Source organism: Labrus mixtus, chromosome 8, assembly GCF_963584025.1.
Source record: "Labrus mixtus chromosome 8, fLabMix1.1, whole genome shotgun sequence".
In the NCBI taxonomy this organism is placed as follows: domain Eukaryota; kingdom Metazoa; phylum Chordata; class Actinopteri; order Labriformes; family Labridae; genus Labrus; species Labrus mixtus.
This window is the reverse complement of record NC_083619.1, coordinates 19,447,524-19,591,702: the sequence shown is the minus strand read 5'-3', so window position 1 is coordinate 19,591,702 and position 144,179 is coordinate 19,447,524. Positions and strand designations below refer to the sequence as shown.

The window sequence follows — 144,179 nt, the reverse complement described above, 5'->3', positions numbered from 1 at the left end:
TGTTTGCAAGTGCAGCCAAGTGCAGCCAAGTACATCTCTAACCACACCCGAAGTCAGACCAGGTGAAAGAAGCTAACGATCCATAAAAGAGCGCAGCAAAACAACTGCTTTGAAACTGCTTTGTGTAAATCTTTAAAACCATGATTAAAGTAGAACTATATATCTACAATAAAAATGTGTGTGTCTGTTAAACTGAGCACAAGTTGAATATAAATGGACTAAGCCTGAGTGGCAGTTATTGATGCTTAAACAGTGTCAGATAAAAAGGATAAAAAAATATAACTTGGAACGTCTACCAAGGCTAAATGCACGGAGATAAGAAGAAAAAATAAAGAACCAAAGTTTCTGGTGAGTTCTGAGTTGATGCGGAGGTTAAGTGGAACACAAACACACACACACACACACACACACACACGCACACAGGCACACACACACGCACACAAACACACACACACACACACACACACACACACACAGGCAGGCACACACAGGCACACACTGTCTGTTGCATAGCTTACAGCTCGTGTCAGTTACATAACAAGAGATGACAATTCCTCCCTAAAACATGAAGTGATTTTAACTTGAATTACAAGATGAAGCAGTCCATTACATTTTTCACACCCAGGATAAATGTGAACTTTCAGGTACAGTTTTAAAAAAAAAAAAAAAAGCGAGAATCTTGTTTTGATTGAACAAGCAAAGCAATTTATTTACAAACATACACAGGTCACAAGCGTCGCCCATGAGTCTTTCCTCGCCGAGTATTTTAGTGTGCATCTAAACGCAAAAGTCTTTGGGCTTGCAAAGAGGAAAAATTAAAATGATCAGCTCAGTCTATGATTTTTTTTTTATTGCAATTTACTTCAATGTTTTGATTCAACTCAAATAGCATGAAAACTAGGAACAGATTTTAAGGCTATTTTTCAAAGTGGGTCGCATAATACCGATTAAGTTACCTCTCAATACTCTGTGGTAATGCGTGCGACCGTTTTTAAGGTAATACAAGAAGAAATCAAGTCGAGATACATGCCAAATAAACACAATAATACTTTTCGGATTGGTCACAATTTGTTGATTTTTATAGTTCGACTGTTTTCAAAACCTCTTAAATTTGAAATCAACAAATTCTGATTCAAGCTGTATGCAAATATTTGATCCATCATTGATCCCTGTTTCATTCTCGTTAAGGATTTCCTCAGAGAGGTCAGAGATGGACTTTATTAAAGAGAAGAGTCCCTGAAGCCTGTAGGGACTTTTGCTTGAGGACACTTCAGCAGGAGAGCTCAGCACCTCCAGCTGAACCTGATCACTGCTTAATGGCATTTCTTCACTCAAACACCTCTCCAAAAGTGCCTTCCTGACCCAGATTAGCACTGTAAACGTGCTAGCAATACACTCTAACATAGAGCACAGGGAATTTCGACACTGATAAAAAAAGGGTGTGTGGACTGGGTTAGTCCATAGCAAGCATTTGAATGGTAGAAAATGAATGAAATACTTCAATGAAAATAGAAAGTCCCATCTGGTCTGCAAGCACCTTTGTACCTGTGTGTAAAAATGACTGTTAGTATTCATGCAGATGATTGTGGTGCCTGTGAACACAGCTTATTTCTTCGTGGTTGGTTCCACAGCTCAGTAAAAGTCTTAGAAAATGTCCCCCTTCCCCTTCTGTTTTGCAAAAAAGTGCACTTTTAAGACCATGACCTCGGGGAAATATGAGTCACTCTAAGGGAAAAAAAAACGTCCAGCCTAAAAACAGCCACTTAAAAGGCTTCTGTTTCATTTCTATGCCAGTCAGGAGGCAACCAATAAAATCAACGTTTATGAGAAGATTCATGAAAGTAATGATTAAAAAAAATGTTACAATCATTGGTTCCTTAAGCTGAAAAAAATAGTCCATCAGATTCAAAGCTCTCTTTATCAACAAGAGAGGTCTAAAATATTGAAAGCAAAGAAGAAGACGCGTGGAAACATGCAAACTAGAAAAACAACCAGTTTGCAGACGATACAACCCTTTCTTTCAGTGGTCCATGTAGTGATAATGAATGTAGAAGTCAAACAATGGAAAGAGTAAGTTCGGGAAATGTGGATCACTTTGGCTGATTTCATGTCTCTGAGAGGGAGGAGGCTGATGTCGGGTAGTGGCTGCAGGAGGTCGACTGATATTTCAGAGGGTGGTGAAGACTATGCGGGAGGATGGATGTCTTGGGAAGCGGAGGATCAGGAGGAGAACCTGCTTAGTTGTCCTCCTGATGGGTCACTAATGCTAGGAGGTCTGGACCAGGCGTCTGTAGTGGGGCATGACCTCATGCTCGGGCAGGTGCAGGTTGAACTCTAACGCCACGAGGACGGGGAACTCGAAGGCGATAAGCTCTCTGCGGTTCACCCGGAACCGCTCCTCCAGTTTCTGCCAGACGAAAAGGAAACGAGAGTTAAGACGCCTGTTTGGACAGACGCCTGAGGCAACCACCACGCTGTTCAAGCCAATGAAAAAAAACAGTAACAGAGTGTAAATGTTGAGCTGACTAGAAAGTCAACATCAACTAAATTGTGTTTTTTTTTTTTGCCAAAATGGTTAATGAAAAGGGGTTTAGTTAACCCCTTAATAATCCTTTATAAAAGAAGCACTCCAATTATTTTATGTAAAAAGCTCTACATTTAAAAAAAAAAAGAAAAGAATAAAGCAGTGACAATCTGCTTTGAGTCCAGTTTGTAAGCTACTTTTTAAATCAGTCTCTAGGATCCGGGCCCCCCCTTGAGGGAGGCACAACATATATATATCAGGGGGGGTGGAAGGCTTTGTCTGCTCCGAGGTCGTTCAAATAATTATAACGTTACAATCCAATAAGATACAAAACCATACACATTATTGTCTCCTTGGGGAAATTGTTCTCGGTCTCCATGTGCTAGACGCATTCCAAGACAAATTTTACCCAGGGGACAATAAAGTGCCCTCAGAGGTAGAGTCAGTACAAATGTTCTGTGCAGCATGTAAACACAACATACAAACTGAGTCCCTCTTCCTGGGCTCATTGTCCCCAGAAGCACACACCCACTGCGGGACTTAGCATGTATGTTTACTGCAAATTTCCTGAGAATGTTACATTTGTTGTCAAGAAGAGGGACATTTAGCAAAGCTAGCAGAAGCTAACCGGTCCTGGTGTTTTGGACCTGCCTGTCCAATAGAAAGCGTTCGCAGATGAAAGCCATCCCAAGGTGGTTTTTTTTCCAGCATTCTATCTTTTTCTGTTTGATGCCGACTTAAAAATAATTTAAACATGTTCAACCTAAAATGATTTTGAAAGAACTGAAAGACAAAAAACATCTTATCTTTCAGTGTTTGTACTTGTTTGTTAACCAAAACAAAGTTGGTTCATCAGGATAGTCCACGTATGTTGATGTGGTGGTCAGTTTCCAACATGTTTGATTCAGAAACTCACATCTATCAGCTGCTTGACTTCATGTTTTTTGAGATCACCCCCGATCTTGGCCGCCAGAAGGACACACGCTCCAGCGCAGAGTTTACGGTTCTGCTTGTTTAGTTTGCCTTGAAGAACGAGTTTCTCAAAGTAGACGAAAGCCATGGCCACTGTCGGCTCCTCATAGCCACATTCATCCTGGGCCAGCTTTCTTATCTCCCTTTTCAAGCTGCAGTGGCGTGGAAAAAAGAGAGAGAATGAGGAAGAGAAACAGAGAAAGAGAAAGGGGGAAGTTAACAAAAAGTGTTTTTTTTTTAATTAAGAAAACCTGCTTTCAAAAGAACAACCACGAGGTTGCCCTGACCGTTTTAAAATTTTGCAATCTTATGACTTTATTGAAATAAAACCATCTAAACACGAGACCCTGACCTACCCTAAATGTGAATGTTAATTACAAAACAGAAGATTTATATGTGCTTTCAACTAGCAGGTCCATGAAGGGTTGTCTTTTATCAGTTTTTTCCTTTTCTCTTGCTCTTCATTCTGTGTCAATCCTTGATCTGTGTCATTACAATATTGCAACATCTTTTTTTAACATTTTGACCTAAAACCAATGCAGAAGAGAAGAGACCCAGAACAAACCCATGCCTTGTTCAAGAGAGCATAATCTGAAAATAAACTGTTATTGCACTGTACTTCTTTATACTGAATTTTGGGCTTCTGCCTCTATTTGATAGACAGGATTGAGCATAGAGTCAGAAATCAGGGAGAGAGCGAGTAGGGAATGACAAGCAGGAAAGAAGCCACAGGTCGGATTTGAACCAGGGCTGCCCGCTTCGAGGACCACAGCCTCTGTACATGAGAGCGCACAACTAACCACTAGGTTACCCGCATTCCATATTTTACATTTTTGATTAGATACTTTTATTATAATTTTCAGCATGTTTATGCTCACAGATGATTTTTTTTACTAAATCAGTTTGTTATCTTGTAATAAAACAGATTTTTATGGGTTTTCCAGTCTATGATGATTCCCTAGAAAAGGAAAGTAAATTTGTAAATCGCTGTGGTTGTCAATAAGCTGTTGTATTCTAACATTCCTTCAATAAAAGAAAGGTGTCATGATATTCTCTATATTCACTTTGTGAAGCGATATTATTACTTATCCTATCATCACAGATCTATTTATTCTCAGTTTTCATATTTCTTCATGGAATTGTTTTTAAACAGAATGACTGTTCAAACATTCTTCTAGTAGTTACAGATCTCAGGTCGTTTCACGTTAAAATAAAAACACTCTGTACATATCTGTGTGTTTTACCTCCTAACTTTGCTGAGTGTGAGGCGTATGTGGGGGAATTTGTCCTTGAAGGTTTCGTTCATGTCCTTCTTGAGGTCAGAGGGTTTGACGTATTCGATGACCGTAGTCTGAAAAGAAAAAACCAGAGGAGGTGTCAAGAGAGGCCGCGTTTCAGCACCGAGCGAGCTGATTTCATCCTCGCACACCAGTGTTGGATTCCACCCTCTCGCAATGAGGCTTGGCAGAGAGCTGCTGTTACACATGACACTTAAAAGGATAAGTCGGGTAGAATTCTACATTCTCTTATTAATCCCCCCGACAAGACCAGCGCCAACAATGGATTGATCCCACTGACTCACACCCGGCTGTGTGTATCAACAAACACGGAACACCACTGCTGTCCAAATATGACAACACAGTCATATTTAGTGTGAGTCACACTGTTGCACTGGCCGACATGCTCCTTCATTACAATAAACATGGGCTCTGTGGTTTATTCTCGGTCAGTCCCACACACACCATCCTGCTGCTGTTATTACTTTCTTGTACACCAAATGTGTTTTAATCCTCCGCTGAACAGTCCCAGAAAAAAAATCATTATTTACTCCTGTTTGTTTGCTGTGTCAGCATTTTCTACACTTTTTGGCCTGACAAACACTCAGAGATGGATGAACACTATGTTGTTGTTGTTGTTTTTTTTATATTTTATATATATATATTTTTTTCTAAGCTTTTCCTGTAATAACCAAGGGGAAATAAACGTAATTGCTAACAGAGCATGTCTGCATCAGGCCCCTATTAAACAGTCTCTGGAGCTTGTTATAACATGCTATGAGTACCAGGAAGGTGAATCACATAAAATCTGGTTTAATGAGTGGCTGAGAGTTTGAGCTCAGTGTAAGAGCACATGATGCATTTCTTTAATTTTGTTTCATCCAGAATTAGTTCAAGATGTTCTAGAGGGAAAGAAGGAATCTTTGCTGCTAGGTATGCAGGGTAATTCTGAAAGTCCAAAAGTAACGAGCTGAAAGCGGACATACCTCTACCTAAAATAGCGGAGTATGACATACCTCCGTCAATAAATCAATTTTTACAGGGTGCATGTAAACAGGGAAAAGGACAATATTTAAATTAAATGGCCTGATGGAGCTATAATTGTCGCTCGACAACTGTGCATGTAAACAAACTGACTACACATAAAACATTACACCATGTTTTAAAGTCTGTGAGAATACTATAAATAGAGGTTGGTCTACATTTTTCATTGAACTGCATGAGTGTAAAAGCTAATTTTATCCCCAGGTGGAACTTGTAAGTTCACTTAGAGAGTCATGTCCTCAGCCTGTGTTCGACCAGTGAAATGCTGAGAATTCACTGGTTCCATTCCTGTAGTAAACACAATGGCCATTGTTGTGAGATGCTGGGTTTGTAATTGGAGGAAGAGAAGAAGAAAAAAACACATAGACTGGCCTTGTATAACCATTTCAACTATGTCAGTCCCTGCTGTGTATTCTGCCAGTCTGTGTAACAAAAACAGAGGTGGGAGTCTAGTCGGGTTTGTTTTTCTTTTGCAACCACGATAAAACATCCGTGCTTTTTCCGGAAATGTGTGAGAGTCACTACCTCAGAGACACAAATACAACTGTTGCTTTGTTTAATAACGCTTACTCACAACACTAGGATAAAGTATTCACTCAGGTCCCAGAGGGTGGGGGAGTTGCCCAGCCAGTGACCTTGCTGATTAGAAAAGTCTGAAACATCCTCCTGACTTCAAACACGACAACTGTCATGGCAGACATATTTTTTCGAGAATGTTTTTGTCCTTGGTTGTGATGGGAGAAATAAACACCGAAAAATCTCTCAACAATGACAAACATTAAAATGCTACAAATTGAAGGACATTTGAACAAAACATGTCAAACAGAGGTGCACGGTTTCAGCTAAAATATGTCCTTAACTTTTAACTTCGATCTTTCAGGAAAAAAATGATTCGCTTGTTTTTGTCAGTGTTGTTGTTGTTGTTGTTGTTGCTGCTGTCGGTGGTCATGTTGCGTTAGAAGCAGCTTGTGTGATTTCTCACCATGTAGGAAGGGAAGATGAGGACTCTCTTGTGTTTCCCACAAGGCCACTGAGGGTCATCTAGCAGATTTGGGTCGTACTCCCTCAAGTCTCCCAAATCATTCCCTGAAAAGCATGACGACAAAAACAGACACAAGCTGCAATTTAACATCTGCAGCTCATCATTTAAAAATGAAACGTTACCGATTCATGGAAAAAAAGGATTCCATAACATGCAACTGACCTGTGTCTATGCTGCTCTGGTTGCTATTGGCTCGGCCCAGGCTGAGGCTTCTATGGCTGGCGTTACGAGACTGAGAGAAGGACGAGGTGGAGTCGATGGTGTTTCTTCGACCCCCCAGCACATTAGTGGGATACAGGAACTGGGTGTAGGACACAGTCTGAAGACATGTGTGCAAGAAGTGAGATCTTCATTCCACAGAAGGCTATAAAGCTTGCTTGTACATATTTCCCCTCGAACCCACAGCTGCTGCAACAAGGACTGTAACCTCTGTAAATCAAACACGTACCCTGACTGCTCACCTTGTTTTGAAAAAAATTCAAGCCAGTGTAGCAGCTAGCAAACAACAAGCTATTGAGCTAGCTTAAGTGGTTTAAAAGATTCTCTCATTGGTAGGCTGTACCTAACCATAACCATAAAGCTCAAGAAGACACAGTTAGAAAAACTTCTTAGCATCATTAAGCATTTAGGGGGAAAGGTGTAGCTACTATGGTTAGCCAACACTTCAATTGTTTTATCTGCCACTTTAAAAAGCTACATGAGTAATTTGGTGATAAATAATTCAGAGGCATTCTTTTAAGCTAGCTTGGGAGAAAAACATGAAATATATCGTCCATATTTTAGACAGTTGAAAAATTTAATCTTGGCCATTTTTGGCACTTTCCTTTGGCCAAATACATTCACAAGGTAACTATTAAATGTAATCCATTATGATATCAATAATTTACCATTTTACCACTATTGATTTCTCACCTTTCCATCAGCTCCCAGCTCCACCCCTTCCAGCCCAATCACCATCTCTTTGGCACTGACGCCTCCTGACGGGTGCCGCTGACGCCCACCTTCCAGCTTTACATCCCTAATGAGCAGAATATCTTTAGAGCCATCTTTGAACAAAACACACGACAGCTTCTTTTTTTTAATTTTTTTTTTTTACTCCTTTTCCTTAACCATCCTGCTTGGGATTTTTCAATTTTCCAGCTCACCTCCACCTTGCTACCTCACAGATTGGCCCTTTATTGATCTGTACTCATCAGCTGGCCCAGTCTCTTCAATTGTCTTGATATGCACCCTGCTTTGGGTGCATATCAGGGCAGTCAGAAATAAAGAGCTCCCCCGGGAAGATGAATGGAGTACAGTGCCGTTTTGTTCTATTGAGCAAGTCTCTTTAGACTCAGCTGCTGCCTAAACAATGCCTGAAATGTCATACTACTGTGGGACATTTTCAAGAGGTCATTTGCAGAAGTAGAGAGAAGAAAACTGGAGATTGGAGTGTGTCAATGGAGAAAAAAGCGAGAGTCCTTGACCAGGCAATATTTGTATTGTTCAAATATTTCTGTACTTGGTGCATGCTCTAAGGAACGAACTGGAGACTGGGACGATTGCATGCAAACTCAACATCTTGTCCACATTGAGCCAAATTTAAATAGTTATTTTGTGTTTGGATTAGAGGATAAAACGCAACATCCATAAAAGCAGAAAACTTAATAGGAAAATATGATAATTAAAATAAACATCGGTTAGTGCTTTGGTTAAACTTTGTTTGAGCATATTAGGTCAGTGCAAACGGAGGCTAATGAGAGTGTGCAAGAAAGATTACATGCTCACAGTCCACTTCATTCACACTCATCCATTATGAATAGCTGTAGCCAAATAGGTAACGCATGTGAAAAAACTCTCATTATTTCAGATTAGGGATCAAATGATTGGCGGGAAATTAAAAAAGCCAAAATGTAGGGCAGCTGTTCCGCTGCATTTTATCTATAGCAGCGAATTGCTCTTGCATTAGATTTGAAATCGAGGCAAGGATACAGAGATATCAAAATAGCCACCGGAGTTTGTGAAATAATAATTTCAGCCATATTTTAGTTCTATAATTTAGTTACGGCAAAAGACATGAAAGAGTAAGACTATCGTGTTGTTCTACTCCTCTCTTGTCTGTCCTTGCTCTGTCTTTCTTTCTGTTTTAAATGGTGTCCAGATAATTGAAGAGAGGACAGAGTGGGCCCTCACGTGACTCTCAATCGTGTTTTGATGACATGCGGGTCCACTCTGTTTAAATGAAAGCAGTGTTATCTGGTAGACAAGGCAAGTCAGGACACAGAGATCCCCGGGCATCAGACGTCTTACAGAACAGTGGAGATCAAATTAATAAAAAAAAGGGGGGGTGGGGGGACATATTACACAGAAAGCTTGCTAGGGATAGAGCTTTTTCTACTAAGCCAACCACAAAATAAATTATTTTACTTCAGTCTGCTGAGAATAAAGAGAAATTGAAGTAAATCAAAAGAACAGTAGACATTTCTTAGTAACATGCATGAATAGGAATCACAGGCTTCAAACATCTGAATGTTAGCAGTGTTATTAAAAGAGTGATTATCATGCCCTGCCAAGTGTTTCTAAATCTAGCATCAGGCAAACTGAGAATGAATATGACCAGAAGTAAAAGAATCTGAACCCCTACCAAATACTTTACAGCTCACATAAAACTGTTTTAGGGTTTGATTCACTTGCTTGAAATAATATTCCCCAACAGCCTGGCCCCGAATCCACCCATTAAACTAGACTCACTGCTGCATTATACTTTATTATTCCCTGTGAGGGGAGTTTGACCTCTGCATTTGACCCTTCTAACTTTTCACAATGAAAGCCAACTCCAAATACACTCATTGCCAGTTAGCCTTGTCTTTTAAGGTCAGTAACTAAAGTTCACTGAATAAGGAAACCCATGCCAACAGAGGCAGAGCATGCAACGGCAACACAGAAAAGTCAGAGATGACGCTAGTGAGTTTTGAATCCAAGATTATATGGCGGTCCAGGAAAGTGATGCCCTATAAAGAGACGCCCAATTACACTTAAAATTTAAATCCAGTCTGTAAATGTTTCCCTGAATGAGTGTGACGCACGAGTCGCTGTGGCTGCGATGTTGTCCGAGCCGTATATCTACACCGTGTTTACATGGATGGGACGGCCGGCAGGCTCATCCCCTTGCATATAAAAACTGTTCGAGTGAGTGACTATAGAAAAGACGAATAACATACTGTAGTCACTGCTTATTTGAATATCACATCATGTGTTTTTAGATCATGGTCAATTTGAATGCAATGAGAAGCTACGAGCAAACCAAAGAGCGCTAACATTAGCCTGCTAACACAACAATGCAGCTCGGGACAAAGACAATTTAGCTTTTCTAAGCTTAACGCTTAGTGCTTAATCATGGTACGTTCCACTTTGATAACTCCTTTGTGTCGACGCGAGGGGAGAGGGGTTGGCGGTGTGTCGCTGGAGGAGAGCGGAGGATTCAGCGTGGCGGAGGTGTCACCAAACAGCAGTTTGTTTTGGTTTCATGCTGGTGCTCAAGGGCGACATCTACTGGATCAAAAAGTTGAACATTCTTCCTTTAACTCTTTGCAAGATGGCAAGTTATTCTTTTCCCATCAAAATCAAACTATTTCTTTCAGTTTCACTATTTACTAGGCTAACTGTAGGTCCCTATAGGTTTTTTTTGTGACTGCGCTTAATTTGGTTTTATTTGTTCATGGGGCTGTAGTAATTGTAGTATTAATACGGATAAATGAACTAAGAGGAAAGAGAGAGGAAAAGAAACATGCAATCAGCTGCTTTGGGACAAGTAATCTAATAAAGTATATAACATTTGACAGAGGGAGCTAAAGTCTGACTGTAAATTGTTAATTAGCAGCAAAATAGTCAAATGTCCACATTGGATAACCCCAGGCGGGTTATTAACCCTTGACCTTGCAATGATTGGCTGGCTTAGGTTATTCCACGAACAGATTCAGTCTTTTATGCACTTCACTAAGCCCCAGTGTGAAGCCTTTCTGCCTCTGCATTGTATTCTCTGGTGTTTATCTGTCCCCTTTCTCTTTCACTTCCTCCAAAACACACCGTTTCATGTGACCGAGGGACTCAGAACCAAGGCTGTACCAGAGCCATTGCCATGCAAACCAGGCGGGTTAGGTTACAATAACACTGAGCGGTATTCTGCTTTGAAAAAAGCAAAAACATTGAGCAGAAAAAGCCATTTGTATTTTAGCAATTAGCACCAATAGATGGAAACTATGAGGTGCTGAATAAACAAAAAAGTTTGATTACAAAAAAAGGTTGTGCACGCAACAGAAGCTCCAGTCTTCCAGCATCGCTGACAATTAGACAAAAGACAAAACATGACAATAACTAACTCTTTAGTCTTTAAGAGCAGGAACCCCACGAAGATGAAACGTAAACGCTAAACAGCAAAGCTAGCGACAGATGCAACAGAAAAAAGGGTTGACTTGAACAACAAGGATGAGAGCCCAAAAGCCACCGAGGCCTTTATGAAAAAAGCAACACGGACAACAAGAATTGAGTTGAGCTACAATATAGTTTAGATATGTATAAAAATCATAAAAAAAACAATAACCCAATTAATCCCACAGTTAAACAGATTATTTGACTTTAATGATAAAAAAAATGCATCCACCAAAACCAACCCTTAGAGATGTATGCACCAGTCAGAGGACAGTACATCCAAAGAAAAAGAAGGTATGAAAAAAACAAAGGGAAAGAGGGAGGCACAGGCTGGAGGAGGTTACAAAGTTCGGCATGCTGTAGGATACATACCCTGCTTGGCTACAATCTCGATAGGGCAGGACAGAAAATACACTATAGAAGGATCTTCTGCCACTGATAAGGACTATCCTAAAAAAACAAAAATGGTAAACAAGCTAATCAATATCTATGTGACAAGATCCACAGATTCAAGTTGGAGAGAGTGTGCAGTAAACATAAGAATGAAGAGAATGAGCAGAAACATCAGTATGAGTGTGTTGTTGGGCTCTGTGGTGTTGTGTTGTAGAACATGTATTCAGTGGTTTGGGGGCAACAATGATGCATTTTTGTTACAAGATGTCATAAACTTAAGCTAGCTGTTTTTAGCTATTAGCTTTTTTAAGCGAAACTAGCTTGTACTTGTGTAATCATCTCTACAGTATCCAATGTTTCCAACGACCAGATATCAAAAGTGAATAGCATAACTTCAAATTACCGGTACTTTGTTTAAAAGATTCAACTCACATGGTGACAATTACAACTCTGCCAAAGTAAACAGCAGGACATAAGGACACAAGAGCCATGTGTCTGGATATGAGGACAAACAACATATCTATCAGGTGACTCGGTTTAACAACTCATCTAGATGGAACAGATAAAAGATCAACTGTTCCAGCTTACACACGAATCTGCTTCTTTAAAATAACCAAACACTGAATAAATAGAGGTGAAGACTGAAGTATTTCCTCCCTCTAATAAAACAATGCAGCTGAAACTATATTTCCTCCAAGAGGACAACAACTAAACTTTCCATTTAACCTTCCTGGAAAAAATGGGCAAACTAATTAAGACTTTAAATATAAAGAATGTAACACTCCTGCTGCTGCTGAAAACCAAAGGGTCTGTTTGAACCAGAAACACTTTCTAGGAGTCCTAGCTTTGATTAAGCAACCATCTATTATTAAGTTACATTCTGCAAAAAGTGTAAAGCGTAACACAACACTGTGCCAATTCATTTGTATTTAAGGATTTAAGGATTTGTGTGCTGCATACATGCTCATGAAAAGAGTGACACTAAATGAGCTTTAGGTGATTGATGGTGCAGATTCCCATTATTCCAATGATGATCAAATAAAGATAAAAAAAAAATACAATTAGATTAACCTGTGTATTCTCAATCAATAACATTTCATTAAGAAGTGAGAATGGCATGCTGTGAATGGACCAGCCCTGCTTAACTACGATGTGGCCTGTAATGTGAGAAACAAGCAAACTGCAGTGCATTGACTGGGGCAGCCTGCCATTATACACTCAGGACTTGTATTGACTAAGAGCTGGCGTTGTTTGCTTTCATACCTTCCATTGCGCATATCATGTTGCCTCAAGTTCTTTATGAAGTGGATCTTCTTGACGCTCTTTGGTCGGGGTGAACCCGATAGGGTCCGGCATCTTAAATGGGAAACAAACAGCAAAAAGTAAGCCACAAACAAACAAACAAAATATCCTGATACTTTGCTTGTGGGATACAGCACACTGAAATGTGAAATGACTCCGTTGATGCATTAAATGTTACAGCATAAAGTCTGAATGTGAACTGTGTTTCTGTGCAGTTTACTACCTTCGGAGGGGAGCATTTTCCTCAATGTCCTCTAGTGTTTCAAGTGACGAGCGCTGAGAGATGAGTCTTCGTCTGAAGAGGAGAAGTTCAAAGTTAGGAGATTTAAAGAGACATCACAGATAAAATAACAACACAGGACTAACTGCCTCTCTACTAAAAAGATATTCATAAAAGACAATTTTGGCAAATTGATGAATACTTTTTGTGGGTTTTTTTTTGTTTTTGACTAACACATGGCTCTGCAAAGCAATTTGATTAAAAGGGCACACCACTAAATCAAAGTCAATTAGACAGCAACACCTAGAATGGCAAGAGTGCACATTGAAAATACATCTATTTTATCAACATATGTGCAGTGTAGTTTATAAAACAATGGATCAGCATTCAGAAACAGTGTAGGGAGTTTCAACCAAACCATAATCAAATTTTCAATCTGGTTGACTTAAAAAAATACATTTGATTTCAATATGTAGAATAAAAGATAATGATTTCTAAATTGAACAATTTTATGGAAAATAATCTTAGCCTGAGAGTTTCACCATGAAATCAATGCAAACCTTTGATACTTGAACCTTTGATGGACGCATTTTGATTGGAACTCAAAAAGCATAAAGCCCGTTACCCAGCCCTTGACTACAGTGTATGTGTGGTCTTGAATGGTTTTGCGTGGGGAAAGGTCAAACACTGGTTTAAATTATCACCAGTGTCTGTCTGTATGTTCTGCAGTTAATTTACAAAAACAAGTCTTGGCCGGTTTAGTTATGACCATTTATCATCGCCACTGTTGGGCCTGTGTGGTCAATGATCACTCTTCAATCTTCAAATCACAGAGACTTTTCTCCTGGATCAGAGCGGCTAAGAGGATAATAATCTGGCTCCGCGAGCACTTTGTGTAACACATTTTGTCACAGATGGCCTTTATTTCACACTTTGGTTGCACGACTCAACAAGCTAAGTCTGCTGGACCTCGTTTATATGATCGGCTGCCAGTTTAAGAAACAAACCCACATGTGATAGCTAAGTGTGCATGAGCTGTTCCAAAATTAGGTTGTAATTGAATGTTTAACACCACAACAACAACATAATCCAACTCATTAGTCAGCCTTACAAAGTTGCCGGATTTAGGGTTGAGGAAATGGATGCGTTGGTTGTAAAACAAAAAAAAAAGGAAATGGTGCAAAAGGGCTCGGTCTGTCATCAAGTTCTTAATTTATCTGCAATCTCTAACTACTTGGCAAGTTTGGATACAATAAAATGACTGTTCACACTGTGTGTCATCTTGAACTTTTTTCACAAGGCAGAATGTGTAGTTGAAGCTGTAGGTCCTGCAGCATTCAGACAAGCTGACACATGACCCGCTCGAACCCCTCTTCACTGAGTATTTCAGCCAGAGGGGGAGGCAGAGGAGCGTAAAGAGCGTAAAGAGAGTGTGTCTGGTTAATGAATGACAAAGCATGAGGACAGATTAACAAAAGATGACTCTGTCCTTGAGGATCTCCTGGGGTTTAAACCAACAAAAGCTGAGTGAACACTGTATAACTGAGGAGACGAGGGGAGATAAGTGTTTACATGAGGAGCCAGACTGTTGGAGCACACGAGACCATTACTTTGGCTAACCCTCTGCACTGTAAATGATGACCCTTATGGTCATGAAGTGGAAGGAAAAACTCAAACTTGATTTGAATGTGAACATTTTTTAAGCTGTAACAATGAGCAGTTGCTGCTAATGGGAGTCAAAAGGGTCATTACGAGGGGGCGTAACCTCTGCCAGAAGGTCAGGCGAGTGAGATCATGTGATTTATGGCGTTGCATCATTCCTCTCCTCCTGTGACAACCATGAAAGATGGATTGGTAGGATAAGGATCTGAGACTACAGGCAGTCTGGAAGGACAGGCTTGTAGTTTTCCTGCTGCATCATTGGATTCCTTAAACTACTTTATTTTTTTTTTAAAAAAGCTTTTCGACCAATCCAATTACAAATATTTTTTTCCAAGGTGTCATCTATCTGTATCTTGATGTATTTAGAGGGGAAATGGGATGTTGGCGTGGAAAACAGGCCTAAGCTAATTTAGCTAAGTAAAAATCACTTCATTCAAGTCCAGGTCTGAGACTCAGTGTCCTTCTAGCTGCACTAACCAATACTGTTAAGTGAACAATGGATCAAGTGTGTATTGTCAGTAAAAGTAACAAACCCACAGATAATTATCGTGCAAAATTGGTGCTCTCCTTTGCAATACAGGAGGTTTCTTTGTATTGGTTTTATATCCTACAGCTTTCAGATAAAGAGGGCCAAAAAGCTCTGACAGACCTTCTGAGTGCTATCAACCTGAAGCCCAAAACAACAGCAACACAGTTAGCACCTAGCTGGTAAACACAAATGGTGCATTTAGCAGCTTAAAAGCTAAATACTAATCTAAAACAAAACAGAACTAAAAGAACACAATACTTCAGTTTTATGTGTCTCCTGGACGTGTAAATATGTAGGCCTGAATAGTGTTCATTTTGAACTCGGAAGTTGAAAATTCCAAGTTGCCAGTGTGATCCATCATCAGGAACGCAGCCTGAAGTCGGATAATTCAACATGGCTGCTACGTGCATCAACAGTAAAGTTGAAGTTGTACACTTGTGTCTTCGGCAACTTAGTCTTGTTTTAGTTTAATTAAATTGATCACACAGATAGTATTGTGTAAGTTCTATTTGTGGTCATGTGACTTTTGCCCCCGAACTCTCAGGTAGTGTGTTGTTATCGCCTTGTATTGTATTATGAGCTAACAAAACAAAGGTACCAGTAAAACATTTGCTATATGCTAATGGACACAGAAAGAGTTACTATTTGCTGTAATCATTCCCCTTGACCCTACTGACACGCTGCTACTGATTCATAACATGCAGCTACTGATTATTTTTTTTTTTTAAGATTTATTTTTGGGCTTTTTGTGCCTTTATTGTAGGGATAGGATAGTGGATAGAATCGGAAATCAGGGAAAGAAGTCATTTAAGGATACCTTTCCGATAGAAAAGGACAGCATGTCATTAAAAGTAATGCATGAACACCAAGATTCCTTCAAGTGTTTGTGTCGTCGTGTCGGCTTGTCCCCCCACCCCCCCAACGCTGTAAACCTAGGGGAAACACTGACATGAATAGAGAAGGTTTATTGTTTTGCCCAAGACTAAAAATGGGGCAAATATTATGGCCTCATTAATAAAAAGTCCCACTTTTACAGACAATATTTAATGGCAGAGCTGCACAAGAAGGATGGTAAGCAAGACAAAGAAGGAAACTTTGAACCTTGAGAGGCACTTGATTCATTTAAACTTGGGCTGAACGTTTGCAGAAAAGGAGTAATGTGTACATTTTGTCTCACCTCTTACAGTGCCAAGACAGTTAGCTTGCACAGTAGAAATGGTTGAGCACTACCTCTAGATTATATACCTCTATACTACTATATGATCAAACAGACAGGAATTTTATATTTAAACAAAAAAAAATCTGTTGCCAAAATATGCAAAGATTGTTACAAAGAATTGCTTTATCTGCATTAGAGAATGAATCATCTTTTAATTCACCAGTTTGGCCAAAGGGCATGTTTCCATTTGTAAAGACAAAAGTGAACAGTAAGGACTTTGATCCAGGTACTGTAGATGAACAGCAGTGGTCGGACGTGTTATCACTGCAAAAGATGTTTTCCAGGCCGGTACAGATCCTGGAAACAATAACACAAGCCAAGCCACTCATTCACCTCAGACAGCACTCTGAAAAGCCAAGGAACAGTCAGCTTTTACCCAGTTTGACCTTAACAAGGTCAGAAGCTTCAAAGGAACCTCAGAATAAATCAGCAGCTCAGGAGCAACAAGTTTCCCTCAGTATCTGTGACACAGTTCCTGTCATTGTTGCCTCCAGTCATTTGATTTCATTTAAATATGCTTCATAAATGGAACCCGTGTCACAGAACGCCATTTCTCCTGCAAACACAAAGCCACACTCTCGCAATAAAAATGTTGCAGAAAAAAAGCTATTGATAACCCTGCCCAGAGGTACCATGCAATGGAGCTATAAAACTCAAGTGGACTGTTTAGATGTGGAGAATAAACAGTTTCACACGTACACCCAGTTGGCAGTACGCCACTGGACATAGTCTTTCATTTTGCTGGAGAAACACCGAGTGGAAATAAACGTAACGTTCTGGCTTCTTCACAAAAACACGGCCAAGGAAAACGGAAATGTGATTATTCAGATAAAGTAAACCCAAAAAAAATAAAGAAGCCAATCTAGCAGATCAGAATACTGAAGAACACTACAAATAGGATGCTTAAAATAGTCCTTTGTGTATTCCAGTAATACTACAGTACAGAACATAACAAGTTATGATGTTATAATAATAATAATAATAATGTATTTTAAAGCAAATCTCAAAGTGCTACAATTTTGAATAAGAGCATTCAAGCAACATCTAAAATCAAACGAGTTCAAAACTAATGTGGATATTTCACTCCAGAGTCCAACTCCAAATTGCATCAAGTTGATGTGTTTTGCTTCTTCACCATGACCTCAGCAAACAACAATCGACCTCCTAACCAGAAGTATGTGACCCAATCACGCAAAACACCACAGGACCATTATGATGGCTTGTGCTGCTTGTTTTGCAGCCGCAGTCTCTGCTTCTTCATGCTAAAAAAAAAAAAAAAAAAGATCTTGTAAAGTATGTGAGATTGCACTCACAAAAGGTGATGGGAATGTTAATTAAAAAAAAGGTTGTGTGAGAGGATGCAACCTGTCTATGTTTAAGGTGAAAAGAATGGAATGAAAATAGCTATACACCTTTGGCAGACCAGGCCTGGTGGTTAGAGGAATGCTATTTTTAACGTTCAGCTCTTGGCATGCTGATTCATGATAGATGAAGGCTGAGGAGGGGAAGGAAGGCTGAATAAGAAATCAACCATCACTTCATGCATTAAGTTCAGCCCAGGAGATGGTCTTAAGCAGTTCTGGCCTCATAGAGTCTATTCTGGCAGCACATCAGAGGCTCTGCTACTTCCTGAATAGGAGCAGGACTGAGGGCCAAAAGTCTAAGGGGAAAGTGTGTGTCTGATGCCCCCTGGGAGAGGAAGTGGAGGACAGAAAAATAAAGAGCCGAGAGCCAGGCTGCTTCTCAGAAAGCCTGGGCATTCTGCCTCTCCCCAGCCAGGGACCTCTGGACACGTTTCTACCAGCTGCCCTCGGAAAACAAACCCGGCACTGTGCACAGCACTGGTCTGTCTGCTCGCCGGTGGAATATGGCCACGCTCCATCAACAGGTTGCTTACTCTTCAACATTAGAATTCATTTTTGCATGGATGTCCTCCAAGCACATTCCTAAAGCAGGACACAGTCAGGGTTTAACAACTTCATTATGTGCAAACCGAATGAGTTGCCAGACATGCAGCACTGTGGCAGGGTATTAAACCTCAAACTTATAATTTGGTTAAAAACTGAAATGTGTCAACTAGTACGAAGAAATGGAAGCTGACAAAACGCCTACTTTAAGTTAACACATCCACGATTGCTATTCAACTGGTATAACACAAGAAAGGCCTCTGTGGTGATTAATAGCTAATGTAAACTTTATTCCAGTCTTTTATTTGATTCAACTCTATTTTAATAAAGCTGAAGAAAAGCAAAGAGTTTACATGCGGGGTTCCTGTTGTTTCCAAACCTATGAACCATGCTTAACTTAAGAGTTACATAACTTCAGTCATTTCTCATGTTTCCTCAAAAAGTACAGATCAAGATTTTTCGGAAGCTATTAGTCCTGGAGTGCAATTTCCATCAGTTTAGGAAGGGAACTAAATGCTCAATGAATGTCTCGGTATAAAGAGGAGCTTCCTGAAGAGTCTGGCAGAGGCAGCAGAGCGAGGAGAGGATTTGGGAAAGAGAGGAGCTCTGAATAGATAGCAGAGAGGGGGGGGGGGATTTGACAGCAGGTTCTGACAGTGAGAGGACCATGAGAAGAGTGTTACTGACAGCTTTCGTGGTGCGAGGTCAGACCCACCGAACTCCACACGAAGGCGGAATGGAAAAAAAAGGGCAAATAAACGGCTTGCACATGCTGGATCGACGAGCCCCTTGTTGGATACGTGTAAGAACAGGGGAGTTGAGTTACATGATGTTTACGGCGGAGAAGGCAGCAGGTGTGGGGAAGGCTTTACATTGACATTCACAAAAAATAATTTGAATTGTTAAATTTGAAATAGAGCGTGAGAGAATGTGAGCAAGTGGAAACAAGAAAGAAACAAAGACTAATGAGGTGTGCGGCTGAGTTCTCGCTCTGGGGGAACTAGGTTACAGCTCCACAGCTGCTGGACCTGAGATCTGACTGGATCGATCTGTCTCTGTGAGTCATAAGGCTAAAAACACCTGCATGGAGCAAATACACAATCCAGCTGGAATTTGATGCTAAGAACCAAAAGTACCTTTTCGAAACATAGTGTGAGAGATGAAACTGCAAGAAAAGTGTTCCAAGAGTTCATTCATCCACGGCACTGGTGAATGCGGTTGAGAAAAGGGAACATTAAGACGCTTAATCTAACTAATGTTCCTAACAAAGTTGTATTTGACATCAACATTTCAACAAGTGAACCAATAATCTGGGTGCTTTTGAAGGCGGATCGAGATCATCTAAAAGAGAAACATCAAAATGCAACAGATGATCTTAAAGGCTGAATCATAATGGAGCTATAACAGTGATGAACATGGTTTTGATGGTTATATAAAAGGAAACATTTTGTCTGCATAACCTATTTTGACAAACATGCACGAGGACTGACTGCTGCAGCATGCTTATAGTTGTTTTAGTTGAGTTCTTGTTTGCTTGCTATGATAACATCAGCGTGCAGTTTAACGACCTGACTGTGCACATCCTGCAGACAAGCTTGCACCTTTAACACCCTCGTTACACCAATCACACTGACTGTAGCCTACATGTTTCCAAACACTAGACAGTAAATAAGAATCCTTATTCACAAGGTTACCTTGACCTCTGTAGCTCTATTGCAGAGTTTGCGATCTGTCCTCCCTCCAGGCAGTAGTTTTGGGAGGTTTGCCTGGAGTAGGGGGCAGGAAGGATTCCCTGAGTGTACGTCTGCAGCCTCCCTCTTGTCGAGGCAGGGACCGCGGAGAATGGCGAGCTGAACGTCGAGGGCAAGAAAGCGTCTCCCTCCGCGTCTGCGCCCGCCGGGGAAGCGGCGGGACCTGTCCCAAAGCTGGCCCGAGTGTTGGCGAGGAGAGCCTGGTTTGCAAAGGCGAGCGCCTGGGCGGCGGTGGTCGCCGCTGCGGCCGCAGCAGCAGCAGCAGCGGCTCCAGCAGCCCCGTACGCCGAGCGCTCCGGAGAAACCAGGCTCTGTCTAGTCCTTGCTTCGAGCGAGTTCTCCTCCTCTGCTTGATTGTCTGCATCGTCTTGCACGGGTCGTCCATCTAGAGAAATGTTGCTGAGAAAAGACAACGCCGCCTGTCTCCTCCTCGGGTCTATGCGTTTCCGCGTATGCTCAATACTGGAGTGCTTGATCTGTAGCGTGGCTGTGGATGTGTTGCTGCTCGTGGCAGCCGCCATGGTCCACTTCCAGAGATCCGAGTCCCCGCAGCAGCGATCTTACCTTTCTGACATGAATACTGTGTGGATCGTGCTTGTGTTGGTGAATGGCACTGGCCTGTCTTTTAAGTACATGCGTTTAACTGGGTGAAAACAGGGAGGTCACGTGTGTGCAGTATTGTGGCAGTACAGGGAAAATTTGGACCAATGAGCTGTCAGGAATACATGTGTGTTTTTTTCCACCTTTCCTGTCTGATGAAGCCTGTTCTATTGCTATAGCTTTTCTGACAGTAATTGACAAAATTACACAAACTAGACTAAAATCTCAAAAACAGACGAACCTGCACAATAGTATATAACCTAATAATAACAACATTGTATCAGTTTCCATTAATTGTATTCATAGGAGTCACATTTATCTATTATCTATACGCTTTTTTTGCATATAGATTTCAGAGGGGCTTGGTGAGAGAGCTGCTTGCTGCCTCCTCAGTCCGCATAAGGCGTAGTTATGCTGAATGATCGATGGGCGCTGACAGACAGAATAAAGCCCTTTTTCTGTTTGTTTTGAGAACACAGATCATTTTTATGAACTGTGCAAGTCAGCATATTTGCAACAATTGCGCCATCTGTCTGTTTGACATGCAATGCGTGTTCTGGTTTTTGGCCATAACCCAATAATATATGCCATCTAGTGGTTTTTGGATGACAGTATTTGAAGGAGCATACAGTCATGGATTGGTGGACAACCAAAGAGGGGTAGGGCTGAACTGAAACTTTCACACCAGTCCTGTGAAGAATACTGCTTATCCCCAAATATTACAGGATGTGGATGGTCACTCACTGGTCATTCACTCTAAGGAGTCTGAATAAATTTGTTACTAACTCCTGTCCATGGTCAGAGAAAACAGAATTTGCATTTTTTACTTTTTTTTTAAACTCTGCATTATCATGTTAGTATGGCAACTGTACGACCTGTAAATGACATGTAAATCATAATAATATCTGATTCTCTTTGTGGCTTATCCTCTGTCAGCTAGCATGGAGCCACTGTGTCAAACCGATGAGCAGGCGCTCCTGATTTAATAAACCAAGAAATGGCAATGTCTATTTTGTCGACAAATCTGGAAGGGCTTATTTTGGTTTTCTTTGGATCTGCCAACACTGTCTTCTTAAGTTGCAATGCTAAATGGATTGTTAATACAACAGAACAGAACTTGGCTGGCCTGGAAGTCCTTTAACTGTTACTGAAGGCTACACGAAGAAGTCAGCAATTCCACCTCTGAAGCATAAATCGTCATCAGCCGATGAAAGGCAATAATTGCTGATGGATTCCCAGATTGGGGGTTGAGGGGGTCTGCAAAATTACTGGTCCTTGCGCCGGTTTATGGCTTTTTTCTTTTACATTTTTATTCAACCTTTCTTGGTCCATGATAGTCCCATTGATATACAGATCTCTTGGCAAATACAGCAATATCCAGTTTGAATAATAAAAACACTCAAAAATGATGCAGTAGCCTACACTTTTTCTGAATAAGAAAACTTATGATAAAATCATCAGCAACAGTTGCATGCAGAAAGGTTGGATTCAAGACTCTTCACTAAGGATTTTAAACACATCAGACGGATTGTTCAGTGTAAACGGTGCAGAAAACCGTAATGCTTTCTTGGCCAAATTATAGTTCTAGCTTTGGGAACAACAAATTGCACAATGTCCAATGAGCGAAGGTTGTGAATTCAATCTTAAGAATTAAAAGCCGGTGTGTCCAAGCCGATGTATACCCCTGCTGGCATATAGCCTATCATGTACAGTTTATTTGTTTTCGTCATGGTAAATGTAGCATAACACTTGGCAGTCCCTTTAGTTTAACCATAGAGGTCTAGACCCAGCGAACAGCCAGTGTTCAAACTAATTCTGCCAGTTTTGTGCTTAACTTTGTGTCAAAATTAACAAAAACAACCTTATTTAGGCCTAGCTTTGAAGAATACCTGAGCATAATGCAACATGAAACTTAAAGAGTATTCCCTCCACCCCCAGTTTGTTAGTCAGAGAGCAACTCAGAGAAAATTAAGAAATCACCGGAAGTCCTCTATCGCTGACCGCTGGCTATACCGGAAGCTTCGGAAATTTGGCGGTTCTACGATGAATGTTTGATGTCGCCAGGCGGAAGTTGATGAGTTTCGAGACTGTGAAGAGGCAGGTCAGTGACGAAGACGACTGTCTGACCCAATATTATAAGGCTCCTCACCGAACTGCATTGACATTGTAAGTAATTTCGTGAGCTTAGTTACTCCACTTTATTTACGTGTTTCGGGCTAATGTTAGTGACTGTAAGAGCAAGAGTTGCGCTTCGCTGTTTCCATAGTAACCTAATGTGATATTAATCTGCTCTACAATAATAGTATATTCAACTCATGAAGTTTTAGGACTACAGTGAATTTTCTTTAAAAACCTTAGTAATCAATGCGTTTTTAGGTTACTTTCATTTGGAGTAGTTTTATGCTTTTACTAGGGTAGACCCACTTATCTATCCTTCATATCTCCCCCAGTCAAAATGTCCATTGGCATTGAATTCACACATTGTTATTGAATAAAAGAAACTTAAAAATAAAGTTAAGGGGAAACATTAAATCTCCTTTTTATTACAAAAACAAAACCCCCCTAAAATATCAGTGGTACAAAATTCCCAGAGTAACAATCACCACAAACTGACAGGCAGTGGACCTCTGTGTGTGTGTGTGTGTGTGTCTGTGTGTGTGTGTGTGTGTGTGTGGGGGGGGGGGGGGGGGGGGGGGGGGGGGGAATCAGGGGCCACAGAGCAGGTTACTTGCATACTTTGCGAATGTGTCTCCTTTTGCCTATCAGCATGATTTGTTTTACAATTTGAGATTTTAAATTTTACAAACATTTCCTCTAATTGCAGTAAAGGCTATTTTCCTATGACGTGTTTATCGCAATTACAATGCTGACTATTGTAAAAATTAACTTTAACCCAAGCAGTTCATTTCCTCTTTTTTAATAACTGCACCCTCAGTCCTGTCCTCGTCACAGAACAGGTTTAGGTTTACAAAATAGACTTCCATCCATGTTAAATCAAATAAATGTAAATTAAATTGAATATAAAAGAACAACGTTGTTGGAATGTGTAATTGCTTTTAGACTGTCAATAACAGAGCACTGTTTTACCACTAGAGGGCTCTGTTGGACCTCTAATCTGCATGATGCTGCAGGTCTCCAGTATACTTTAAAAAACTACATAGTAACTGATGTTCAAAATCCCAAGGGTGTAATTCATCATAATGTCAGGCTTAAGTGTATTAATAACACTTATACACTTCAGGCAGTTTTACTAATTTGTTTAATACTGTTATTCATACAAAAGTCCCCAAAAGGCCCTTAGGAGATAAGATATACCCTTTTTAATGTTTTTATTTAATCACCCAACCTCTTCTGGTTTTCGGCATTGACAGATAGACACATCACTATGTAGCCTATGTTATATTGCATTTTTAAAAGTCTTGACTCTACTGTTTTATAACTTCTTCTTTTTTCAGGAAAAACTGTCTCTGACATTCAGAACTGTTGTGCTTTTTAAGTACAATCTTACATTAGCTTGCAGCTCATGATTACAGCCCCATACCATGCAGATCAGTGCTCTGATGTCTTTCTGTAGACAGCCAGGGCAACAATAAAAAGTAGAAACTGCAGGTTCTCTGGCCCCAGTTAATCTGAGCAGCCCATCAGTCCCTGCAGCGCCGCAGCAAAGCCTCCTGCCCTCGGTGAGAAACGCTGAGCTTCCTGTGTTTGTGTGAAGTTTCCTACTCATGAAGTACTTCAGCACCTCATTGTGAGGCTTCATGCACATGACTCTGCCATTTTTTCACAATGATTAAAGAGAAACAGGCCAACATGCATCATAAATTTCCCAGAGCTGACACAGTACTTCATCTCTACTAGAATATTGCATTTCACAGTAGTGCAGTAATTATGGACCTAATAGTGAAAGGGCCGATTTGAAAGACAAATGTTGATTAAGGTGAGAAATTGGAAGGAGTAGGGCAAAAGTCATAGAAAACAATAGGGATGTAAAGTTTAGTCATCAGAGTTAATGTTTTATTAAAAGTCTAGAATAAACCTTTCATAGGGAGGAATTCCCCGCCAGTGACGGGGAATACAACTTCTTTGTGAAAGGTGTTTACCTTTTTATAGCAATAACAGTTTGAGCCATTGCAGAGGAAAGCAATTAAAATGCCTTCCAAGCTATTTCAGGGGTGCTAAAGTCCCTGTTTGCCATAGTTGGTCTTGCTGGGACACACTCATGGTATATGCATATTTAATACACACACAGAACTATAGAAGTAGAATAGCATCACAGCATCATCTATTAGGTGCCTTAACTTCTACTGCAACCAAAGAAGAAAACTGTATCATGCGACAACAGTAGAAATTGCTTCAGATTTGGAAAAACAATATAAGCCATTCAACTTTAAATCTGAGGTTTTGATATAGTTTGTAATTGTTTGATTTCAGACTCTGAAACCACCAACCAAGAATCAAATTTATCAACATTAGCAGCCGTGGTCAGATTAGGTGTGTGTTGATGAAGGATTAAGATAAGAGTGACTGCGTGAGGCCAGCGCTCAGCTTTCACACAGTGACTGCTCTCACTAATGGGACCAGGGTCTTATCAGAGGAATCAAAAGAGCTCCTGAAGTTCACCTCAGTTTAATCACAGGCTTTTGGAAGACACACGGCACTGTGATGCAATCGCTGTAATAAGCTTGGTGACAGACAGATGAAGAAAACCCTATTTATTTGTTTCTGTCCTATAGTGTCTCTGAGGAATTTAATGAGAAAATAATCTGCAATGATCTACTTTCCTTCCAAAATGTACATGAAAAGGTTGACATCATTCCCATTTCTGTGGAGTAGGTATGTAGCTGCAGCCAAACACAGGATACCTTTGCTCAGCATATAGAAACAATAGAAAACCACCATCATGACTCTGAAATGTAGAAAATGCTTCATCTTGCACCTCTAAAGCTCACAAGTTCTGAATATTATCCATTTTCCTTTTCAGACAAAAAAAAAGATTGTTTTTTTTTTTTTTTGAGAAGTTTTATGCAGGATTTGTCCACTTCACTATACAAGACAAGACAAATAGTCAGTGTCAAATATTATCATCCAACTATTCCTTTCAATGGATATTTAAAAAAATATTGTTTCTGTGTGTCAATTCTGCCTGTTGGTGCCTGATGTGGACAGGTTTTCTTATCCTGGTTGAGTGTTAGTGCTCTGTGGTCAAGAGGGCAGGGCTGGTTGTGGTCCAGTCCACAGTTAGAGGAGGAGGAGGGGGTCTGCGGTTGAGGTCTGGGATTGATGGCTCTGTTATAGGTCGTGGAGTAAGAGCCCACCCGCGTGCCACAGCCCCCAAACATCAAACATGCCGTATTATGTTGATCTATGGAGATGGCTGGGCAGCACTTTCAACTGAGTCCGACCAGGTCCATCAAAGGATTTATCTCTTCACAAGATTAAAGGGGGCCAAGGCGTCTGCCAAACAAAGGCTAACTCTGAGGGTCAGCGCAGGTCCTGAACTGGGAGATTTACACTGAGACAACTTTCAGGTCGTAGCATGAACCTAGAAAAAATACATTTCTAGCTCTGTGACGTCTGCGATACATTTGACAGCCTGTAAATCCAGTTTGTAGTTAACTTGCAGATATCATGACTGCCATGATTGATAAAGTCATAGTTGTGATTTTGTTGTACGTAAATATTCAAAAGTATCATTTAACGCCATAAACACATTAGCACATACTTTCTGTCAGACTGTTAGGCAGGCAGGGTTTAAGTAATTCAAAACCTCCTTTATATTTCTGACATGTTCCTGGCATCTTTCAGAATTCCACAGTAATGACGAAATCACTTTTTGGGAACATTAGGTCAGTTATTTTTTTGCATTTCCTTTTAAATAGTGAGATGCGATCCATAGTTAATCTTGTATGTGAAAATTTGGACTGCTTTTGTACAAATTCATGTCACATCCAGTGACTTGTTCCTGTTGCTTTGGCCTTTGCACTCGCTCCTATTAGTCATTTTGTAATGTTTTTAGTCTAGGAATGTAGGCCTGTTTCACTGCTGCAGTTATAGTAGCATGCTTTGGAAAATTAAGAGGCTAAATGCCAAAAAAATGTGAATCTTTAGCATTTAATGTGGATTATGTTTAACAATAGTTATTAAGCATGTGTCCTTCTCATCTTTCATTTGTTCTTGCATTGTTGTGCACAAACGCAGACATGAAAACAACTTAGTTCCAAGTATTTCCTACTTTTGTTTTCTTTTGGACAAGTTTTCTCCTTTTAAGAATATAAGCCAGTGTTTTTAGTAACATACTTTGCTGTTTTTGTTCTTTCTCACAAGGAAAACACTCATTTATATTCATTTGGAATTGAGTGGGAGAGAAACATGAAGTAGACTTGTGGCAAGATACGATCGAGAGCTGTGACTGGGGGGACGTGGTCTCTCACACATCAACATGGGGGCTTTAGACGCCTTAAATCAGTGTGCAACAGCTTCAGGAATGTACCTTCACATACCTTGCAGTTTATTTCATAAAAGTTCTGTGCCTTGGAGTGTTGGGTGATGGTAATGGAGGAGTGAGATAAAGGGGAGAATGACTTTTATTTGAATTCTTGTGTTCTTTTAAAGCAGTCAATCCAATAGGAGTAGAAGAAAAATGTGACCTGCGCTGACATTTTTACACCTCACACTTAAACAACTGTTTCGATTGGCAGACTGCTAGCCATTGTCCAGGTATAGATAACAGTAAGCATGAATCATGAATACAGCTAAGCTTTTTACTACGTGTAGTATTGTAAAAAAAAAAAAAAAAAAAAACAAGATTAGAAAGCAGACTCAATTTCTGTAGGCTCCAAGCTTTAATGCAGTGGGCAAAAATCACAGTCTTAATTCTCTCAAAAATGTGTATGTGTTTGTGCATGTCTGTCTGTCTGTTGACCCGTCTGTGTGTTCACATTAGCACAGTGTTGCTACGTGCTGCACCACCAAGCCTCGCCCATAGTAGGAGGAGAGTACAGGGCAGGGTCAACACTGTGTGAGCCAGAAGAGACGCTGTGCCTGGCACCGCCACACACACACACACACACACACACACACACTCTCTCACACTCTCACTCACTCACAAACACATACACAAAAACACACACACCGTAGACAGGCAACCTTGGGAATCGCAGCCAAAGCAGAACAGAATGTACATTAAGGAGGTCTTTTCTCTTACCATCCTCTCCTTATTTCTCTCCCTACATCCTCAACCCTAACTACATAGAAGTAAGGATTGAGGCTAAATTATGGTTCATTTATTGAAGAAACTAAATTGTAAATTCCTCTCTTCCTTATTTATGTTTTTCCCTACTTCCTTCACAGAGGCAACTTGATACCAAAATGTGGCTCACGTCGCACTTGTTCCAGTTAACCTTGATGTTTGTTTCTTGCATTAAGAGCTGTTAAAAGTCCAAAAGTAGAATACTATAATCAAGCACTCGTCCTGTTGCGCCTTTTCTCCTTCAGTCACTGTCAAATAGTTTAGTGTTGGAGGTCACATGGCTAAACTCTGCCTTGTAAACACGCATAGCAAAGTTTTATCTTTTTGCTGAAAGTCCTGGGTTAACAGTGCACCCAGTGAGTAGCAGATGAGGTAAATTGTGTGTGTGTGTGTGTGTGTGTGTGTGTGTGTGTGTGTGTGTGTGTGTGTGTGTGTGTGTGTGTGTGTGTGTGTGTGTGTGTGTGTGTGTGTGTGTGTGTGTGTGTGTGTGTGTGTGTGTGTGTGTGTGTGTGTGTGTGTGTGTGTGTGTGTAGGGTTAATAGGTGTGCATGTGTCAGGGTCAGGTGTGCTGTCATGTTAAACTTAGAAGACCTATTGCAGGTTTTGGGACTTCTGAATAACTGTTGGGGCGGGGTTTCTTTTTTTACTTAGGCTTGCACAATATGACAAAGAATATGCAATGTGCAACAGTTCAATATTGGGATAACGATGCAATGTGTTATAAATAAACACATTTAAAAGTGCATATTAGCTGTAACAGAGTTTTTCTTGCAGGTTCAAAAAGACAAGTGTGTTGTATTTAGTTGCATCTAGCAGTCATGTTTCAGATGTCACCCAAATGTTATCTTCACCCATCACTATCCCTATAGCATGTGGGAGAAACATAACACGGATTGCTAATAAAATCAAAAAAGACGCATCATGAAAAAATTCACCCCCCATAAGGTTTGTGACCATGAGGAAGATAACTAATCAGACTAATATAGTTTTTTGTACCAGGCTGTAAACATGTTAATGTCTGCTGTAAAAACTGACATTTTTGTATACGGTGTGTATGTGACTTGCGGGGCTCTTGGAGCCAGCCTCAAGCAGACCCTCGATGAATTACAGGATTTTGCACTTCCACATTGGCTTCATTTTTCAACACCGGAGGTTGCCATTCAGGGAAAACCTACAGAGGTTGTTGAAATTGCAGTAAACAAAAAAGTCCCTCTCTAGAGCAAAGTAAAAAGAAAAATGTAGGAAAAGGAAGACACTGTAAATTGAGATTTATATGACTTGGATCCATTGCTCATGGTCACAGCAGGACACAGATTGTTTATTATATAGAAACACTTAAAGCAAATGTGTTTCTAGGTCAGGATGACAAATCCAGCAAGCCCGTCTTTCATATGAGAAACCATCCATTACCATTACCAGCATCTTTCCATAAATGTAACCTGAAGCCCCATTCAGAATGCCGTTTTAAGGCACTTTACATTGCTGTTACAATTTGCCTGAAATATGACTGTCTCAGAGGTGTAAATGGGGGTGGGGCAAAGTGATCCCCGCTCTGTACCGTCTTCAGAGGTAGAAAAGACTGATACACCAATATTATGCCGTCACGGAATCAATATGAATGTACACAGATGTAATGACGGCTAAGCTCAGTGAAGACGCTTTTCCAGAAATGCAATGTAATCTGAGAAGGGCTATAGTCTTTACCTAACTTTAACCATGCTGTAGTTTACATGCACAGTTGTTGGACAACATTTTAAAATGTTGTTGAAAACTAATTCTTGACCTTTAGGCCGAACAAAATGTAATACTTATCAGTGTTAACATCAATTTCTAAATGCAGAGCAACTATGTTATTCGACTTTGATCGACAATACTTGTGGTAGCACAAAGTTTTGCTGCAGAGTTCCAGAATATTGGTGACATTACAGCATGCTAACTTTAATTTTAACCTTTGATTTAAGTTATTCTGCTAAGCTCACTTGCAATGACTGTCCAATTGTCTAATGTACTGTTTTTGCAGTTGCAATGTTAGTATTAACTGTTCCAGTTTTTTTGGCGATCACTATACAATTTTGTTCATACCAACATCAGCAGACCTAAATAATAAAACAAAATGTATCCTTTGAAAATTATACTTATGCTGTGTCCTAATGGACTTATTGTTAATACATACACAACTGCATCTTCCCTGGTTTAACTCTTTACAGAGACCCTTACTCTTCTCCTATGTTTCTTGTGTGCATCTTTATTGTCATCCAAGAAAAGATAAAATGCCACAACATAGATTTAGAAAAGCTGAATATCACAGGCATTAGGAAATCATTTGTGTCACTGCAGAAATTTCAACTCTGCCTTGAATGCAAGCTCACTACCTCATCCCAGCAGCTCAGCATTGTCCGCCTTTTCTTCCTGTTATGGATCCCTGCTGCTGTTGATGAGAAGGGGTTGAGGGAGAGAAGAGAAAACACAAGCAGCAGATTTCAGGCATTCTACAACGCATTAGGTCATGAGAATTGGAACTTGTGCTGTTTAAATGATGAAATGGCTCACCAAAGGGACCTTGATCGAGGTCCACGCAATTGGTCACCAAGAGGTCATCTCTAGCCGAGAGAGGAGAAGGAATGAAAAATACGTTCAGCACAATTATTAGATTTCTGCATTCTTTTTTTCTCTTGCTCAACAGTAAATTAAGTTGTTCGTGAGGCCTGTTTGGGTTTGAACATGAGCTTTGTCTTCATGTGGGAATTCGAATGTGACAGACAAGCAGAGAGCGACAAGGGCCAGAGAACAGAGAGGTCTTAGCCAGACATCAGAGCTATTTTTGTTTGTAGAAATTCAGAAGTGGTCCTGTTACCCTGGAGGCAGCTCGTGTTTTCCATATAGCTCAGCGACTTGGCAGGCCTCTACAGGGGCAGTTTCACATTGAGCCCCCCTCCCGTCCCTCTCTGCCTTTAGCTCCTCTCTCCCCCCTGCATCTCCCCCACCCTTCTCCTTTTCCTCCCTCTATCCTCCCACCATCCTCCTCTCACCCCCAGCAGGAAAACGCTTGTGGCCCGCAATGGAGACAGCCTGACTGCGCAGGCGGCCCGGCAGATGCACTGGAGATAAGTTTGTGTGCGTAAGCTGGGCCGCGACCCTTGGCGGCAGGACATTGACCAGATCCTGTCAGTGAGAGGGCAAGAGCCTGCCTAGCACCTCTCCTGCTCATTTGCTTCTATGCCGGCCCCCCTCCTCATCCTACTGTCTCCATGCCTGGCTTCCCCAGCAGCCAAGTGAGGGCCAGAGGGGAGGACAGGCCCCCTGGAGCCAAGACCTTCCTCTGGGATCTGAGACTCCAGCCTTTTTCTTTCCGACACCTCCTGTATGCACTGCAGAGGTGCCACAAACTGTCAAAACTCCACCAAGCACACAATAGGTCCCCAAGATAACTTCCCCTGTCCCACCGAAAGATAATGGATAGTTGTGTGTGGCAGACTTTGCAACAGAGACGCCAAACTTCTTATGAAAACACCATCCTTCATGCTACATCAGCACTTTTTGGTCTCTTTTGTCCTGAAAATGGTTACGGAGGAAAACACCTAGGCTTGAAATTTTAATAATTTTTCATGTTGAAAGCATAGCTGGTGGCACCTAGTGGTGACTTTAAGAGTAAGCTACTTCAATACTTTTACAGTCAGGGATTTTACCCCAGCAGGGCTAATATACAACAGCATTTCTTGTTGTCCTAAATATTTAGTTCAGAGACTTAGCCAAATTTAGAAGAATGATACATCTTACAAAAACACCTTCAGATCAAGTTCTAAAATGCGGTCTATTGGAATAAGCAAGGCCTATTTTCAATACAAAACCAATGCAGCTCAGCGTTTATGGCGCTCAGCATCTCAAGCACAAAAATGTGCTTGTGTCCGCAGTTTTGCGCTCTCAGTTGAAAATGTAAGAAAATAGAATAGAAGGGGTACTTCTTTCAACTTGCTCAACAAAAATGGTGGGGGAGAAACTAATCCGACTCATCTCTTCGATGGTATAGTTTCCCGTTAGAGCCGCTGATAATGCTAGGACACAAAACCTCAACTTTGTTTTTGTGTTTTCTTTTTGGTGATAGCTCCTTGAATAAAGACAAATGTTAAGCATACCAATACATTTAATACAGACCTAACAATCACTACCGAGGGAAGCGGAAGAGCTGCCAGCAAACTTTCACAACCCCGCAACCAACAGTGCCAGTGAAAAGTGAGGTCATGGGCACTGCTAGCACAAAATATGCCATTGCCAATTCTCTTACAAGCGTAATTGTTTCTATACACTATAGAGTGCTTTGCCTCTCATATCCCAGAATGCTAAGCTGTACCACTGATTTCCTGACCCTATCTAGGTTTCTGGCCCGAAAGCAACTTGGGAAGAGATGAAAGAACTGGCACAACTTAAAATGTCATGGGGAAGTATTGGCAATTTGTCTCCTTTTGAAGTATAGTTAATTGAGCTTTCACTAGTTTTTATCTCCTCCTAGGACCATATTTAATCCAGTGTGCTCTGGCCAGTGTTATTCAGACTTTACACACAAACCAGTGGCCTCATCTCTGTAAACATACATTTAGGACTCTGCACTTCTAGGGCCCATAAGAGGTTTGGAGTGTCTGCCTCATACGAATCATTATTGACTTCTGTTAATTTCTGTACCATGTAAAAATCTGATGGAATACTCACAAACTTGCTTGATTTTTCATAAGCCTGAATACAAATGTCTTTATTGTTACAGAGCAACCACATTTTAGTATTTTTTTAAGCAGTGTGTACTTAAGCTGCAATTCCCTTCAATATTGATAGACTGTAATAAAGGCATCAGTTAGGTTTAAGCAAAACAACTTTATAAGGCTGCCAGTAAGGTATGCAATGTTGGGTTCAGTGGTAGTGCAGAATATAGAGAAATCACATTGATTGCCGTCATTCACGTGTCCTTGTCCTAAACAATAACCTACAGTGCATGTGACTCAAAACAGAGTAAGTCAGAGGTAACATAAATCTGTACCTCCTTCTGCCCTGAATCATAACCGACCACTAGAGAGCATTTCTCACCAAAGGAGCAACTCCCACACAGAGCAATAAGGAGCTGAACCCAGCTACTCATAGCTGTGAGGTTAAACCTAGTTTGTCATCAGATTCCAGTGGGAGGGATGGATGAAGACGTTGTGCAAAGAGCAAACAGGCCGATTCACCGGCAGGATCTGACTCCCACTTACACCTCTTCTAAGAAATTTCATCAACAATTCCCTCTGAAACCAGAGGCTTCATGTCTTTCAGCACTCGTAAGCCTCTGTGCTTAGCTTTCAAAGCGAAATGATTATGTGGCAATCCCCTTTTTTTAAGCATCCCATATCAACCAAGAACATTTTATTCTATAAGGTCTCATGCCATTCAGAAAAAAAACAATTCTGGCCTTCTTATTGTCATGTGTTCTTTGTGTCATGATAACTGGTGCTAAATAACAAATGAAAAAGTCCCTGACACTAACAGGAATTTTTGCAGAGCAAAATTAGTGCTTTACACAAGTCCAGATTTATTTAATTGTATTTAACATGTCACAAAGAAACCAAAAAAACTCCCAGACATTCAACTGTACTGTAGTTGTAAGTTTTAATGACTCAGATCTGCACCTGTCCACCAGCAGCTGATAAATGACTCAACAAACCTTCTTAACAGAGAAGCTCATCCCAAAAACAAAGTTGTTTTTGAATGACTCTGGTATCATTGAAAACATTGTGGAAGTTGACTACCTGTTAGACCCAGATCAGAATGCTTGTCAGAGTCAAATAATAGAGCGGCCCCAAAAAATGGGCGTGTAATTAAAAAAGTAGATTGATGTCAGACCTGACAGTGTGTCATTGTGAACACAATCTATGATATCTTGGATCTAGGATTTTTTACCCCCCTCAGTTTGACCACCTTTATGATGTCTTTGATGACATTAAAAAGTTAGCGAAAATGGAATGGCCTTCAGCCAAACTTCCGTTTTAGTGCGTTGTAGCAGTACTATAGCCAGTCCATCCAGGATTTTGCAGCCTTATTGTCACTTGTCCTGTTTTTTTTTTTTAGGTTTTGGTGGTGGTATAGTTTCAGTATCGAGACTTTGAGCCCTTAAAAAGTCATAATTTTGCTATCGTGACAAACACTATTTTCAACACTATAATTGCATTCTCTGACAGTGTCCATCTTCAAAGAGAAAGTGGTATATGGTCTGATCCCAAAATTGGAAATCTCTTAACAAATGAAGCCAAGAGTAAACTGTTGGGTATTAACCAAAAAAAAAAAAAACACAAGGTCCAGTTCAAGAAAAGAACATTTTTACTAAACTGTTTTTTTTGTTTGTTTTTTCAACCAGAAATTCCAAGTAATATTGGTAGTAAAATGGCTCCATCATCAGCATGCTTCTGTAACTGTGGGGTGTGGAAACTGACTTTTGTTTAGTTGTTTTTCCTTGTTGGTGTTAGGGTGGGGAGATTGAAGAGCAGATGTTAGTGGCAGAATCTGGACTCACGGTTGAGCACATCTTGTTTTAACTTAGAGGTATGCTCACAGAAACAGGAGACATTTGAGTTTTCCCTAAAGACAGAGGCAGAGGGACAGGTAGTCATTAATCCATCACATCACAATTTTTACAAATCTTTGTCATAGTTACTAAACATCATAATCATTTTAAGCTCATCCTCAACTTGCTTAAGCTTAAAGTGTCCTTTTGTTTGTTTTTGATATTCATCCACTGCAGATAATTTCTGTTAAATCAATGTCCACATATACTTCATTAAACAGTTATCTTGGGAAAATTAAAATGTTTTGATGCCCTTAAAATGTGTGTCAAACAGTAGAGTAGATAAATATAAATAAATATATAAACAAACATGATTAGCAAACAAGCCAAACCAGGTAGACGGAAACATTTAATTATGTAAGTCACATCAAATTTCAAGATTTAATTTATTGTCAATTTAATATTATACTCTCATGGGAGCCAAATGTTGTCCTCTTCAAATGGTCCACCACAAATCTGTAATGCCCCATGGTAATATTAAGAAACAGTCTGTCATTTTGTAGTTCTAGCAGACTCTTAATCAAAACAAGAAAAATCTTCTTCAATGTAAACAACCACGACAGGTGATGAAAATCTGTTTGATGTGACAGGCAGAAACGACTTTAGGGAAAACATCTATTCACTGCATGTCACCTCATTCAAATGAATTACAGCAGGTAACGTTAGTTAGCGTAAGCAGTTCACTGATTTCCTTCCAAAATCATGGGACATATTATATGGTCTACGTTTCTCTTATCAGGACAGACAACCAAATGAGATGCACAGACTCTGCATAAAATATAAAGAATATTTCAATTCAAGATTTAAACATTTTTATTATCCACTAAGTGCAATTCCTTTTTTGTTTGGTAGGTTGTTAAATTGAATTTCCCCTCTGGGATGAACAAAATTGTTTGACTTTTGAACTAAATAGAATAAGTTTAGTGGGATTTTATGTAGTAAAAGTCACATATTATAAACATTAAAGAAATGGTTTCAGACCTCAATGTTCCTGTCAACACCTTCGACATCTTCCATTGACCACTTAATGCCGAGGTAAGACTACACATGAAGCACGATTTGAGCCCGATCCAGCAGACATAGGGATTCGGGACCCATCTTCCCTGAAAATCAATTATTTTTATCTTGTGTGTCATAGTGACCGACAATCAAGGCCACATCTGGAATGCTCCACGACCTCCCGACAGAAAGTCTAGAATGTTTGTTTTTTTTTCTTTCTGTTTTCTACCATGTGTTCTGTCACAGCATTAATGTTGACCAATCAGAGCACACTGCACGCGCAGAAGTTACGATCGTAACAAACAAGGAAAAGTTTGTTGAGCTCTGGCAGGAACTGTTTTTCTATTTCTAGGTATCATCTAGGCCAGCCCCTCTTGTTTCCAACGTCATCACATCAGTGACAGTGACCATCATAATAACAGACAAAAAGATTGTGTATTCTGACCTCGGCATAAGACAGTTCGTAATATAAAATAGGAAATGTGCCTTCCTATTCTTCTCGCTGCACAAACTCAAATACTTTATATTTGTTCATATTTTCTATGGAACTGTTGGGATTTCCAGTTCTAAAGTCAAAAGCGTCTTTGAGTATTTAGCAAAGCGCTATAAAAGTCTAATTTATTATTAAAACGGAAAGAATAGTCACAGTCTGGACAACCACCAGCCCTTCAGTCAAACTATATATTAAGAAGGCCAACTGACATCAACATCCGCTGACTGAATGTGGAGGAGGTAAAATATTGTTCTCTGCTGTTTACTTCACACACTGGCTGCCCTTTAATCTCTAATCCCTCTGTGAGCCCTCAGACAACACCGGCCAACGGACCCATTGTATGGAATTCCACGTCCCTCTCTCAAGGTGTGTGATTAACCCCTACTGTACATAAGAGCAAACACCACATCAAAGGCAGCCACAGAGGGTGTCTGCAGGTGACAGGTCGGCCAAAGGTGAGGGGTCGGGTGCAGGCTGGCGGAGCAGCCAGTCTGTGCAGAGATGGAGAAGGCAATCGAATAAGAAAGTCTGGTTGGCTGAGTGAAAGACCGGGGTGAGAGGTTTTACAATTGATCCCCCACTCCTCCACCTCGACTGAAATTAAATCTTTGCCTTTTTAAAACAAATAGTCCCAGTGTGCCTGATGAAAAATGGACCCAACAAACCCTGCTGCTGCTCATTGTGTGATAAGGTGGACAAGACATATTTATCAAGGGACTGGCTGAGTAATCTGTGAGTCTGAAAAAGACATTGTACTTAATGTGTCTGACTTTGAGAAAAAAAAATCTATAGGAGTATAACATATACACTTTATGTGTAAGGTAAGAAAACCGTATCCAATATCAATACAAACTGTTGTGGTGTTGAAAATCCTAATACGACATAAAACATGTTTTTGTCCCCGTAACTGTCCTTCAGGTCTCACGCTTTGCTCACAAGACTTTTACTTTAAACTGTATTAATGATGAATTTACGTCCGTGTAGTCACCCATTGGGTTTTCAAACTGCCGTGATGGCCTTGAGATTGGGATTCAGACTGTCACTGTGCTGTTCTAAAGCCAGATTCGAGCACATTTGGATGATTACTGTCTTCTTAAACATCCCGTATGTACAATGAATTACAAAGCAACCCATGTCACTTCTCCAATATTTTAGTTTAAAAAATAGGGTATGGCCTTAATGTCAAGTTCAGGGAATGGAGTAAGCCAAGGTGACACGTAATAGACACAAGTGACAACCTCTGGTGCTGAAAGTAAAGTCAATGCTGAAGAGCAAAGAACTGCAGTTTCCTGGAGGTAGACTCTTTGTCTTTACTTTCTATTCTTCTGATCAGTGTTAAGCTGCATGTCACACATTTTAATTTCACTATTCACTATGTATTTCCATAATATCAAAGGATTGTTTTTGGGTTAAAACACTCTGGATTTACTTTTATGCTTGGCCGGAGAGTTTGATACTTTTCAACTCGAGCATTTCACCTCAGCATTGTTTGTTAGTGCAATTTTGAAATAACTTATGAAGTTTGACTTAAACTGTGTGTGTGTGTGTGGGGGGGGGGGGGGTTATATAGTTAGAGGGTTATATGTGGTTAAGATGCAAGAGAGTCAACTGTAAATTGAGATTATTTTGCCATAAACACTCTAAGGCATTATTTTGTATCATTACCTTTAAAAAGTACTATTTAATGCTTTGTATAGTACATACAAACTTTTTCTGACATATAGTGTTCATTAATTGCAATGTCATCATAGGAAATGATGTGCATTTAGTTAATAATGACTAATAGTATCTCAAACAGGAGATCATTTAAAGTGAACATTTTCCATAATGTACTCATAACAACATACATATGCGTGTATCTGTATATGTATTGTACGGCGATAGATCTATTTAGCAGGTGTTGATACCCACGTGGACTCCGGTTGATGTTACTCTATATAAACAGAGTCACCACAAACACACTCACACCTCTTCCCACCAACAGAGTATTCACTTAGACCACACAAACTGTATTTACACCTTGTGTTGCTTTGCGTAAACACGCTGCTATTAATTGACCTCGGACTGTTTGTGTGCTTCTCTGTGTTGCACACAAACAGTGTGTTGGGTTTTGGGGAACAAAGATATTTCAAATCCCTCCTCCAGCACTAATTGAGTGATTCAGAACAGGGCTCAGACACGCCGCCCCTGCGACTCTATCTGACTTGGGTATTATCGGAGTGGCTGTCAGACGAGGGTCCAGAGCGCCTTGAGAGGAATGCAGCCTACAACTTTTGGCCAGCAACAGACCCTCTTCTGCAACTGCAGACTCTCAGCCCACTCCCAGCCCCTTATTCCCCCCCCCCCCCCCCCCCTCCCCATCCCACCTCAGGCCAATCAGTCAAGAGGACCCCAGGGCCCATTTTCAAAAACAATCACTCTCTCTAAGTAGTCAAGAGGTGCCAGTGCTAATTATAAACAAACTATTGATGTTCTGGTAAAGGATTGTGCTAGACTGTGCCAGTGCGGTAATCGTGTGCATGTGTGTGTGTGTTAGGGTCACAGGAAGGTTCTGGTTGACAGAATATTCAATTGCCCATCTAACAGACCTCACCCGCAGTGAACGCTCCACAAAGACAGCCACCGACTCCGATCAACAAGTACCCATATGAAACGGAAAGCAGAGATCTTCATCTGTTGCCCTAATTCTCATCTTGATCTTGATACATTTCCGTCGGTGGTCCTTTTACTCAAAGCAAAATTTGTAATTTACATTCAGAAAATTGGTGATAAGAAATAGAAGAAACTGATGAAACACTAAGAGATCACCAATGTTATCTTCGAAGGGGAGCTGGAATGTTGACCACGGTTTTCTATCCAACGTATTGTAGACGTTCAGAATTCATCCTCTTGGCGCCACGACTGTCTGTTTAAAATCTCATGGCAATCAATCCAGTTGTTGTTCGGATGTTTCGGTCTGGAACAAAGCAGTGGATGGACAAACCAACTGACAGAGACGCAGACAGAAACATGCCTCCAGTCAGGCTGAAAGTCTTATTATGAATGTAAAAATTACTGCTGTAACCAAAATCGCAGCCTCAGGTCATCAACTGCAGAATGACATGCAGTGAATCTGGTTTCACTGCTGAGTCTTGCATCCTTTAAAGTAATGTATTTAGGTCTAAATCATGAGATAAGAGTGCATGCCGCTGGTCTGTGCTGTGTGACGGAGACAGAGTGACAGATGCTCCGCAGAGCCAAAGAGTTCCATCCTCCTCCGGTTAAAACAACAGCCTTTTCCTTGGAGCTATCTCACTCTGACACATGGTCTGATCCAAGAGAGCTATATTTATTTTGGTATGGGCTACATTTCTTTCCTTGAAGTAATGAATTAAGAAAACACAGGGCCTGGGATGTGAAGATGTGTGGGAGAGAGCTGTGTGCACTGTCTCACTGCAAACCGGAAAGGAGTACAGTTGTGTGCAAGCGAGGTATACAAGAAAGAAGAATCCCTCTCATTCCTTCATCCTCTCTTCCTTTCACTTATTGACCCGACAACCTTTCTCTGCTTCAGTCATGTTTTTAGTCCTCGGTCCGAGAGAGGCAGCCAAAATTTGGAGGAGTGGAAGAGGTGGGAGAGGGGGAGCAGAGGAGTTTGAGGGAGTTGGGGATGTCTTAAAGAGCGGTCTAAAACCCTTTATAGCGGAGAGAAGGCAGCAACTGTGAGTCTCTTTACTAGCATATAAATTTGCATGGGTTTTTCTGTGTGTTAGGATATCAGTGGAGGTTGGTAACAGGTCAGCCAAATAGATTTGGGAACTGTTCCCTCCCCTGCACAGCCTCTACAGAACACCTTCTGCAGAAGGGTTAAATAAATGTTAGTGATGTGATAACCAGCCTGTTTATTGAGGGGCCTCCAGCAGGACCGCTCGTGGGCCTGCTTGAATTTCCTCTTTGATGATGTCACACGGCCAGTCCACACAATCAGACGTCCCTTTCTGTTCGTCTGCTCTTCAGAAGTAAAAAAGAATCGTGCTTAACAGATTAAACCGTGTGACTTGTACGAGCACGCACAAGAGGACACGTTTGAGATATTTAACTTGTATGACAATGCATGTTGGTAATGCATGAATTTCTCTATTAGGCGGTTACAGCTGAGACCTGTAGACTGTCCAGGTTTGCAGTAATACATTGTGACAATCAATGTAGAAAGGCTGGAATGCAATACCCGACTTACTCTGAATTCAAGGCCAGAATCTCCTTAATCTTGTCGGATAAGTTGTAAGTCAGCAGTCTTGTTTCCTCTGTGTTAAATTTAACAAATTAAAAGTATGTTTTCCTTTCCTCAGACTATGTAGACAGACAGGAATTCAGCCACTTGGGGAACGTTATGAAGCCAAAACCATTTAGCTGTGAAACCTCTTTCTCCATGTTACATTGCATTAAACTTGATAACTCAACTTTTTAAGTGGCCATAATTAAGGACAAAATTTAAAGATCTTCCACTGTCTTCCACTGTCAGTTTGTGACATGAGGTTGAGTCAGGTGTGTCAAATTTGTGTACTTTACCTTCTATTTTTTGAATCCCAGGCCATGCTAAAATATAAATGAACCATGAACTGTAAATGGGGAGACAGATGGAAAATCTAAATCAATGTGTTGAACCACTGACAGTTACAGTTACAATTTAGTAATATAACTTTTGTCACTTTTGTACGAGCATCCAAATGTCTTTTACGGTTGCGGTGTGACTGAACTTCTGAAATTGCTTCAAGGTCCAAATGATTCGATTTCAGGCCAATGGTGACCCAGGCCTTCGATACGAAGCGAGATTTGCAAGTAGAGAGGTAAATTCATGGTTAACCCTGGTTTTTTAATGCTACGAAGATGGTTCACTTCTTACTGGTATACAGCTGTGGAAAGTTGTGCTGAACAACTAACCTGCTCCAGAGATCAGTTTGTAGAAAGAAACTTCTACTGACCAATCACGTTTTATGATCGAGGAGCTCTGTGAGACTATCGTGAGAGGGGAAACACTTTATTTACAGCATTATTCACGTGAAATATATAAATACACGTTTTTATTTGTTCTTTACTTTCTTTACGTCTTTAGATGACGTCAAAGCAAGATATTAACTGATCAAATTGGTGGATTTGTAAAATCTGTGAAAATGTGGGGAAACTGTTACTTCAATGATTCTACATAAATAGAATATATGATGTTTTTATAATCCACTAAATTGTATCAACCTTTGGTTGGATTCACTTACAAACCTGTGGCTAATGGACACAGTTCACTCCCCACTGTTCTCTATTCCAAAATTAGGCCAAACTCCAGCTTATTTCTAAAGAAACACTCCACGTATATTCCTCCACTTAAATTGTTCCTGCCCTTGTTGTGTGCCCACGTACGTCTTCACTCTCTCCTCCTTTTTCCTGTTTCTCAGTGGAAAACAGAGAGGGCGAGGCCTGGAGGTGAGTTTCAGTTCAAAGTTGAAAAGGGCACCTCTGACTACGCTGGCAGGTGTTCAACTTTGGTGCATTTATGATAACAGTCAAGTTGACTTGGTGCTCTTGAACACTGGCTGTAGATTTAGTGTAACTAAAAAGAAGTGGAGAGAGAGAGATATGAAGTGTGTCTGCTGTCAAGGTCAGTTTGTAAGTTTGTGTTCAGACTCCTTAACTCAGCTTATGAGACAATAGCAAAGTCATTCAGTTCGAAAAAGCAGCCAAATATCCATGCACAGACTGTTGAATTGTGCAGTGTAAGTGAAAGATTGACCTTATAACTGCTTAGTGTTAATACTGCAGGAATTCACTGGAATTTTGTTTTCATAAATGAGGACAGGAAAGGGTAACAGTGGAGGCATAAATCAGGGATTTTTTTTCCCTCTCCCCTCAGAATAAGTGACCGTATGAGTGTAATAATAAACATCTCAGGCAGAGATTGATGTTGGATGGGCCTGACTGAGGGCACGTAGTAGCTAATTCATATACGGGGCTGTGCCCACCTCAGGCACCAACTCTCTTCACAATTCCCACATTACTTGGAGGCAAAGCAGGAAGAAATGACAGACATAATTTCCCTGTGATCAAACATTGTTGATCCGTACATTAACACGACCGATGCAATCTGCACTGGGCACAAAATAATTGAACGTGCTGAAATTGGGGACTATTTTGAGGTATTTCCTCTCTTTAGAGCAGCAGTGCAGATTGGCTTAATTAAGGAGGGAAAAACAGGAAGTCTTAAAGTCACTTCTATAATTAATTGGTTGCCTCAGCCAAAGGGTCTGCCTGGTCAGGGGGGCATGAGGAAGCAGCTCTGTTGTTGTACTCGGTCCCTGGGTTCACATAGGACTAAATTCAGTCTATTCTGCTGTGGAACTTCTTTAAGGGAAAATTGAAGTTTATATCAACTTAGGTTTTAGATTTGTAGCTTCAGCCAACAGAACTTTCAGTAGAAGTTAAAGTGAAAAGTGCTGACATCTTGAATGCATTGTTAAAGTAGGTCAAAAGGGGAAATAAATATGTACAGGATGTAAAAAAAAAAAAAAAAACTCGAAGATTTGCCTTATTAGCTACCACTGATTCTGGCGTTAAAACTGACAATCAGGTAAAAGTAAGCTTCCTGGAAAACTGTGATGTATTCAAGTTAAAATATGGCAGATTAAGGAAGTCAGGGTGTAACCTCTGTTGAGACTCTTGATTGGCTGCTTCTGTACCTGCAAGGCGGGCATCTCATGATAGAACAAAACATTGCTGTTGTTGGCTACTTTTCATATCCGTTGAGAAACACATACAACTAAGTTTAACAGTGCTTGAAAAATTCATCTGCTTAAATTCTTAATGTTTCTGTTATCGCTTATCACTGCAAATCCAACATTTTGTGAAGTGTTTAAAAGTCTAGTAATTCAGAGAGAAAGAAGCTTAATACTAGTAAACTAGCCTGCCTTCTTTACTGTAAAAAAACATACTGCACCTTGCATTAGTTTTCAAGCAAATACATCTTCTATTGTATCACATTTTGAAGCACTTTCATTTTCACTGAAAGTCCCCCAAAATCTTCAATGTTTTAATCTGGTGCCAAGCAGAAGACTTCGGCCATTCAGCACAATGACTGGAAAAACACATCACATATTGAAAATGAAACTACTCAGTGCTGTAATAGAAAGGACACAAAATGATGACAAATGTTAACTTAAACTCCTTAACATATGTTATAACACAAAAACCTTGCAAAACTAAAATCAAGTGCTATCTGCTATTTAAGTTTTTGCTGTATTATTAGCCTGTAGATTAGCCTAGCAGTGCTACTAGCATGGCTAACCCCCTCCCAGTAACACTCCATTTGTTTAAGCAGTCCATTGTTACTTGCAGTGGGTGTTTGCAAAGGACAGAGTTGTAATTTTACAAGTCATTTTCGTCCTCATTTTCAATTAAAATGAGTCTTTTATGACCTCTGGTTGTCTGTCTAGCCTGACGCTGCGTTGATGACATATTTTTTAGCAACATTGCCATGTTTCTAGGTCTAAACAACTGGGTAAAACATCATAAGAACTGGGATCCAGGATAAAGTCGTTTCTTTTGCCTTGTTAACTTACCTGAAAAGGAATAGGAAATAAAACTGTCTTTCCGTAGACATACAAGTGCCTCTTTTTTATCACAATCGGTACAAAGATGAAATCATGATTGAAAATTCCAACTGCTTGGTCTGGCGAGATTTTAATGAGCTGCTCTATCTTCCCTTTGGGAGCCTGCCATGCGTCAGCCTGTTATTTATGTTAGATGCTCATTTGGTTATCAGGAGTTTTCTTAAGAGGTCTCAGTAGAGAGACACCCAATCAGCAGGCAGCAGAGGAGCCTCGCTGGGCTCTTCTGTCAGGCCGCTGCATCCTGCAATTTATCCCCCGTCTTCGCCGTGTTGCTGTGCTGCTAGATGTAAATTTATTACATCTCAAGACCTCAGTGGGCCAAATGGTGTTTACACAAGCATACCTCGTTCTGAAGTCTTCAAGTCTGAGATGATGTGTTGCATTCTGGGCAAGGAGAGGCTGGTAAGTCCCACAGAAAATGTCCTCCAGTTGACCCAAATGACTAAGCTATGACTGTGTCGACTCGATTCTGTAGAAGCCTGGAGACTTTGAGCTAAACTTCTGATACCAGTCAGGAAGGCACTCTTGCTGCCTTTCTTGCATCCAAGTCAAACACAGACGCACAAACACAAGCATACATCATGGAGCGTGGAAATCACCCAACCCTGACTCATTTTAGTGTTATTGTCCGTTTCACACCGGACTTGAACAGTCGAGAACAATTTTCTGTCTCGTACTCACTTATCAAAATAAAAGCTTTAAATTAACCTGGTTTTGTCTGCATGTCCTTTCAATTGTAGGATTGTATGTATAATGACCTTTGATCATACAATACCAGGAGGGAGTCTGTTCTCCCTGGTGAGACAATGATCAGCTTGTTGACTTATGCTTAATTGATTAAAGGGGCCTGCTGTGATTTCACTATGTTTTTGTTTTAAAGGGCCAGGGTTCTGACAGAAATGCTCTGGGAAGTATTGCATTTGGCGGCAGGCTCTGTTTCCCATACATGAGAGCGCTGAACTTAATTCAAAACGCCTTGGACACAATGCTGACTGTGGGGCTAGTAGGAGAGGAGAGATAGCTGTAACCTTGCATTGAACTCCAAAGAATCTCAGCGTACTCCTCGGATTGCAGCAGAAAATACTTACACCAGCCACATGATTTAATAGGCGACTTTCAAAGCACAGACTCCTTCAAGCAGAGGGCTTGGTAATGAAATAGCTTTTCCATTAGAGACTAACAGTTACCTGATGAAACTGGCATTGCATTGTCTAAAAATAGGGATGGATTTGGTAGTCAAATTGTGCTGGGCTTCTCACATAGTTTACATACTTAACTTTGTTCCTGCAATCGCACAAAGCTTGAAAAGAAACTATGGCAAGGGAGTAAAATAGCAACATATCTTCATAGCCATTGGCCCTTTCTATTGTTATGTATGTTCATATTTATTATTTGAAGTATAAATTTAAATTACAAACTCACCAAAACACATCACCCAGAGGATGAACTTCTACTGACTGTGATGATCTCAGACTTCCCCTCTAGTGTCTCCATCAGAGCTTATCATTTGTTGGTTCTGAGAGCTATTGGAATGGTTGTTATCCAATATCGTACATGTAGGCATATCCTCAATAAGAATCATAATTATCATGATCTTCTGATTTTTCCTCCAACGTGGTCATCGTGTCAGTGCAAAGACATTCTCCAATACTCTCGGCTGTACTTTGTTTAAGTATCAAATTGCTATAATGCTAAAATGCCAAACTCATAATAATAAAAAAAAAAGATGGCCAGATTATTATTGCCATTGTGAGTGCATCTGCGCGCTGAAATGAGCTCAAAGCACACCTGCCTAAAAGAGCTGTTAGCATGTGTGGACCGTTAGTATCGCAGAGGTTAGCATTAGCAGATGAAGCTAACTGAATGAACAGAAAGAGCACCATTTACAGAAATCTAAACCCTGCAGACAGGAAATGATAAAGGGAAAGAGGCATTTGGAAAACGCAGACTCATTTTGTAGGCAATTGTGTTTATTCAAAGTTATGCTTTTTAGGTTATGGGAATATCCGTAAGTACTTCACTTTTTTTAATGTAATGATGTTAAGAATGTATCCTTAAACATTTTGCTATGACCTCATTCAAAATACTAATTGAGTCCAACTCTCCTTTTAATATGACCTTGATGTTTGTATGTGCCTAAGTGCAAGTTTGGCACACTATGCAGAGCAGAAAGTTCCCAGCAGTCTGCACCTTTTAGGAGAAACAACAGATTGAACAAACACAACACTTGACAAACTTTTTCACAGGCAGGCCAGACATCTAATCCCAACATCGTTCTATTTGTCTTGAATGTGTGCACATCAGCGTAGAGCTTTATTTACTGGGTTACCACAGCCAGAGACTAAAATATTCTATTAAAGAAATATTTTCCCATCAATCATGAATAGTTCTAAGCCACAGAATCAAGCCAAGCAACAATATTGAGAGTATCACATTAGCCTTGTTCAGATGCCGCCTGCATCCTGATAACTACAGTTTAAAAATAAAAAAAAATGGTAGCAGTTTTTTGATAAACAAGTTTCCCAAGTAGAAAACAGGTCAATATTGATTTGACAGTAATACAAAAATGGGCTCCTTCAACAAAACATCACGGTCCACACTACCAACTTCATTAAGTAGAACAACTATCAGTTCAGCTCCTCTTTCATTGTCATCAAAACATTCATGTTTCATACTCTTACATAAATGATTCAGGCATGGTTTATCACAGCTCGGTTTTGAAAGCAAAAGAAAATGTTGAAAAAAGATAAAGCACTTAAAAACAATTTTAAAGATTTGGCAATTTGAAACATAGATGTTGACATTTGGTGTATTGTACCAGAGTTAGCTTAAAGTTCATTTTAATCTACAGTCCCTTGACATTTCATTTTTTTTAAAAAGCACACACTTTTAAAATAGCACTGAATAAACCAAATCAGTTTTATTCAAAGTGGGGGTCCTGACCACCCTGGGGTTGCCTGGGGGAACCTAGGAGGGTCTCGGAAAATTGGAGGGAGGACGGGGGAAAATGGAATTGATAATTGTTAAGACAGAAATTTAAAATACCACATTGTAAGACATTGAATGAGTAATAAAAATAAGAAAGTTGTTTGGGGGGGTCAACCCAAGAAAAGTCTCATGCTATATGGAGGTTTTTTCTTGTCATGGCAAAATTTGTGAACCCCTGAACTAGAAGACAACATACACACAAATACCAGAGACTAACACAAAGCAGTAGATCACACACACACATTTACATCAGCAACAACCATATCAGACAGATATATGGTAACAGCAACAGTTAGGTTAGGGGTCAGACGTCTTTGTTATCACCGGAGGTAAAAGTTGGGCTGTTAAGCTTACATACTCCTTTTTAATAACAGCTGGACTTTATGCAAATCACAAGCTAACCATTGGTTTGAACAGTAAACTGCCATGTCAAAACATTTCTTAATAACTGTTAGTTGTATAAAAAATATATATTTCCTCTGCTGTAATTTGGTATATTTTCTGTTTGACTACTGTTTGCTTTGTGTAAACTGGCGTAGATTTTTAGTCTCTTTAAGGTTAAATGGTCGTAGTTTGACAAGGAGCTTTCCCTTTTTTCATCACAACAATGTTCTTTTTCCTTTTGTTCTTTTCCTCTGCTTTCAGTCGTCCATTAGCTCCTATTCCTGATAACTTCCTGCATTCCTAACAGCTCACACACACGCACGCACGCACACACACACACACACACACACACACACACACACACACACACACACACACACACACACACACACACACACACACACTACAGAGTCATGCCAAAGACATGTTTCCCACCCTGTGATTTTTACTCTTCCTTGCTTGAAGTGTCATTCCTTCCAACACCCAGCCTTCCCTTCACACACTCCCACTGTTTCTGTAATAAGAAACACTGACTATACATAGCAATAGTGATGTCATCACTACGCTGATTTGAACAAAACTTTTGGCAGTCATCTTGTGTTTTTGACAACCTTGCAGCGTCCCTACCTCTGTTTTATTTATAGAGTGAGACCGGGAGGAGTTGGGTTTCTCGCCCTTGTTATTATTATTCATTAATTCATCATTTATTTTGAACCTTTATGTTGTGTGTGACAAACTTCCTGTGAGTAACGCTGTGACAGTTTATGACGTCACAGAGGTGGAGGAGCTGTTTTTGTTCTTCCCATACAGTTGTGGTTATGTTTGCTTATTGAGCGGGGCGAAATGGTCTGTGGACTTCAAAGGAACCATTTCGCTTTCTATGAATGTGACAAGTCGTATAAATCACGTGATAATAATCAGTAATCAACTCTCTGTCCATGAGAGGTCTTTTGATGGTACTCCAATTCTAGAAACACTCTAAAAACAAGACGGCATGTTTTAAGTGTTTTTTTTGTTTTTTTTTCACAGTATGTGCCCCCGTGTCTGTCGAGGAAACTCCAAAAGGGCTGAGTCAAGAGATCCCATCTCTTCCGGAGGCAGGGCCAGCGGTGCTCTCCTTTGAAAGGCAACATGGAAAGATCAACGGGCATCTCCTGAGGGAGCCACCAGGCATTACTGTGCCGCTGCCCCCATAGCCAAACAGCCCTGGGGCCTGTCTTCTGCTGCTGCTGCTGCTGCTGCTAGGTTAGCATGCTCTGTTTACTTTGGGAGGACTTTCAACCCTGTGCAGCCATCAGAATCTCTGTAGTCTCCCTCTTAGTCTGACTCTGCCTGACTCTCTTTCCCCCTCTCTTTCTTCTGATTTAATCTCTCATTTTAACATTTTTCCCACTGTGCTCCTAAATAGGCAACTCAGTAACGAGCATCATCCACAGAAAAAACTTTCCATCACGATGCAGATAATAACTGTGAGTTGCCGTTTGCATCACTTTGCATGAACATGGTTGTCTCTGTGAACCCCAGCTCTGGGAACATCTATCTAGATGAGAGCGCATGCAGGGAGGATTTCTGCGCCGTCGTGTTTATATTTCCTCCCTCGCAGCACCATGGATACCAGTCAGACAGTGCCAAGGTAGGACCACCTCATAAATTCCCAAACCCATAAATATTTGCCCATGTTTTCAGTTCAACATTAGTTTGCATTTACATATCTAAATGTGGTTTAGTAATTTATCTACATGAAAGCCCAAGGGCTTAATCCCCGGTGGTCTCCGTTTAGAGATTATGTTTTATATAACACCCACCAGCAAATGAACACAGAAAAAAATTCCATGTTCCCTTTACAACCAAACCTAATACTAGTGATGCAGACACAGAAAAATAAAAGACTCATATGGACTATTTGATGCTGAAACTGTCAATAGCTGCTGCACAAAATGTAAAAAAAAAAAAAAAGGTTTGCTTCAATTTTAAAAACATGAAATAAGTGCCCTCGATGTGGCCGTTGTGCAGTGTAGCACATTCCTCCACACTCAATAAACTCGGTTGAATCAATATGTCAAAGAGCATACAGATAATGCTAAGCCCAGACATAAATCTTAACCATCTCGAAAATCTTTTCATGTGCTATTACTCACAGGCCATATTCGCTTCAGTACAGTAAACATTGTGACAGGTACTTTGAGCTGCTGGTTCAAGAGGACAGAGGAAAGTGGATCATGCTTTGAGCTTTCAGGAGCCGGCAGAAAAGAGAAACTCTTAAGTAAAAAAGCTGTCAGGAAGAATAAAGGCTTGCTTTAATAAACATAAGCAGAATGTAGAAGTAAGCAACCCTAAAAAAAAAAAATATGCAAGTCTGGAAGCAATGTTCAGTTTGAGGGCAGTTTTGTCATATCTAGATTTGAGTTACATCAAGGTGAGATTTCTGAATTATTTTGTTCTTTGTGTTCCTTGCCTTACATTAGCTGTTTCTGACTTTTTTAATCACGTTTTCCTCAATCATAAAAATAATTTAAGAAAACAGAGCATTTCTGAACAAAATGTGCTTCACACTTACAGCTTAAATTAGGTATCCTCTTGTTTGTTAAACATAACTGGAAATCGATTTGCATCACTGGAACAATTTATTGGACGGGATTTAAATAAAATTATTTCTCATTTAGAAAATAAAGAAAAGAAAATTACAAAGAAAGAAGGCTTATATTTAAACATGATATTGCAAAAATAAATAAGTCCAGAAAACAAAATTTCATGCCTTGTTTTGGGTGCAGCAAATTGCTGTTTTTGCCCCCACCTACCACATCACTGCATGAAGAGGCAAACAGTATGCAAAATCAAACATACCCTCAAAATCAGACATTGCATGGCAGCCATCTGTGAATACAAAATGACACCAACATGACTTTAAATTATTTTTGAAATATGGCATATGAACTACTTTCTTGTTGTCATTTCTTTTTCATCTAACACCTCATCATGAGAAACTATCGGACCATTAAACCTTCTCATCACCTCCCAGGGATGATTCAAAGTCATCTTTCATATGTTCAGAGGTGACCTCACTTTCCTCATTAGTCTAATTTTGTCTTGAATAATGATGCAACAGAACAATGCGGTGTAAAAGGTACACGGTTTATAGTGAGTCAGGTAGTGCGGCACACAGTCTTCTTCTGCAGTTTGTGTCTCGTAGCGTAAAGGTCAGTGGATGCACTGCTATTCTGGGTGTGCTTTGTTCAAACAAGCCGTCCAAACTGCTTTACATGAAAAAGAGTATTTGTAGCTCTGCTTTGAGAGTAGTACCGTAAGGCTATCCAGCAGCTCATATGTCAAGAATGGGTCTGATTATTTGCATTTCCTTTAGTAAATAATTAAACAAAACCACTAGATGTCATAGTCTTTTATACCCTGTTTAAACCAAGCTAGTTTCAGTCAAATACAGTAAGAGCTTCAGTGGAAACAACATGTGCACATTAAACACTTCTGTACTACAAACAACCACTAATAATGAAAATAAAAATAGAAAAGAAGACATCAGAAAGGTTAAACTTCTACTCTATATCGATATCTTTATTAACAATCATAGCCATGTTTTCAACAATGGAAGATTTATAAATATTTTTTTCTTTTGATTCATAAAAGTTGTCTTGGCACTTGTGGCATGATTCCAGTTGTGGAAAGAAAAATAAAGAAAAATCTAAATGTCCTTAAGGAACACAACGCTTTGGGAAGCCGTGGTATCCAATCACCAGCTTCAGAGAGGAAATCCGTTATGTACATGATGGCTTTGTTTTAAGAATAAACATGTTCTGTGCCATGGATGGGAGACTTATCGAGTGCATGGCAGGGTCCAGAAACCATCCAAAGCGGGCCACCTGATTGATCATCTTCCCTTCGTTTTTAAGGGACACATGAACCCCATGCAAGACGGAAAATGCAGCTATTCCATGCTCAGTTCAAGCTTCTCATTCTTCTTTTTCCACCATGTCCATCTCTTCTTGAATCAGCTGTGAGGATAGACAAAAACTTCGCCAACCCCCGAATACTTCCACACCACATAACATCCAGACAGCGGGGACTGGGCGCTGCTGTCCTACCAAATGCTTCAGATGTTCAGGCTAAGGCCATGGGGCACCAGGGTTCCCCCCTCACTGAGGCTACATCTGAAGGCTGGGACAAAGCCACGCTGGTGTACAGACCGTCCTGTGACGCGTACTTCACCGCTGAGCCTGTTCCCTCGCCAGAGCTGGACAGCACGGACGAGCTGACCTAGAAAAGCAGAGTAAATAAAAACAACACTTTGTTAGCCAAATTATGATTTTAAAATAGTCCTTCTGTGTTTTTAACACCTGCGTCTCTTTTTGGAATTTGACCCCTGTGTGTGTTTTTAACTGACATACAGTTTACATTACACCACCACATTCTGAGCACTGTACATCATCTTGCTGTAATCTTAACGTGACACATTAGTGAGCAACAGTCATCGCCACAGAGCATCTGACAGCCTGCATGTGATGTTTTTATTTTATTTACCTGCTGTAGCAAGTCATCTATACTTTCACTTTCTGCATGGCATATTCTTCAAATGAATATCCACAACCTTTGCTTTAAATGAAATCAAAGTTGGTGCAAAATGATGTTCATTTTTTGGTGTTTTGATTTTAAATTAGGACATTTTGATTAAATCCCAAATGCTTACCCCTGACACCTGTCCAGATGGAGAGCTGGTTTTTGAGCAGTCTTCAGAGTTAGATGAAGATGTGGACGTGGGAGTCATAGAGACAGAGTTGTTGTTTCCTGAAAATTCATAAATAAATCACATATTTAGGATAGGTCATAACTGAATAAAAAAAGCAATGTTTTAAGAGGGATTGTCTTTAGGTAGAGGAACAATAACGATGAGTGACTCACCAGAGGAACCCCCCTTTGTTTTATTCAAAGTTTTCGGTTTTCTCTTTCTTGTCTGGATTCCCTCTTTCTTCATGGCGAGCGGTCGAGGTACCTGTATGTTTCAGATCATTTTTTAGAAGTTGTTATTTGATCTTAAAGGTGCTGATTAATCCAGTTGAGTTTTTAATTGAAAGATATGTGGCATAAATTCTTGACTCACCCCGTGTAATTTTGTGTAGAGCCCACAGGCGTTGCACACAGGCTCCCCCTCCGCGTTTCTGCGCCACAAAGTGGTCGTGCTGGTTTGACAGTTGGCGCAGGACAGGCCGATTCTTCTGGACGTCGACTGTGAACAAATAGGGAATATTTAATTCATTATTATAATCAGTAAACACGTGGGCAATTTCAGAGAAGAGGTGTTATTAACAGAACCGAGAAGTCTTCGTCTGCCACTTTTAAAGTGAAAGCACACTCCACTAATTCAATTACAGTTCAGCCATTCACACCCAATTTCCTAACAATAATAATGGCCCCATTATGATCTCCATTTAACTGCCATTTACGCATAGCGTTTAACAGGATGTTAATTTTCATGGAGTCTATACTTGACGTCTATTTTCCTTGTAAAAACAGTGCGTAATGCGCGTAATGGCACCAGGAAGAGATTTACCCTTACTGTGACATATTGAGATTAAATGACATAGCAGACAGATTAAGTGCCTGAATGATGGCATTAATGTCTCAATCTTTGGGTAGTTTCTATCCAATTCAATATTATTTTAAATTCTGTCAAAACTGACTGATGGAAAATGTGTCCCGCATCCTTGCAAATTGTATCAGTTGTGGCAAATAAATGTGTATGACTGATGGTATCAGTTTGCATTAAAACAGCTCCAACCCTGAGCTAAAATATATATCTAATGTGTTACGTTGTATTTCATAAATACCTTTCTGCGAATTTCACAAAATCAGTCACAGATAGAGTAAGACTTAAATATTCTAATCTGGTGTGAAGCTTGATTTATCATATAAAGGTCTATTTTCTGCATCAGACACCACGAGTATCCCCGGCGATAACCTCCAGCCATTGTTGAAGATGATTAGGCAGGAAATTGAGCGGTTAAGTGCTCCCTTGGCTGCTTACCGTCCGTTTCTGTGGTTTAATTAATGGCCGGCTCAGCCCATTCATTTTGCTGTAAAGGCCGCAGGCGTTGCAGAGAAAGTGGCCCGTGCCGTCGCGCCTCCACAGCGGCGTAGAGATGGAGCCGCAGTTTACGCACTCTCTGCTCTCTCCCATATCGTCGAGAATATCTGTAACTAAAGAAGGAGGATAAAGTCAGTACATGGCACGGCTGACCTGACTTATAGTTTGAAGTTAACTTGTTTTATTTTTCAGGTGAAGTGGACGAAATCTGATCCAGTTTTGACTTCGTAAAATGATCAAGAAATTTAAAGGATATATATTTAGTGATGTTTAAATTATATGTTACAAACCTGGCACTTTTTAAATGTACTGATAATATTTAAAATGTACTTTTGTCAACATGTGATTTGCTTTAGGTTATAGGCATACACTCACAAATAGGCCTCACGTACAAACATGCTTTCTGTGATCAAATCTAGCCCAATTTTAGACACACAAAGAACATTGTTGGACTACTTTATTTAAAAAAAAAAATATTGGCTTATTATTATTATTATTATTATTATTAATTTTCAAAAATAAAATTCAACTCTGGTCTTCAGTTCTGTTTAAGAATCCCACTGGAGGTTTGCTGCCTAGCCTTCAGACACTTCAGTAGCCTTTACCAAGAAATACTGCGGCCATATTAAATTAAGTCCATTATAATTCTTACACAAAATCCAAAACATTCCATCACTTTCCCCCCTCTTCTTTGCCTTTTTCTAAGTTTCTTACCTCCGTTTGGTCCTCGGATCAGGGGCGCGCCTCTGCTCTGCAAGGTGTGCAGCATAGTGTTATCGAAATGTCCCCCGTTCCAAGGTGAGGCCAGCTGGGAGAGCTGCGGTGCGACGTAAGGAGAGTACGGACTCGGGTAAGTCCCGCTGAGGGGCCGAGAGAGGCCGTACTGATCTCTACTGCTCACGTTCAGTGTGTTGCTGTAGCCGCTGTCCCGGGGAGTTCCGTTGTTCATTGGCGGGCTCGGAGGGTAGTGGAACCGACTGGATGCGTGCGGACTCCCCGTGCTGTATGAGGGGCTCTCCGGGGTGGACTGAGACCACACCGAGTGGCTGGAGACGGCGTGGCTGGGCTGCGCTGGGCTGGCCTGCAGGTAGGAGAGGCTGGGTATCATAGGGCCCACGCGGGAGCTGGGTACATACACGGGGGAGTTTGGGTTGGAGTGCATATAACCACCAGAGGAGGAATCATATCCAGTCTGGCTCTGGGCCGCGGCGATGGCCAGTGTTTGGTACATGTCGCTTGGGTCCACCAGCAGGCTCGCCTTGTGCGCTCCACCGGAGAGGACCAGTTTGCTGCCCTGATCTAAATCCGTAAACAGCGGGATGTCCTCGGCAGCGCCCAGGCTGCTGTTGTGGTGTCCGAAGTGAACGTAGGAGTGTAGAGATCTGCCGTCCGAGCGGCGGTGCCCCAGTACGTCAAGGTCGCTCGGAGGAGTCCTCAGCTCGTCCGAGGTGTGGCCGCCCCTCCTGCTGTCACCCGTCAGGTAGGTCTGTTCAGCCGGCGAGCCTGGGCTGCTGGAAACTTCTCGCTTAACCATGGACCAGCTGTTTTCGCCCAGGTCCATCCAGGAGCACTTTCCATACACCGTAGGTGTGAATAAAAATTGTAAGGGAGTAGTCAACCCTGTAACAAAAACGAATTTTGAACCGTTAGGATAGCAGGAGGACGTTGACTTGTACGCGAGGCAAGTTTTACGCGCGTGTTCCCAGAAACATCTGGATAGAAAAACGTTCCGGGAAAACGCAGATCCATCCCTTACGGAGTGTTTACTTTGAACGAGCGGTCTACATTTTCACAGAGAAGCCCCATCAAAACTTAATGGGACTTTCAATTCCCCAACATGTCCACCGACTCTTTCTCAGATACAACTCCAATCAAACACATCTAATCCACTGTGGCTGCCATACTCCCATCAAGCGCTTTTAAGAGGCGCTGGGTCCGTCCATGACAAATCTCTGTCCTCCCACACACACAAGCAAACACACACACACACACACACACACACACACACACACACACACACACACATAGGAGATAGGAAACAAAATGCAATATGTCTTCACGGCAAAAGAGATAACCATTTGATAAGACCCAAAACAGATAAGAGCAGAGAGGAAGGCAGGAGCGATAAAACAAAACCCCGAAATGATGAGCTCGGTCCTGTTGCGCACACAGCCAGATGTTTAAAGCAGCTGGGTGAGTTACAAGAGACACAAGACAGTAACAGATGGTAAAAATATGAGACACAAGACGCTTTCTACAACATACCTGCTGGTTGTGTGCCATAGGTCGCAAGCAAAGTTCCTGATAGTGGCTCGCGCTGCTTCTCCTGGAAGTACTGGGAAACGTTGGTGCGCTCTGACGACGTTTATGAGAGGAGGCGCCTCTGGGTGCTGCGGCTGCAGGAGGCGGACCAATCATGAGGAGCGTGAGCCTCTGGAAGCACGATGGGGGTGCCAGCCTGAGGACTCCTCCAATCAATCAATAAAAGGAGCAACACCGAAAGAAGGAGAGACTTGAGCATGTCTGGGAGCTCTAATAATTTACAAATGTGATCATGTTTCAAAGAGTTTGATTGATTTGGAAAGACAAAAATGGAGCTCCACCCTCCTCTTGAATTCTGATTTTTTTTTTTTAATGTAATTCTAATCAATAAGTTATATGCGTTTTAAGTTTTACATTTTTAAAATGCAAATTGTAACATTATAGTTGTTATATTATGTTGTTGCTGCTGTTCTGCTCAATCATGTTAGTTCAAATCACACAGGCCGAATGCTTTTCTTAGGTAGCCAACTTGTCAATTCTTAATACTTTATGGGTGCTTTCATTCAATTTAGCTTTTTTTTTAACTTCTGTTTCACTCCATTCCAGAAGCAGAGAGGTTTATAGCCTATACTGCAGTTTATTTATCTGACATCTACCTTCATGATTAGGGATTAGAATCATGATTTCCTCTAATAGAATAATGAATCAACAACAATAAAATAAGGCCCCAGCTAGACCTGACTGTTACAGTAAAATCCAACTTCCTCCAATAACGCCCCGTTTATATAATCCTGTTATATTAATAATATGTGTGTGTGTGTGTGCTTGAGAAAACCTTTCGTTTTCTTTTTATTCTTTGCATATATTTTGCTGATAATAGGCCACTGCCATATTTTGACAAGATTTTGTTTGTATGATTTTACAAACACAAAAAAATCCTCCTCTTTTCTTCTCCAATTTTTTTTGATATATCTAAGGATTTCGTGGCTGATATTCAGATTTATGTTAGGTGACTGATTGATTAACCTACTGCGGATTATAAACCACAATTAACACCCACTTTAACGCGCTAAAGGAATGTGGATCATTGTCTGCAAACCTTTAAGATCTGTAATCAGTATTATTTTTTTCTCAAGGGGTAACATAAAAAAAGGTTAATTTAGCGCATCTATAGTAGTTTTTGTAACTTGTTGTCTGCTTCCATTCAGATCTGGTTTCACAGTAAAAGTCTTGATCGAGGCGTTTTGTCCTCCTCGTTGTTTATTCTCCATACTCAGCGCACTGATCAATAAATCTGCTCCTAATTAGTTTATTTAAGTGAGACGCTCTCATTGAGGATTAAATGGTTCAGCTTTGTACGAGCACAAACTCTCAGCACGTCTCTGCAGCCGTGAACAGCTCCGCTTTGAACCCGATGATTCGTTCAGCCTCAATATACAAAAGAGTGAGTGAAGTGATCAAAAGTCTCGAGGTGCCAATTAAATCATTCAATGACAGCACGTCTCCTCCTCGTGCGTGCTCACAGAGCTATAGCAAACAGTTCAGCCAATGTTTGTGTCTGTTTACATTCAGTCTGTGTGGAGATGGCTCAACACTAAAGACTGCACACAAATCTGACCACTCCAACATTTAGCCCACTACTTGTACTACCACTACTTAAAGGCTGCTACTACTACTACTACTACTACTACTACTACTACTACTACTGCAAATCAGACTGAGCTACAGGCTGCAGGAAGATCTGAATATTCTGCCATTTACAATTAATATTTGAATTAATGCTTTAAACTAATAATTATTCAACAACCATTAGCCTAATACTTCCACATATAGACCAGGACAGTATTTAAGTTAAATCTGTGCTGAAAGATTTAACCACAATTTCTAGTGTAACACTTAGCCTATACTGCAAGCAAGCATGTAGCTACACATAAGTTTATTTAAATTTAATCTCTTTTAATACAAATAAATGACTGGACGTTTGAGGCCTTATAAACTCAAATTCAACATGATTTACCGCTTTACTACTAGGTCTACTAAGTGTATCCCAATGATATTTAAATGTGTGGCTAAAGGATATTATCTTAGTCCAAAATTAGCATTTTTTCTAATGCTTCTTCTTTAAGTTCAACTGAGAGTTAGATTTCAACTACCACTTCTGTTTCTGTGGCTATAACCTCGAGCAGCCTTGTACTTTGCAACTACAGCTTCTCCTGCTCCAAATAAGCCACTATGAGGCTATTATTAAACCACTGGAGTTGCCACTGTTTTAAGTACTACTAGTTATCACTGCTTCTTTTGTCATCAGTTCAAATATTATTAACTATTTCCACAAATGGGCTCCTCGTTTTTAATTGAGCTGCTTAATTCTGCTCTCAGTTGTCATTAAACTCTGGTACTTTTAATCAAGGCTACTTAGTTGTTTTGTTGTTGGGTTGTTGATATGTAGGCTACGTCACCTATCTTTGTAAAGGGCAGGGAAAAAAATATATAGAGGAATGTTTTTTCTACACTCTACAATCTGATGGCCACAGTTATGTGCTAACACTGCTTTTGAAAATAAGCCCTGTCCTGTCCTGTGTGTGTGTGTGTGTGTGTGTGTGTGTGTGTGTGTGTGTGTGTGTGTGTGTGTGTGTGTGTGTGTGTGTGTGTGTGTGCGATGTAGAAAACAGCCTAATTCAAGTCCCTGATTCCTCTCGATGGAAGGGCAAAGTTCAGGCCCTCGTGGAGCTTCAATATCTTCTGCTTCGAATAAAAACAAAATAAATATATATTTGTGCTTTTTATCTTGTGGTTCTCGTGGGCTTCTGCTCGCCCTCACATGTAGAGGAAAGCACGGGCAAAAACTCTCTTCCTGACAGCCCTGTAGGTAATCGTTGAGGTTTTGGAGCTGTGACTTTATCAGAGGGAGTAACCAAACTATTCCGCTACTGTCTCCCATCCCACCGTCTATGTGAGCGCTTGTCAGAGAGGTGCGAGAATACACAATCCTGTTGTTTTTTCTTCTCCTTTCTTTCTTTTTCTTTTTTTTCTTTTTTTTTTCTTCGTCTACCCCCTCCTATTTGTGTCCCTCGCGGAGGGCCGCGGAGCCTCGGGCTTGATGAATGAGGTGTTTTCTCAGTGATGTCAAAGTGTGCTGCTCTGACACACGGAGCCTGAGACGAGAAGTGGCAGGACGCCGCCCTGTCTCCACATTTATCCACGTACGGTCAAACACTGCGGGCCTGCGTGGACGCCAGCCACGGAGAGGAGACACAGGCCTTCAACCCAATTGTCTTTATCATAGCCTACATTATACTGGGAAATGTTACATCTTGTAATGTAGACGAATAGACCACTGCTGTTGCTTGTAGGCCTAATATAGAAGCACTCTAAGAAACTAAAATATTAAATATAACTGCAATTACAAAGGCAATTTTATCTCCACTGAGTGTATAATGAAATAATAGCCTATATAATATAACGGCCTATAGGTTAACATGTACAAAACTAAAGAAATAGTCAAGAGTATATCCAAATAATATCGATAACAGTTGAGATTGAAGTAGGCTATAATTATTGTCTTCTTTTTTTACAACTAGAAATAATTTAGTAACAACAATAACGATAGTAACATTATTATTCTTATATTATAACTCGAAATAACACTCTACAATAATAAATAATAATAATTAAACAATAATAATAATACAATATTTGATTGCAAGTCATATTCATTTAAATGTTTTTTTTTTTTTTTGGGCTTTGGGAATTTTATTTTATTTCAACGCAGAGCATCATGGCCCCAGTAGTTTCAACCGAATACTGTTTGTTTCTTTCAGGAGTTTCACACTAATGGCCGGCCCTCTTCAGGTGTCAGAGCCTTATGTACCGACCTGATAATGATTATCTCTAACACTCCAGCTCTTGTTATAACCTGCTGCTGATGAGCCAATACTGCTGCGATATGCACCGTGTTATTCAGATAACAGGGAGCACGAGGAACGCTGAGTTCACAGATTTTTCTCTAGAAAACAAGTATCAATACGTCACAATATTACACAGAATAATGATGAGAATGATTTTGCAATTAACCTTTTCAAACCGGATTTGATGCTGAGCTAGCGTGGCTCAGGGACAAAGCTGCTAAATGTTCTGATTTGTTCTGTATGCATGGGTGTAATAGACATTTTGGACATTTGCACGCCCCATGCACAATAACGGATCTATTATCTCGATTGCCATCAATGAGAAACGATTGTAGCTGACATGTAAATCACGGAGTTAATCATTTTATCACCACTCATTTTCAGACGCTTTCTTTAATGTTCGCATGCTTCTGCACAAGGAAACTAACAGATCGTAATGGTTAGAGGACTTCATTATTATAATTGATCCATTTTAAATTGGCGCCATTTTTAAATTCAAAGTTGTGTTTGCCCCTTAGTGCCAACGCTATTTCTGTTCAATTAACATTTAAAAAAATATTATTTTTTTGCTGACTATTTGCTGCTCTATATAGGCCTATCTATATTTTTCACTTTTGTTAACACGAGTTGTATTTGATGATAGTATTGCAATTCACGCATCAGGCTGTTTCACCATTAAGATGACGCATTGCTTTTTTTTGGTCAAAAAACAAACTAACGAACTCAAACACATATTTTCAAAGATATTTGTTTTCATTTGATGATGATATAACGAAAAATGTTTGGAATTTTATTTTCATTTTATTAACCAATCAAAGCTTTTGTCTTTTCTCCTATTAATCAACGAACACACTTTGAATTATTTTCTTAAGTGGGTGATAAATGCTCTATTTTAAATATATAACGATTATTTAGTGGTTGACGATGTTTTTATTTTACTATATGATAATTGGATACTATACTGATGTTTATTGTAAGTTTCTAAAGCATTGACAACACTCAAATAAATATAACGTGCCCCCCCCCCATATTTATTTCAAAGTGCTTTTGAAATAAATATTCCACACTTTAATGTTATTAAATACAGTAGGCTATATATGAAGATTCAGAAACTATTACTAACTAAATTAAATGATATCCTTAAGACAGTCAGCTAAAAGAATCATATCTAACTGCAGATTTGATGTTTTGTTTGTGAAGTTGAAATTAAAAACGGCAGGTAATAAAGAAAAGAAAAGCTCATGAATAAAGCTGACACTCAAATGTATTTAACTTCTTTGTTGTGCATGAGTACATTCATACAGAACAGACCAGTTCAGCTCAATTTAGAATCAATGCGGCAACTGTCTGAATTTCCCCTTATATGAAATCAGCCTCAGCACCTGTGAAAGCTGCTGTGTTTATCACCTCCAGGCCTTTGCTGCTACAGCCTTTAAAACATGCACCTATTTGCTTTGATTTTATAGAAGACACTGTTAGGATTTATACCTGCACAGTTCTGTCTTCTGCTGAACGGCTGCTTGTCCAGGGCTGCTGGTGCAAAGGCTGCTGGGTTGGCAGTGTGTGTCAGTCTCTCTCTGTTTGAAGAGGTAGATGATTAAACTGTGTGACAGGTGTAAAAGCAACCTTTGTCATTTTGGACATGTACCGGCTGTACTTCCTTGGCTCGACCACAACGGAACGCCCTGCTCACCTGCCTTCCTCAGAGTGTATATGCATATATACATTTGTGTGTGTGTGTGTGTGTGTGTGTGTGTGTGTGTGTGTGTGTGAGGTTCTACTAGTAGGAAGTGGAGGCTTTAAATCCTGCACTATCATATATTTCCAGTAAGCATCTGTAGGATCTTTATGGTTTCATGCTTCATGAAGTAAGAAAACAAGAGCAGAAGAGGCCAAAACTGATGGTACACGCACTCCCAGTGGAATATATGTAGGCATATCTGTCACACAAAAAGAAAGAAAGATGGAGGCACCACCATTTATCTGTTGTTATTGGTGATTATGTGTGTCTCCGTAAACTCCACGACTTTTATCACTTTCACAATGTCACATCTGCCTGACACACGAAGGCTTCAGGGTTCATTTGACTCTCTTAACTCATGGCTCCAGTCATATATCAACTATGTTGTTGTGTTATGATTTGTCGTATCATTAATGCTGCTTGTCTTCTTCTCTTGCGTAAGATGCCTTTATATCAGCAAAACTTCAATTTAACAAATATATACAATTTGTGGTAAACATGTTTTACTTACAGATATCCTAAAAAGCTTTATTGAACAAGGTGAGTCTGGGCACATTGCTCTGTAATATGAGGGACTACGAGGATTAGTTGAGTGAAGTCTTGCTGTATGTCATTATAATATTCATTTGTACATTTATCTGGTTGGGCATGGATACATTGGATGTGGGATTAAATGGCTAAGTGGAAGGATCGTCTGCTGCATTGGATTATGAAATGAGTTTGTTTGGACTCTTTGATCAGCGACACGTTGTCTGGAAAGACCATAGTCCGGCCATTTACTATTTTTAGATTTTCTAAAATGTGGACGGATGGATCCAAATCTATTTATCTTTAAGTTATTGCTCATTAAAGAAACAATGCATATAATTGCATAATGTGTATTAACAAAAAGTTGTTGTATGACCTTAAAAAAAATGTCCACGCTGCCCGATACAGATGTGTATTAACTTAAAACAAAAAGAAAACTTTCCTAGTCACACTAAATTTTTATTCCAATTAAGTTCTAATAACAAGTTCATCATTGTTGAAAGCAGGAAGCGAACCAGGGACTTCGTGGGTGTGATGTGAACAACAATAACTCCATATGGCCACTTCAACCAATGCTATGTAAATAATATATATTTATATTTGGGTCCACTGTATAATGAGGTAAATCTTTTTGTCTCATTTCTTAATGTCAGCCGAATCATTTTTGTAAGTTGGATAACTGTACATTAGCTGAGATGACAAACACAAAGTATTTTTAGTCCAATATACAAGTACAATTTGAAGTGACCATGACTAACTAGTGGAGAGAGATAGAACTGTTTATTTTAATTCCCATGAAAGTGGAACCCTGACTCATTCTTCTTTTAACAAGAACTTAAACGTTGTCATTGTTTTAAAGGTCATCAAAACAAGATAAAACAGAGGTGTACAGTTATCTACTTATTGCATTTTGATTGTGATCACTAAAGTGGAACTACGTCATGCTGTAAAGGAAAGAGAAAATGACTACATGGTCTTAAATTTCAGGCATTTTCCTTTTTAGACCAAACATTAACATATTCTTGATTCAGTGATTCAGTGGGTCATCAAGGGCATTTAATTCGTTTTGTTCTTCTTGTTTCCAACGAAACCTGTATAAAGTTCCAAACCTCTGGGTCGGGACCCCACCAGTCTCTCACACTAAATATGACGGGTCATGAGAGGATTTGCACATAGAATCTGACATTTTGGCAAATATGCTCATCAGCTTTCTAGCCAATACTAAGACTTTTTTTTTTAGAAAGATACCACTCTCATTTTTGTACAGTACTGTTGAAGCTAGCAGCGTATTAGCCAAGCTCAGCTTAGCACCACTATTGGAGGCAGGTTAAACAACCTGGACATTTACATAATGACGTTGCAAGATATAACATAACAAGTTAATTAATGAGGAGCTGGTGCTAACCTTTGGTCAGAGCCTGGCTTGCTATTTCCCCTTGATTCCAATTTTTAGGCTAAGCTAAGCTAACTTGATGCTAAGTGCTGTGTGACATTTGGTCAACAGGAGTCTGATAAAACATATTTCTCAATCTTTTTAGGGATACTCTGTGTGTTTTCTGATTTTTTTGTATATATTCTTCAGGCCTAATGAAGTTATTCAACCTTAACTGATTGCATTCAGTCTCCCATTTGTAAAATTTCCACACAACAAATGATTTGACATCAATGAGGAATCGAGTGTGGATGCCCAGTTTCATCCTCAAAGATGCCTGCTTGTTTCTGTCTGTGGAAAAGAGAGCCTCATCACTTGTCTAGATCCAGAGGCTCTGTTATTGTTTCCACACTAACGTCTCCATCCTGTGGAGCCAGCCCCTCTCTATGTGTTTTGTCTCAGGAGAGAAGGTCAGCTCTCTGGTACACTCTGTGACTTTCCCTGAATCAGCTGTTTGGAGCAACCAGCCTGAGAGAAAACAGCCTTGGGCCGCCCTGACGTCACTGATAGCAGAACGGAGACGATTTGGAGGTAAGTGGGTGGCAGTGGTGGGCTGTTGATGGTGATGGGGGGGTACAGAAGATTTGATACTTGGGCCTGGCATGGAAGTGGAGTATGGACTGGGCAGCTGGCAGACCTTGCAGACCCAGATCATGCTTTCAAGGTCTGGGAGTCTCAGCTGTTTGCTAGGAAGTTATAAGAGGAGTTTGGTGAAGCGGAAACAATCACCAATTGTTCTAATATGGGGGAGCGATGAGGCATTAAAGGTGCCATGATATTTTTGATGTTTAAAATTAAGAAGCAAGGGTGAAGTGATCATTTGTAACGGCTGAATTCCATTTAGCCGCTTCAGTATCAGGGTAATGGTACTGTGCATGTAGGCTCACTGTATACATGCTTTACTTTATTTGTCTGAACAAAAGCGCGTCTTGATGCTTCTAGTACTAAGTACTAATTGGTGAAAAGTAGGGCTGCACAGTTAATCCCAACTTTATTATCACGATATGAGCATTTGTAATAAACAAATCGCAAAAGTCTGAATGAATCGCAATAAAGAAGAAAAAGCAATCTCGCTTAGCATGCACACCTGTTGAATAATGGCCAGGTTTTCACAACATTATTTTGCAGTTAAATGAAGTACAAGCTAAATATCAGCTACCCTCAGATTTACTGTTGATAATGAAGGAGCACAAAATTAGATTTTTAGATTCAGGAGAAACATTCTGCAAACAGGTGTTGTGTAAAACATGAAGAAAAGCAGGTAGGCATAAAAACTTCTTTCATTTGATGTGCATTCTTTCATTTGTGTTTATCACACTTCATATCACTATTGTAATAATGTTATCCCACATTCCATGCTTTGTGCAGGCCCAGTAGAAAGTAGTTACATTGAAGAAACTATTTGCTGAACTGAAGGCAGAAATATCTGGGATGGGTTCAGGATTTACAAACCAAGGCAGAAAAACAAATATTCAACACAAATTTCTACTAGAAACTCCAATCTGCAGGAGGTAGGAGGTAGGAGGATGATATCGGTGTGTTTTTTTCCAAATTATTTTATGAACAACCTTCTGAATATATGCAGAAATAGCAACAGGATGCTAAACATTGTTTCAAAGAAACTGTGTCCAGGTTTGGCCTTGGCCTTTTATAAATATAGTTAAACTGTCTTTCTCCTCAAATGTGTCTACGGCTTTTTAAAAGAACAAATACGCTTTTTGACACTTGAAAAGATGTGAGCTTCACTCACAGGGGTCTGGAGCTCGGCCAGACATGGCCAACTCTAAAACGACACTTGTCCTTCCATGACCGTACACTACAGCCTCGCCTCACTTCAGACAGAGCGACATTCATACAGCTGCACTTTTGCACACAGTAAACACGCTCAGACAGACTCGGAGCTTTCTGTCATCCTTTCATTCACTTGAGCCAGTTGTAAGACAATGAAAACATTGCGAGGTAGTTTCAATGACGTGAACAGGTCTTTTTGTTTGAATGGATATATATGCAGTCTACATGCTCCAATTATGGTTTTATCAGGTCGCTGCAAACACACCAATCAGGGCCGTCCTTTGTGCCCTGTCTGACGGTGTGTACTGTACCATTTGGAGCAGTGGTGCAGTGTGTTTTCGTGTTTGCCTATGGTGGGAGTGTAATACCTCAGACTGGTTTGTGTCCCTGTTGGCAGAAAAATAATGTGTCACAACCCCCACTACTTCACAGGAACAGATTGATCTCAAATGCATAACTTCCTTGTTTGAATATTTCAGCAAAATCAAACACAAGTAGTGCTGCCCTTCTGCAGTATCTTACTGACACATGGAGTTCAGCTCTGACTGCCAATGCTGGGTCTTGGAAAAAAAAAAAAAAAAAAGTCAGGTCATATCAGTGGGATCTGTAGCACGTACAGTTAAATTCCTCATTGTGACTTTCAGTGTACTTCTCAACAAAAGAGGCCAAGAAGGACATGGCTGCTCTGAATTACCACTGGCTCTGTTTTCGTCTCTCCTCAGAGTCAAAGTCACGTCCGCATTGGAAGTTATTTCACAAGAATGCTGATATCATTAGTAAAGTTGTATAACCATAATGTAAATATATGGTCTAAGACTGCATGGTCACCTGGGGTTGGAACATTGTTGGTAGATATCTTTTATTCACATATAAACTGTTTTAATAAACTGATTTGATGTTTTTTTTTTCCCAAATAGAACAGAATAAATTATATTCTAAACTTCAAAAGAATTCATCCATCTTGATCCCAGCCATTTGACACAAAGACAAACTCTGGTCAGTGTGTGCGGTTTGTTATGTTACACACTGGTCAGCAGCTTAAGCCCAGTGTTTACAGATCTGCTAAAACATAGCAATGCACTCCCAAGACAGGCAGGCAGACATCACTGAGGCCCGAGGTACTGAACGGTATCATCCATGAAACATGACAAACACAACATGAAATGCTGATGAATAAAGACGAGGATGGAGTGGTTGCCACAGCTGGTGTCTTCAGTGTGACTCCAAGAGACAATGGGAATTAGAAAACAATGGTAAACATTCAGCAGCTACGGGAAAAAAAAAAAATCCTTGGAGGAGAAACTTTTCATCCAGATTTTAAGATCTCAGTCCTCAACTTTAATCAAAAATATAAAACGTGACTTCCTGAAAATATAAACCTTTAAGTATCCGTAAGACATAGAGTCAGTGAGAAAAGAAAGAAGAATGTAAATCTACTCAAGTAAACATGATTGTTGAGAAAAATTCAGTGCAAAAACATTCTCATTCTGTATAAGAGATTCGAGCAGAAAAATGGCAATTTGAATAATTTGTTCATATGCCGACTGAGTTTGTACTAAACTCTCATTTGATTTCTTACCAAGCCTTAACAAGAAAGTTAAAACCACTATCGTGTCTTCTTGTTAAATTTGGAGCTGGAGCAGGGAGCCTGTTAGCTTAGCTTGGCATCCACACTTACAACGGCCAATGACTTAAAGCCAGCCTGAGATTTTGTTTTATGTTCTTTATGCCTTTTGCATTTATTAGATAGGAGGACAGCTGAAGGAAGACAGGAAATGTTGGGAGGAGAGAAAGGGGGGATGGCATGCAAGCAGAGGGCCGGGTTGGATTTGAACCCAGAGTTGCTGAACTATAGCCTCCGTACATTAACCGCTAGGCTATCCAGCGCCCCTCCAGTCTGAGATTTACTCTTCTCTAGCATTCCCTAACTTCCCTAACATCCTCTACAGTCATCTTACCTCTGCCTTGTTTTCCTAAACTGAAAAGACAGAGCGAAGACGAGTCTCAGTAGACGTTTACCTTCAGGGCTTTCTGCTTGAAAACTGTGGCGTCAAGTGTGAATTTGAAGCACTTTCATTCTTCTTATATGTCAGTGTGTGTACGGTCCAAATGGTTTTTGGCGTTTCAATTCCAGTGGAGGTTAGTTGCATAAGGTTGCTTTAAATAACAAAAATCAGTCAGCATCTGTCTTCCCATTTAAGTCTCTGAAAGTTCTCTTTGTGGTGAACTAATTATCAAATTGTATCTCACTCCATAGAGAAATTGGATGGAAGCACAGTTAACAACAATGGCTGTCCAAAACAGTTTTCAAATGGACTCGTCTCATTGAAGAACGTGGACGGTGTTTTATTTGACTAAATAATCCGTAACTGCTATTGAGAATATTTATATACCAGCACCATGTTGGATATATTGCCACTTCATGTAGCTTAAGCAGGCTTCTTATCTCAAAGTGTTTTCACATTGTGGTACAACTCCTCAACATTTCCCCACAGCACCATGTTTTTGTACATGTGCTGTGAGTCATTCATCAATGTCCTCAACACCTTAGACTTTTGCCCCAGAGTAAAGTACCTGCAGCTCTACATGCCAAACATGATTCCTCTCGACTTTGTACAAGACAGATCTTTATGTCTTGACGGTTTATGGCGGAGAGGATAAAGGTCATGCTGAAGGTCGCTAAAAAAAGAAAAAAAAAGATACAGCGAGAGCAAGAGGCCTGGGATGCGTGAATGAGTCGGCATGGGATAGAGGGGAAGGGATGAATGGAGGAGGGAGTGGACGAAGAGGAAGAACAGGTTATGACTAGGAGGGAGTTCTCCTCTCCAACACCACACATGACGAAGGCCGGTGTGTAAAAACCATGCTGTGGGAGCGTGCACACAAACAAGTACACACCTTAGCGGGATTCTTACCTGTGACTCAGGTCAGTGGGAGTCTCAAGAGCGAGAAGCACTAATCAGTAACAGTGTTATATGGCTGTGTTAATGTGTAACGTGGCCTCTAGACACCGTGCCCCTGGCCCAAGCACCTGCAGCCCCTTTTACAGGCATCATCCACAGAAAGAGCAAATAGTCTGAATGCTTGTTGGGCACATCCGCTTTACACGAACCAGCTCCTCTGACAAATCTGCAGGTGTTAGGAGAAAAGAAACTCTTGAGTTTGGAGGATAGGGGCAATAATTGGAGATCAAACTTTGGCATTAGCTCCATAACGCCTTGGTACGCTATGCACACTTTCTCTTCTCTTCTCTTCTCTTCTCTTCTCTTCTCTTCTCTTCTCTTCTCTTTCCACCACGTATCCTTCAGGGTCATAGTAACAGGAGTGAGTTCTTTCTGTCCGCCCGACTCCCCCACATGGCCTTCTGGCTTCATACACACACAAATTATTAGTATTTGAAAAACACCGCCATCAAACTCTTTTTTTTTTTTTTTTTTTGCTGCCTTAAATAAGCCCCTGCTTTCTATCGTCACCTTTCACCGACACAAAGACGCAGAAGAATAAGGATGAGTACAAACTAAAACGTCATGCGAACAAATGCCTCTCTTGCTTCTTGATAAATAGAGGCAGTATGTAATGAAAGCTCAGGTCAGGTTAACCTGATGGTAACCCCCCCCTGTTCTTTCTCCTGTTGTGACCTCTCTCACCAGCTGGCCTGTTAGTCCATACCTAATGCCAAGTCACACACACACACACACACACACACACACACACACATCACAGTGTGCACAAATGTACCTGCACCCAGATACACTCTCATCTTTCGTTAATTGGTTTGTGGAATCTTTTCATTCATTATTCCGCCTCCAAGTAGAATTGAAGGAGTCTCAAAGTCCGAGAGCTTGATGCGAGCATGATGATGGCAGTGACATCAGGAGCGCACTAAGGCAATGTTACAGTAATGCTTCTCTTCCCGGGCAGATGGAGGTGTGTGTGTGTGTGTGTGTGTGTGTGTGTGTGTGTGTGTGCGGTCTGTGCACAGTGCAAACAGACCCTTGTACCGAGGAGGCTAAGCTAGAGCACTCTGCAGTGTAAAAAAAAAAAATCTGGGTTAATGTCTGTTTCTCTCTCTAAATTGTTTTTTGATAAGGGAATATCTGGAGATAAGTATTGTCACTATCCTATCTGAAAACCGGAAGCCCGTTTCGATAAATCGGCCCTGTAATCTAATGAGAGTCATGGGCAGTAGCAAACATGGAGTGAACACTGTCTGTTGTGCTGAGTGGAAGGAAAGACTTACTCTGATGACAGAACTGGGAGAAGCTAAGTAACGCTTAAAATTATAACATATAAAACATCTTTACATGAAAAAATACTGCTCGTCCTTTAGGTTTACTGTAGTTGTTGACATTTTAAAGCAACACTGATAGCCTTTGTTGCCTGGTTACAGTTTATTTCTTCAACAGCCCCCAGTGAGTTTATGTGTCCCATTTTATTAAGAAAAATAAAACAGGGCCTCTTTAATAAGGGCACATTTATGATTGAATTCAAAAACTCTTCTTTGATATTTATCTACATAGATTAATTATCTGTTTATTATAAGTAACACGTGATTTTTTATTTTGCATGGGTTCTTTCATTTTTGAACATTTATTAGAAAGCTACATCATAAAGTCAGCAGTGTTTTACTTTATACATCTTAAATAGTAATGAATGTTTTCCTGGTTTATAGCTACACATCAGCACAATATGATCATCGAACCTTAGTGTGCATCCTGTATTGACCTTATTGTGAGCCAGTGCATGTTTTTGGAACCTTCATCATTCTTCCTCATCAATGTCCTCCAGACTTTTTTTTTTTTTGGTGACAACAGTCTTATTCTCTGAGCTGGAGGTGAGCAGCCCCCCCCCCCCCAACCCACCCCCGCTGCTGACCTGGGCTCCCAGGGGTTGGTGTTAAGTAAACTTTGTCAGCGACACAACGATCTCCAGCAGAGAACTGTCTCTCTGCTCATCAGGAGACCCTCTCCATGACCCCCGCCTTGGCATTCCTTTGCCAACCAACCTCCCCAACCCACCTCCTCTTCTTGTCTCCTGCCCTCCCCCGTCAGCCCCGCCATCCGTCCGTCACCTCGTAGTCCTGCTCTCAGTCTCAGCAGTCCGTGCGGCCGGCTGGTGTCTCCTCCGTTGGAGACAGCCTATCAGGGGCCTCACGTCATCTGTCTCCAGGACCTGACTGACAGGTCAACCTCAGAGATTACCAGCTACTATCAGAAAAGGGTGGAGGGGGGGTTGTCTGTCCTCCCTAAGTGGATGCTCCTTTCTCTCACCATAACACTGGTAAGGAGCTGCTTTAGGCCCCTGAAACTCTATTGTGGCATTTTATCTGTCTGGGAGCAGCGCTGTTGATATGCTACAAGGTCTGCAGGGACGGAGTAGCAGACAGTGACAGATACCACCTATCTCAGCCAGCGTAGACTCAGAAAGGACAGAAAACCTCAAGCATTGTTGGTCGTTGCTGTAAACATCTAGCAAAATTACACTGGTTATCCAAAGTCTTCACAGAAAGAGCTAGAAAAATTGGCGGCCCGCTATCACAGTCCAGATGCTGCGTTCCCAGGCCACATGTTAAGACCTTCACCCCCGATTTCAGCAAGCCGTATTTTTCTTTTTTTCTTTATGAGGATATTCATGTCACTCTGTTGTGGTCATTTCTATAGCACCAATAACATCACACTCTCATGTCTAAACACTTAATATGAAGAAACAGCTAGCAGTATAGCATAGTGGTTTAGTGAAGTGATAATAACAATCTAGAGTTTAATACAATGAAAACTGAGGAAATTGTATTTTGTTTACTATCTGATGCTCATAAAGAACCTATTGTTGTCCATTATGAAAAAATAAATCCGGTGTTTTGATCGACCATTTCTTGTCCTGAAAGACCTTACTGAATATGTCTGCAAAAAAGGTAAAACAAAAAATCTATTTGCTCTACAGATCTTTTGAGGGGAGTGTCCTAAAGAAGGCTACTGTAACACAACTTAGTACTGTACAAGTGTCTGTCCACTAATTTAAATGTTGACATGTTAACGCTGGCTAACAGCATTGTCTCCACGCTCTGAACTATAACCATCAAACCTGAGACAAAGGGTCTCACATTTTAACAAGATCAGACTGAAACACTCTTTTGTACACCAGTCAATCCTAAAGTTGAATATGGAGCTTAATCCCTGATCAAAAGTAGGTCGAAGGCCTCTGATTATTCGTCCAATTTCGGGGTTTGTCAAACAATAAAGTCCTACCAAACAATCATCAATCAAATCAATCATCAATCAATCAAGCCCTGTTGACTCTGGAAAAAAGACAAAATCTGCATACCCGAGGGACTGGGCCTAAACATAGGCTACCTTTATCTTGTTCCACTGGCGAATTATGAAACTACATCTAGCTTGATATGTTCATTAATTATCAAGCAGATGACTTAGCTTAAAGACCAAAGCTAACAAAATCGGCCAAGGGATGTAGCCTACTTAAATTAGCCTGTTTGCTTTTATAATCTACACATTGCTATACACAAGCTATAGTTAGCGTTTAGCATAAAAACTGCGCCAAAGTAAAAAAAGTAAAAAATTAAATAAAATCAGTCTTCCTATAGGCTTATATTTAAATGTTGCTTATATGTTTTTTCATAGCTTAGTGTGCAAGCAAATTTTAAAAAGAGTAAGTTTCTGTCACTATACTGCATGTCGCTACGTCTTCTACAGTTTTCTGTCTGTAGGCTTAACTGGGCTAACAGCTGCTCGCTGTAGCTTTGTTAACTGATATGAAAATGGCATTGAAAGAAAGTGAATAAGCATGCTCCAAACTCTTGACAATTTGTAAATTTATTTTTCATATAATTAGTACAGCCTCCATGTTGCCTCCAAGTATTGTTTCTTGTTAATTACTGGAGCTCACTTTCTGTTTAGTTTTTTCTTTAAAAAAAAAAAAAAAACGAGCTGTAGCTTCATAAAAAAAAAAAAAGGTCTTTATTTCTGCCAGGTGGTTGTGAAGCTGCCTCACTCTCAAGCCCTCGTCATTGCTCTCTGTCTAGAACATGGAGCCCTGGGATATTTGTGTATCATGTATTGATTTGGAGGTACAACCCTTGGCTGTAAAACGAAGATAAAGAAGTTAGGCATTAACTATTTTTTCCAGGGGTCATTTTGTGCTTGTTTCACATAGCTGGAACCCACCTGGAGAAAAAAACACACAAAATGCCTGCCCGTGTGATGGACTCTGGAGTATTGATTTTCCTCTCTGAACAAAAAAAAAAGGCCTTTGCAGTCAGTATTTCCCTCTGAGCTCAGATAGTGCTGCTACATTCCTGTCTACTCCCTCCAAGGTTACTGCTTGCTCGGCAGAGGCGAGCACCTGTCAGATGTACGCTTGTTTTGTTACACAACATGTCTTTGTAGCATTTGCTGCCTCTACAGAACCCCCTTTTTTCCAGTAATGAAAAGAAATAGTAGGAAACAAAATGCCTTGCTCGGGGGAATCAGCAAACTCCGGCATGGGGAGTTTCCTTGTTGTCTCTATCTGAGTTCACAGGGATTACAAACTGTCGAACTCTCTGCTCGCATGGGGTTTAAATACTGATCCCAAAGCTGACCTTGTTTGGAAATCGTCACCTGGCACCATGCCAGAAGATGGTGTCTTCAACACCACTATGTTTGTTTAGTTGAGGGTTAAATGTGATGAGGTTTGCACTTGTTGATTAAGCATGTCTACCCCATTGTTCTACATAGTAGTAGAGGTGAGAAATTCATCACATGTGAACAGAGCTCTCGTTTAAATACCTACTTAATTATTTGAAGAATGTGCTTGTTGCTCTGATTTCAAAGTGTAAAATGTTATTTTTTTTTAAAGAAATAAATCCACTTATTCTTTACGTTTTTCATTGCAATAACCCTTTCATTGATTTATCTTACCATTTTTACGTGGCTGCAAATCACTGCACTGTTTTTTTTTTGTAATCTACCCCATAAAATTAATAGGTTGCAGCATTTCTAACCCCGTCAGGAATCTTTCAATCTCAGCATCAAAAGCACTTGACAGTTTACTGCCCAGGCAAAGGTTGCACCTCCACTGTTTTATAGAATTATTAAGTAAGCAATTATGATAACCCACTGTTTTAAAGATAGTAGGATGATAAGGTTCTGCTAAACTCACACTGTAGTTTGCCCTCGCGCTGCTCTTCCTGAGGAGAAAATCAATACCTCTTTGCACTCAGGCCACTTTGTCTCCTCATCCTGCTAAGTATTTATTTTACATGTTGTGTATTAAAACCTCCACATGATACCAAGAAAAGAAAAATATTATCATAATGTGAAAGATACACCTTGTTTGTTTCTACACAATGTAATGACCCTGCTTGGCTATTTTATCAAAGCTCATAAACCTTGAATGACTATATATTGATAAAGACTGTTTAAAGTGTCATTGGAACGATAACATTTGCACTGTAAATGCGGCACTCAGGCTCCAGCTTCAATCGTGCTCATGATAAGAACGGCAGTGAGTGGAGCCACAACCAATAGGTCAAAAGCCACAGAATATTTAGTTTGTGCATGTTTGGAGAAAAGTTTTAATTTGCTTAAACAATTTTATAAATATAACATAAGCACCTCAGAATATACCATAGACTGTATATTTGATCATTAGTCAATGAGATATACCTATAGGCCTGATAATCAGACAGTAAATGAATCATGTTAAAATTGTTTCCTATTTCAGACAGAAAAACATATCTACAAAATCAATTGAATAAACTTAAACTTCAACAAATTCAACATTTGCAGTTACTTAAAATTGCTTGTAATTTTGTGTGAGGAACAGTGGATGTAACCACAGTCACATTATTTTATGCTATTATAAGAAACTGCAGTTACATGCAAATTCCAAAGAAAATTACAAATTCTGTGTTGTCACAAAAAAAAAAGAAGATGGAAAATATATTCATCTTGTACAAGCGATTAGATTTTATGTCTACATATACCTGGGCTTAAATGTGTGTTGTTTGTGTTGACCCTCTCCCTCTAAATGCATAAACAACAAACAGGCACCACAGAGAAAGATGGACGAGTGGTTTGACACTTTGCCCTGATCAATATCAATAAAGCAATCAGCATGTCAGGGGCCTATATGTTGTGAGGAGGGATGTTTGGCAGAGTATGACTGACTTTATGGCTTTACTGTGGAGGTGGAGCCGCAGCGTCCAGGTAGGCTACACCTAACCCACCCATACAAACTCACAAACACACGCAGGGTTTTATCGCGTTTGGAGACATAAAGTTATATCCCTGAACGTTTACGACTTGTTTATCCTAAACTTTAGCCTGAGCGTAAATAATGCAGCAGATTAAGACAGCTTGGCCTTCTTCTGCATGTACACAACAAAACGCATCATGACCTCATGTTGACAAATGTCCCCATATGTCTTTCCTAAAGTCTAAAAGCGTGGTCTCAGAAATGAAATCCTCGGGCCCTTCCCTTCTTCTCTGGCCTCTGAAGAGTCTGTCCAGACAGCCAGATTGCACTTTGCTCAGTCCGCCCGACCATAAACTGAAACAATAAATTCAGCCCCACTTCTGAACTGGATGACATGAGAGAGAGAGAGAAAGAGAGAGAGCGAGAGAGAAAGAGAGAGCAAGGCATAGGACCTTCAGACAGTCAGCGATCAATTCCTCCAACATGGAAGGAAAGCCCAGGTGGCCATGACAGATGCAAAGAAGAAGTGTGTCCCCTTTTGTTTATCAGTGTGGGCCGTCTGAATCAAGGGAAGAATTGATTTCTGTACCTACAGGTTTTGTTTTTAAAAACAAAGACAGTGAGGATATGAAGTCTAAAAATTACAGATACTGTGTGCTATAAGAAATGTGCTGCAAATAGCAACAATTCAAAGTCTAATAACAACATCACTACCAATTGAATCCTCCTGTGAGTTCTTCTTCTAAAAAAAAAGAGACAACTTGCCAGACTCAAATGTAAATTTCAAATGAGAACCAATAAAGAATCTGAAAGATAAAGACGGTCGTATTTTATTATTTAAGGTCATTTTTATATTCTATTGTTGCTTTTATGTTAGACCTGGCCACTATAATGTAAATCACTTAATTACATGATTTTAAAGTCAGCATACAAACATTTGAATATAATAGATGCTTTAGAACAATTAGAAAATGGTAATAAAGATAAGGGGTTTTCAACACCTTACTTTTAAAGGGGCTCCACACACATAAATGTAGAACAACCCCCACTTCTCCACTAAGCACAGACCATGCAGATGGTTTTGAAGTTTTGTGTTGAAATCAGCACAATATTGCGACGAACACAATTTTATTACAATTAAACTACACTATTTTAAACCTTTTTTATAAAGACAATGCTGAATTTACCAAGGCTCCAGGACGAAAAGGAAACCACACAAACGCATTCTTTAAATGGAAATAATTTAGTGAACTTTTTGTTACACTCTTTGTTGTAATTACTCAGTGCTGAAACCCTTAATAGTTTTAAATAGTTTGGTTCTAGCAGTGAATGCACATATCTGAGGTCAAATATGTATACAGTTTATGTTCTGTATTAAGATGTACTAAATGTACGTTGATGTATTTTGTTGTCAGCCAAGGTGAGGATCAGCAACTTTGTTTCAAAGTGAACTCTGGAAAAAGCAAAAAGAACAACTTTCAGATGAATGATGATGATCTATGGCGAGCTGCAACAATTAAATAAAAAGCAGGGCATGTGTGAGTCCTGTTCTATTTTCGATGATGTGGCCTTTGCAGCACACGAGCAAAATCAATAATTAAAGACACCTTCAGTATTTAGTTGTTGGATGTACTGCCACCTTGTGATCTGCTCTCAAACCTGCAAGGGAAACACATGCTAGAGTTTATTTTTACGGTTAGAGTTGAGAGAATATTTTCATTCCTGTCAGACCATAACTTCATGCAGTGCCAAGGGCAAAGCCTCAGGGATGGGGGTGTGTGTGGACTTTTCCTCCCCTGTGGCATGCTTTCTCCACAGGCTGATGAATTTCACCGACCCTTCTCAGTGATCACAGCAGACTTGCAGCAGGGTCACAGTCATTTTCCTGATCTGGGCAGCCCCACTCTCCTCTCCAGGGGTTCAATTCATCTCTATCTGCTGCTCAGTGAAGCCTGCAGGGCCAGGCCACCATCACTTACACCCTGCTGGGGGTTGGAGGATTAGCTGACCCCCCGGTGTGGGAGTAACAACCCCTGCAGTCCAGTCAGCAAACACTGCAGCCCTTAAAGCAGCTGAAACCTGCAGCCGTGGCGGTCAGGGATCCTCCCCAGGACCAGGCTGGGAGCAAGGAGAGAGATAGCGGCGTCTCCAGCGCCTGACAGTCAGTCAGCATGGCGAGGCTGCTCTGCAGTCAGTCAGAGTGATTGACAGGTAGCCTGGTCCTGGCATTCACCTCTGGATATTTTTTACTTAGCCTGCAAACTGTTTTAAAGGTTTAAATATACGTCTCTACTGACTCTGAACGACGATGAAGCCGAACAGAAACCTGCAACAGTTTTTCAAATCCATTGGAAATGTACGCTAAACATGCTTTATGAGGATTTGTTTTATATTGTTGTAGTTGTTTTTTTTGTTTTTTTTTACCAAAACAAGACAGTCTTTAAAGGCAAAAAGCATTCCCCCACAATATTTAAGAACGATCTATAATCAAGAAAATGATCAGTAGATGGATTAAAAAAAGGTAAATTGCTTAGTTAAAGCTATATGTCGTGTAATGAATAAAGCTTTTTTTTTTTTTTTTTTTCACTTTGTTGTGGATATGGTTTCAGGTGGACAGCAGATGTCTCACAACACTCATTACACGTCACATAACTGTGTTACAGTGCATCACTCTGCCAAAGCAAACATCTGCTTACATGACTGGCAAAACAAAAACAGTCAGATTTGCATATAACTAGCATTAATTAAAGCGTGTCAGTCACCCTAATACAGACTTGTAAAACAAGGTAATTTATAAAAACGAACATGGATACATCTCATTTTACATTCTCACTGTATTCTTCACTGTTAACGTTTGTCTTGAGTAAAACTAAGGCAGTTGCCACTCACCTGGCAGATAAACCAGATGAGCCAAACTGTGAAAAAGACAGCTACCTGATTATAAAAAGTACCACATAGACAGTGTTCACAGGCCTGGTGCCAAGTCACAGAACTCTGAGGGGGGTTTAAAGAGATGTCAGAGCCTCCTGTACGTTACAGTCTGTATGCATTGATGGAGTGAGAAGTTGACAGCATGATGAATATCTTTGTTATGAGCTGCTGCATGTGAACCAAGCCCCAAAGATGTCCAGCAGTCAATGAGTTGGAACGTAAACAGCCTTTGGTCATTATTCGTTAGTGCTAGGTGAGATGTCCGGCTGTCACACCGCTCTGCGGAGAAGATGCATCACTATTTGTGTTTCTCTCATCACTCCCTGAGAAGGTTTTTCTTTTTCTTTTTTTTTCCTTCTCCTCCTCGTTCTTTCTGATTAGCATAGCTGACCTATCACACACTGGTGCTGAGTCATTATTAGGTGTGAGCATTTTCAATTACCTCACACCTCCCATCTCTGCCACGCTGTCTCCGCTGTGAGGCAGACGCTGCACAGCAGGAGAAAAGCAACTAAATGCTAATTTGCTGCTCATAAAAAAAAAAAAAAAATAGCTACACCAGAGCTCAACTTCAAAAATAAAAACAAGAAAAAGAAAACGTTTGAGAAAGATACTTCTAAAGTCCCATGGTTCGTTGAGAACTTTATTTCAGCTATATGGTTGTTTTAAAAGCACTTATTAGCAATACAAACCGAACAGTTTTCATGATACATGTCGTACTGCTTATGTCAAACATTCATGCCAAAGAAAATACAACTGATACATTTCCAACAGGACAGTTACAGGTAACTTAAAATAAAACATACAAAATAAAAATTCTTTCATAACAACCATAACAAGACAACTCTACCATAAAGCGTATTAGTGCTTCTAGCTTTTTAGATTTATCATGACCAATGAAAAGAATCAAAACTGTACTCAATAAAAAGAAGTCGCTTTCAGTCGTAAAAAGAAATAAAATGCTTGTATACCGTTGCAAAATTCCCACAGAGCAAAGCAAAGCGAGCCACCTTGCTGAGTCTCCACATGGGCAACTGCCTTTTAAAAAGAGGCAAGGCAAGTACTGTCTCTTTTTAAAAAAAAAAAAAGTTAGCTTTCCTCCCCAAAAAAAAAAACAAAAACACTGGTGTAAAGATGCGTGACACTTCTGACAACAAAATGTCTCTTTTGTTTTGTTTTACAAATGCTTCTACAGATGACTGCTAGAAAGCTGAGCTGACGAAAGCAAACAGAAAACATCACAAACACGTCAACATTTATATCAAAGCAGAATGTTTGAGAGATTTTGAGGCTACATATTAGGAAGGCAGTGAGACCTATAAATCCTATCTTTTTGGGCAGCAATACAAAATAATTTATTCTACATATTATCTTGATGTTCTAATAGATTGTATTCTCTAGCTCAATAAATGTTGATTTTGAGAAAAAGGAAAATACACTTAAATAAAAAAAGTAATACAGAATAAAGAGCACCTTATCCCCATACAAGTTCTTTCACAAGTCAATTTTTGGAAGCAAATGGCACAGAGTCATCAATGGTAAAATAGCAATGCTCATCTTTTAGTCAGACAATACCACCAAATCTTGACGGTTTAACACCTAGTAGTGACGAGATACTCTTGATACATTAGTGTTTGCATCGTGGGACTTTGAGTGCACAACAAACAACAGGAGCTGATCACTGGACAGAAGCTGAATGAGTTTGTCTTTTATTCTTGAATCCTGACACAGCGTCTCTCTGGTCGTTCACAATCAAACGGGTGTTGCGTCACTGCCGTTGTTCCTGGTACAGCTCGGTAAACAGTGCGGGCGTGGTGTTGCTACCTGGCAGTTACTACAACTTTATCTGAGTTTTATCAGTGAGCTGAAGTGGATCTCTGGAGTCAGAAAAAAAAAACAGCATATACCCTGACTCAGCTTTTCTAGTGCAAAACTGCCAACATCTGGTCTTCAACGTAAAAGGGCCAGTTGGCGTACAGCGTGACACACACGGCCAAACTGATCACACACGCGAAGCTTAAACACTCACTGAAACTTTTAAGTGGTGCAAAAACAGTAATGTGTCACAAACTTACCATACTGTCATGAAAACTGAAGTACTTAAAAAATCCACATCTGGAGCTTCCAATACCAAAAGACGTGCATAAAGATTTACAAATACAATAAAACTCGACTGCAGCCGGCACCGACTGCGACAGATGCACGATAACTTTACATGAAAGGTAGCGGGTCGAGCTCCAAAAACAACCTCTATGTTTCTGAATTTTCTGAGTTTTTCTAAGAGGAAATACAGATTCAGGACTCGCCCGTGCACTTAAATATCCAAGACCACGTGTCTAAAAGAGCCGCACTGGACTCGATCAGAGGAAAGAAGCTTCACGAGTAAAACTGACACAGAAAGAGGAAAAAGAATACGGCAGGCAGAGAGAAAAAATTAAGAAAAAAAGGCAACGTCAGTGTTGCAAGCATCTTTCTGTCTGCTGAAAGGACACGTGATGACAGCACAGCAAAAGTGATAAGAGTCAATTGATATTTTCTCAATTTTTTGTAACAGGTATTCCATCTGAACACAATCAAACCATCAAGAGAGCATTTGTTGTGTCCAATAAGACATGTGAGGACGCCCCTGGGCTGGCTGACTTGGGTGCTGTGAGGATGACCGAGCAGCAGCAGCAGCAGCAGCAGCAGCAGCAGCAGCTGGTATGATTGTGGCTTTGTGGGCGTGGTCAGCGTGGGCTTTAAGAGAAAAGAGAAAAGGTGAGTCTGTGGGGAGGGGGTGTTCAGTCGGTCTAGTAGAGGAGGATGCGGCGCTCGATGGCCTTGCGGCATATGGGGCACTCGCTCATTCGGTCCCCGCACAGCTGGCAGGTGCCGTGGCCGCACATGAAGATCATGTTCTTCAGCCGGTCCAGACACACGGGGCACATGGTCTGCAGTCAAGGGACAGTGATCACAGGTCATGCTTTGTATGGAAAAAGTCATCTCAACTTTTATGAATAACACACCCACAGAATCACCAACTGAGCAAAGCCCTGTACATAACATTTACTACACCGACGTCTCTTTGATGTCACAACACTTTACAGCAGCATTCATCACATCTCCGTTAACCATTACATTTTATTTTCTAATTCAGAAGCCACACCCTTCTTTATGTACATACAAAACAAGGTGTGTCCAGCTGAGCTACATTAGGGTTAAACGTTATTTATTTATTTTATAGAAGTGGGAGCTCACTGAGGGCTTTTGCACAGCGAAACCTTTGAAAATAAGTCAAAAAGACACCGTCTAATGCACAAACCCTGCGAAAAGGTCAAAAGTACAACTACCTGTACTGCAGAGCAAACAGGGTCTCTGTGCACTGGTGATGGTGGCGTGTTTTTAAATGAGCCATTATGCATTCACATAGGGAAGAATTGCCCTCTTTCTGTGTAATCAGCTTCTTTGCATAAAGCTCCTAATTCACAAACACCTGCCGCTAATAGCCACACACAGAGTGGAACAATTCTTTTCTGTTGAGAGTGGACTGTAGCTGTGCAGTAGAATTTATAAGAGATGTAACGTGAAAAATAAAAACAATATATACATTGTGGGTCAAAATGCTAAAAACAGCTAATTGAAGACACCAACTGGATGATTTGTGCACTTCCTGCCTTTTGATTTCTTGATTTGTTTCATTGTAAAAAGACCAAATAATGAAAATCAGTGATAAAAGTAGTTATTCCAAGCTCTAAATACTGATTAAATTAATGTTTACTGATGCTTGATGTGCTCCATTGTCATTATCTGCTGTTAAAGTGCAACATTTGTATTCATCACTGTTATAATGGACATTCACCATCTGTTTTTGTTTTCACCCCTGTCACACCCAACGCAAGCAACCACTAACTCAAAGTCTGTTGCTAAACATTCAACAACATTTTTCACATTCACTGTAGCACATCTGTGGGGATTTTTAACTGCAGACTTGAGTGTCACCCCTTGCTGATCTCTGCATTTTATACTAACCTGTTCTTTGATGTCCTGGAGCTGCTGCTGAAGCTTCTGCACATCGGCGTTGACGTTAGTGTTGTCCTTGTCTCTCTGCATGGCCGGGATGTTTCCACTCGCTGTTTGGTTATAAAAGCAAAAAAAAAAAAGCAGGGCAAGGGGGAAAAAAATGCATTCCGTTACCAGCAAAGAGACTAAAACGATGAACAGTTTTCACCAGTGGCATCATCAAACTACACCTCCTCATAATGAAAAAATGTGTTGCCAATAAAACAGAAAGGAAGCCACTGAAAGGTTGGCGTAATGAAACAAGCTGGGAGCTACACTAAATCTAAAACATGAGTTCTGTGTAGACGCATGGATGAGGAAACACATGCACTGAATTTCATTACGTTTGGCGGATCAAACTTTGGCTCTAGCAGTTTGTGTTGGCACTGCTGTCACTTTTTAATTATGTGAATTTAGAAAAGACACTTTGTAATTATTTGCAGTATAAAATAGCACAAACCTCAAACATATTGGCATTGTAGGTGACAGAGTATGCATGTGTACAAAGATGGTGTGAAACAATCCGAACATATTTTGCACATGTGTAATTCTTGGCATATGCATCACATGTACACCGCATCAGTTTATGCTGTTCATGTTGTGTGTCGCTGAAAGAGAAAGGGAGGGGGGTTGAAGGGAGGGGATCGGGCCAGGGCAGCACTGTGGGGAGCTCTTTGAAAAAAAAAGGGGTCTGATAAGGGAGGGGGATCATAGAGGTTATACTTACACCAACTTAGAGCCAGATTGTTGGGCTGGAGAAGATCCTGCGATCCCCCTGCCATAGTGTTAGAGCTCCCTGCTGGGAATAACCAGTCACATCGTTATAGCAGGAGCCGTCCTCACCAAATCAAATGTTGGCATGAGGACCAGAACTAGACTACAGCCTCGAAGGGAGGTTCAGAGAGAAAATTTTGAAAAGGAGTTGGAAACAAGGAGAGAAAGGGAAATTCTTCTACATAGAATAGTTGAATGCATAGCAGCGTCTTTATGTTTTTGCAATCAGCCAATGCTAAAGCAAGGATCTACGGTCTATGCTAAGTCTTTGAAAGTACAAAATGAAAACTATTTGCTACTCTCAAAAGGTACTCATAGTGAGATTTGATTTTTTTTTTGTTGTGCACCCTAGATTTACTTTTGGGTCAGACGTGAATGTAACTGGAATGAATGGGGAGGAGATACACAATCAATGCTGCCCCTTGCATGAGTGTTTGTTGTTTGTTTGGATTTGCTTTAGTTTATATCATCAAGTAAGATTTGCATGCCAACAAGCGTGGAGAAATGTGAAACTTAATAAAACAGGGAAAAACATGGAGATAGTGAACTTACAACAGTTTCCCTTTTAACTCAAAATAAAATGTGGAAACACGATAGAAATAACATCTAGTGAGAAACACCACTAAAGAGAAGGATATGGGCGAAAAACACCGAGTTTAAGTTGGGGACAAGAGGATGGATTGTAAATGCAACAAAAATATTGATATTAATTAACACACTATATTACTGATCTTTTCATTGGACATTGTGGTGTCTTATTCTTGGTTAAACTTTGGATATTTAGGGCTTCTTCACAACTGAAAATTTCAATGTTAACATTTGTATTATTACAAAACTGTCCTTTTTTATGTAAGGTACTATAAATCAGTTCTTTTTAACAGTCATGTGGGTATACAAATTCATCTGTTTTATGCTAACGTGATTGGTGAAACTTTCAGAGACTCCAGAAACATCATAAAGGTAATTTGTTTTTTCTGTGTACTCTGACATTGTTGTATTATTTAATGCTGGTTGGCCAAACTCAATCTAGAAATGGCTTCTGGGGTCCTGCTTCTAAAAAGATTATCATCTAACACACAGAATCTATACGCTGAATTAAAGAAGAAGCAGCAAAGCATTTCTAAAGGCTCTGTCCATTCAGCCGGTCTCTCTCAAGAAGCTGCTACAAAGGACAGGAATAAATGGATGCAATGATTACAACATGCTACATCTAATAAGAGGAAAACGTTTGGAAAGTGGGATTGACTAGTTCAAACATATGACTTCATTGTTAACGTTACGACTTTAATGAAAGAACAACAAAAAAACTATGTATCAGTGATGCAGACAAAGGAATACAATGCAGAAGCAAAGCGGTAATAATGCAAAATATAAACAGGGCTAAAGTGGGAACTTAACAAAAAGAAGAAAAGAAAGAAGGATAAAGAAGGGAATTAAAAGGGAATGTGTGGAAGATTCACTCACTAATGTCATCATCATCATCATCATCATCATCATCATCATCATCATCAGCGGCATCATCCTCCATACCTTTCCCTCCACAGCACAGAACGAAGGGGGTGCGGCGTTCCACCACAGCCCGGCACTGTACGCACTTCTTCATGAGGCTGGCACAGTCTGGTGATGACAAAACAAATATTAGGTCACGGCTGGAAACTGCAACACACATTTTTATTCCGTCTGCAACTGGCTAAAAGAGACAATGTCTGAACAGCGGTTGCAAATGTCGAGGTTGTGATTTGAAAAAGAAGGGCGTGAAACTTACTCTCACAAGCGCACATGTGGCCGCAGGGCTGGAACAACACAGCTGCCTTTTTGTCAGAGCAGACAACACACTCCTCAATCTGTGGAGGAAGTGAAAGAAAAAAAGGACTTAAGGTGTCTATACGCTCTTCTTCATGCGTTTCTTTCTGGACAGGACAGGTAGCAGCGTTTCTGTTACCTTGGTTCTTGACTGGACCTGATCCTTGCAGATAAGACACTTCTTCACACGCGGCGAGCAGAGGGAGCAGGTGGCGATGTGTCCGCAGGGCCCAAACAGAGTGTCCCTCTTCATGTCTGAACACACCATACACTCCTCCAGTGACTCGATGTTGCTGTTCTGAGACGGGCTGCGGGTGCCCACCTGGCCGCTGCAACGAAGAGAATAAAACCAGAGAGTGTGAGCGCAGAGGAGATTACAAACAGGACGGGCTGACAGAGAACAAAGAAAACGCGGAGACAGAGAGAGACTAAAAAAAGAATCAGGAGGCGGAAATGGAAACAAAGCCCGACATAAAACATTTTGAGCGTTGAAAGGAAATCAATAAGGTCGTCTGATGATTTTCCTGAGATAGTGCTTTCTTCCTTTATTTTTCTCTCAGGTGTTCTTACAGTTGCTGTGTGTGCATGAAGAGAATTTAAAGCTCTGTCATGTAAGTTCAACCTTTTCATCCCTTCGACCACGGTCTACTGCTCGTTTAAAGACTATTTAAAAACACCATGATTTCAGTTCAATTCAACATTTGAGTGTTATTTTTGTCCCCTGTACATAAAAGTCAGACCAAAAAAAAAAAAAGACTGCATTTTGCTCTCCACAAAAAGTGGTGAGGAATGTGACCGTAAACAATAAATATGCATCCAAGCAAAACAAAAACAAAAAAGTGATGTCTTCAAATTTCTGTTTTTTTAAACTAACAGCTTTAAAGCTTTTAGACTCTTATTTACTAAATGACAAAAAGACAAAAAGATCCTTACATTTTAAGAAGCTATAACCAGTAAATGTTTGACATTTTTGCTTTCAAAAAATTCCCCTAAATATGTTAAGTCAGTTATAATAAGTACCGGTATCTCAATTCATTTTCTTTCATTCATTGAGTCAAGTCATTGTTGCATCTCTTTTATAAGAGATTTTTATATCTTATGTACGTCATGCTGGATTCAAGAGTCTATAGAAAGTCACTGCTTGCATAAATAAAATAAGGCAGCAAATATTCTCCTCTTTTAAAACACAAATTTAAGATTTTTTCCATCATTCTTGTAAAGATTGAACAATCATATCAAGTTTATTCTTAATGAGAGCTGCGAGGAGATGTTTTTTTTTTTGTCACCCTATGGACAATTGAGGAGTACGATTACATTATTTTTTGGAAGATCTTTTGTCTAAAGTGACTGACAAAGACAGAGTACGCTCGCCGTTTCCCTGTTTCCAGTCTTTAGGCTAAGCTATCAGTCTCCTGGCTCCAGCTTCATATTTAACAGACAGACATCAGAGTGGTATTGATCTTTTCATATAACCCCTGGCAAGAAATCAAAAAGGTGTATTTCCCAAAATGTCAAACTATTCCTTCAAGGGATGTTTACCTGCTCTTCTCCTTGTGACATTTGGCCAGAGCCTTGCAGAGGCTGGGGTCGGGACACAGGTCTAGAGGGGACTGGCCCTTCTTGTTACGAATGGTCAGGTCGGCTCCGTTAGCTGCCAGGAAACAGGCGATGGATGCTGCGCTCTTCTTCTCTGCCCCCTGGGTGCCCAAGCCCATGATTAACTGCAGGAAGGAAGACAGACACACGAAAACAAAGAAATGATGGACATGTCAGGGATTCCACTTTCACACACAAAAAGATTGTTTTCAAGTTGAATCCAGTGGGAAGATTGTCTCGTCTATACTGCACACACTGGCACCCCTTTAATGCACAGAGTCCTGATTTTAATATTATTCAGATGGCTGCAGAGTTTAATTTAGATGAAGCATGTCAAAGTACTGTAAGATCACCACTAATTAGACAATCAAAGACATGCCTTCAGATGGCTGTCAGGCAGTGTCACCCCCCCTAACCCCACCCAAAATCTCATTAACTGTCCCGTCTCTCTCTCTTCCTCCTCCAGCTCATCACCTCCCTCAGTCTAATAAAGCATCTCTCTCTCTCTCTTTCTTTCTGTGTCTTGCTATTTGGATCTTCCATGTTTGATTGTCTTCAACCAGTAGCTTTTACATCTTGGCTGATGGAGCCACCGGGCCGGCTAATTCAATTCTCATCGTCAGTAGAGGGAGGGGGCTACAGAACAGTGACCTAACTGCACATATCTCAATTAGGCCCGCTGTCTGTCTGTTCTGCTCCTCTGCTGGGGCACCAGTGCGGGCAGGAAGGAGGAGTGAAAAGAGGAGGCGGCGGAGGAGGAGAAGAAGAACAAGAGGGAGGTAGACAGAAGCTGACAGGTAAGGTAAGTCTGCAGTGGCAGCTAGGCGCTGTAGCCTTAAACTCCTCCCAGTAGGGATTAGTGATGTGGCGCTAACATGGAGAGGGTTCAGGTCTGACATGCTCCCTTTGGCCTCTATAGAAGGACAAAGTCGTTCAGGCTGCTGGAAAGGCGGCAGTCTGTGCACTGGACTGTCCTGTGATACAGATGACGAGATACTAAGCTTCCTGTATAAGTATAGTCTGTCAAAAATGTTCACACATACTCATACGCCGCTGCTTTGTCAACAATGTAGGAATATGTATAAATGGGATTAGTTTCTTCTCATGGTTACTTTATATAGCAACCTCTGCCATCAGTGTAAGAATGCAGTGTAATAGCACTTTGAGTAGTCAGAAGACTAGAAAAGTTCTTTACAAGCTCAAGTCTATTGATCATTTTAAAATGTGTTCTGTTTGTTAAACGGGACAATGTGAATTGAGTTAATAGAACTACAACACTGCTCCTTACTGAAATAGAAACGATCTGTTCAGCTTTAATACAATACGATTTGACAGATTTCTATAAATGTATTGTTTCAACACAGTTATTCTAGGACTACTAAAACTATTTTGGAAACTACTGGTAACGACTTATTGCCCTCTATAGTGGGAGTACACACAGCAGTCGTTAGGTTTCATGTCTTTTTGTATCTTGCTGAGAACGGCGATTCTTGTTAACAACTGCTCTTTGCTGTTGTTCCATTTTAATCTATGAACGCCTTAAAACGGAGATGCCTAATGATACCTTAAGGAACCTCGACCCAGGTAAATGACTGTGATCTAGCAAGAACAGTGAGGTTAATAATAGATGTATACGTACTGTGTTCTTGGAAGGTTCCCAGGGCTCCACTTTGCTGACGTCCTGCATATCTTGGAGTTGTCGCAATTGGGACAGCGTGTGGTGACGCAGTGCCTCGTGAAGTGGCGTGTCCCCGTCCTTGTCCTGAACATCAAGCTTGGCCTCTGCACGCACCAGCAGCTGTAAAGAAAAACACAAAGAGGCAGTGAAAGAGTGAAACAGAAGGTCTAGAAACAACCATAAAACAACTTTAAATTTATGCAACAATGTAAATGCCAAAGTACTGATTTATAAGGCAGCTGCTAACAATGAACTGCCTCAGTGTTGTATTACCCAATTATGGAGTGCATTTTTTCCTGAGTCCACAAGATGGCAACGTGGCAATCTCAATCCAACACTACGCCAAATGACTCTGAGCAAGACACTGCCTTGGAGAGCATTTTCCCTACACAGCATTAATCTGAAGGACCTCATACAACTGCAGGACATCCACCGGTGTAAAATAAATGAGGACTGCACTGATGTAACAGTACAGTAGGGAAGGGGGGGGGGGGTGATGCAGAGATATCTAGAGCATGTTTGATGTGGAAATGAGAGGGGAAAGAAATGATAAATGATACAAAAAGGAAGATAAGAAAGAAAAGGGCCCACTAACCCGGACTATCTGGGTGTGTTGACGCTCCACTGCCAGATGTAAGGCCGTCTGCTGGTTGACATTCTGGATGTCTAAGCTGGCACTGCCCTGGGAGGTGAAAAGAGGAGAGGAGCAAAGGCACAAAATAAACATATGGGCATTTTTGTAACAAAAAGAATCACATAGGATTTGTGCATGTATAAATGACATAAAAGTGATAAATGACAACTGAAGTGAAAGAGAAAAATTCAATTAAAAGTAAAGTGATTGTTCAGTTCATAAAATATAGTTACAACCCTTCAGACTATTTTTGCCATGACCAAACCTTCTTTCATTCAACCCCATGACTAACAAAGTATCACCTGGGGGGCTGGGGAAGAAAGCATCCTACAATAACGCTGCATGTGATTGTCATTTCCAATTGCAAACAAATCAACTGAGGAGATGTGGAGGGAAGATAAGCATTGTGATCAGGCAGTGTGTGAAATCCCCAAGTAATAAGACAGGCTGGCTGGCTTGCTGGCAGGGAATCTGCAGTGCACCTTGTAGTGTGGTGCAATTTCTGAATAGAAAGCTGAGCCATCACTGCGAACCAGCCCCATTGCAGGGACTTGGAGAGAAAAAAAAAAAAAAGGCCGTCCCCCAGTGAAAGGTAGCATGCACAGCAAGCGTTCATGCGTCTGAATGTTGCAGCAACATTGCTGCCTTGCACCATATCCTAATTAACCCAGTTCCCACATGGTCAGGTGACTTTTCCCCGTAAACTCCTGTATGTTTTAGTCTCCTGAGAGTTAAACCTGCAATCTCAGAAGGGAAAAGAGCATGGCGGTATGATTGCAAGAGGAGGAGGATAGGAGGCCCCAACAGCACTAAAGAATACCCCTGGAGACCCAGTGAACCGTATGGATTCAATAAAAAAATGGCAGTTACAGCAGCTTCAACTGGTCTACAGCTTGCTGGCTGCAGGGAGTGCAGTGGAAGCTGCTCTTAATGGTCTCTTGTCAGCCAGAAGTGCAGGCTGAGCTCATGCAGGTATGCTCAAGGCTACTTTGGGGCTCTCATACAGTATGAATAACTGCAATTGATGTCAGTTAAAGTAATTAATCATGCATTCAAATATCTGACTGTGAGTGCTGCTCTTTTGTTACCTGGTGCACCAAAAGCTCAGCCACCTCCACATGGTTGTTGAGGGCAGCAAGGTGCAGTGCAGTGTAACCGTCGTCCTTCTTCTCGTCTACGATCCAAGGCCTCGGCAGTTTGGACAGCAGCACACGCATGGCACTACAGAGGAGACAAAGAGAAATGGGGGGGAAAAATTAGCGTTTGAACGGCCTGAGCTGGGAAGCATTACAGAAATAGTCGGAGAAGGTTCAGACAGTATAGTCAATTTGATAGTTTATGATATATACTGCCAAAATCAATTCATCTCTGACTGAATATCTCAGGCAGAGTGTAAAAGCTTATGGAAAGACACAAGCTGTTGTAAGCAAACACATCACAGTGTTTGTACTGCTGATACACAGCATATTCCAATGCACTCTCCTTCTTCTTGCTTTTTTTTTTTTTTTTTTTTTTTTACAGTGGAGCATATCCCATTTTCTCACACAGGGACAAGAATACTAAATCAACTTAGGGAGGAGTTGCTTTCTCAAGCAGAGTGTTATTTACATCCAGCTTTGAGTGGTACAAGTGCTGTGTGTTATTTTAGAGCACACGTCCCCCTACCATCTCTTCAGTTCAAAAGGGAAGCCACATTTCCCCTGGTGGTGTGCAAAAAGTCTCTATCATTGGGAGGCAAAATGGTAATTACACAAGATTTAGCTGCTTTCACTCAGGTACCCTCCTGGGTAAAAATCAGACAGGATGGGAAAGGGAAGAAAAAAAAAATCATTGTTTGAACAGCGCTGTCTAAAAGAGGTGGTCTAGTGTAGTGAAAGGAGCGAGTCAGTTCTGTGCCACTGAAGGTCATTTAGAGGATGTGTGCCACAGAGACGTGGCTGCAAAGGATACTGTACAAGAGAGGAGGGCTACGAAGCAGTCACAGTGTCACGGAGGGGTAGAGAGGGGGGCTGACTGTCACTCCGTACAGAGTTAATGGAAGGAGAGGTCTGTTTGACTAGTAAAAGGAAGCTGCACATATATCTGTTAAGTCTTAAATCCAGAGATCACAAAAAAAGTTGGACTTCTGTAATGCAGTTGTAATTTTAAGAAATAGATTTGGTTTACTATCCTTCATCCTACTAAGTCAACTTTGTTTCACAGCACGACTGCTTAAGTTTAATGTTTGAACTTATCCATTATCTCATTGCCCACAACCCCTTCCTCTCTTCCTCTTCTTGCTTTAGTCCCTGGGCACACATCCAGGCATATGGTATATGAGAACACTGAAATGAGACTCATCCCCTATTAAGTGTTATGGCCAATCGAGAAAATGTGATGAGAAACAAAGGCTGCAAACGCGTATCTTCAATTTGTGCAAATACTTGGAAACATAAAGCAAGACCCTTAAAAGCCATATATTACTGAAGTGTTCTTGTATCCTGTGTGTAGATGGGTACACAATGTACCTTCAAGAAGCATTAAAGCAGCAATGCTGGAGGGAAACTTCTGACCTTGATTAACCCTGAACAATCATGCAGGGCATATCTTTGAACTGCGACAAAAGAAGGCAGCTGATTTAACTCTGACTTTGATGTGGCTGAGCAGCCCCTTGGTGAGCACAGGAGTGTTTACGTACACAGCACTAAGGTAAATAGGGTCTAAAGGAGTATAGGGAGGAAATAGGCTCCAGCACAGAGCAGGAAGGCCACAGCCCACACAATCAATGAAAACTGTTAACTATTTAAAAAAAAAAAAAAAAAAAAGAGAAAGAAATGCAAACCAAAATGCTGGCAGGCTTTCAGACTGAAGGTAATCAGGGTGGCTGGTTCCCTGCGGGTTTTTCCTAAACCTACAGCTTGTCTCCATCCTTTTGGAGTAATGAAAGAGAGCATCATCAGCACACCCTCTTGAGGAAGCAGAGAAAGAGGGGCAGAGAGGCAGGGAAGGAGGGGTGGGAGGGGGGGGAAGCAGGCAGTCAGCACCTCTGTACGGACAAGAGATCCAGCGCTGGTGTACTGCTGCAGTGATGAACAGCGCAGCACACTGATCCCAGGCTCCCTTGCTCTCTCTCTCTACCTCTCATCGCGCAGAGGCTTACACACACACACACGTACACACATACACCTGCATTGCTTGCAGCTATCTTCAACCACTTAATGCAGAGAAGCACTGCTTAAATGTGATAGCAACCGCACCCATTCTCCCTAATCTCACATTCATAATGTGTCGTCTTTGTTACAAGGAATTATTTGCTTGCGTACTGTAGATTTTCCATCTCAGGGGGGACTTTTTAGTAATTTCATCCATGGCACTCCCACTGGGAGAGAGTTGAGACTTAAACAAGCAAATTATTCAAGAAAAAACCTTGCTACATCAAATTCTCGCCTGAAGCTTTAACATTAAACTTATTCCCGGTGGTTAAACATAGCGCTCTTTTAGCTGCCTTTCAAGTAGGTCTGAAAGACAATACAGGAAAGCTGTTTTTCCCTTAACTACAACAATTCACACAAGAATCAAGGGCAATTGTTTCACATAAAGCCTTTGTTCTATTTCTTCCTCCCATTGGTGCAATATACAACATTTGAGCAGTCTGGATTGGCTGGAAACATCTCCTATATGTAGAGCAACTGGCCAATAAATGCACGCCTGCTACTATAGGGGCAGGCCAGTAACTTCTACAGTCGGAAACACGCACTTTAGCGCTGGGCAGGTGTGTGCTGGTGTAGGGAGCCCCTCCAAAAGAAGTCTTGATTGACAGACTCCCTGCCACGCTGGGCGAAATGGGCAGACATTAATATTAATGCCCCATACTGGCACTGCTGCATTGCAGTTAAGCTATTTGCTGTTAAGGCAGAAAAAAAAGAGAGTAAATTAGGAACGAAGGAATACATCCTAGTTCTTTTTTTAAATCTCATTGCTAAGTGATGTTAACAGTGACTGAGGGGGGTATGAGAGAAACTGTGTTGTCTAAAAAAAGCTGACCTAAGAGTTAACATTTAGACTTCCCAGGATTTGAGAAATAGACTGATATTTAGAGTGAAGTGAGAATCTCCCCCATTGTAGGTGAACCAGAAAACCGATGCTATGGTCGGTTTAAATGCAGGAGGACATGCAGCTGAGAAGAGAGGAAAGGTAGAGGAGAGAGGTAGAAGGGGAGACGTGATGGAACTGGGTCACCCTGTGAGAGATCTCAAGATTCCCTCAGGAGAGCTGCACAGGGGCCTGTTGTCTTGGGCTGCAATTTGTCATTGACCAGGACGCTCTCTGACATCCCCAGCTTGGTGTGTATCAGCGTTTGTCATTGTATGTAAGACACTGGAAGTGTAAGGAGTGTGTGTGTGTTTGAGTGTACGGGTCGACAGGGCCCTTCTGCTGCCCTCGCCTGGCTGACAGCCATCTGTGTGGTGGTCAGTGGACGTTATTACAACAGGAAGCGAGAGTCGGGGGACAATAACTTGGGTAGGACAGGGCAAAAATGGGAACAGTCAACATCCAGCCTGAGATTAATGGCTGCGCACAAACATATGGTTACTCTGATGTAGGAGACGTGTTTGGCATACTGTCTTCCATTAACAAAGGCTTTGAGCTCAAAACTCTGCATCAGAAATTAGTCGCCAAAAGGTGCAACCTGCCTCAGGAATCTAAAAAAGGCTTTATAAGACTGATATTGAAAATGATCCGTCTGGTAACTCTTGTGCTTTGGTGATCAAACAGGAAAGAGCCCTAGACTCATAGGAACAAGATATTTGTATTCATCCTTATTAAAGTTCATTTTTTATATTAAAGAATCCAAAAGCAAGGTCTCCTTAACAACCTCTACCATGGCTTTCAACTGTATCTTGCAGTCTCAATCAGTAGATGGTGATGTGTTTTTTTCACATTATTATGGCAGACTTTAGTAAAAAAAATAAAATGTTACTTTTAAAAGACCCATCACTGTGACATTTAAGCAAATTCTTTCTGCTGATAAAATGACATTTTGATACAGTTGAAAGTATTTAGAAAAAAAAAGTGGCTGTTGATAATCTTTTGTCAAAAATGGTATAAACTTTTCTGCCTTCATAAAATTTAGCTGGTCAAATTTTTTGACATGGTTTTTCCCTAACCCTTCTCTGGTACTGGTTTGATTCCCCCCCCCCCCCCTTAGACAGAGTCCTTACTGCATCTGGAGCCTTACAAGATGAGACAACTTCAGACGATACATGAGGTGTCAGCTCGGCCGGGACAGGATCAATACCTTCAGGTCTTTTGAAATAGTGAACCTTGTACCCAGCAAATCATTCACAAAAGCAACTCGCTAACTCCAGATGGACCCCCCCCCCCCCCCCCCCCCCCCCCCCCTTACCGCTTTCCTCTCTGCACAGGGAGGCGCCCTTCATCATGTGTGAGAGGTTTGTACGGCACCCTAACTTAGTGGCAGCTGGGAGGGTAAGAGCCATAAAACTGTTCAGGATTTTACTGATAGTATTGATGCTTCCAATGAGAGCATTGACCTAGATACGTCTTATTTTTTAATATAGGTATGTTGAAAATGATGTTGGACGTGACAAATAAATCAAGTAGTCTTCAATCCCTATGCATATATAACCATGTGAACTTCTGATCCATCTTTACCCCTCCAGGAGCAATTAGTTCTCAGTTCACTTTGCCAGGCTGTCCTATCAGCTGCTGGCCGTCCTGCTGCGGACAGAGTAAATAAACACAGGTAGTGTCCAGGCCAGCAGTGCAGCAGAGAGCCGAGGACAAGAACCTCACTGGCTCCGCTCGATAAAAAAAGGCTTTCATTACCATGCCGTGAAGAGAATAATTTCCCCTACAATGTGACCTTCCCCTGCCTGCCTGTACCTGAGGCCCCTGAGTGAGCAGGCTTTTATTAAGAACTATTTGCATAAACCAGGGAAGAGGGAAGACGGGTAAAGGGGTGCATTTCTATGATGTTTTGGTTATCACTATAGCTATTGCCTGTGCCTTGAAGGTTGTTTAGGAGACGCCAGGTGCATTTCAAACATCTCAAGTACATTTGTCTGTCCGTTTAGGAATTGGGTGGGGGCCAATAAAGGCTTAGCTTTAATTAGCCTTAAATCACCTGGTATTATGGGGCGTCCTGATTCATAGCAATTTATGAAGAAGGAGGCAGAAAGACAGTAAGAGAAGCCCAATGGCGCGTTAATGTCCCATTGGTTCAAGATGACCCAATTATTTTTCCCATGCTACTCTTCATTTGCACTTTATTCTCCTCAGCACCTTGAAAAACCTCATTCTCATTTCTGCACCAGCCGTAATAGTCATAATATACATCCCTTTTAAGAAAAAGCAGAGAATGACATAAAACATAAAACAAGGACATGCCGATTATATTAGACTAAAGAGACCTAAATCATGCATACTATATGGAACAAATGCCCAATAGCATCATTGCCTAGAAAACAACCAGGAAATGATTGAATAACACATTTTGCACTGGCTTAAGAAGGCCTGGGTAATACTGCCATAGGTTGTTCAGTCATTTTAGTCATTTGGTAATGCATGTAGGGGGAGAGCTGAATAAATATTAATACAACAGCATTTAAATTGACCTGCTGTGTAAAAATGACTCACATGTAGTTGACCTGCGACTGACATTAAGTCAGTAATGTTTACTTTTCAAACATGTAAACTTATAAACTTGAAAGGTGACAAAACCCCACGACAGGATTTGTTAATGAAAGTCTAAATGGTTGAGTTGACATAAGACAAGAGAGAAGGGAAATTAAAATTGCAGATCAAATCACATGTCACCCAAAGACACAAACAGACTAGAGTATGCTGTCATGAGAGCATCCACACTTGCTGACTTCTGTTTCATTTAAGTCAGTTCACCTCAAACAAGCTGCTAACATGACAAACAAAATCATCTCTGACCCTTTGTGCCTGCTCACTCCCTTTTTTTTTTACAAACAGCCCTGTTGAACACGTTACAGATCACTGCTCTCTCACTAAAGTGCTTCAAACCCTAGTGTAAACTGCTAAACAGAAATGTAATAATTAAGAACAAAGCCTACTCATGTTTACAATTTCTAACCTTTCAATAAAACTTTGCGAATCAATACATCTCCATTGCCGTTATTGTATGGGTATGCAATTATTTTTATTTATGTGCATGGTGTGCTTGTTCTCATCCAGAGCATGTTGTGAAAAACTGAGCTCATTAATAAGATGTACTAAAAGTGAATGGTAAATGGACTTGAGCTTGTACAACACTTTTCTAGTCTTCTGACTACTCAAAGTGCTTTTACACCGCATGTCACACCTACCCATTCACACACTGATGGCAGAGGTTGCTATGTAGTGAGACCATCAGTGTCAGTGACTAATCCCATTTATACCCATTCATATGAAACAGCAGGAGCAATTCATGGTTAAGTGTCTTGCCCAAGGACACATCGGACATGTTGCTGCAAGAGTTGGGGATCGAGAGACGACAACTCTTCCAAATGAGCCACGGCCGCCCCTCTGTAATGGTTAATATGGCGGTGAGAGGACAAACCAAGGCTTCAAAACATTGCTGAAAAACTCAGAGGTAATAACATATTTTCCACCTGTGTTGTTTTACTAAGGTCGAGAGACATTATTGATCATCATTTTGTACAGCCAATTTAAAGCAAAAATATATGTAGCTTCAAATGTGAAGCACATCTGTGAAGTGATACATCATTATGCACTTTACAAGCAGTTTAGGTAATATTGGTGAGGTTTAAACCAAAGTTAAAGACTGCAGGTAATTTAGACATTTTCAGAAGTTGTTTTTTTCTACGTGAGTGGACTTCAACACTATGGTCTAATCTCCACTTTGTTAGATACCCTCATTGCCTCAGGCTTCCCTTTAATATGTACATATTTTCCAACTTGCTAGGTCATCAGCAGTCTTTGTCTTTTACATCATTTTCAAGTTTTTAAGTATGAGTTCAAAAACCAAGCAGCATCTAAATGTCCTCCTTTCTGTTAAACCGATTGATTAATTCTAACATACTCTTTCACTGTGATAAGATATTCGCCATTTTATGACGATAAAGTTTCTCCGTTTATTTGAAACATTATTACTTACTCTGGCCTGGTGAAATGAACGGCAACTTCTTCCACACAGAGAGGTAAATAGAACCGAGGGATTGACTCTGGCTTTTGCAGAGCGGTGGACAACTCAGCCGTGCTGAAGGTCCTTCGATCGACAGCCGCTCTGTAGAATGCCACACTGTCACCATACGGGCAGACAGTCTGAGAGGCTCCCATGATCTACAGTCTCACTGCAAATCTACCACTTTAAATCACCCCTCACTCCGAGGCCTGCCTCCCACCTTTCTGCCCCCACAAACACATCACACTCGCCCTCACACTCCCCATGAAACGCTCATCTCTGTATGTTGCGACCCGTGAGGGTCCCTTTACACAGAGAAGACCAGCAGTAACTGTATTGCCCCTTAAACACAACGGACAAACGATAACACACCATCAAATTCTCTTCCACAGTAATTGGCAGAACAGATCCAAAGAGAGACAAAGATGCTGCCATACTGCAGCTGATGAGTCTGACTTTTTCAGCGCTTACACTTCTAGGCAAACATGCAGAGGGAGGCGATGTGGCTGAAAGAGCGATTTGGTAATTAAAATCTATTGTTTGCAGTGGAAAATAATAAGGATCAAAAGGGCCTTGTTTCAGCTCCTGCCTCCCCAAAGCACTGAGACAACAGGCCATATGCCCCAGTGCAGCACACAAAAATGTCTAACAGCCAACTTGCTAATGGAGCTTGTATGAATGTGCCATACATTAAATAGATAAGGCTCTATAAAAAGTTGAATGTATCCACACATATTTGTGATTCATCAGATACTGTGCAATGACGGTTTTTCTCCAGCCATTTTCCACAAGAGTTACTCTACCTTATCCAAAAATTGTGCCTAATGCTTTTCACAAAGAAATGTCTGTGCTGTGGTCGATTTTCTTCAGTATTCCTTACATGTTTGGACTCAACCATCCACACACAAACACAAGCACAAGCCAACCTGACGACACAAACAAAAACAAATCCTTATCCCCTTGACCTGTCATACCGCATTTACTTTGGTGTCTGCACAGGTTACCAAGGTAACCTGGTCTGCATAATTCAAGAGCTAAGCTTGGTTTAGAAGTGAACATCGGCCTGAAAGTGTCCCTCAGGGTACATTAGGGCCACTAATACCTCTTACAGCCGGCAAAAAAAATGACTATTATTTCTGACCCTACACCTTAAAGAAGTAAACAAGATTTAAGACAGGCATGCTACTACACATCTAATAGTGTTGAAAAGGAGTCCATGTATAATTGTTTTGCTGTGTCTAGAGAAAATCTAGTGTATGGCAAAGAGTTCCTTAAATATTTTGTCACTAGTGCTGCCACTTATGATTATTTCACAATTCTTAGATTATCATTTCTCAATTGAATGACAAAAACAATTTCTGACTTGATAGCTTGTCAAAAATGACAAAATGTCAGAGGCTGTGATTGTGACTTAAAAAAATATAAAATTTGCTGTACCAAGTTTGCTTCATGTGTTTGCTTAAAAATAAAAGTCATATACAATGTTATAAGTAAATGACATGACTCTGTACATATACTAAATATAATAGAATGAGGTATTGGATCACGGAACTATAATCTAGATCCTGTGATATGAATCCAGGGAAATACTTATCATGTGTATACATACCATCATTATTATATTGATATAAAGGCAAGCTCTGTGAAGTCCAAAATAGGAAAATAAAAAAAGCGATAACAATATTCAGTCACACAAGGTGAGCTTATAAAAGAAGCACTCAGGGACCAGATTTTGTGAGTTTTGTGTTGTGTGAAATAATATTTACTGCACGGTTTGCACTGATGTTTCACTTGAGCTCACCAGCTAAGAATAATGCTCTGTGTTTCATTAATGGTGCCATTTCTGATGTAGAAGTAACATCAAACGCAAAAGCAAATTCTATTACTTATCCCAATACATCAAGTTAATAGATAAACTACATTTGATTTTAAATGGTGGAAGAAAATATTAAAGATGCCTGACAGCTGGGCAGTGGAAGTATATCACCTTGCTCTGTCATATTTATTATCTGCATTGCTGAGGCACTTAAAGTGCCACAAATAAATCCTGCTCTTTCTAGGTTCGGCTAGTGAGAAAGAAACCATACCATCAGTGATTATAGTGGCTTCACAATGCAAGCTTTTCTCTTTGCATGCTATAGTCACTTTCCCAAAAGCTCTTTATGTCCTTGAGTCCCTTCAGGAAGGGATGTACCCCTCCCTCCCTACCTCTCCCTCCATCCATCCCTTGATCCTTCGTTTCCCTCTTCCCCCTCCATCCATCCATCCTCTCCTCCCTCTGCTACCCCCACCCCTCCCTCTCCCAACATGTGCTATAGCAACATAGCAGCCAGGACTCAATGTTTCAGCATGCCACAGGACAGACAGCGCATTACAGCATGGATGAGCTTATCTATTGGCTCGGAGCCACCGTTGGCCCAGCCCTAGGAGGAAGTGTAGGCGTTCTGATTGGTCACAGGGGGATTGGGGCTTGTATCAGCTTGTCCTCTGGCTGATCTGTTGGACTGGTCCCAGCTCAGACAGAGGTGGACATTGGGAGGGCTTCTAGGATTGGGTGACTTTTTCTATTAAGTCACAGTGCATGCTGCAGCAAACTGGTACCCTGGCTCCCTGAATGGACCAGCGGCAGTGCTACATCTTTAATGAGAATACACTCAACAGTGAGTAATTCAACTAGAACAAGCTACAGCAACATAATGCAGAGTTTAATTGAACAACTGAAGATAATAACAGATCATACTAAGGAGACGTATGTAATTACAAGCAATAAATCAGCAGCATCGAACTGATTTCTCTAAACTACATGGAGTATGTTATGATAATTGTCCAACAAGAGGATATTACCTCCCACTGTGGGCTACAAGAACCCACAAGGTGCAGTTCATCCGGATTCCAAGTGTTACTTTGACACATCTCTGCGATGAGTTATCTTTTAATGAATTACAGAAGGGAACCTGTGTACACTCTTTCCCTTGACCAAGTTTATCGCCTCCACCATCCTGCTATCAGGTGTTATCGTATATTACTCTGTAAACACGGCTATATTACACACGCGGTAGATAAACACACAAACACTAAAAGCCAAATGACTAGGGCTAAGAGACATCCCTCCTCAATTTTGACCCCGTAAAATCCTCATATTCCGTCATAATGTATTGTGTGAACGAGTGTGTAGGTGGTGTGTGGCTGCATCTGAGCATATGGTGACGAGGAAACGCTCATACATTGTCCTCAGCAGGAACAACACCTTTCCTGTCACCTCTCCTATATTTTATGGATAGGATTGTTGGCTGGTGCATCTGGCTGTCCTCACTTGTGTTCACTTCCAAAATCAGGGGGAAAAAGTATTTGAATCATAAATGGCTAAATCATGCTAGGGCATTGATTTTCAGCAGTGTATGGTGGGTGTTTGTGTGCTTGCCGCCTCAGTAAACGGTCCTGCACATGCACACACCCCTGCAGTGCATAGGTATTCATGCAATTGTGAGTCACTTAACGGTAACATGTGGCACGTTTTACGGCACAGTAAAAGATCAGAGACAAGCAAGGCAGAGGAGCTTCCCCTGCAGTGAGGCTGGAGGGAACAATGGGCTGCTGGATCAGAGAGCCCTGACTGCCACTGGCTTCCCCCTACAGCACGCAGGTAGGCTGGCCCATTCATAAATCACTTTTATTCCTCCAAGCGCTCAACAGCCTCACCTCTTCAAATGATGCACTGTGTAAAGGGATGAGGAGAGAGGGAGGGGTGGGATGTGGGGGACGGAAGAAGTGGTGTGGGGGAGGGACTGGAGAGGAACTGATGAGACAGACGGAGTAAGCAGGAGGAAGAGCCAGGCTGATGGAGATTTACTCAAAAAGCACAAACTGGACTCATTAGAAAAAGCTCTAATCTCTCTATGATGTTGACTGGTGCGCGGGGACACAGAAAAGAGGAATTAAGATGAACTGAAAAGGCTAGCATGCTTGATGCTGGGAAGAAATAGGCATGGTCAAGATCAGAAGTTAACCAGAATTCCCAGTACCAAACTTTAATTCTGAGGTGGCCTGTCTTTCATTTTGTAATATAAATCATGGGTCAATAATTAGAGGCACCTATGAAATAGATGTAGATGTATTTTTGCACTAATGTTTTTTACACTTTGTGTTGTTTAAAGCTCTGTCACAATTTCTCTAGCTGTAAATGGCCTGCAGCAGAGAATCATCCTCACTGCATGGTGCTGCCAGCAACACATTTGGTGGTGGGTTTCTGTTAGTTTGCACTGTTTGACTATCAGCACCATTCACTAACCAACACTGAGCCATATCGAAAAATAAAAAGGTTTAATAACTTGGTGACTTTGTAAGAAATCTAAAAACTTCCTTCAACACTGATGATTTAAAAAAAACAATCAGAGAAACCATTTGGAGGATGAAGACTCATGCGATTAATTCTGTTTCCTATTTGTACTCATTTAGATCAATTTGTAGAATTCATTTGGTTTGCCCCTTTTCTGTTAAGTGATGCGAATAATCCCAATGACATCTAGTCACAGTTTTTAAATAACAACAGAGCAACGATTAGCTTCCAATATTTAACTTCCAACTCACGATTCATCATCTGAACAGGATGGAGCATCATACAAATATTGCAAGATGTTGATGTTAAAACAGTCAGTTTTTACTTTATTTAGAAGGAGGTATGTTTAAAGCAGCTCTCGTATGGAAGAACATCCTATCCCACCCCCTCATTCATTGAAAGAAAGCACATCCATTAGTCGACCCTGTTCTTATTGATCGATTAACTGCTCAGCTAAACATTCAGCCCCTCGCTATTCATCATGGAGGGAAGATGTAAGCTGGGCTGCTGAGTTTCAGGGGCAGATGGGATGTCGGGATGTAATTGAGATTAAACTGGTGGGTTGGGTGGCTGGAACAGGCAGGGTGGAGACCGACTCAGGGGATACACGAAACACACAAGGGGTTTGTCATTTAAGTTATCGGCCACCAAAACCTAAACCAACTGAGTAAAAAATGAATACACACTTTCAGGTTTAGAAGAATATGTTTAGTGAGCACGCATATATACTCAGTGCATAGCAAGTTCTACTATGAAAAGGAATTAAGGCTTTCTGAGAAATTGACTGGTTCCTTTTAAGCAGTGTGCAAACAAAAGAAACTATTCAGAGTAATAACAGGTGGATATTCACTGTTGCCATTTATGTAGCTGCAATTCTGCACCTTGATTGGCCATGTTAGGTCAAGTTTTGAGCAGACACATTAGTTTGGAATCCATTTTACCTCGCAAATGGTCAATTCTTGTAAGAGCCGTAAAGATAATGTAATCGAAAAGCTATAAATTGCAGTGGCAATACATTAATTAAATTGCACACTTAAATCTATGCAGAATTATCTCCACCCTGAAAAAAAGGCCAGAGATATAACAGAGTGAGGGCGGAATGACTGGGAGCTTGTTAAAAGGCTTATCAAATCAGAGAGTGGTGAATTGCGTGACATTTTTCTGGCTCATGAAAATACACTGACAAATGTTCACGCTCCGTTTAGGGTGTTTGTGAGTTTTTACAATCTCATTCATTACAAGTTCAGCAGTCTGGTTTCCATACGACTACTTTAAAGAGCATATTGGTGCAGCAAGACATTGGCTCACACATCCCGGGGCCTTCTGTGGTTAAGATGCATGTGGGGTGAGTAAGAGGACTTGGTTGCTGTCAATGAGGTATAAGAGGATTGAAGAGGAGAGAGTGAAAAAGAGGAGGGCACAGAGGACGTTGCTTCCGTACAGTATAGATGTGCCCCGTGATGAAACCAACTAATTAAACAGATTCTTCAGTGGCCGCGCCTCGGGAAAGCTTGAAAAAGACACTTGAAAATTAATGAGAGCTCAAAAAGGAGAGAGAAAGCAGACCAAACTTTTCATTGCCTCAGAGGTGAGGTTGCCACTTATATGCCTGCATTACCGAAAGCAGTAATAATCAGTAAATAAATAGAAACACAATAATGCCATGCGGTCCAACACTTTCCATGCTTTTCCTCACTACACCGTCACCCTTACTCTCTCCAGTGTGTGTCGGATATGCAGTTATTCTAAGTATAGAGGTGAGCAGACAGAACCACTACCATAAGCAGAGTGTTCCATCTCTATTTAAAAAGAAGAATGATAGAGACTAGGGGGGGGGGGGGTCAAAAGTACACACAGAGTGAGGGGGTGGTATCAGAGGAGGCGTTGGAGTTGGTGGTGAAGGGTGTAAAGCAGGGGAGGAGGAAGGGGGGGGGGGATTCAAGAATACTCAAGTGGTAGCACGGGAGACCACTTTATTTGGAGCTACTAAAAATAGCGTGGCAAATGGTAGCAGGGGCTAGCTGGCCTGACGCTCTTCTCCTTCCAGGCCGCTGGAATCGATAGGCAGGGAACAGAAGGGGAGGCTTCCCGGAGCCTGTAGCTAACAGTTGCTGGGAGGGGGGATATGGAAGAGAGGGTAGGGGGTGAGACGAGGAGAGGAGAGGAGCAGAGTGGAGTGGAGTGGAGCTGGAACTATTTTTTGCACTGCTTGACTAAATATGGTCAGGGAGGTGGTGAGACAAGACACATGAGCAGCCCGGCAACAGGGGCCGAGGCGTGTTTCAAATGCTTGGCTTCCCCCAAAGTGCTAACCGCTTAGCTTAGCCCTCCACACTGCAGGGCAGGAAGATTGACCCCTTGTACCTAATTTGCTGCCACTGTGTTCTTCCTGTGCTCCCTGCCCTCAAAACTGCGGCAGCATCTCCTCTTGATCTAATCTCAGAGAAAAGGTGGCCCTCAAGTTGCGCTATCAAGAATGCATAAGCTGTTGTTCACATTCACAAGGGCAAAAAGTGGATACACAAGTAATACCAAAATACATATAGCAAAATCCTCCGTCTCCAGTCCCTGACAACAGTAATCAAATTTGGATGGTTCGCAAGGGACTATTAAAAGTACAGCTGTTTCCCATACTGCAGGGGCATGTCTTTCTTAAATACCTCCATCACAATTCTGCTCTCAAACATTCAGTAAACTCCTTCTTCCAAGCTGCTGTATAAAGTTCCACTGAATAATAAAAGCGCATTTTAGGAGCAGGATAAAGCTCTGGGGCTGGGTGTGTGTGTCGATGGAATAAGAAAGAGGCAGGGTGGGAGGACGGTTGGTACACTTTCTGCCTCCTGCACCGACCAGGGCATCCTCCCAGCTCTCTCCCTCAGAATGCACATGATGGAGAGGAGAGTGCTGCAGATTTTTTTTCACCCCTCCTTCCTTCCTTCCCTCCTCTCTGTCTCTCTCTCTCTCTGCCTCCCCACTTTTTTGCTCCAAACGACAGCTCTTCAAGTCAGCTCTACGTCTTCCTCTTCTAAAGGTATGACTTGTGATTGTGTGGGAATGTTTGTGCATCTGTGTGTGTGTATGTGTGTGTTGTGTGTGTTGTGTGTGTGTGTGTGTGTGTGTCCGCTTTCTCTTCTTCCCCCCCTTCCTCCCTTCCCTGACTCTGGCACTCAACCCGCCCACCACCACCCCTCCTCCCCCCAATCATAGAAGCTGATTCAGCGAGTCAGGCGTGCACCCGGCACACACGATGGCTGCAGCAGCTGGAGCGCTCTCTAGGTCATTATGGCTCTCTTCACTACGGGAAGAGGAGGAGAGGAGGGGACGAGAGGAGGAGCAGCTCAGATAAGAAACTGATCTGACAGGTAATATATGCTCTTCCTTCGCTTTTGGATGGAGTTTATCCTGACGGGCCTTGACATCCTCTGTCCCATCTCTTCCCTCTCTCTTCCTCGGATGCGATCAGTTATAACCGCATGGTTTGCCTGTGAGTCGCGTAGTCGGAAGGGGGAGTGGACTGTTCTGCAGCAGCAGCAGCAGCAGCAGCACTGGGACAGAACTTAACCAGAGAACACCTTTGGGCTCTTTTTTTCTCCTACTCTTGTTCCTCTTCTCTTAAAAGAAGGAAAGAAATAAAGGCTTTAGAAAAAAAAGTATGGAGAGAAGGAGGATGCAGGAGGAGGTGGAGCAGGGATAAGGGAGGCTGGGGAGTTGCTATGGCCCACATGGATTTTAGCCCTGTTTTTTTTTCTTGCACTCTCTTCACTCTATCTCTCTCATCTTGTTCCTTCTCCCTCCCTCCCTCCCTCACTCCCTCCCTCTCTTGTCTTGCTCTCTGTCTCTTTCTCTCTCTCTTTTGTGTTCCTGGCACTGGCCGGACATGCTGCAGCAGCAGCGCTCTTTGGCTCATTAGGCTTCATGGTTGCAGCCCTGCCGCTATCTAATGACGGACTCGTTAACTCAGACCTGCACTGGTGTGGAGAGACATTCCCTTACGCACAATTCGCCCTCTGCGTCTGACACCTTCCACAATTTTTTTCTCTCACCATTACTAAGGATGCTATAATTACTTGGACTTTTAATGTGTTATTTTTTTCTTTTTTAAATATCTTTTTGTGGTCTTACCAAACCACTTTTCAATGTTACCGAGGGGTGGGGGAGGTCACTGCCATTCTTAATTGATGGGAGGTAAGTTTGAGAACACGGCGCACTTTTAAGCCCAAGGTTGGCTGATTGGGGCAGAAGAATGGAACGTGGCAACCAGAGCCATGACGAAGCATCAGAATAATAAGCAGCGGGCAGGTGGGGAGTTTGAACAGGGTGGAAAAACTGATTGACAACACAACTGTAAGAAGTGTATTTATTTACACAGATGTGTGCGTGTTGGGGTGGGGGGGGGGGGGGATCCAAGGGTGAGGATGGGCAGGAGGGGATGTTGGGCGGCAATAGTTGGCTGAGCAGATGTGTGTCACCAGCTGAACCCACGGCACTTAGGTTAGTAACCCAGTTACTTCTCTTTTGGTGTACCGGGCTGCTTTAGTTTAGTCGGGGCATGCAGGGCACAGAGTACTGCAGTGTTTAGCCAAAACCTAAACAGACACAACAATCACTCAGCTAATTCACTGGTGCATGTTCACCAACCTCCATCCTGCTGTGTGTAGGAAGGAATTTCACCCCCCCCCTCTCTCCCATTTGCTAGCCCTCTCGGGTGGCTGTGACATTTCCTAAACAGGACGTCACACCTTTAGGACTCTGTTCATCCACCAACGGCCCCCTCCAGTGTTACCTATGCTCACTGCTATTCCAAACCCTTCCACTGCAAAATCATTGCACCACTTTTACCACTTATTCAGCCCTCTGCCATAAAGTCTACAAATTCAAACCTTAGCTGGTCTCCCACAATCCATTTTTCCCCTTTACACTCATTGCCTCAGCACCGAGCCTGTTGGTTAGCTTAGCATGGTTGGAGGCAGTGTCAACTTGTGGAATGTGTTGGTCTGGGGTTAAGATTCATTAGAGACTTGCTGAATAATTCTCAGCAACATGCAAATGGTTATTGATCTGTTCCACCTCCTCTGCAACAAAACGGCTGAATTCATGTCAAACACAGACAGCTCAGGTTCGATCAGGAGAAAATGCGAGTGACAAAAGATGACCATAAAAACAGTAATCTAGCGAGAAAACAAGGTAGTGGAAGAAAGAGTAGGGACTGGTAGTGGCGCTAGTGGTGGGTGGGGGTTATAGCCAGGACCAATCCACAAGTGCTGAGTGGGCATTAGCGCCTTCATGTGACCTATGGCCTGCCTCTGCGCCTAAAGCCCAAATCCTGCTCACAATAGCTTCCTGTTCCACTTGGATCACCCTCGTTTTCAAACATCAGCAAGCACTCTGGCTAGCCACTGGGGACGTTGCTGACACAAGAGGGACGGGCGACAGGCAAGAGAGGAGTTCATATTGGTACAAGTGAGAGGTAGGAAAGGAGAAAGGATATATAAAGCGTCAGGTGAAATAGGAGATGGCGGTGAGGGAGATGACTGAAAGAGAAGTGGGAGGAGAGAAGGGAACGTGTTTAGTATGTCAGCAGGGCTGTTCAGCTTATAGGTGCCCCCCTGCTCCCGGGACACGGCAATGATCATCATACAAGACAAGGTGCACACAGGCTGCTCACACAGTGGACTTTCTATCAAGGAGAGAACTCCTCTCTTCTTTGCAGCTGTTTTTGTGTAACCCTTTAATCTCCTCAACATTTTTTTGGAAAGAGAAAAAGACCAACTTCTGCCATAAAAATACAGGAGCTGTATTCCTCCCCCTTATCCTCCTGGGTTCTACCAGTTGTCTGGAGGACAGCGGGGGTCACTGGGACAGTTGACTATGGTATGGACTGCAAAACTTCTGTTATGTTCAGGGGCGGGGGGACTGGCTGTTCAGCCTTACATGGCAACCAAGAGAAAGCCTTGAGTGTTGAACTGAATTTACACTCAAAGTCACCTTACGGTGCAGACTACCATACTTGGGAGAGAGAACGGAGAGGGAAAAATATCTGCTCATAACTTCCTGACCTTGGCCAAAGGTGAGAACATTTCGTACCTAAGATTACCTCCTTGGTGTACATACTTCTTTATGTACCCATATGAACATATGATAGCTATGGAATGTAAAGAAGTATGTATTCTTGGTGAGGTGTGAATCCTCGCTCCGGAAAAAAAGATGTTAAACAGCAGTGTGTGAGAAATGTTTGTTCTTTGCAGATTGTTAATATGACTGTGATCATGGTGTGAGAGAAAACAACAGGAATTAGAACAGAGTAAGAGGGGGGGAGAGGAAAGCGAAAGAGTGAGAGAGAGAGAGAGATAGAGTGAGAGAGTATGGATGTGAGTGGTAGGGCTCATACATTAGCTATACTGTCTCTGGGCAGTCTCACTGCAGCAATAACCGCTGTAGGGAACTTACTGCTTTCTCTAACTGGCTGACTTGGCCAATAAAAAACCTCTCATCCAAGATACACCACCAATTCATTAGACAATTACGTAAGCTAGCATAAAATGATAGCAATCATGTTTTGAGCTTGATTTGTCAGCAGTGTGTTTAGGGATCTTTAGCTACTTATACAAAAGTATGGCAAACAGTTGCAACATGAACAGGGCCCAATTTTATTATTATACGATTTTACTGCATTACAGCCCTTGAGATTTAGTCAGCTGTAATTTAGCACCAACTTTAGCAAGCAGAGTGTGGTATGCTGAAGCTGCTCCTGACCATTAATACCATAATCTTTTTCAGTGCTTCCACATGGCTCAAGGGAAAAAGAGAGCCAAGCCAGGTGAATTAGACCAAAACTCATGCCATTGTTTCTTTTCTTTTTAAACATGCAACTAAGAGAGCAGGACATAGTTGCTGAGGAGGCAGAATGAAGAAGCACTGAGGTTGCTGCTACTGCCACAAACTGGCTCTATCCTATTGCTGTTTCATATGGCTTCCGTGTTAACAATCTTGTGTGTTTAACTACGACTGCCCTCCCTTTATGCTACTGCCCTTATCCGCACCCCCAGCCCACATCAACCCGGCTGCCCCGTGCTCCCCTCCCTTCCCCTGATTCCTGCTCTCATTGTTCACGTTTGCTATGCTTGCCAAATGCTTTGCTGGGCCGCATGGCAGTCAGATTAGACCATCAAAAAGTGACAATGCAGGATCAGAGTCAACTCTGGCCCGTCAGCTGATTCCAATTGTTGACTGCTTCAAACAAAAAAAGGGCAACAGAATATGGAGAGGAGCACAGAGAGAAATGAGGCGAGGGGGGAGTAGTTTGCATGGTGATCTATTCATATCAAGCGCTTTCACCTATTCTGACCCCCTTTTCTGGCTATGCTTGGATCATAGACGATGCCTGTACCAGTTTTAGTTCAGGTCTGCCTCTCTTTAAACCCCTTTTAAGTAGATCTACAGTTGTACTTGAATGTTTTTTTTTTTTCATCTGCATTTTGGCTTTAGCTTATAAAAGCATGTGACAGAAATAATAAAGAAGAAAAACTTGGAATAAATAGGATTATTAATACAAATCAACATTCTGTCAATGCATTATCATAGCTTTTTATGGTCTGATGATCAAATTTGATTATTAGAGGCCTAACAACATCAAATGCATATTTAGAACAGTGTAATGCAAACAGCAAACCTTGGATCATGCATTAAACTATTTAAGTAAAACAGTATCTGTATAAATAATATGCGCTTAAACCAAATTAGATTTAGTATCCTAAATTACAACACTGTAGAGGCTGCAGGCGGAGCTGTATCTGTAACCACAAAATTTCCTCCGCAGTGGAGCAATGACAAAGTGTACATACGCAGTGCTAGTATGGTAGCTCTTTTCTAACGACATACCGGACACTTCTTTCTGAAACTGGTTAATATGCCAAGTGTGTAACTGACTAACTCTATTCTTGATTTAAATACATAAGTACGCTGATGTGACATGGCTGATATCAGCACTGACAGTCTCCATCTTTTTACCTGGGTTTACCGATGATGATAGAAATATATTCTTCTCATTTAAAAAAACAGTTTGAAGGCTGTAATCTATTTCTGATATATGTCTGAGTGGTTTAAAAAACTCTGAAGGTAGAATAAAATGATAGATATTCTTAAATAGAGCTATTTAATATTCAATGTAATGGGAAAGACGTAACTTAATACAGGGTTATCATCAAATTGAAAAAGTAGACAACTTTAAACCTAGGAGTTGTTTTCTTTAGACAGTTTTTACGTGTGAACAGTTTAATCAATTCAACTTAAAAAATAGCAAAATGTCACAACTAAAAATGGAGACCTGGAGAGCTTTAGTTTTTTTAGCGTGATATTTTCAGCCTATATGTATTATATTCTGTCTGCCAAGCTCTCTTTTCTGTCAAGACATCAGAGGCTTGTAGGAGTGCAAGGCTTGCACTGCATGTTTCTCCCGGGCCCTCAATAGCATTGACCTGGTGTCTGAGTGACAAACACAGCAGATGCTGACATTATCAAATGCTCAGTGCCTGTCGTCCCCCTTGCTTTTGCCCTGTTATGGCCCGTAGACGAGGTGATTCGCCCCGGCCACCTGACTCTGAGTGACGGAGAGAGAGGCTGTGTGTGTGTGTGTACATGTGCAAGCATGAATGTGCATGTGTATGTTACAAATAGACCTGCCTCTGGTGTGCCATATCAAGCTGGCCCTATGCTGACCTCAATCCTGTCTACAAGCAGTACAGTATATCACTCAGCTGTCGCCAACCACTCTGTGAACCTCATTTTAGCCTGGCACAAGAAGTCAATAATTATAGCAGCTGACTAAAAAATGAGAGCTAATAAAAGGCCACATAAACGTCGCTTAAATGTATCTCGACACCGTTTTGAAAGGCAGCACATGTGCTAGAGATTCAAAATGATTAGTCATACTAAGTTTAAACACTGTGTCAAGGATTAGAACATATAATAATTAAAAAAACAATGTATTGTTTAAGTTTAGATAGTAATTTAAAAGGGTTTACTTGTCCTATAATTTATCAAACATATTTACACAAAACATAAAGGGTTTTCTTTTTACACAGGTGCTACTGGGATCATCTTCGTATTAGAAAAAGATGGATTCTCAGCAGAAAATGTTACGATATTGTAATCGTGTAGAGCCCAGAAAAAGACATAAAATAATCTGCCCTGAGTCACTGTTCAAACACTTCTCTCCACACTACAAATCAGTCTCCGGGACTTAAATGACTGGTTTAAATTAATGTTGTGATTTGACACCCGAGAGTGCTGCTGTAGGAACATGAGAGAGAGCCTGTGTGTGTGGTTATGCCTCTGCGTTAGTCTGTTGGCCATCTCGGTGACCGCGGCGGCAGCATGCTTGCAGCAGGGCCCATCTGTCAGAGGCTGTAATTGCTTCATGACTCCAGGACATTTGACTCAAGTGCTCTGCCACAGATTATTATTATCCTTTTCTCAGGGAACAATTTCTCTCACTCTCGAGGAGGGGGCAACATAAAACTTAAAAAGATAGCAAGGAGGATAAATAGGGTGCCTGCGAGGCAGAAAAGGAGAAAGTTAGGTAAGGTTAGTCAACTGTCCCTATTTGTTATGGGGTTGTGGGAAATGGAGTGTAGTGTGCTAAATGTACTTGTGTGTCTTGCAGAGTGGATGAAGGTGAACAAGTGGAAGGAAAAGCACAGCAATAATCTTTTTAACTGGTCATGATGGACATGGTTTGATCATCGTTTTCAGGTTTTAATAACATATTTAAATGTAACATAGCCTCTTTCTGCTCAGTGCTTCTCTCCAGTTCCAATGGCTGCCTCTCAAACAGTGATCCCACAATGCTTTGCTAAAGCTGGTAAAATGGAACCAAATCACCTCTTGAATGGATTTGGTCCCCTTCAACCAGCTGTAGCTATGCTTTGATGACTACAGGAGCTCCTTCTACTTTGATGTCTTCAACACAAATCGCTGTAACGACAGCAGGTTTCTACTTGATGATGACGGGTTCATGTCTTTCTTTTACCAACAACATCTGGAGTGTTTATTATCATGTTAATAAAGAAACCAATCCAAGCTTAAAAAAAAACAACTTTGCTATCCTTCACTTTCCTGACTAAGCGTTACCTCTCTTCCTACAACAGAATTGATATTCTGACCGCACTATCAATGGCTGGTTCAAAAATAGCAGGGGAGGGTAGACATGCAGCGTGGGCTATTTCAGAAACACAGCACTCACATGCCTCTGTGAGAATGTGCGGCTGTTTTGCTTAGACACCTCCTTAACTGAGTGACACTGGATGCTAACAGTCAATTACACTGTGGGTGGGAGAAGGCAATAGAAAAAAATTTAAGGAGACGGTTAATGCAGCTTTGCAGGGGAACAGCGGCACTTTAAATAGATCTAAAGAAGGAATACTAAAAGATAAGTGCAAGGAACAAAAACTGAGGTAGAACAAACTTCTTTAGAAACAAATACACCATACACACAAACATTACTGAAACTCTTTGGCCTCCTTTCCCTGAAGCCTCCTGTAGTGATGTCAGACAAGCTTGGGTAGATGAGAGACAGGCACTCTAGAGGACAGAAGCTGAACGCACAAATCACAGGAGCGGGCGGTTACATTCTCACACATTCACTCGCTGTTACTGCAGGACACACAGGCAGATCAAAACTCCCTTCATACTGCATCGCCAGCCCGACTTCTATTTCTATTATCTCCACCTTATTGTATTTGTTTATTTAGCAGGGACAATGAATAGTCATGTACTGATTCTGATTTTGCTATAAAGCTGTCTTCCTAATGTGGCTCTGCACACAACCTCTAAATATAACCAGATACATTCCTCAATTACTTGTTACACTATCATTTGATACTTTAACTGATTTGAAAATGTGTTATGCATTTAGAAACTAATTCAAATTGACTGTCTATTTTCCATACGATCCTTCACTTGCAACACTTGCTTTCATCCTCTTTATTATTCCATATTCTTTTTCTGCTGATTTCATTGTCATGTATTTTAACTAAAGCAAGAGCCTGGTATTTGACAAACCTTTTTAGCAATAAATCTTATTCTGATCAATGAAATTCGACTGTTCTTTCTGTGTCTCGTGGATTTAGATTGGTTTTCTTTGCATCCATAAAAATTTAACATTTTGGTTTTGAGTCAACATAAGAGTAACCAGCTTATTCAATCATAAAAGTCTAACTTTATGAGTGGTCTAAAATGAGCTACAGAAAATGCTGAAAAAGTCCTAATTCAATCACTGGCAGCCATGAAGAACGTGTGAATATAGCTCAGAGTCTCTTGTAATGCACTGATTATACTAATTTAACAGATTTGTCTCTGTGGGACCACAACACTAATTCTATTTGATTGCATTTTGGAGCAAAGTGTGAATAATTACAGAGCCCTGATTCTGCTCAGGTGAGGTAATTATCATACAGTGCATACCTGTATGTTGCCACATTAAAAGAAAGATGAGCACTACATGAGAAAAAGGGGGAGGGCAAATATTACGAGGAGGTGACACGTTAAAGGGTACAGACCGCCGCCACAGGGCTTGTTTGGGGCCCTTTTATGAGTCATGGACTATTAATCGTATTGTTTACAGTATTGTAGCAGCTACTGGCTTCGTGCAGCCCGAGGGAAAGACACAGAGACGAACCAGGCTCTCCTCTCAGGCTGGGGCTGCGGTAAACACGTACGGAGAAAACACACAACGCGGATGTCTGAGAAATTCCTTCTTTGAAAACGTTACTATAGGTTATAAGAGCACTTTCAATTTACTAGCAATTGTTAAACATAACAACAAGGTCTAATTTATGAGGAAATGCCTTCACTATCTATAGCCGTTCATGTGTGTGTGTGTGTGTGTGTGTGTGTGTGTGTGTGTGTGTGTGTGTGTGTCTGTGTGTGTGAATAATGAAGGAGGTGAAATATAGTAAAACTCCCCAGTTCCTTCTGCCCCCCTGATGGTAGAGTTGATTTGTCTCTGCATTTGGGACTCTGAGTTGAAAGAATCATCTGTCACCCACAGGGTTCTTCCTGTGAGCCTTCCTCAATCTTCTTTCCACCGCTGTAAGACCCACCCACCCAGCCACGTAACAAAAAAATACACACAAACACAAGCGCCAGGGGTCTCTGTCTAACTCTCTACTTGAATCTAAAGCCAGAGCAAGACATTAGAAAGCTGAAGCTCGAATTTACAGATTTTGCATTATAATAGTCTCAAAAAGAAAGTAGAGATAACAACGTGTTTAACTTTAATAGCAGAACATTCTGTGCTGCAGCTAAATCTAAACACAAGAGAGAGGGGACCTACTATCAGGGGACGATAATATCAATAATAACGAGAGGTGCTTCACGTCAGCCTTCATGCAGGGTCATACGGATCAACCTCCAACTCTAAGCACTTCATCATGACAGTCATCAGCGGTACTTTTTAGAATTATGATGTTATGGCAGGAATTCCTCTAAGCACTCAACCGAAACAACCGCCTCTCGACTAAAAACACACCCGACAAGGTACTTTCACCTCAACCAAGGGAGAGATTTTCGAGGGCTTTAGGACTCGTGCACTGTCTCCCCGATATTGCAGGAGCTCGAGTGTGAAATAAAAGTAAATGGGCAGACTGGAGAAGGCGACATATATCTTCGTTTCTCTGAAGGCAAGGGGACAGAGCGTGGACTAGAGCAAGCTACACACACAACACACACAGCATAACAAGGGCCCGATACAGAAAATACTGTAGTGTGCACTTTTTGCCACTTAATCAATGAGTCCTACAGCACGCCAGCATTCTGCGCCTTTCTGTTCTGAGTCCTGGTTTACATACACATCTCACGCGCACACACACACACACACACACTGCATTATAATATTTATGAAGCAAGCACACTTTTGACGATGTTCGACTTTTTCTTAATAAGTCAACTATTATTCAGTAAAGTTAAAAAGCTGTGAAATAAATACAATTAATTTGCTTTGTAATTTCTTTCTCAGGCTTTCTTCCTGTCTGGCTGTGAACACAGGCTGATACTGCTGACCATATGAACATTGTGACCTGTGTGTGTTTCTTTATTTATCTATGTCTACTTGTGTATTTATTTAAAACACATTTTACATGTGGATGGATCAGATTTTCATCTATATAATCACGTTTCATTATCGGCTTTGGAACAGCCTGCTAAAGGGGATCAGACAGTCTAGTACTTCACCTTTTTAACATTTAAATAAACCGGGGAAAAAAATGTGTGGACTTACTTTAACTTTCTTACACAAATAATTATACTCTGACTTTTTTAAAATTTATTTAGGCATAGAATATAATTAAGTAGTTTAGACTTTGCATCTGGTAGATACTGTTTTAGGATTTAAATTGATTTGATAAGCACTATATGTTTGATTTCTTAAATAAGAAAATTCTTATTTTCTACCACTAACATTTTGATCATTTACTTTGTAAAGGAAAGGTTCTAGAACCAAAATTATTTTTTTTTCCATTACATCACAATGGAGACAGTTTTTATTTGTTAATGTGATTATTTTTTGTCTAAATCAATCAGCAGATCAACTGATCAGTGTAATATACAGGAAACAGGCAGGTGCTTTAGACGATCTATGTGCCAGAGGTGGAGGGCTGAGACTGGCCATACGTGTGGCAGGTGGCAGGTGTTCCACAGCTCCCTGACCTCAATTCCATTTGTCCTCGTGCCAAAGGAATGAATGCCAGTGAAGGGGAATGACATTTAGCCTGGGATAACCATGCTCATGCGCAGCAGATATTTACACACCCACAGCGCCCAACCAAGGGAGCAGCTGCTAACTTTTATAGAAATTGCTCCAGTCTAAAACACTGACCCTGTAACATAATGTCCATCAGCTTAAGTCACATTGGATGATCAACCTGATACAGATAGCTGTCTTCCTGAACCATCTCTATTTTGCTCATGGTGATGGATAAGAAAAGTAACTGCCAGAGAGTGGAGCAGAAACCTGCGAGAGCCAGAAATAGCTATGACCAAGGACATGGCAACTGCTGCCGCTGCACAGGCCGATCGCTTCAGGCCAGTCAACGCTCACAACACACGGTGACGGACCACAACAACAGTAAAGAGAAACAACAAATGAACTTCAAGGGCTATTAGCTTTCATAATAAAAGAAAGAAAACGCAAGACAGATGCTTTCAAGGCCTCAAAGGGTAGCATAATGTCAACTTGAGATCATACCATCTGTGTGGGAGATGGATGAGGCCTATAGGCCCGCTTTAAACTTCAATCAACGTCAAACTAAATAAAGGTTGCAAAGTTAATTTTATAGAGAGGAAAATAGGATCACTGAAGCCATTCAACTAAAATACATTTTATTGCACTACCTCAAACTAATTCAAGTTTATATTTAAGTGGGATTTGTGGGGAAAATAGATTTCCAAGTAAAAAAAAAAAAAAAATCACTTTTTTTTTAAAAAGATAAATAACTACAAAGAAAAGTACACAGAAGACTGTAATAGTTTATCACTTAGCATATTTGGAGAATAAAGACTTACAAAATATAAATCATTATCTGTAAATATTATCTGAAGGTATTTGCATGTTTCTTCAGAAGATGCTTAACAATACAATATTGTTACTGGATTGTTTATGTACATAAAAGACAATGATTTATGAAACACTCTGAAATGGTGTTCTTTAATATTATGCTGATGCCTCAATAGGCTCTATCTACAGTTAATCAAAATTTTGAATTTTGTTTGTCTTCATGATTAAACTGAGTGTGTCTTCTGGTTTAGACCTGTAGGTAGTAAGCCCAAATTTGTCATTCCAAAGGAGGATGATTAAGCATCGGATTAGTTGTCACAGATTAGTAATTCTGACATGGCCTGTGTCGTCTGGCTGCTAAGAAACAGAAAATAAAGTCGAGTAGTTTGGGCCAATGTTTTTTTCTCGAGTTTTGATAAGGCTTTATCATTTTAATTATAAAATAGACAAAATAAAAACTTGTCTGGTGCACATTAATTAAAGTGCAAAAAACTTAACGACTCTCTACCAACATGATTTTAAATTAGGAGGCTAAGATTATCAGACTTTTCTTTAATAATAAGAGTACATGGAAATTTAGCAAGTCTGTATCTACGTCAGGCTGCCTTGAAAACATCTAGCAGACACTTATTTAGCTCCTCAGCATACTATCTCCAAAGGTTCCCCTGTCCCTCAAGGACACAAAAAAAAAGGTTGTCTCATACCTGGGGTTTCCTCGCAGGGCAGCATGATGTAAAGCATTAAAGCCATTATTGTTGGTGATGGTGACATCAGCACCTGCCTCCAGCAGCACTGACAGCATGTCATCTCTCTTCTTGCTTATGGCATCGTGCAGGGGTGTGTCCCCCTCTGAATCCTGAAAATGGAATTCTTAAATTACTCCCTACTCTCTTTTGTTTCAGTCCAAAGCTGCTAAAATGGGCTCTTTACCACTGCAACATAATAAATATACCTGCCACAAATGAATGCAAAGTTTAAACTGGCTGCTGTTTTATGTACATTCATCAACTTCCACAACCTGTGTAAGAATGTATTTAACTATTGCTAAATAAGTCATAGTGATAGATACCTGGAGGCTGGGGTGGCAGCCAAAATCCAGCAGGGTTTTGACCACCTGCAGATGGCCCTTATTAACAGCTATGTGTAAAGGAGTCTGCCTTCGCTTGTTCCTGGCATTCAAGTCAGCACCGCCTCTCTGCAGCACTTCAATAACAGAGCCCTCATCACCAAAGGCTGCATGGTGCACTGCCCGGTCTCCATCTTTGTCCTGTACAGTGACACACCCGCATAATGATTAGACATCATTTCATGTCTTGAGAGGATTCCACACTTTACTCCACATTGTGAAAAGCACTTAGATGGGTTTGGATGCATTATGTGAAAAGTAAGAGTATGAATGTGAAAGGAGAAATTTATGTAATGATGCGAACCTCGGCTTCAAGGTCCACGTTGTGTTTGAGGAGCAGTTTGAGGACATCCACGTGACCGTTCTGACTGGCTGCCTGCATCGCAGTGTGTCCAGCACACTGCCCGTTCACCTGTAAACACATCAAGAGTCAAAGTGAGAATCCGGATTCTAGTCATGTCATGTTTAAGATTAGATACCCCTCAAATAAATTAGCTATCCACCTGAGGGGTTAAGAGATTTGTGAGGGTGTGTTTTTAAGCGTTTGTAAGTGTGTACGTGCATGAACGGCTGGGTGTGCATGTTTCATCACCAACTGCGGCACTGCAAAAACTAAGAGCATGAATACTAATGCGGAGTCCTTTGAGAGTCTCGAGACGTCTCTTGTCCTGGCTGGCGGATCACTTGGCCAAGCTCAGTATGCTCAGCTTTAAGCAAATAATTCCACTGAAAGGCAGTAGGGCATCTGGCCAGCCTTTCACCACTTACACACACACACATACACACACAAACTCATTCACTCTCTTTTGCTCTCTGAGTGACGACAGCATTGCAGACCTTGACATAGCCAGTTCTCATAATCTATGCAGAGCACAGGCTTCTGTCCTGTGGCAAACGGGTGTTTTCCCTGGCCTTTAGCCTGTGTCAGAACACAATATGCTACCGTATGGGGTTTGTAGATCTCAGCTCGATTCTTAGAGTGAATCGGGTCTGTGCTGCAGTGCACACCACTGCTCCCCGGTGTCTCCTCTGGGCCCAGCCTTAATGCTTTTCAGATTGAGAGAGGTGCAGGAGTGGGAGGATCTCAGAGCTTCCTCCTAGGAGACTCTCAGCCTATTCAATATACTGAGAGCGGAGCAGTGCACAGCCATGGCTGCACCAACTCCAATTATCAATGTACTTGGATCTTTTGAACGTATCAATGGCCAAATTACTTGGTGATTTGAAAAACCTATCTAGAAATGCAGCAGCTGCTCATAAAACTGCTCACAACACATAAAACTGTGTTTTCAGCACTTACATCAACATCAGGTCTCTTAAGGATGTCCTCAACCTTGGCCAGGTCTCCATTGGCTGCTGCCTTGACCAGCTCCTCATTAATATCACCGGATTCTTGTGTCTCAAATAGTTTTTTCAGCAACTGAGACAGGCGCTCTAGACAAAACAGAGTGACCACATCAAAAAGTTATTGCATGCAAATATCAGGGAACAGGGAGCAGCGAGAACAAACAACCAACATGACAGTCTTTATGTTAGTACTGCGTGTTCGTACACACCTCCAGAAGCGTTGCTTACAGCAGAGCCAGAGGGGGCAATCTTGGTGACAGCAGCTGGATTGTACGTCCAAGAGGTGCCACAAACCTCGACCTTCAGGTCACTGTCAGAGTAGATCTGCTGCACACGGCCCACCTTGCCTAGGGTCTGTTGATAAATGTTGGGACAAATACGTAAGTGTATGGAAGGCTGTTTTTTGGGGCAGTGTAACAGAGCCTGTAAGTGGCAGAGGGAAGATGGAGAGAGATGCTAAGTAACAGCAAAAGAAATGAGAGTGGAGGAAACGATAAAGTTGAAACAATACCAGCCCAACAAAACATTTTTTCTGCACTGCGCAGAAACAAAGCTGGTTGCAAAAATGAAAAACTGACTACAATATAATATCACAGATAAAGCTGTGTTCTCATTATTCCAAGCGCATTTATTTGCACACAAAAGAAGATGGATATACAAGAAGGAGACCCTTCTTCTGGCTAGGCTATTTTTCATCTAAACTGCAATACGGAGAGGACACAGCAAAATGCTTTCCAATTTTGAATCATATCATCTCGGTCCCGGCTATATGAGAAAGAGGCACTTTAAGTGTGTCGAGCAGGGTCCAGGGCTGTCCTGGAGGATGCCATCAATAACGGGGACTGCTGCAGTAGAAGCAGCAGCGGGCAGCAAACAGCCGTGGTTAGTGATCAAAACTGCAACCCATCTTAGGGTTTTAAGGCTCATTAGCTGCTGAGGGGGGCCAGTTTGGCAGGGACAAGTGGCATATTGGAGTAGACTGGTGTTACATAACCTGAGGCGTGCTGGGCAGCGATGAATAAAGTATGTAATAAGGGAAGAAAAACTCATGTTGCGACTGAAAAATTTGAAGAAAGAAAAGCGACAGGAACACAGCCATAGTCTGATATGAGTCAGGACTCATGTGCCTGCATGTTTAGACTTACTGCTACCTCTTTAAAGCAAATCTGGGACTGGCACTGCTACGTGTGAGGAAAAAGGCAGAGAATTTCTCACAGTAAAATTAATTAAGCCTACTTCAAAGAAGCTAAATGTAAACAAATTGTCTGTGAAAATGTCTGGGTTAAAATTAATTGAAATTACAAAAATGGCTAAGGAGAATGTTAACACAAATTATTATTTCAGATTTGTTCTACCACAGATAAAACTGTACTACTTTAGAAGTAAAAAAAACTATCCACTGTAGTGCCATTTAGATTTCAATTTGTTTGGCACTCAGGCTTTATAGCTTTAATCCTGAAGGCAGTTTCATTTAAAACCGTACTTCCCAAATTATTGAAATATAAATACACACGTTCCTAAAATTATTAATTAATTATTCTAAATATCTTTTTTATAATTTGTTGTAGAACCATCGTGAAACGGGGCTACTGAACATGCATCACAAACAAACAGGTTCTCCCCTTTGAAGATGAACAAATAAGTGTCAACATCTCTCAGACTCTTACAGGCAGCATGGCCTCAGCCCACTCTCCGTGGCCTCTTTGCAGCAACTTGATGCGGTCGATGTCGTAGCAAATCTGGACCAGGTCTCCCACCAGAAACTGCGACGTGCCTCCCTCTGCCCCGGCTGCTACTTCACCACTGCGCACCACATTAGCCTTTGTCAGCACTGCTGGGTTGAAAGTCCACCTACAAATACAGAGATGAATGTACTTTAACACTTGATTCATCTCAGATGATCTCTGACCAGGTATACATTCTGATCGGTCACAGAGAATAGTTGAGTTTTTAATTTAGAAATAAAAAAAAGTAGGCATAAAAAATGGAAATAATCTTAAAAGACGACCAATCTGAATACTTAAAGCAGACTGAATATCCACAGTAAATGTGTAAAAATTTATATGAATGTTTAATTTTTTAACACCTCCTAATTATTATACCTCTTGAAAAACGACTACAGATTATGACCAACTCTTCTCTCTCAAGTGGAACAAACCATCTTTTTTTTTATAGTAACGATATACTGAACTGAGAATTTTATGGTGGTTTGGGCAAAACTTGTTGAAAAGGGTTATATAAAACTAGATGGGAAACTTTACTGATAAGTGCACTTTTATTGTTCCCCCTGATTGTCAGTCAATAATTCTGAGCCAGTCCATCTGGGGACTCACCTGTTCCCACTGGGGTACTGGACGACAATATCATGATCCTCATCAATGCCGCATACTGTGCCAGTGGTTGTGAGCGTCTCAAACATGCCATCAGTCCAGCCGCCGTGGCCGTGTTGGAGGGACTGAACAATTTCAAGGTCTAAGTCAATGTTGACCAGGTCTCCAATCTGGAGACCGCCGGGATTTCTGTTGCCATTCTGCTCACCTAGAAGGTAAACAGGAGCCATTTAATAAATATATTAAAATATGCATATCACAGTGTATCAAAAATATGTTTCGATTAAAGAAGAGATACAGTGCGGTACAATAAATATCAGCAATTTCTTGGACTACTGTAACTGCATGACCTGAGTCTGTACCTGGTTTGGCAGCCAGGTGACTATATAGTGCTGCCATCTAGTGGCTAAACTGAACTAACTGCAAGTAAAACTACCCTAATGCCCTTGAAATCACTGCACCAGAACGATAGGTGAAAGAATTGGTGCAATAATGACGGTGGACACAGATCTCTGGCTTACTTACCTAAAACGGGACAGTGGTCTCTGTAAAAAGAGCCTCCTTTGGCATCCTGGACACATTTCAGATCAGACTGAGAAAAACAGGGAAGCAGTTAGATAATTACTAAGGGTAATTTAATTAGTGAAGGAGCACAATGATCATGAATAATGAAACCAAGAGTGTACACACTCTCAGCTGTAGCATCAGTGTAGTTTATTCAATATCTGTGCCCTGAGGCTAAGGCAGGACACTCAAACACTACATTGCTACACAGAGAGAGCTTCATAAAATTTGTGATGACTCAGATGTGCAGGCACTGTGGCAGAGTTAGAGGGCAGTGATGATCGTGAGACAGAGCTAACATTCCTCTGAACTGATGGAGCACTTAAGTCCTGACTACAAGTCCCAACAAATTAATATCGCAGGTCTAGGCTACTGTATCCTGCCAGCAAAACACTTTTCATCTAATTATTCTTGGTGCACAAAGAAGACATTACAAAACAGGAAAAGGTGCTGTCCTTGCATGCTGCATTCAAATCTTTCTGTTTGTTTGCAGGATTTGATAACTGTCTAAATAAAAGATAAAGCTGACACAAACTGTCAAGATAGGTGGTCTAATCCATGATTTAGTTAATCCACAGGCAGATGCTGTCTACAGTCCTATTAGTCTCTTAGAATAACAAAGGACAAATCTGTTGTGAAACCTGATTGGCCTCTTTCATAAAAAGGCAAGGGCAGTCTCCACCAATGAGGGGGATGCTTTTTCAACTGGGACGCGTGTGTAGCAGCACCCGCAACAACCCCAAGAGAATGTCTCCCTCCTCTAAAGTTGACCTCCATGTTCACTCACTCCCCCCGAAACGCAGAAAGAACAGCTTTGCCTTTATCATGCAGATACCTTCCCCTTCCAGCTGCCTGTACAATGGTGCCTTACTCATGCTGGCTGCGTGGCTCTCACAAAGGCCTGGCAGCCAAAGAAAGAGCCTCAGCCCTGTGGTCAAACACAAAAGCCACCTGACAGCTGATCTTTTGTGAGACTCAGTGTGTGTGTGTGTGTGTGTGTGTGTGTGTGTGTGTGTGTGTGTGTGTGTGTGTGTGTGTGTGTGTGTGTGTGTGTGTGTGTGTGTGTGTGTGTGTGTGTGTGTGTGTGTGTGTGTGTGTGTGTGTGTGTGTGTGTGTGTGTGTGTGTGTGTGTGTGTGTGTGTGTGTCTGTGTGTGAGTGAGTGTCTAAGCGTGAGGGTCAAGCTGGAAGTTTGCTCACCATCCCCTCAAAGCCAACTCTGTACAGGTTCTTGGCCCCATTGTCCCACAGAACGTAGGCAGCGCTGTGAGGGCTGGCTGCACTCCAGTCCTGGATCTCTGTCACCTGTGGAGGGAGAGAGCGGACACGATGATGAAGAGAGAAGAAAGTACTCAAAACATTTTTTTTTAGCATTGCAAGGATTCAGTGCTTAGTCAGAGACATGGAGATGCCCAATATGAACTTGGGCTTAGAGATTTAGTTTTGTATGCCACTTTTTCTCAATGTGATGAAGGATTGTTCCTTGTGGGAAGGAAAAGTTGTTGACAAGCTCAGATTGTCAATCTATATAGAGGTATGTAAGACGCCTTGTTTGTTAAACCACCTCTGCTTTCTGATCTAAAAGTGAATTAAATTCCCTCACTCCTGTGGAAGATAAAGATTAGGACTCATCAAGAACAAATTAGATTAGGTTTTGATTCTTTGGATCAGAGTTAATTTTTCGCTTTAATTCTCCCTTCATTTCAATCTTCCTGTCAATGCAAAAACCAACAATGTTTTACTTTTTATGACCATTTGGGGATAGTTGTGTTATCACTTTAATTTAACAAGACAAATGAAAGAGGCCAGCATAGTTCAGTCTGATCGCAGACAAAGGCTGTGGGAAACATTGCTTATCTTTCAACTTTTGACTTTGAGTCTAGATATACACCAGGTTTAGTCGAATAAACTTTTTCCTTTTTAAATGCCAATTCAATGGAATTGTTATTTTGCTAAAGGGGAATTAAAGTAAAGTTTAAAGTCTAGGGATACAAATATGGATTGCTACATCATGTCTGGTGCTAAAGGAAGGTCTTGCACAATAATATCCATGACGTTTTTCCTTTATTAGCTTTATGGGATAAAAGTCAAGGGATGGAAACCAACTGTGGTTGTGGTTGTATAGAATGCTTGAGCAAAAATTAAAAACATAAATCACAGAGCCACTTCAAAGGATAACTTAAATATCTGCAATTTTCTTTTTTTTTTGCCAAAGCAGTGAACTTCCATTAAAGCTTCCATTGTTTTCATAGAACTTGGAAACAGTACTCGAGAAAATGTACTTTTAGGAGACACTTCTGAAATCCCTCCTATCACTAAAGATACCCACAGATGATTAAATAAAATCATGCACCCTTTGCATCACCTGTTGGTCCAGCAAAAAGAGCAGCCAAACAGACCATCAAAACACTTTTGATGCAGTTTTTTTGTGTTCGTTCTACATCATGACTTATGCTATAGTCAAAATGTGTGGTGTGAACCTGCTGGCAGCTTTAGGTAACAACGTTTGAAAGGCCTTTAAGCCTAGGAATATGATTTGTTATACAAATATGTAGTGAGCTACAATGGGGGGAGTGGAAAATCAATTCAAATTTGGAAGTTAAGTTTAGGGTTTTCCCATTAGACTAGCAGCTCAACGTTTCCATCACACTGAAGAGTGTCAAGAGAAGAGCACAAGTGAAGTAAATGAACTCTTTAATTAAAAGCTGTGCCTTAAGTAAATACAGAAATCAGATCGTTAAATTATTTCCACAACCCCTTACAGCGGTAATTGATAAATGGGCCTTAGGAGGTAATATTCTTGCTAAACTAATGGAACATCTAAGCTGCAGGACATGCAATAGCAGTTTTCTGGAGAGCATATTGCTTACAGCATCATAAAACAGTAATGAGATATGCCATTAAATAACACAGCAAAATGAAGTCTTAAATTGCCGCGAGGGACTCTTAAATTGAACACTCTGGGGTCTGGACCAGAGTCAAAATACAAACACTTTACAGCACATTTACAGAATAAATCTAAATAGACTCTGCTATACAAATGCAACCTCATCAGACATTGTATTACTTTCTAATGACGTATATATGCCTGAAAGAACCTGCAGCAAGGACGGAAGTTTATAGCATCTCCGGGAAGATATATAGGAATCAGCAGCGTGCAATATAAGAATAAAGGGTTCCCTGTCATCTATCTTACGAATACCCAGATCGCTTATTACATTTTCATCTTTATTTAACACTACATCTTTTTTGAAATCCTTAAAGAAGTCAACCTGAGTTTAAAATGTTTCAACAAATCAGCAACAATTTCCACCATGCATCTGGATTAGTGGGTATAACTGCTCAGGTCGAACATCATGATCAATTCATTATCATTTTCTTGTGGAAATATACGTATGCTGAATCTTAAACCTCGATGGGATCTTTTTCTTGTCTTTAAAGTATTACACTACAAGAAAATAAATCATTATCATTCTATTCTTACGGTCAGGTGTCTACTGTCTGATATCAATATGTCATTGACTCAGTAAAATGAGACCAGATATTGATTTAGGTTATTGGAGTCTGCATTACAATGGCTTACAGGTAAGTGATGTCTTATTTCTGATCTTAAAGGATTTAACAATGACACAGTTGTCTTAATTTGTTCATAACGGCATTAACTTCCACCACAGCATAATGCACATTTAACCTCTGACTAGGGCTGTGTAATCTTTGGTTGTCTCACGATTCGATTCGATTTCGATTCTTGGGGTCACGAGTCGATTCTGAATCGATTTTCGATTCACAAGATTCTGGATTCATTGATCATGGATTCAAGTCTATTTATGAATTAGTACATACTTCCGGATCTACTCCAGTCATCTGTGAGACTGGCTGAATTTCGTGTTGCTCTATTTAGCATTCTACTGAGTTAAAGAGCTAGCCTTAGCACTTAGCATGGAGTGACTGATTAGCAAAAAATAAAAAAGAAATCGATTGTTGGAAGTTATGAATCGATTTTAAATCTTAGAAGAGAAGAATCTTGATTTTTACATAAATCGATTTTTTTCCCACCTCTACCTCTGACACACGACTGTTTGTGTTCTCTGTAGTACAGCCTTGTCCATGTCAATAACATGTTGAGTCAGGAAGTGCACTTCCTGTTTTGATTGAGGCTCCTGTATATTTCAAATTAACTCATATCCTGGGATGCAAGCTTGTTTTCCTCTCCCCCATTTGTTTGGGGCAAAGCATCCTTGAATTTACCTTTCATGCAACCTGTACAAAAATGCTTTCTTCGGTTGTGTTATTGTGTTAGCCTCAGGCAGGCTCATAAAGTCTGTCTTACCCCCAGGGATTTATTATCCACCAGTTATAGCTTTTTTATATAAAACGATGAAAAACGTTGGAACTGTATCATTTGACATCAGGAAAAAAGTAAAAAGTTATTTGGGCACACTTTAAAATCACCTTTGTAGAAGAGGGTTTATTTGAGATAGTCTTTCTCTTAGTATTCTTTTTCAAAGCATCAATAACCTGCTAATTTTATTTGACTAATAATGCAGACAACAAGCAAGTTTGTCACTGAGGGATCCAATGCTTTTCTCTATAGCCTATGAGAAAAAGTAGGGCCAGTTTTTAGCACTGGCTAAACTGAATGAGTGTCTGCAGGACTGACTTTAGTCATTCCCTCATACCACTACCTGTCAATTTACAGTTTTAACACAGGCCGTTATCTCACCTTTCCTCTCCTTCCGTTGCCCCCATCTTGGTCTTCCCACTGCCAGTCCACTCCTCTCACCACTCGACCGCCAGTAAAGATCCCCCTGGCTGTGATTTTCTTTGACTTGCGACGCGACTCCAAAAGTACTCTAGACAGATGAAAAAAGTTGACAAAAACAGACAATTAAGTGACATTAAGCCCTATTTTAATCACTCTCACAACACGTTTGGAATATTCCACAGAAGGCCTATTCGTTGTCTCTGTTGACATTGATCAATTCACTCTTTTTCCTATTAAAGCTAATATGCTTTGCTGAGGGGATGCCAGTGCCTCCCTCCTGCTACCTCATGTCCTTAACTGCCCTTCTCTGTGTTCTGCTTTGCTGGAGTCATGGTGTAAACTACTTTCAGCAGATGAGACAAAGCTACAGATGAAATATGTCACTGTGAGCATTGGGCCTTAACAGAATCTACAGCCATGTAATGCAGCCCCAGAAAATCATAACCGTCTCTGCGTTGTGAAACTGATGTTTGATGAGAGCAAAACTAATGAGGCCTGGAATATTAACCGGAGAGCTGAGCAACAGGTCATTCATGATCTTTTCAGTTCTTTGAACAAAACGGTTAATTTAATTTTGATTTTATATTGCTGTATGTAATGACATTTCATTCGGTTCAATTCAAGGAACTGTATGTCATTAAAAAACATGTTACTTTTAAATGCCCTCTTTTTTCTTTTTCCCTCTTTCATGATGTTTGATGTCTTGTGTGAAGCACTTTGAATTGCCCTGTTGGTGAAATGTACCATGTAAATAAAATGACCTGGCCTTCCTTTGTTTAAATAGCAGGTGTCATGTTTAACATTACGAATAACAATGTATTTTGTCATAGCTCTGCATTCACACCTTACTGACAATTACTCTCCATTTCATCTTTACACAACAACCATTGCTCTGCGATGCAACTAACAAACCAGTTCCAAAGACCAAAGGCATTTATTTTATAGTTTGGTCTCACCATAATGCAGCGATCCACAGTCTCAACTCCAGCATGGCTAAAGGCTTATCTTATGAAACATTAATAGCTTAAAAACATCCAGCAGACCTCTAACCATCCAACAACAATGTGAGCCTTGGTGGTAAATGCGGCAGCTGGACAGTGCAGGTCTAACCAATACAAACAGCTTGGGGCCTCTAACCACTCCCTCTTCGGCAGTTAGTGACAGAATCTAATGTGGTGTAACAAAACACCCCACCTCGCTGTTGGAGAACTGTGAATTAGGGAGACCTCCAGCACCTATTGTTCATTATGCAATGTCTTTCTCAGGGGAGATGAAGTCGCACTCAGTTGAAAAGGCTGCCAGCTGTTTGGCCATGTGTTCATTTACTAAACTATTGTGTTTGGCTGCAATAAGCCCAAAATGAATGGGAAATCATCACAGTACTGACAGTCTATGCATAACAGGATAAATTGCAAGTTGGGGAATTTAGAGTGTCTGCACACTTATGGGGCCAAATAAAACATTTAACAAAATCTAAAAGAGTGATTGGTTTGGTTGCAAGTTTTTCCTAGTTACACATTTCTGAAGAGTGAAACCGCTGCAAACAATATTACGGTCCTGTCTGTACATGACTTTTATGGGTAATAATGTTTCTACCTTCCACACACCACACCTAAGACATTGTTTCCGTCAGAAACTTCCAGCACTTTTTTTTTTTTTTTACAGACCTGAGGGTAATACACATGAAATAAACATACTAGATTTTCAACACACACACAAACAGATTATAACTTATTTAGGACTTGTTTTGTTAGTTTACCACTGATTGTGGTACTGTGCTTAAACTTTACAAAGTTATGCACCTACGTCTGATATCATCACTTCAACAAGCGATAAGTCAATTTTAATTCAACTTTGAGTTACCAACTTGATAATGGTAATGCTAGCTGAACTGCCTGACAACGACACTTTCTGAAGAACGCTTTATTGTAAACCTACCTAAGGAAACACATTTCCTTTCAAATTTTAGTTTACAGAGCATGGTTAGGAAGAGCTGCATTTATTTACATGTTAGTTTCACATATCAGCCTTAGCTTCCAGCATAAAATAAAGTGCATACGGATAAACTGTGGGATCCATTGGGCAACACATTTTAGTGGCAGAATTACTTTAAGCAAATGGTGACAAATAAGGCGAAGCACAAGGGATTGCTCCAGCTCTCTACTGCAACTGAATGAAGAAAACTACAGCGTCTACATTAGTGCTGGGCAATTAATTGAGTTTCAATTTCAATTTACGATTTTGTCTTCCCACGATCACGGGAACAAGATCATCGAGATTAAAATTACCGTACAGCATGCTGTGATGCGCTAGTTTTGTCTGTATTTAATGTGGTAAAACATTTTACCAAAAAAATGAATAAACAGGAAGCACTGCATTAATATAATTATAAAAACGTCAGACTGAAATTTAAAACGAGGCTGAGTTGTTGCCTGGCAACTGAAGGCTGGGTGCATAGAGATAGATTCTGTCTGCCTGTGAGGCAAGGTGCACAAAACACTTCTCAAATGTCACATACACATAACAGCAACCTGAAGCCAAACTAAGGGAGTGAACGGGTAGACCTACCAAACACAATGACGTGCAGAGATTACCTGGCTGCTGTGTCTATTCTATTGCTTGCAGGTTTAATTGAAAGCATAATGATGCTAAATGTAACTGGATTAACTAACCTCTCACTGCCTGGGGTGGTGATCCTGTAGAACCTGTGCCTGAGGTGATGCTTGTCTCCATGGTAACAGGTTGTGCAGAGGTCATAATTGGTACATTCAGCACATTTCCAGCGGATCCCGATGATAGGCTGTTGACGGCAGGTGTCACACATGGTTCCATCATGCTTGATGCCTGAGGGGAACAGTTTCGTTAGCTTTGATGAATAACAACGTTATAGCATTTGGATAGAAACAATGAAATGCTATCAAAGCAACACACTTTAACTTTATGGAAACTAAACTCTATGTATGTGCAGAAACCTGATATTGTACAATAATGTGTGTGTGTGTGTGGTTCGTGCGTGTACACTCTGTAACTTGTTGATATTAGTCAGAGTACCATATCGTGTTCACAAACCCTACCTTTGTAATGTAACAAAGCTAAACTTATTTTTACCTCTTATAACAATCTTTTCCAGATAAAGGGATAACAACTACAAAGTGATGACTGCATCATCAGGTAGAGATAATTAGAAATAGGTGGAGGCTAGTCTCAAAAAGCACACTGGCTGAAAAGTTTAACTGTATGCATGTAATGTTGTGATAAGTAAAGAGAGGTGAAGTTGAACAATGTTATGTGTGTCTACGTATACACGATTGTATACATTCTATTGAGATACATGACGAGAAAAAAACTGTTGTATTGTACTGTAGAATCTACAATAAAACCTTTAATGTGACCCGTGTGTGTATTTTAAATCTCCCACAGCTTTCACACAACGAACAACCCTGCACAAAAAGCTGATTATTATATGCATCTGTTCAGAAAACACGTGTCAAAATACTCTTTTGATTTGAATACAAATAGGAGTAGTCAAGAAAACAATGTCTGGGTTCAACACTTCAAAACAAAAAGCCAGAGCTACCCATCTGAAAGGTACATTGTTGCTATAGTAACAGTTTAACTTTCCGTACCGGTAATTCTCATTGTCTGGCTTTCTGTTTAAGTCTTTTGCACACACACAACAACAACAACAACAACAACAACAAAAAAACACAAAATGTAAAGCAACAAAAAAAGGGGGGCCGTCAGTTTGTATGCTGTTCATGTGAAGCCAAATAAAATAAAAAAAACCCAACAGATGCAAAGTTACCTGTTGGAGCGCTGTCTAATATCCTCACGTCGTAAGCTCCGGAACAGCGGTAGTTCGCGGCGGTGCCATTATCCCAGACGACCACCACCTCCTCTGGACTTTCAAAACTCCTGACGGTGCCGACATGTCCCTCTCCACCATCCTGCTTCCCCCACTTCCAGTCAGGTCCGCGGACCACCCTCGCCCCAACTCCTTCCATCATCGCTCGATTATTCCTGCCGGTCGTCATTTTAAGAAGAACCGGTGTTTGCAATTCTTCCCAAAAAAATAATTGATAATAAGCAGGCTTAGTCACTGCACTGGTGAACAGAGTGCAAGCAAGTCCTAACAGGAGAGAAAGGAACAATCCACAAAGCTAGCCTGCGAGCTAAGTTAGCTACCAAAAGGAGGCTGTAGGAGCCTTTAAAAACTATTCCCACAAGCTAATGTTGGTTGCAAGCCAGGGCCTCCTAAATGTTGCTTCCGAGAATAAAACTAGTTACCCCCGAATTCTTGTAAGAAGCCACATTGTTAGCTTTGCTGAATCTCAGTACTCTGCAAGCTGTCTGCCCCCTCTCCTCCACTCCACACACAAGAATGCCACCTCTTCAACTTAGCAAGCCAAGCGAGCCGAGTTGCTAGCTATCGCAATGCTAGCTGGATTTAAACCTCTCCCAAGTCCTTATGGTTGAGGTAAATGTGGTCCTTTTGGCGGTGGCTTAATCCTGATTGTTGTTGTCTGTGGCAGTGAAAATATATCCAAAGATGTTCCCTTTGTCAGCCAGAGATGGTTCCCTGGAGTCAACTCAGAATAAACGCGTCGCCATTATTGTCAATCATCGTTCAGACCTCTCAGACGAGCAACAACTAGCTACGGAGGTACACGACAAAACCCGAAGACTCGAGGCTGGCAAAACAAGCGACGAGTCCAGCCTCAAGTGCGCATGCGCATGAGCACCGTTCAAGACCATTCATTCCGAGTTCAGTGAATGGATGAGAAACGCCGTCACAATGTTGTCAATATAGAAAGACGTGTATTTTTTTGGAATACATGGTTTAACTGGGATGATTGCCCCAGAAGTCCAAAAGACAGTTAAGTACAGTACCTCTGGACAGAAGACATTTAAACTTTTAAACTTTAGCCTGAGTTGCATATCTCATATATCAAACTGTATTGTGGGCTCATGTTTTTGGTATGGGTGGGATATGTATGTATATATGTGTTGTGTTGTGTGTTTGTATGTATGCTGGCTGCTGGAACACCTACATTTCCCTGCTGGGATGAATAAAGTATATCTTATCTTATCTTATCTTATCTTATCTTATCTTACACAATTTAAAAATCAAGGTTTGAATTGAAACTGTGGCAGGAAAGTTACTATTGTAGGGCAATATATTTAGAATTATTTCCATACTGGATAGATGTATTTATTGTAGGTGAAGGAACATAATAGATTGATCTTTTGTTTTAAGACTAAATATACTCATACTGTATGCATTCACAAACAAGCCCTAATTCCAGATTTATTGTCTAAAGTGAATAATGTATTAATAGTTGTTTTATTCAATCGTAATAACTTTACAGCTGACTGAACTGATGGCAACTGACATTAATTCCACTACTCATAACTAAATAAGATCCAACCCACAAGAAGTGGCAGCAGCAGCATGAATGTGTCAAGGGGCCACTTGTTGATAAGTAAAATAATTAGTTTTAATTGTAAATTGAATAGGCCTATGTCATATATTACTGAACATAGTTCTTGATTAACACATGTAATTTTCACACAAAGTATATCAATATGTATTCACTGATCGTAGTTGATGACGAGCAGGGTTGGAGTCTGTAATTATTCATGTGGTACATCACAACTTAATACACATTTCCAGCTGGATTACAGAAATGTAACTATATGAAGACAAAGAAACTTGTAACAAAGTCAAAAGATGGGTGAAATAATGCCACGTTTTTGCTCCTCTGAAACAGTATCAACCTAAGAATGCGACGATACTCCTTACCTTACAATCCAAATAACCAACCTAAAATTGTTTTTCTCAACTCACATCAGAGTCTGAGAACACCAAACACTTTTGCATTTTGAATATCATCCTAAATGAACCCCCTGTGGACTAAGGTTTGGCTATAGCTCCAGTGTAAAAGTGTCCTGTGTGGCCCATTTCCCCCATGCTCTATGAATTGTTTATAAAGCGAAATGAGCCGTTAAACATACCGTTTAAGGCAACACCTGCATAAGCCTGGTGCTGCACCTGCAAGAGAGTGGGTCATGTTATGAAATCTTTTTTAGAGTTCTATCTTAAAACATTTAAGGCCACTATCATTTTAGTTTATAGTGTGCTAGTGAATACAATGTAGACACACCAGAATGTCAGTTAATTCACTTACAACAGGGATGGGCAACTTTGGTGACAGCAAGGGCCACATTCATTTAATTCTCACTGCCAGAGGGCCAAATTAAATGATTACAGTCAATTATGTCTCAAATTTAACTCAACATATACCAGTGATCAAATATTATTATGGACATTTTTCTGGTTTTCATGATTTCATCATGTTTTCTTCATGTTTCCAATTAGGGGGCGGCAGCAGCAGCTCAGTCTGTAGGGACTTGGGTTGGGAACCAGTTCAGTTGGGAACCGGTTCAAGTCCCAGTGTGGACCAAATATGGAAGTTGGTCTGGTAGCTGGAGAGGTGCCAGATCACATCCTGAGCACTGCCAAGGTGCCCCTGAGCAAAGCACCAAACCCCCTCCCCACCCCCTGCATGTGTGTGTATATTTCAGCCTCTGTGTGTGTTCATGACTTACAGAGTGTAAAAACAGAAATTTCCCCTTGTGGGGATCAATAAAAGTAAAAATCTTAATTGATATGTAAAATATTAACCTGAGGGCCACATTGATTTCATGGGGGCCGCATGTTGCCCACCCCTGACTTACAACAACAAATTGTGAACTAGGGAACCAGGTGTGTTTGGGCCCCTTGTGGAAAGCCTCAGGTGAGGCTTTAATTAAGTTTCCCCATAGGGACATACTCTGCATTTTTTTAAGGATTATTATCAGAAGTGGAAGGGCTGGCCTGAAGCGTAAACTGTTCTTACATATATACTTAGTTGTTTTCTGAGAGCTTAGTTATATCCATTTAGATGCACTGAAGAGCAGCCTTTCCAGGATCATGTGCTGTCATCATCCCGCCGCATGTTTGCAGTTCGTCTGAAATTCCTGCAGGGGGCGTTAGACTGACTGTGAGCGGCGTCCCCTGAAAGCTGGTCAAAGAGCGCCACCGCTCGCTGATGCTCGTGTAACATAAATCTCCCCCCACATCAGGTCCCCTTGACTGTCTCCTTCACAGTGGGCTCACAGGCAGACAGAGCTGACTTTCAAACCGAGCTGCCCGCTGTCCTCGCACTCTGGGTGACAACAGGGACCTTGCAATGATCTCGCTGGACTTTAATTTCAACATTTTGACAAGGGACCTTTCGCATTATCTGGAAAATCAAGTGAAAGTTGGATTATTCGGCTCGGGAGTAGGGCTGTCTCTGGTGCTCGGTTTTAGCGCAGCATACACCTGCTACTATTTGATTTCAGTAGCGAAGGTAAGCACATTAAATGGTATGGCAGCTAAACCTTGAAGGGATCATTTCAACCTTTATTATGCCTGTTTGAATTGAAACGATGACGTTGCCGATGGAGGCGCTGTCATGCCTGTGATGACACTCGACAGTCCGGTACACATGATGGAGGTTTTCCGCATCTGTCAACCGGTGTGGTAACGTTACACTCCTCCACATGTGGGATTCATGTCAGCCACAAGACGACTCACAATTTAATCAGGATCAAGAATATATATATATATATAATGAATATATCCAGCGTTACATCAACGTTTACACTTACGTAACTACAACAAAAGGGTTACAGATGTCGGCTTTGGTCAAGCTAGGCTAATGTTACTGTATGTTAGCCGATTAAAGTTATGCATGCTACAGTTACAGTGTTGTGTTCATAGCTTAATGACCACTGATGTACGTTTATTATTTGTTTGTTTAATACAAAATTATAAACAACAACACTATTTTCCAACCATTATATAACATACTACACCTCAGTTTAGTATTGCATGGTGCAGTATTCCTACCAACACATGTTTTCAAAGTGGAGCCAATAATGTTCTATTTATATTATGTAACAAATGTGTTACTTAACTATCTTTTTATCTGGCTTTTCATTTTTGAATAATTGTATAGCCTTAGTCAACATTGTTATCATTTTTTTTTTTTTTACATTTGGTTTGATTTTAATTGATTAATTCCTACATATTTTATTATTTCTAACTGTATTCTAGTTTATGTTTAAATTATTTTATTACCGTCTTTTCTGTTTTAGTCTTTTTAGTATTTTATCTATTGTTGTCCATTTCAACGACTTTTATCGTTCCTTTGTTAAAGAGAAGTAAAGATGCAGGTTCATACAGATGTGTTCATCTCACATAAGTAATATCAGAAGGATTCTCTGTTTGTTTTATTGCAGTGATAAAACTGCTGTCGTGTTAAATCATATTGCACTGGCGGCAATTTCTTCTTTCAAACCCGTGTCACACTCTGCTCGCTTGTATTTTACAGAAGCCACAGCTCATCTCTGGGGGTAAGAAGTTCTACCAGTTTCTGAGGGAACAATGTCCAGTAGTGTCCGAGACCTACTACCCCACCTTTTGGTGCTGGGAGAGCCGCATCCAGACTCTGTTGAGACCCTTTGTCACAGCCAAACCTGGGGTCAACTACAGAAAGTAAGTCGTCACGATCCATCCCACAACACAAATACAGACACACGTCACATGGTTAAAATGTGTATTACAACTCATTAAACACGTATCAAATAGAATAAAAGAAATGTCATCAGACACAGTAAATGTGGACATACTACAGGATTTTTCCCGAAAGGAAAAAGCTTAATTTGGAAATTTCAAAAATGTGCTTAGTCAGAAGTAACTTCCATTGCTAATTTCTCTATTTCTTTCTTCCCAGTTTCACAACTAACAAATCCCAGTTCTGTTCTTAGCTTGGATTCAAAAGCTCAGAGGAGAAAGAGATCTTTTGTGGGCTGTTGCTGGCTCGGTCCGCCCTGCCTCATAATGTACTTTCTGTTGAAGATTAATTGGCACCGCATTCCTTGCCCCCTGTGAACATGAAGCAGATTACAATTCCTTAATTAAGAGGGACTTTATTTATAATGTATTCATACACATTGAGTTGTGAGCTACATTTTTGTGTGAATTTTGACTTTCCCAAATGTTGCTGTACATTCTTTTTTATTCTGGGTAATGTTGTGGGTAAAAAAGGAGAGACTGTGTATTAATTGTGTGATTGTGTGTCGTTTGTGAGCCTGCAACTCAGAGAAAGATGACATCAAACTGAGTTAATATGCTTTTACTTTGATAACTTTTAATGTTAAATCTGAATCCAAAATCCAAATCTAACATTTCGATAAGATTCTTTTACATTTATTGTTTTGAACATTTACATTTTTCATTTAGATGCTTGATCAAAATTGACGTTCATAAAAAATGCTCAATTTTAGTTGCTTAATTTCTTTAGTTGATTTCAGAAATCCTTTTTCAAGGACAAATAATGTCCAATAATTCAAAGTGACTCCATTCACCCTATAGTCTATGTGGCTGTTATAAAGCGTAGTATCACATTCCCTGAATTATTATCACATTTCATGGGGGGGGGGGCAACAGGACGCCCCCTCCTCCTAATGAAGTTACCTGAGGGTGACTCAAGGACAAGACTGGCTAGTTTGTCATTGGCTGTCTGGGTGAAATTCCACTCATCTCTTTGTCTGTGTGTGGATTAGCACCAGGTCTCCCCTCACTTTGCACACTGGTCACTCTGGATTGCCCGCTGCTGACTTTGAAGTCTAGCCTCAGGTGCATATTTCATGGCAGGTTCTGTAATTTCATGCTGATGTCTTTACCAAGCTGGCTCACTGGCTGCTGCGTGTTTTTGTGTGCAATGCAGGCTTTAAAATGCACTATAGCGCTGGGAGTTAATGACCTCATCTGCCCTGTGAGGGTTGTATCGCCTGGAAATTGATTGATCATAAGAGCCCAGTGCTGCAATGCCCTCCTCCTCCTCCCCATCTTCACCTGCATGGTGTTGCAAAGCACACTGACAAGATGATCAAACAAGGCAGCTGACAGTGACGGTTGTTCTCACGTATCGAATTCCCTTTTGGCAGAGTAAGATGTAGATCCAATGAAGTAATCGCCTTACCTGTAATTGAAGAGAGGGTATCAACTGTGAGACTTGAACCACAGTGTTGCTCATTCAGTGCAGATATGCATTTCAATCAAAACTCATATAATAAGTATCAACATTGTCAAGTATGTGTGCTTAAGTGTTTGCATGTGTCTGGGTGAGACAAGTAAATAGATAAATAAAGACAAATGAGCTCATTGCACGTCTGGCTTGTCTCTGCAGTGAGCTCATTAAGGCGGCAGATGGAGGACAGATCTCTTTGGATTGGTTTGACAACGACGACAGCCTCGCTCATCCCGACCCCGCCACTAGACCGACTGTCCTCCTCCTCCCCGGTCTGACCGGCACTAGCCGAGAGTCCTACATCCTGCACATGGTCCAACAGAGCCGAGATCTGGGTTACAGGTGGGTGGTCTTGGCAAGGATACTCTGGAAGAGGGCCAGGGCTGAGGGACAAACTCAGGGCACCAAATCACACAAATGACACTCTATGGAGTTTGTGCTCTGATTTCTTCTGTAATCGAGCATGCAGATAATTTGTCAAGTCAAAGTCAATACATCGCAGCAGCCATGCAAATATTCATAAAGAGGCAAAGGTTGACACTCAGTATCATTGCAATACTGTAATTTTATATAACGGACGAATCAGGGTCTCAGGGTTATTTCAGGTAAAGGGCACAAATAAAGTGTGCAGCAAAGCTCTCTGTCAAGCGCTCCCTTAGTAAATAGCCAAACGTTGCACAAGCTTGAAGAGCTGCAGAGGGTGGCAGTTTTCTTCCCCCCCTTTCCCCCCCTCTCCATTTTCTCTGTGTTCAATGCACTCATTCTTTCAACCAGATTTGGGAAAGCATGGGAAGAGGCCGGCAAACTCAGCATCTTCCACCCCTCACCCCTGTCTGTGTAGCTTAATGAATTATAGCTTATCCCGGTGCAAGCTTTGCAGCTTAGCTCCAGACCAGCTTCAGAGTTTATGCTGCAGTACCACCGCCTCCCATGTCCTCTAGGTCCAACACCCCCATCCCTCCCCGTCCTGCTGCTGAGTTACACGGATGCAAGGGGCAATTCTGAATCCAACAGATAATAGATGACTGGCGAGAGATGAGGGGAGAGGAGATGCCTTTGCTCTGCAGTACAAACACACTCCTCTCCACACAGCTGCCCTCTTTTTGCACACCTCATCATATTCCCACTTCAATTTTTTTTTTTTTTTTTTTAAAGTAGGGAACATTTGTTTAAATGAATGTAGGCCACAGTGTTCTGCTGAAAATGCAAAGTTATTAACTTGTAGTGACAACAAAAAGCAACATCAAGCTGACTAGAATTTACAAACTAGAAATCCTTGAGCGTATGTTGTAAAAACAAAACAAACCTTTTAATGTATGGCTTCAATTTATCAACATTTGTGTCATTCATTAACCTGCAGCTTATTTTCTTCATCAAACAAGTGATCTTTCTGAATATAGTTGACAGGAGAGTATCAAAAGAGCCTCCAGGTGACATATTCATGCAGCTTATAGTTTTGACTAACTGCCAGAGTTGTACAAAAACAATATATATTTAGTATACAATTAAACAAAACAGGATAAAGCAGAGCAAATCAATACAGAAAATGATAAGCTGTGCCATCATTCTATGATGTTTAACATTGGTTATTGAAAAAGTTAAATAATTACTCTGGATGATCAACATATCTCTCTACTCCAAATAGTTTCAGCCGTACTGGATTTTCTTTTTTACAGTTACATGATCACAATTATGTATGCTATAAAACGTTTTGTCTCTGTAAAAATGGATCCAATTCGAATTCAATTAACTTTATTTATTCATGAAGAACTTCAGTTGTGTAAAAAAGCTGCAGTGTGCACACAGCGCACATGAATGACAGCACAGCACAAAAGGCAAACCACACACGTATCACATTCATACACACACAGTTCAATCAAAGAGTCCTGAGTGAGTGAAGCTTGTAAGCCAAGACAAATGATGCATGACAGATTAGCATGAATTAAATGATTGTTGGTTGTATTCCAGAACTCGTAATGAAATCCAACTACGAAGACATTAAGTCATAATGAAAGCTTAAAATTACATTTTGAGGGGCTAGGGTCGCCTAGTGGTTAGGTCACGCCCAACATAAGGAGGCTATAGTCCGCCATGCAGGCGACCGGGGTTTGAGTCCGACTCGTAGCTCTTTCCCTGTCCTGTCAAAGAAAGGCTTGAAAGCCTCAAAATAAGTCTTACAAATACATTTTAGAGTCTGGAAATAATGATTTTTTTGGCAACTTTTGCTTAAAAAATACTTTATTACTTCATTTTGGACTGATCAACCAGTTTATACAATCATAATTTCATCTGTTTGTGGTTAAAACTAAATAATGATACACATAAGGAATGATGTAAAAGACTGAAATGATTGAAATAGTAATTTGTTTTGTCTTTTTCAGATGTGTGGTATTCAATAACAGAGGGGTTTCTGGTGAAACGCTCCTGGTAAGAATGAAATGTGTCTTTTCAGCCTGTCACACTTTATTGAATGTCTTCATTTGTCTTTTCCATATTCAAAAAGGCAGACATCTGCATGGGATGTAAAGGACTGTTAGGGACAGTTGCTCCTCCCATTAGTCAGTCCGACCAGCCTCGCCAGCTGAGTTGTCCTTTTCACTGCTTCGGCCAGCGCGGAGCATGTCAGCTCCACACGTGTCACAGAGACCACAGGGGAGCCCGAGCAGACGCTGCACACACAATGTTGTTGCACAGTGGGGATTAAGTTGCAAGCAGATACCGTATTTGAGCGCCGATCCACAGAAATATGACCTCGCTGAGCACGTGCTGTTCAGACACCTGGCCCTAATCTGTCCTCTTACACACCCGGGTGTATTTAGCCAACAGGATGGGCCTGAGCTCTGATAGTTCTTAGCATGCCCACTGTGTTTACATCCATTCTTCTCTGTATGCACATCTCCCCTTTATAACAGATGCACAATCTTGAGTGCAGCTGTGTCAGGCTGATCTAGTCATACCATCGCCACCGCACAGAGATCTCATCCTAAGCACAAATGGTGTTTATCACAGACAGTAGAGTAATGCTCCTCTTAGAGGGTGTCAATCTGAATCTGTTGTTTCATTCAGTTTCAGCTACAATTATAGTTTATGTAAAAAAATAAACATAAAGGTGACACTAATGCAAACTGTGTCCCTCAGTTTGATTTGAATAGTATTCTTGGTCATATAGACTATTAAGCTGTCACAGCTGTCCTCCCATTAAAAGAAAAAAAAAGTAAACTCTGTAACCTTGGCACTGTATCAAGTGTTGGTGGTGAGGAGGGAATTGTTCTATATTTGATGCAAATGATTCAGCTTTTGTATGCCTCTGTGACTGTTTTCTCTGTGTCCACTTAGTGTGAATATCCTCCATTGTTCAAATAGGCCAGCACTTCAGACTGACCCACTGTGTGAAAGATGCCCCCTGCCTCAAAGACTGTCCAGACTGTCAGTGCCCTACTTCTACCCTTGTTAAAAAAAAAAAAAAGCCTCATACATTTGCCGTTTCTCGTGGACATGCTTTAACAGTGCCAGCATTCAAATCTGTATTTTTTTTATTTCCAATAAGTGTTTTCTATTTCTTTTAAATATGTTTTGTATGTTAAGATTAAAGCTTTCAGTGCGGGGTCCAAAACATTGTTCAGGCCCATTAGAGAAACTGAAAGAGAGTGGAAGAACAGGAGTTTACTTTGCCTTAGTTTCTGTTTGAATCTTAATGAAGGGACTTGAAAAGCTGCAGAGTCAACAGCATCCTAAAAAAAAAAAATCAGACTAGTTAAATCGGCTCCTTCGAGGTTTAAGCTGCTCTGCTTCATTATGTAAAGTTACATTCTCTGCCTAACAAACTCTTTAAACAATGTGAGGCTTAATCTGTTAATAAAAATGCCGGAATCAATTATAGTAGGATAGTATATATTCAAAGCTGCTGTTAAGTCATGCTTTTAAAATGTAACGTAAATATTTTAAACTTTCTCATGTTAACCAGTACAGTACATGGCAGGCTGTGGAGTTAAACAAATAGGGTTGTCAAACGATTACATTCTTTAATCACAATGAATCAATTTATTTCAATAGTTAATCGCAATTAATCACATTTTTAAACGCGTGTTTGCGATTTTCATTATTTCACATTTACTAATTTAAATTGGGAGGCTTTTATTTTGAATGAATGCTGACAGCCATACGGTAGAAACACAACCTTTGAGATCTTTAATAGAGAGTGACCTGGACTTCTGCAGTTCAACAGACACAAAGAGAGATGCTTGACACTCGGGATGCCAGAGTTCGTTCGTCATTTATGTAGATATTTGTTTCACCTTTTGTCGATGAGCCCTCAAAACATGCATCATGACTGCAGTGTCTTCATGTCCCATCCAGACTCCGAGGACCTACTGTGCAGCCAATACAGAAGATCTGGAGACAGTTATTGAGCACATCCAGAAGAATAATGAAGCTGCTCCCATCATGGCTGCTGGAGTATCAATGGGAGGGTAATGAAGCCACTCACTACCAGCTGCTAAGACATTTCAAACTGTGACTAAAATATGTTAGAGACACCTTTAGACATGTGTTGGTGATTGGTAGATAACTAAATTGCAATTAAGCAGCATACATTATAATACAAAGGAATCACCTGGGATAATATAGCCAACACTTCTCAATATGTCATCAGGTTCTTTAGGTTCCTGAGTCTCAAAGCGATGTCAGCCCTGAAAAATCTAGCATTTGTCAGGCTGTGTGCAGTGCTGAAATATGCTCCCAGGTGTTTTTTTTTTAACTGCCCAGGACTAATCCCCTTCCTCTTGCCCTCCGACCAAATTCAGGATGATGCTCGCCAACTACTTGGGGCGCAAGGGCCGGGAAACCTGTCTGAAAGGGGTGGTGGTCTTCTCGGCAGGCTGGGATGTATTTGAGTGCACCGCGTCACTGGAAAAACCCCTGGACCGCTTCCTCTTCAACTCCTACCTCACAAGCTGCCTGCAAGCCTCCGTGCACAGGTCAGCCGGGCTCAGAGTGGGATTAGCGCTGATGCTCATTCAGGGATAAATGTTTTGGGATCTCGATTAGCTTGGTTTTAAGTTTTTATTTTGTACTTTTGATTGAGGGTTTTTTAACAGGGAAAAATGGAGTGATATTGTTTTGTATATTGATAAGAGGATGAATATAACATTATTGAAACCCTCAAGAATTTGGCAAACATTCAATATATTTCTATTTGTGTGTAACTGTGTGTTTGACTTAATCCTGTTATGGTGCTACTTTCAAAGAAGTTGAGCTTTATCTTTGTTTCTTTTAGTTGTTTCAACCTTGTCAGCATTTTAAAGGCATTTTCAGAAGCAAATCATTTCACCTAACAGTCTTCGGTGACAGTTTTATTTTCATCTCCCCCGCAGACACAGACCAGTGCTCGAGCAGAGTTACGACATCGATCATGTCATGAAGGTCGGCATTATTTTCAGTGACCCTAAACCGCAAATGCTGATCCAATTAAACAAAGTAGCCGACATTTAATCAATTTACAATGTCCCTTCAGGCAAAGACCATTCGGGAGTTTGACGAGAGGTTCACCTCCATTATGTTCGGCTATCCTACCAATGATGACTACTACCATGATGCCAGTCCTGTCCACAGGCTGAAATCTGTGCAGGTGCCAATGCTGTGTCTGAATGCTGCTGATGACGTCTTTTCCCCGTCCCATGGTAAGTCCCACCAGCCCCTACAGATTATTCATACAACCAGACTTCACTACCATACTTTTTACAATCATTAGGAAAATAATTAATGGGAAGGAAATGTATTTTATATGGTGGCATGAAGAATGACAAATCAAGCCCACTAGTAAGATAACATGACCTAAATCTTTTATCGCTTTCAGCCATTCCGGTGGAAGTAGTGAAGCAGAATCCCAACCTGGCCCTGCTCATAACTTGTCACGGCGGCCATATTGGTTTCCTGGAAGGCCTGTGGCCTCGGCAGAGCACTTACATGGACCGAGTCTTCAAGCAGTTTGCTAAAGCGGTTATCGAACAAGGCGGCCGACTCAACGACCTCTCCTGATAAGAGAGTTTTACTTTCATTCTTCCTCTGAATTTCCTGCCTTCCTGTAATCTTTTCTTCCATTCATGTCGTTCATCTTACTTTGAGTGCTGCATTCCATACTTTATTCCTTCCAACTAATATTTCCATTCTTTCATTGTCCTTCCTTCCTTCCTTCCTTCCTTCCTTCCTTCCTTTGACCTGTTTTCCCATTCACCCTTTGCCTTCATCTCTCGGTTCATCATTTGTGCCTTCCCTCTCTACCTAATCCTATTCTATGTGTTTCCTTCCTTCCATTGATTTTCTTTTATCATTGTGCTTCCGTTCCATTCTTCTTCCTGCCACAGGCAAAAAAAAAAAAAAACTTTCTTATTTGAAAGGCGTATCTTATATATATTATAACGCAGCGTTTGTGTTGCATTTAACATGGCTTTATTTATTTCATACAGTAAACAACTCATTGTATGTAACATAGTATGCTTTAAAAAAAAAAAAAACAAGAATAGCTGTTCATGTTAATGTTGAAAAGCTGAATCTGTGCTCATCTTGATTAGTTGCGTTAGCTAGCAAAAAAAAAAAAAGACTTTTACCTTGTGCAATTATTTGCGGTTAAAATAAGAACTGTAAATGAAAACTCAATCATGTATGTTCATGAAGCATCTTTTAGTACTCGTTTTAGTAGGATTCTAGCCCTCAGGGATTGTCTTTATTTACTCATACTCCTTTTTATCCTGTGTCGTTTGGTTTTTGTCAATCATTCTCCCTCAGTGTGTCTTTTTGTTTAAAGGTAGATGATATTGAAGTTTGTTTCTTTTCTTCTAGATGTTAAAATGCAATATTATGGGAACATGTGTTTTTGTATTCTTGAGGAGAGTTAAATGTGAAGATCAATACAGCTTCTTATGTATGTGTGAATATATATTATGCAACAGCCAGACGTTAACTAGCTTAGCTTAGCATAGAGAATGGGAACAAGGAGTAACAGATGGCTAAAGTCCGTCCGTAAAGAGTTAAACAAAAGGGGAAAAGAAATCCTGCAAGTTCCAGTTGGTGGATTTTGTTGTCTTTGAAAAGAACCAAGCGAGCAGTTTGCCCTTGTTTCTATTCGTTATGCTAAGCTAAGATAATAGATTCCCTTATATTTAATGTGCAGCCATAACAGTGGTGTTAATCTCATCGAGCTCTCCTCAAGAAAGCGAACGAGAGAATTTCCCAAATTATTGAGTCACTCCTTCCTTTAACCTTCTGCATGCACTTTTACTTTCACACATTCTACCTTAACGTACACCAAATAGTTTTACAAATGTATATAATATGGAGAAGAAAAAAAAAATCATTAATGACAAGGAATGTGAAATTGCACTATTTTAGTTGATACTACCATGCCTCTAATTCCTTAATGCATTGCACTTCATTTCATTGGATATATGAAAGTATATCCCAAAGGCTGACCAGAGCAGTACCTGAACTCCACGAGGTATTTGTTAGTGGATATGTCGGTTGTTTTTTTATGTATGTAAGTCTGACGGTGCTACATACAGTGATGTTAATGAAGGTAATGCAATATGGGGACGGACAGCGTACATACACACGTAACGGCTGTTTGAAAGCAGTGTTTGTTTTTTTTTCGTTTTCGCCAACAATGATTAAGGGACTGGCTGCCGCGTATGAGTTGGCATCCACGAAACGAGTAGATCTGACTCTCGGCCAGTTCTGCAGTTATGCACTGCATGAGGGATTTGGGGAATTTTCGGTGTCTGTTTGTTCTGCCAAGTGTCCACCCAGCAGCATGTGTCTCATCAGTGTCATCTTGTCCTCAACCTTAACATCACTTTGTTACGTGTAGCACAAAGGACATGGTCGTTTTATTCATAGGATGCTGTATTTCATTTACGTGTAAAGATGACGTAAAAAGAAAACACTGATTAACATGTACAGCAATAAGGTTTTAAATTTAAAAAAAATGTCTGTATAGTAAGTACAAGTATATGCACATTGTCAACATGGGTGTACTATGCTGTATTTAATAAATGATTAAACAGAGTCAAAGTCAAAGTGTGGGTTGTCTTCAGTCCTTTTGCTTGTAATGCACTTTATAGACCGAGTGAACTGCTCGACTGAGCGTGTACTGCAGGTAAGAATAATTCACTGTAACTGCCTTATGTCAGCACTTCTACTCTTTGTCTTTTTTTCCCCCTCCTTCTCTTTCTCCTCCTGTCCCTGTTTGACCTTCTTTCTGTCTCTGTTTCTCTCTGTCCTGTTTTCCATCTCTCTTTCTCTCTCCATCATCCTTTCTGTCCCTCTGTTTCTCCTACCATCCTTATTTCCCACTCTCACTTTCTTCGTCCAACCTCACTATCTGCTCTCCTTTCTCTTTCTTTTCCTAAATGAGGCATATTTTTTCTTATTTATTCCTGTGTCTCTCTCTGTCTTTACTAAACCTTTGTCTTTTTCTGTCTGTTCTATTTTTCTTCACTTATAAAATGCATGTTTAGTTTTTTTCTGAGTCTCAATATTGATAATCCCAAAACTGCTTAGTCAGAGGCTCATCAGTTACGTTGTGTTCAGGTCTCTCAGGACCTCACCCCCTTCCTTAGAGTCGTGTCCCCTAAGGTCAAAACATTCGACAGTGTCACCACTGTGGCTGGCTTACCACACAGCTGTGTCTCTGCAAGGGCCAGGCTCCCTTCCTCCTACATCACCGTGTTGGGTTTTGGTCACTGGAATTGATTCTCTGCACACTCTCACGGGCTTAAGCTGCTGATAGGATATGGACTGCTGCAGCAGTAGTGGATGTGATCCACCAAAGGCAAACTGTAATCCCCGGGCACTCCACTTACCTTCACCCCAACCCCCCATTAAGCCTTTAGACAGATGAGCTTTGGTTTTAGCTGGCTGGTTTATAGAAGCCTGAGAGTAATTAGAGTAGTCTGCCAAGCAGCATGAGTAATTTTCTGATGGTTATCAGCTATGAAAATTGATATTATGTGGCAGGAATCAGACTATTATCAGCTAATATGAGAATGTTAACTGCAAAATTGGAATGAACACACAGGCCACGTTTAACATGTTAAAAAGGAATAAAAGGATTTAACTGGTATGGCGCAGTCACACGTTTAATCATGTCAGCGTTTGAAAGTAGTTTAATAGTAAGCACTGCATTGCCTGAGGACTCAATAATGGAAAGAAATGTGTCAGAGGGAATTAGCAAGAGACATTTTCCTTCAAAAGGTTGGTTGAAATATCAGCTAATAACAAACCACACGGGGAACAATTGTAGGAAACAGTTGCATATATTA

The 144,179-nt window shown here is 40.8% G+C and overlaps 4 protein-coding genes across 10 annotated transcripts; 1 reads left to right on the top strand and 3 right to left on the bottom strand.

Moving 5' to 3' along the window:
• Positions 1 to 902: 902 nt before the first annotated feature.
• Positions 903 to 20,915, bottom strand: cables1 (Cdk5 and Abl enzyme substrate 1). 2 transcript variants are annotated; one of them, XM_061044957.1, is made up of 10 exons: positions 20,193 to 20,915; positions 13,185 to 13,256; positions 12,923 to 13,015; positions 11,639 to 11,716; positions 7,772 to 7,877; positions 7,022 to 7,178; positions 6,800 to 6,903; positions 4,741 to 4,847; positions 3,441 to 3,648; positions 903 to 2,407 (listed from the first exon to the last, which is right to left on the bottom strand). In XM_061044957.1, the coding sequence occupies exons 1-10, from the start codon at positions 20,768 to 20,770 to the stop codon at positions 2,267 to 2,269; spliced, it is 1,644 nt and encodes a 547-aa protein (XP_060900940.1). In that variant the 5' UTR covers positions 20,771 to 20,915; the 3' UTR covers positions 903 to 2,266. The 2 variants fall into 2 exon arrangements, with proteins under 2 accessions (XP_060900940.1, XP_060900941.1); XM_061044958.1 differs by lacking the exon at positions 11,639 to 11,716 and having other exon boundaries at positions 20,193 to 20,914.
• A 29,646-nt stretch (positions 20,916 to 50,561) lies between these two features.
• On the bottom strand, positions 50,562 to 55,731 carry gata6 (GATA binding protein 6). 2 transcript variants are annotated; one of them, XM_061044954.1, is made up of 7 exons: positions 55,536 to 55,731; positions 53,985 to 54,890; positions 53,211 to 53,383; positions 52,287 to 52,412; positions 52,088 to 52,178; positions 51,876 to 51,973; positions 50,562 to 51,445 (listed from the first exon to the last, which is right to left on the bottom strand). In XM_061044954.1, exons 2-7 carry the CDS (start codon positions 54,829 to 54,831, stop codon positions 51,290 to 51,292), a joined length of 1,491 nt encoding a protein of 496 aa, XP_060900937.1. In that variant the 5' UTR covers positions 54,832 to 54,890; positions 55,536 to 55,731; the 3' UTR covers positions 50,562 to 51,289. The 2 variants fall into 2 exon arrangements, with proteins under 2 accessions (XP_060900937.1, XP_060900938.1); XM_061044955.1 differs by lacking the exon at positions 55,536 to 55,731 and having other exon boundaries at positions 53,985 to 55,479.
• A 21,953-nt stretch (positions 55,732 to 77,684) lies between these two features.
• Positions 77,685 to 129,405, bottom strand: mib1 (MIB E3 ubiquitin protein ligase 1). 4 transcript variants are annotated; one of them, XM_061044952.1, is made up of 22 exons: positions 128,550 to 129,405; positions 127,417 to 127,588; positions 124,703 to 124,832; positions 121,180 to 121,284; positions 119,943 to 120,009; positions 119,421 to 119,625; positions 118,755 to 118,938; positions 117,297 to 117,441; positions 117,041 to 117,174; positions 116,045 to 116,152; positions 115,684 to 115,881; positions 115,319 to 115,470; positions 88,667 to 88,799; positions 87,540 to 87,626; positions 86,906 to 87,064; positions 85,210 to 85,391; positions 83,810 to 83,999; positions 83,633 to 83,711; positions 83,398 to 83,484; positions 81,821 to 81,892; positions 81,064 to 81,164; positions 77,685 to 79,985 (listed from the first exon to the last, which is right to left on the bottom strand). In XM_061044952.1, the coding sequence occupies exons 1-22, from the start codon at positions 128,776 to 128,778 to the stop codon at positions 79,845 to 79,847; spliced, it is 3,060 nt and encodes a 1,019-aa protein (XP_060900935.1). In that variant the 5' UTR covers positions 128,779 to 129,405; the 3' UTR covers positions 77,685 to 79,844. The 4 variants fall into 4 exon arrangements, with proteins under 4 accessions (XP_060900935.1, XP_060900936.1, XP_060900933.1 ...); XM_061044953.1 differs by having other exon boundaries at positions 81,821 to 81,889; XM_061044950.1 differs by having other exon boundaries at positions 83,332 to 83,484; positions 128,550 to 129,404.
• A 2,485-nt stretch (positions 129,406 to 131,890) lies between these two features.
• On the top strand, positions 131,891 to 141,514 carry abhd3 (abhydrolase domain containing 3, phospholipase). 2 transcript variants are annotated; one of them, XM_061044948.1, is made up of 9 exons: positions 131,891 to 132,138; positions 133,165 to 133,328; positions 135,025 to 135,207; positions 137,247 to 137,292; positions 139,222 to 139,334; positions 139,668 to 139,841; positions 140,238 to 140,286; positions 140,378 to 140,543; positions 140,720 to 141,514. In XM_061044948.1, exons 1-9 carry the CDS (start codon positions 131,977 to 131,979, stop codon positions 140,899 to 140,901), a joined length of 1,239 nt encoding a protein of 412 aa, XP_060900931.1. In that variant the 5' UTR covers positions 131,891 to 131,976; the 3' UTR covers positions 140,902 to 141,514. The 2 variants fall into 2 exon arrangements, with proteins under 2 accessions (XP_060900931.1, XP_060900932.1); XM_061044949.1 differs by lacking the exon at positions 135,025 to 135,207.
• Positions 141,515 to 144,179: the final 2,665 nt, after the last annotated feature.

Bases quoted from the DNA above. Each gene is read 5' to 3' on its own strand.
- cables1 (XM_061044957.1), bottom strand. From the start codon at position 20,770: ATGGCGGCTGCCACGAGCAGCAACACATCCACAGCCACGCTACAGATC. The intron at 3,649-4,740 runs GTAAAACACACA...ACGCCACTGCAG, and splicing joins ACACTCAGCAAAGTTAGGAG to CTTGAAAAGGGAGATAAGAA. The intron at 2,408-3,440 runs GTGAGTTTCTGA...TTCGTCTGGCAG, and splicing joins AAGTCAAGCAGCTGATAGAT to AAACTGGAGGAGCGGTTCCG.
- gata6 (XM_061044954.1), bottom strand. From the start codon at position 54,831: ATGGACCTGGGCGAAAACAGCTGGTCCATGGTTAAGCGAGAAGTTTCC. The intron at 53,384-53,984 runs GTAAGAAACTTA...CTCCTTCTTTAG, and splicing joins GATCCGAGGACCAAACGGAG to TTACAGATATTCTCGACGAT. The intron at 52,413-53,210 runs GTAAGCAGCCAA...ATTTGTTCACAG, and splicing joins TTAAACCACAGAAACGGACG to TCGACGTCCAGAAGAATCGG.
- mib1 (XM_061044950.1), bottom strand. From the start codon at position 128,778: ATGACGACCGGCAGGAATAATCGAGCGATGATGGAAGGAGTTGGGGCG. The intron at 117,175-117,296 runs GTGTGTACGAAC...TGTTTTGTCTAG, and splicing joins TGTAAGCAACGCTTCTGGAG to AGCGCCTGTCTCAGTTGCTG. The intron at 115,471-115,683 runs GTATCTATCACT...TTCCATTTTCAG, and splicing joins GCTGCCACCCCAGCCTCCAG to GATTCAGAGGGGGACACACC.
- abhd3 (XM_061044948.1), top strand. From the start codon at position 131,977: ATGATCTCGCTGGACTTTAATTTCAACATTTTGACAAGGGACCTTTCG. The intron at 132,139-133,164 runs GTAAGCACATTA...TGTATTTTACAG, and splicing joins ATTTGATTTCAGTAGCGAAG to AAGCCACAGCTCATCTCTGG. The intron at 139,335-139,667 runs GTAATGAAGCCA...GACCAAATTCAG, and splicing joins GCTGGAGTATCAATGGGAGG to GATGATGCTCGCCAACTACT.